The 123,286-nt window shown below is 38.4% G+C and overlaps 10 protein-coding genes, 1 long non-coding RNA gene and 3 pseudogenes across 12 annotated transcripts in view; 5 read left to right on the forward strand and 9 right to left on the reverse strand.

Moving 5' to 3' along the window:
• LOC126633500 (transmembrane 9 superfamily member 8-like) overlaps window positions 1-15 on the reverse strand; it is a 3,559-nt gene extending 3,544 nt beyond the window's left edge. Inside the window, exon 1 of the mRNA XM_050304113.1 lies at window positions 1-15. This exon is cut by the window's left edge and continues 284 nt beyond it. The gene's annotated coding sequence lies outside the window, so the exon portion shown is untranslated.
• Window positions 16-1,273: 1,258 nt separating this feature from the next.
• Window positions 1,274-1,413, reverse strand: LOC126633507 (uncharacterized). Its single transcript, XR_007627080.1, has 2 exons — window positions 1,339-1,413; window positions 1,274-1,307 (listed from the first exon to the last, which is right to left on the reverse strand). It is a non-coding gene; the product is annotated as an uncharacterized LOC126633507 (long non-coding RNA).
• On the forward strand, window positions 1,345-3,324 carry LOC126633503 (nuclear pore complex protein NUP160-like). Its single transcript, XM_050304115.1, has 4 exons — window positions 1,345-1,436; window positions 2,273-2,455; window positions 2,576-2,777; window positions 2,888-3,324. Exons 2-4 carry the CDS (start codon window positions 2,312-2,314, stop codon window positions 3,259-3,261), a joined length of 720 nt encoding a protein of 239 aa, XP_050160072.1. The 5' UTR covers window positions 1,345-1,436; window positions 2,273-2,311; the 3' UTR covers window positions 3,262-3,324.
• A 6,548-nt stretch (window positions 3,325-9,872) lies between these two features.
• Window positions 9,873-13,324, reverse strand: LOC126633501 (transmembrane 9 superfamily member 8-like; annotated as a pseudogene).
• Window positions 13,325-34,952: 21,628 nt separating this feature from the next.
• On the forward strand, window positions 34,953-39,882 carry LOC126632599 (putative disease resistance RPP13-like protein 1). The gene is made up of 3 exons (XM_050303029.1): window positions 34,953-35,258; window positions 35,350-35,415; window positions 36,176-39,882. The coding sequence occupies exons 1-3, from the start codon at window positions 34,953-34,955 to the stop codon at window positions 37,805-37,807; spliced, it is 2,004 nt and encodes a 667-aa protein (XP_050158986.1). The 3' UTR covers window positions 37,808-39,882.
• A 2,916-nt stretch (window positions 39,883-42,798) lies between these two features.
• Window positions 42,799-44,470, reverse strand: LOC126633505 (plasma membrane ATPase 4-like; annotated as a pseudogene).
• Window positions 44,471-49,604: 5,134 nt separating this feature from the next.
• On the reverse strand, window positions 49,605-61,989 carry LOC126633502 (transmembrane 9 superfamily member 8-like). Its single transcript, XM_050304114.1, has 7 exons — window positions 61,775-61,989; window positions 52,172-52,336; window positions 51,974-52,083; window positions 51,607-51,715; window positions 51,405-51,517; window positions 51,143-51,293; window positions 49,605-50,930 (listed from the first exon to the last, which is right to left on the reverse strand). Exons 1-7 carry the CDS (start codon window positions 61,886-61,888, stop codon window positions 49,788-49,790), a joined length of 1,905 nt encoding a protein of 634 aa, XP_050160071.1. The 5' UTR covers window positions 61,889-61,989; the 3' UTR covers window positions 49,605-49,787.
• A 4,704-nt stretch (window positions 61,990-66,693) lies between these two features.
• LOC126632600 (uncharacterized) lies at window positions 66,694-67,161 on the forward strand. Its single transcript, XM_050303030.1, has one exon. It carries the CDS (start codon window positions 66,694-66,696, stop codon window positions 67,159-67,161), a length of 468 nt encoding a protein of 155 aa, XP_050158987.1.
• A 969-nt stretch (window positions 67,162-68,130) lies between these two features.
• On the reverse strand, window positions 68,131-70,147 carry LOC126632602 (transmembrane 9 superfamily member 9-like; annotated as a pseudogene).
• A 14,444-nt stretch (window positions 70,148-84,591) lies between these two features.
• Window positions 84,592-89,344, forward strand: LOC126631678 (BTB/POZ domain-containing protein NPY1-like). Of its 2 annotated transcripts, none has more exons than XM_050301800.1 (4): window positions 84,592-85,614; window positions 86,994-87,063; window positions 87,311-88,471; window positions 88,589-89,344. In XM_050301800.1, exons 1-4 carry the CDS (start codon window positions 85,553-85,555, stop codon window positions 89,129-89,131), a joined length of 1,836 nt encoding a protein of 611 aa, XP_050157757.1. In that variant the 5' UTR covers window positions 84,592-85,552; the 3' UTR covers window positions 89,132-89,344. The 2 variants fall into 2 exon arrangements, with proteins under 2 accessions (XP_050157757.1, XP_050157758.1); XM_050301801.1 differs by having other exon boundaries at window positions 84,593-85,614; window positions 88,604-89,344.
• A 500-nt stretch (window positions 89,345-89,844) lies between these two features.
• LOC126631679 (3-hydroxyisobutyryl-CoA hydrolase-like protein 2, mitochondrial) lies at window positions 89,845-93,927 on the forward strand. The gene is made up of 14 exons (XM_050301802.1): window positions 89,845-90,026; window positions 90,183-90,263; window positions 90,382-90,450; window positions 90,602-90,665; window positions 91,115-91,194; window positions 91,438-91,521; window positions 92,026-92,110; window positions 92,215-92,300; window positions 92,387-92,508; window positions 92,631-92,691; window positions 92,972-93,070; window positions 93,154-93,255; window positions 93,368-93,409; window positions 93,494-93,927. Exons 1-14 carry the CDS (start codon window positions 89,895-89,897, stop codon window positions 93,635-93,637), a joined length of 1,251 nt encoding a protein of 416 aa, XP_050157759.1. The 5' UTR covers window positions 89,845-89,894; the 3' UTR covers window positions 93,638-93,927.
• A 204-nt stretch (window positions 93,928-94,131) lies between these two features.
• Window positions 94,132-101,715, reverse strand: LOC126631677 (DNA-directed RNA polymerases IV and V subunit 2-like). The gene is made up of 8 exons (XM_050301799.1): window positions 101,479-101,715; window positions 100,040-100,537; window positions 99,463-99,675; window positions 98,336-99,231; window positions 97,651-97,942; window positions 96,021-96,971; window positions 95,644-95,915; window positions 94,132-94,882 (listed from the first exon to the last, which is right to left on the reverse strand). The coding sequence occupies exons 2-8, from the start codon at window positions 100,523-100,525 to the stop codon at window positions 94,381-94,383; spliced, it is 3,612 nt and encodes a 1,203-aa protein (XP_050157756.1). The 5' UTR covers window positions 100,526-100,537; window positions 101,479-101,715; the 3' UTR covers window positions 94,132-94,380.
• A 1,085-nt stretch (window positions 101,716-102,800) lies between these two features.
• On the reverse strand, window positions 102,801-104,723 carry LOC126633474 (chorismate mutase 2-like). Its single transcript, XM_050304086.1, has 5 exons — window positions 104,364-104,723; window positions 104,057-104,143; window positions 103,801-103,944; window positions 103,375-103,467; window positions 102,801-103,287 (listed from the first exon to the last, which is right to left on the reverse strand). Exons 1-5 carry the CDS (start codon window positions 104,574-104,576, stop codon window positions 103,033-103,035), a joined length of 792 nt encoding a protein of 263 aa, XP_050160043.1. The 5' UTR covers window positions 104,577-104,723; the 3' UTR covers window positions 102,801-103,032.
• Window positions 104,724-107,896: 3,173 nt separating this feature from the next.
• LOC126633512 (protein POLAR-like 1) lies at window positions 107,897-110,299 on the reverse strand. Its single transcript, XM_050304121.1, has 4 exons — window positions 109,621-110,299; window positions 109,062-109,531; window positions 108,618-108,970; window positions 107,897-108,486 (listed from the first exon to the last, which is right to left on the reverse strand). The coding sequence occupies exons 1-4, from the start codon at window positions 110,036-110,038 to the stop codon at window positions 108,447-108,449; spliced, it is 1,281 nt and encodes a 426-aa protein (XP_050160078.1). The 5' UTR covers window positions 110,039-110,299; the 3' UTR covers window positions 107,897-108,446.
• Window positions 110,300-123,286: the final 12,987 nt, after the last annotated feature.

A 123,286-nucleotide genomic window follows, 5' to 3' on the forward strand; every position in this document is an offset into this window, starting at 1 on the left:
AAAAAATTAGAGTTGAAGAAAAAAAACATATTAAAAAGGGAACAGAGGAGGCGACTGGAAGCTTACAAGGCGGGTGGACTCCGCGTTTTCTCTCCGGTGAGATCTGGTGTACGTGTGGGTCCCTTTTTTATAGAGATATGATACAAATAACGATACAAATATTTGGTATGATTTATTTTTTATTTTTTATTTTTATTTTTTTTGCGGCACGTTATCCATTTTCTGAATTATAAAGGAAATATACTATGATATAAAGCCACTATGGTATAACATGCTAATTTTATTAATCGTTACGTATATATCAAGTTTGAGATCGATTACTGTTGGATTGTCTTGGGGAATATGACTTTGCTCACGCACAACGTTTTGTGTTTAAAATTTTTTTCTAACTCTAATTTGGTTGGTTTATTTTATTAAGACGGTGAATATGATTATATGATCTCTGAGTTGATTAATGTTTTTTCAAACGATATATTACTACTTTAAATCCGTTAACATGACGATTTCAGACTTGATTGATTTTATTTTTCATAAACAATATTTATATAATAGTTGAGAAATTGAAATATTCTGATTAAGACGTATATAGATGGTAAAAAATGGATAATCATAAATGGGTAAATAATTAATTTTCACTATTTGATTAGATCCGTTTCCTTTAAATGAATTTTCTAATTTGCTAGGAATTCCTTTTTTCTAGCTTTCTTTTTCTTTTATGTTAACGCAACGACTTGTCGTTTGTGCTTTTTTGTCAACTATATATGAATGTTACGTGAACCCAATGTGTATGCCACTTTAGTGCATACCTGAAATTTTGGTTTGAATCTGGAAATAGGAAATATGAGTAGGACACTGATATTAGGGGTGGGCAAACGGGTCCTGGACCCGCGGGTCGGGGCGGGTCTTTGCGGTTCGGGGCGGGTACGGGGCGGGTCTAAGAATTACAAATACAAAACGGGGCGGGGCGGGCCGGTTCCAGATAACTAACGGGGCGGGCCGGTTCTAAAGATTGGAGAAAACGGGCCCCCGGCCCGGACCGTTGGTCTACTGTGATTACGGTCTCTTTTATTATTAGAATTCGACCCTCACTGTCACTCACCCTTTTATTATCAGGATTCAGACCTAATTCGATCTCTCCGCTCGATCTCTCCGCCTCCCTCGATCTCTCCGCTCTCCCGATCTCTCTCGATCTCATCCCTCTCGATCTCCTCTCTCTCGATCTCTTCCCTCTCGATCTCCTTCTTCTCGATCTCTCTCTCTCACAGTCTTTCTTTCTCTCTCTCTCTCCCATCTCACCTACCCTAAACCTTCACAAGCCGCCGTAAACCAGGCATATACCCAGCTCACCCGCCGTAAACCATCTGCGCCAGCCACAAGCCGCCATCCACAAAGCATCACCAGCTGCGACTTTGTCTCTGATCTATTTAAATTTTCAGGTAACTATTTAAATTTTCAGGGTTCCAAACGCCGTTGTCTCTGATCTGTGTGTGAGTGGGTTGATGTTTTCTCTATTGTTTTCGGCAAAGATGATCTGGTTTCTCTATTTTTAGTATAATAAAGAGTTCTAGCTCCAATCTATGGTTATTGATATGTTTCTCTTAAAGCTTCCTCATTTTATTTTCCTTCTCGGATTCTCGATCGTTAAAAAGTTCACTGCTTTTTGGCGTTTTTGGAGCTCCGGTAGTCTGATAGATGACTCTCTGGTTTCCATTTCTGACTTCGTTTGGTTCCGATTGTTTTGTAGTCGTCTTCTTTCCTGTTAATTTTAATTTTTTATATTTGGAGCTGAGTAGTGGTTTCGGATGAGTTATCGGATTAAAATTTTTCCGTAAGTGGTTTTAGAGCAATGGCGGGTTTGCGGGTTGTCGCATGCGTTTGTTGTTGGTTTGGAAGTTTTAGCTATTGATGGTGAGGTTTAGAAATTTCCAAACTTGTTGGACCTACTTTCTATTTTCTTCTCATACTTTTCTGCTCTTGGTTTTGTGATTTGTTTAAAAAAAAAAAAGAAAGATATTTGGCCCCAGCAGGTTTTGTATGACTTTTGACTCTATTTGGCTGCTCAGAAAATATGTTTGTGTAACTTTGAATGCTGAGAAAATGTTGGTAATCAAGCGTTAACTGTGTGTATGGGTTGAGTATAAACGTTAGTAGAAAATATTTATAAACTGAACAAGAATGCAAATTTATGTAAGATGTTCATTATAGCTAGTCTAGAAGCTATTATATATTAAATAAGCTGCTTATGATGTTTCGCTTGATGAAAATTCTGCAGGATCATGTTGTACCGGTTGTATCCTCGATTTTCTTACGCATGCTGCTTCTTCCTGGGGTTCATCATAATATTGCTTTGCGCTCAACCTTGCTGGATTATAACAGGCACTGGAGTGATTCAGATTTCCATTCTCTAACCGCCGATATGTTGAAGAAGGAAATTCTTTCCCTGATTGAACATGAGGTTTGCGTTGGAGTTTTTATTGTTTCTCTCTCACACACTCATATGACACCGTGGAGGGGATAGGAATGACCTGGGGTTGCTAGCTAACAGATAACCAATGTATGTTGTCTATTGTTTTAGGGTGTTAGTGATAATTCAACGTCAATATTGTGCTGTTGGAAAAAATTATGTTCTCCCTACTTCCAAAATTGGTGCAAGAGCAATGCACTATGTGGCTTGCTTTTGGATTCCTACAGGGGTAGTTTTGGATTGATCAGAAAGAACTCAGTATCTCTTTTTCGTTGTTCGGAGAATATTGAGCGGCTTATTAATGGTATCTCAGGTATTGTTGCTTTAGCTGAACCTTTCCATTTTTTTGTTTTAGGACCAATTATTTCTTATTTTTAATGCTTGTCCCTTTTATTTTGGAATTCTCACATTCATATTTGATAGGTACTTCTGATGATCTCATCCATCTTGTTACCATGGAGGCGGGTTTAATTCTTCAATTAGAGGTGCTCGTTAAAATGCTTAGATGTGTTGTTAATGTCAGCCAACAATTGGGAAAAACAGCTTCTGCTATATTTTATGAATCATTAGTTAGTGCACCACTCGTTATCTCAGCTGAGGAAATTACTCATCACCTTTTGAAGAATTTAGAATCTGGATATGGTTCAACGGTAGCAATGCTTCATGTATCAGAGCATGGACCTGATGTTGCTTTGGAGAGAAACCTGGCTGATAAAAAAAAATTGAGGAAATTTTCTATTGGCATGCTGTTATCTCTTCATGCCTTGCACATGAATCGTACTGTTATTTCTTTCTAATGCAGTGTCACCGTGATTGTGCAGTTGCAAATTGCAATCTGTGCAGTTTGCAAACTGTGCAGTTTTCAAACTGTGCAGTGCAGTTAAAAAAAAAAAAAAAAAGGGTACTCGTGGACCCGGCCCGTTTTAACCGGGCCGGGTAATGTCCGGTTCCTATACAAGAAAATCCAATCCCCGCCCCGTCCCGGCCCGTTTCGGGTAATGTCAGGTTCCTACAAACTTAGGTTCGGCCCGGCTCGGCCCGGCCCGTGCCCAGCCCTAACTGATATATCCAATTTAATACACTACTGATTTTTTTATATTCTTTTTGCAATTTTTATTTATTTATTCCCTTGATTTTTTATTCATCTATCCAATTTAATGACAAAAAATAAATATATATTATATATTTCCGGGTTAGGTGTGTTTTGCAATTGGACACTTACGCTGAAATGTTAAGAAACATGTTCTTATCACATACCTGACTTGAGAAGGCTCGGGTAAAACCCTTAAGTTTTTGGGTAAATTATATAAAATTACCTCAATTATGAGTCGAACCACAATCTCATACCTCATATTTTAAAAATTACAATGTCATACCTCATCTTACGAATTTGTTACAATGTCATACCTCCATCAATTTTTCTGTCAATTTCTCTATTAAGTGTTGATGTGGCTTGAGATGAGATCCACTCCCTAACCCAACCGGATTAAAAAATTAATTAAATATTAAAAAAATTAAAAATACAATTATTTAAGGTTAATTATATTAACACCTCACAAATTGTTGAATAAACCCCACAAACTTAATACACCCCACATTTGCTTTTTCACTTAAAAATTATCTTAATACACCCCACTTACTTTCCCATAATACCCCCACACCCCACATTCTCAATATACATCTTATATTTTGTACATACACCCCACATTTTCTTTACACCCCACATTTCTCAAATCTTATAACACTCATTTTTAATTTTCAGGGATTGAATCTAACCATATGTACATTAAAAGATGAATATGAATATAGAAGTTTAAATAATACAGCAAACGCAAGATTAAATAATTATCAATGTCATCGAAATCACTAAAACAATGAAAACTATGAAGTCTTACCTCATGCGAAGCTCCTGAAACATCGATTTCGTGTTCCAATTCGTCAAAAACAATTTTTCTTAATCAACATGTTTGATAGTTGAGAAGATAAATAATACGCTAAAAGTGATTTGGGGTGTATTTATAAATCTTTGTTTTTTTTTAAACCTAATAAGGTCAAAATTGTCATTACATAGTAGAGTAAATAAGTCATTTAATATTAAATTTTAATGTGGGGTGCATTCAACATTTTATGGGGTGTTAATATAAAAACCCTTATTTAAATATTTTTATTTAAAAATGTGGGACCCGCCCCTACAAACCCAACATCCTCACCTTCTTCCCTAGCTCACATGTCTCCCCCCCCCCCACCCCAACCTTCCTCCCTTCACCCCAAAACCAAAACTCATCTCTACCTCCCTCCCAATGACGCTCCTCTTCTCCAGCAACCTTAGAATCAGGTGTGGGTCCACTGCGACGCCCTTTGGGCTCTCGACATGGGCCTTTTTATAGGCATCCCATTTCCCCTTAGCTCACCCGTCTCCCCCCAACCTTCCTCCCTTCACCCCAAAAACAGAACCCATCTCAGCCTCCCTCCCAATGACGTTCCTCTTCTCCAGCAACCTTATAACCAGGTGTTGCTCCACCGTGACACCCTCTGGGCTCTTGAAATGGGCATTTTTACAGGCATCTCAATTCCCAAAGTTCTCTACTTTCAAAAGGATGGCTTTGAAATTGGTTTTTGATTTTGAAAAAAGAATTTGGTTTATGATTAAATGGGGTTTACAATTGATTGTTATAAAATGCATTTCAATTTGGGGAATTTCAAGTGTGGATTTTTGCCCATATTTTCTTGAACCGAATTAGTTTTTCGAGTTCAAGATCCCAACCCAAATTATGCCTCTTCTTGCAGTCGTCAGATTTTCTATTCTTCCTCTGCCCGCCCTCGCCTTCCACAAGCCTCGAGAAGGTCCTTGAAATACCCCGCAAACGGTTTCAGATTGCAGGTGAGGGTTTTTGGGGTGGTGCTCAATAAAGTCCTTGACGGAATTGACATCGGCAACAAATTGGTATGCGGTTGCTTGCTTGAGAAGAATGAGGTGCCCTTTTTTGATTTTAAATTGGGCTAGTTAATGATGACTCGGGGGAGGAGATGGGGGAGGAAAGGGCAGCAGTGAGGGAGTGGGTTCTGGTTTTGATGGTGAAGGTAGGAAGGTTGGGGAGGGGAGACGAGTGGGCTGGGGAAGAAGGTGTGGGAGATGGGTTTGCAAGGGAAATATTTAAATTATTTTATTTTTTTAGTTTTTTTAATATTTAATTAATTTTTTAATCCAGTTGGGTTAGGAAGTGGGTCCCGCCTCAAGTTACGTCAGCATTTAACAGAGAAATTGATAGAAAAACTGACGGAGTTATGACATTGCAACAAATTAGAAAGATGAGATATGCCATTACAATTTTTAAAACATGAGGTATGAAATTGTGATTCAACCCATAATTAAGATAGTTTTGTAATTTACCCTAAGGTTTTTTTTATGCAAAATCATATCATGTTATGGTCCTCCTCTTATGGCTTGACTTAGATTGGACTATTTTAGATTTAGTCTAGCATCAATGCCGATGTTTAGCGAATTTGTATACGCTAAGACAAGATTTTCCAAATTGGGCAACGGTCCAATATATTATTATGTCTTACCTGTCTCAATTATAGTTGCGTGACTCAATATGATTGGAATTAAACACAACTCCAATCATATCAAGAGCTTGTTTCGAAGTGTTTTTCAAATGGTTAAAATACCTCTGGTGAAAATATTTTTGAAACTAATCTTTAACAAAAATGTAAGTGAATCTTGAAAAAACAGCTAAAATGCTTTTGAAATCCAAAAACATCTCTAAAATCGTATTTAGTCATTTTCAAAAGTATTTCCAAAAAATTGCGAGTTTTCTTTGCCAATATAACAACTGATTTTGCCATGATATGAAAAAGAAGTAGAGAGAGAAAAGAACACCAACGGCTAAAAGCCTAAAACACCATGTTTTGGGTCGGTGTGGTGTCGAAAGTTTGGTTTTGCTGCCAACCTAGGAACTTGGTTTGGGCCCTTAGTTTGTGCCCAAGTTTTATAGGCCTTATTATTGAGTTTACTTGCAAACATGACCGATGTAGCTCTCCGTCCAACTCATTTCAAAGTGGTTCGACGTGAGGTGGCATGTTGAATAAAGTAAATTTTTTTACATCGGCAATCTTACAAAAACAAACCACAACTTATATTAAATGGTTTCACTTTTAATTATATCGAGGTCTTTTGCATAGAAACCCTAAACTTATTGATTGCACATATGCTTAATTAGGGACACTATCAAAGGATCTTGCTCTTTGCATGGAGAATGCATCCACTTGAACAAAAGGAGGGGACGGATAAGCATCGTTTACTTGTTCAATATCCTTTCGGAGTAATGACTTGAAGTGGACATGCATCATCTTCATCTACTTGTACCAAAACAAGCGAAAAACCCACAGAAAATCACTCTCACTACTTGATGGACGGACAAAGAGAGTGAGAGAGAGCCAACTCGGTTTCCTTCCTTTTTTAAGATTTGCACAACCTCATAAATATATGTATATTATGAAGTTGAATTTTCTGGTTGTTGCTTCTTGATAACCCTACATTGCCACTTGCACTATGTGTGGGTCAATCGATCTTCAGTTTAAGTGAGTATGAAATGAGTTGTAAATAGCATATATGTGAGTATGAAATGAGTTGTAAACTCAATCGATGTTTAAGTTTGAATTCTCGTAAGTAGGGGTGGACAGAAAAATTGCTCAACCAAACCAAGCACCAAACCAAACCGAAAATATTAATTAATGTTAAAAAATTCATAATTTTATGAACATTTAATTTGTTGAAAGCAGTCCAGTTGAACCTTCCTGACCTAGGTTTAAATGACATGATTATGACTCATAAGCATAATACTATTTCAGTTTACCAAAGAAATTCCACACAAGACGCATTAACACAACTCAAAACCCGCATGAATATATAATGTGATGAGACATGATTAACACAACTTTTCTCCTTTTTCAATAAGTGTATGAATTATTCTACTATTCTATTATGATTTTCATATCAGCCTGCATATTGATCAACACATACTTAACACAAGCACACAACACAATATAAATAAGTAACACGAACACAACTCGATGGTCACCCCCACATATGATATCGGATTTCGGTTACTTAGGGTTTAGGACACAAGCCAAATTTCATTTTCACGCTACAGTGTGTGTACGTGAAAGAGGGAGGGAAGGGAAGCAGAGGTTGATATGTGGGTAAATGTCCAGCTTTAAGAGCAATAAAACCTGGACAGAATCTTCTAATGTGTAACCCAAACACCATCAAACAAACCCAAAACGTGCAACTTATATTCTTCAAAACACACCAAAGGCATATATGGTCCCCCACATTGCCTTATTTGCCAAGCAAAAAAGCACATCAAAGATCAAACCCCTCCTCGTCTCTATGAAGTTGCATTGGCTTGGGACCCTCATATTTTCTTTCTTCCTTTCTATCATATATATATCATTACTTTATGATGGGTAGGTTCACGCCTACTACTAATTTTATAGTTTAGAGGAGAGCCACGAGTTTACATCATGAACAAATATATGTGCCTTAAACATGTGAATCAACATGGGAAAAACTATATCGACTATTTGAGTTGTGCTAGCGTTAGTCGTATATTCATGTGTGTGATCATTGATACGATCTGTATCTCAATCACTATCTTGAATAGTTTAAGTAATCACATGTGAGCATTATACATACTTTAGTAAAATCTGAGCTAGGTTTAACATGCTCAAATCCGACCTAGAAATCGTTGAAGCGCCTGAGGTTGTCGAAGAGGAAGGAGATGGAGACTTGGGCACAATGTCAGGCAATAATCCTTCTATGTCCCCTCTGTTTTAGTCAAATCACTTGGGCACAAGGTTAGGCAATGATCGTCGGATTGAGCGGTCGAGTGGGGTTGGGTCCACTCAATTGTCCGACTTTTGGGCGTGACCTGGATCACATTTTCCCTTCTTTTGGGCGATTTTTGCCCAATTATCCGACTAATTGGCATAGGCTAGAAATGCTTTTAGGAAGAAGAATCAAGCTCACTCAACAGGTAAGTAAGCTTGATTCTTCGTTCTTTTATTGAATTTTTTTCTTTTTTGAAAGACGAAATGTTTTAATATGAAGACATTAAAAGATAAAGTTGGAAAAGTAGTTAACTAGTAAATCAAACTCTTGAGTCTAAATCGGGCTAGTAAAAGTCAAAGAGGGGATGGACAGATTTCTACGTTTGCCAAAATGAACCATTGCCTAGGATCCTAAATGTCACACACGTACAACCATGTGCATGAAGTTTGAAGCTTAAGATCGAAGCTTTGAGGCTGTTTTATTAAAAGAAAAAATAAATAAATTAAGGGAAAATTAGGCGTTTGAATTGGTTTGTTTGACCAATTGACTCGTGACCGCTTCTTGTTGGTGGATTAATTTGGAGTCAGATATACCAGAGAGCTTAAGGGGAGGGATCTCCATTTTTTGAAAAAAAATGGGGATTAGGTGTGGGGCCCACTTCACATCAAATTTCAAAGATCCGAACCGTCTATTTTGTTAGTCTCGATTCATAGATCATCCTTGCAAAAATTCAATTCAATCCGAAACCATTTGCCTATTTAATTATCAATATCAAATTTCATATTTTCTTATATAACAAAGTATTCGTTCATTTCCTTGAACCCAATTAGATGTCTTAAACATTTCCAATTTAGCTAATATTTTGCAAGGATGATCTATGAATCGAGACTAACAAAATAGACGGTTCGGATCGTTGAAATTAGATGTGAAGTGGGCCCCACACCTAATCCCCATTTTTTTCAAAAAATGGGGATCCCTCCCCTTAAGCTCTCTGCAGATATACTATGAATTCCTATGTTCAAAGCTTAAGGCCTCTGAAATCCGGCCAACTCAGTTTCAATCCTCTAGTCTTCATTGCGGCCATCTTAGTTTCAATCCTCTAGTCTCCATTGGTCTATTTCACTAGTCCACCTCATAGTTCCTCAAAAACTTAAATTGTCTGGACCTTGTCCAGATATCTCTCTTAGACAATTTGGATTTCGGAGTCTTTAATTCTGAGAGAATCTCAATCCGATTAACCTTAATCCGACTGCACTGTGGGCAGATTATATAATAGTTTGAACAAATTAAACTGAAAATTACAATAGGGGATGACGATAAACTCATCAGCTGAAGAATCATTCATAAATATGTACTCACATGTTTTACTTAATCAATGCTCTTCATTATCTACTTAATGAGTGATTTTTTGGTGTGACAATTACAAATTCGCTTAAGGTGTAACATACAAGTTTATCTATTGATTTTACATTCTAGGTTCATGACATGATCTCAATGATCAGCAATGTGGTCTTAGAAAGTGAAGAATTTGGAATACGATGAGTTTTGTTTCGATCTTCTCTATTACAACGAAAGTATAAATTTTGATTATATTTCACAAACAAGGTTTTTACTAGCAAATCGAGACTACTACTGTAGGAAAACGTCTAGATCAAGATAAATTTTGCTATACAACGACAACGCTTAAGTCCAAGAAAGTGAAGAATTTGGATTACGATGAGTAGATGAGCCTCGTGAACCAAAAGCAGGCGTAGAAGCCGATTGTTCCGGTGACAATAAAGAATGCATAAGAAGCAATGAGCATGTACCCGAAGTATAAGAGGACCGAGACCAGCTTTGTGATTTCGAGCCTTGTGAAGAAGTAGAATGTGGCGTAGAGGAAGAGGTACAGAGCCGATGAGCCGGATGTGAGGTATGATCTCCACCACCACAAGTAATCCTCGCTGCACAACTGGAAGAAGCAGAAGACGATGGTGATCTCAGCGCATGTGATGATGAGGATGATGAAGACCAAGAAGAGGAAACCAAAGATGTAGTAGAACTGGTTCAGCCAAATCGAAGTGAGGATGAAGAATAGTTCGATGAAAACGGCTCCGAATGGGAGGATCCCTCCGACTAGAATTGAGAAAACTGGGTTCATGTACCAGGCCTGTTCTGGGATCTGTCTTGGGACTTTGTTTGTCTTTATGGGATCCTCAAGTGCTGGCTTCCTGAACCCAACATAGCCTCCCACAAATATGAGCGGGACTGAGATTCCGAACCATAAAAAGACCAGGGTCAACAATGTGCCTAATGGCACAGCTCCAGACGAGTTCTGGCCCCAAATCAGAGTGTTCAAGACAATGAAAATGGCACAGGCAGTTGCTGGGAACATGACTGCAGTCCTGAATGCAATTTTCATCTATTCTGTACCCTGAAACGTCTTGTACAAGCGAACAGAGCTATAACCCGCGTAAAGTCCCATGAAGACAAAGAGCAAGAGCATTGTGGTCATAAGACCGCCCCGGTTAGATGGGGAGAGGAAGCCAAGGACAGCAAATATCATTGTCACCAGTATCATTCCAAACAATTGAACACCAGTTCCAACATATACACAGAGCAATTCAGAGTTATTTGGAGGCCTGAAGACATCCCCGTGGACAAGTTTCCATCCTGTTTCTTCTTGCCCTTCTTCCTGGGTCTCGAGTTCATTATACATGGAGATATCACGGTAGAGTGTTCTTAGCATAATCATCGCTACCATACACAAAATGAAGAGGACAATAATCAATGAGTTGACAATTGAAAACCAATGGATTTGGTCGTCACTCATCCGCAGATAAGCATCCCATCTAGAAGCCCACTTCACATCACTCTCCTGAACAGGTAGACATGAAAAGAAGTATCCTATGAGACAACTAGTTCCTCACAAATCACAAAGTATGTACAACACCATTTACATCAGAAATATTAGTTAAATGGACATTCGATATTAGTTCATGACACAAATAAATGATGCTATAATAAGCAAACAGTAGACAGTAAATTATGAGTTATAATTCTCCTATGAGAAAATACCAAGTAAAATTTTAAAATAATGAGCTCACCTGGAATTCAACATTACAGGTAAATACGATTTCTTGCTTTTCAGCAACCTCTTGAGGAGAGTTAGAATTAACAACAGTGTATTTCGAATGGGGGTCACAGGTAGTTAAACGAGTCTTTGCATCATTCCATTTCCCTTCATATTCATGTTTAACACTGTGGACATTCAACAGACAAACAAACCATATTACCAACTGATAATTTAGAAAGAAGATTCAGCAAGAAGGAATCATTCAAGAGAAAAGCAACGCCCTGGAAAAACCGACCTGAATGGTTTAACCTCAAATCCCACGATTCTTGCTGTGTCAGTTTGCGAATCCCTATGGTACTTCACAGTAAATGCCAGATGGTTGTGGATGAAGTATTTCTCTTCTTTGCTCTGAGCACAATAACATAGCGTAAGAAAGAGAAAAACATAATCATCCCCGAATAAGAAAATTATTTGGTGCCAACAAATAATGGACATACCCCAGCATAATGGCCTTTGATCCCAACATGGAATCCAAGCTGATAAACAGTAGGAGCTTCTTGATCTGGCCTTTGAATGGGAACGACTAGAGGTAGATTATCAAGGATCCTGTCATAGAAAAAGAAAGTCTTAATAAGATATGCGACTTCGTTTCAGTTCCTCTAATATAAAAGAATAAATCATTTAAAGTGTCAGAAAAATACATGTTCACTCGATACTCGTCATCTATCTTCTTCTTAAACTCCTTTACAATTTTGGCATTAGGTGTTATCCGGCAGACAATGTTACACATCTGAGACTCCCGCATACTAAACTGCACAAGTCCGATTGTAAGTTTACGAACACAGGAGAAACAAGTAGGCTTAGAGTTCTTAGAGTTGTACAAGTGCAATAACACTAACCACATAGGGGGAGTTCTCGATCCGGTCACCACCGAGCACTGCCCCAAGATTCTCTATACTGTCGACAATTCTCTCAGGCTGGCAGTAAGGGAGAGAGTAATAGGAGTAAGGAAGCTGAGTCTTTGTAGAAGTCAGCGTGTTCACTTTAACCTTCAAACGATCTCCCTGCAATAATTCAAATTCCGCGAGGCAAAGCACTTTGCTTCTCAGTCAAGTGAAGTAAAACAATGATGGAATTTCAAATATAATTTACAAGAAATAATTCAAATTCCACAAACAGCATTTGTAATCCAGTGAAACTAAATGACAATCTTCTTAGAGTACTTGCTTAGGAGTTAGGGCATATACAGATCGATGTCGGACCAACCAAGAACAGATGCGCCGGGAATTACTCTACGCATCAAAGTATTAATAAAACACAGCCTGAGCAAATCAAAGAAATATGCAGAGCAAAAGAACATATATCAAAACCTACAAATCTCAAGATTTGAACTATGACAGAGGTCAACTAAACCTAATTCGACGATCATTTCAATATCAAAGTAGCAGCCAATCGAATTCACGATAACCTACTCTCCAATCCTTCTATCTTCCTCCATTTTCTCGGCAACCAAACAGACCAAACCTAACACTAGGTCACAGTCACAGATTCGAAAAGGAACACACGGATCACTCATTTAATACACAAACACATACAATTTCGACAAAAAATCGAAATTAAATGAAAATACAGATTAGATTTGACGGCGATTGAGAGCTGACCTTCAAGAAGTCCTGCGGAGTGACGCCGGGGAGGTAGAAGGAGTGGGCGCCATGGACTAAGAGTATGAAGATCGCAGAGACCGCCAGGACTGCCTGGGATTTACGAGCTGCCATGGCCTCCGGCTGAGAGAGAGAAGAGGAGGAGTGTGTATGTCTGGAGAGGAGCCGAAGGGGGAGTTAGTTTGTTGGTTGGCGTTTAACAGTTTACGAACGCCGGGGAGGTAGAAGGAGTGGGCGCCATGAAAACGGCTCTTCTGGCTCAAGGGCAAGAATCCAAGGTTAGTATCGATCAAAGGTTAGTATCGATCAATAAATTGGAACAACTTCGTAAGTATATTTTAGATATAGACCTAAAGGATCTAATTCAATAAAATTTAAAATTTAATTTTGTTGGAATTTGTAAAACTCTTTTGATCAAATCAAAAGTAAATATCATTATCAGTTGACAAGGTTGAAAGCTATTATATCCAATTATTTTGTTTTTCTGATAGTTTTTGTGAGTAAACCAAAAAATGAAACTGAAGTTACGTAAAATTGTAATCAATCAATTGGATGATTGCACGATAGTTTTCCTTGATGGTTCATCGATCACAACTTTTCACACAGCTGTCCTGCATGCAGGTGAAGTTAAATCATCATAATTAAACATGAAATCATTTGAAGAAAAATATGCAAATTAAACAAATATGATTAATATCGGGACCTCATATATAAACAAATATACTAAATGTTGAAAATCAAGAAACTTCATGATAGTAACTGAGATTAACCCTTAATTTTAACTTTCATTCCACTAGTTTAGATGAATTAGTTTATGTTATCCAATCATTCGTAAAAGAAAAAATATTGTTCATGTTATGACTATGGTGTGCGAATACGAGAGTTGAGGGTTCTGCAATTCGTAAAAACTCAAAATTTCTCAATTTGGGAGTGGAATGGATTCAAAAATTAAAAAAGTATAAAACTAATTAAAAATGTCCACTTCTTATCTGTTAACGTTAGCATTAGCAACCCAACCCAATGGAGTCTCCTAGTTTTTTTTGTCAGAAAGGTAGAATTTATTCAATCAATACTAATTGATAAGTTTATATCCTTAGCAAGAATGTTGAAAAGAAAATCGGACCTATACAATCATATAAAGGTTCCCCCCTACAAATTGAATGAAAGCTGCCATGTATAGTCTCCTAGTTGACTTTATATTAGGGCTTCATATGACCGTATATTTACCATGTATAGTCTCTTGTAAATTACATATATTTTCCTTCATAACGGATTAGAATAATACGCAAAAATTCTTAAAATTTTAACATGGTATTAGAACGGGTTTTCAGATTTGTTGTCAAATTTTGGGTTCACTTATAAACATTACCAATGTAGCTCTACTCTGACCCACTCCAAAGTAGTTCTATGTGAGGGGGCGTGTTGAATAAAGTAAAAGGTTTCACATTAGCTATCTTACAAAAACAAATCACAACTTATATCAAATGGTTATACTTCTAATTGTATCGAGTAGTTCTCTTTCTTTTTCTTAGACGATTGGATTTTGGAGTCTTTAATTCTGAGAGAATCTCAAGCCGATTAACTCATCAGCTGAAGAATATCAATCATAAATATGTAATCACATGTTTCAATGCTCTTGATTATCCACTTAATTGAGTATTTTTTGGTGTAACAATTACAAATTCGGATAGGCTGTAACATACGAGTTTATTTATTGGATTTACATACTAGGTTCATGACGCGAACTCAATGACAAGCAATGTGGTCCAAGAAAGTGAAGAATTTGGATTACGATGAGTAGATGAGCCTCGTGAACCAAAAGCAGGCGTAGAAGCCGATTGTTCCGGTGACAACAAAGAAAGCATAAGAAGCAATGAGCATGTACCCGAAGTATAAGAGGACCGAGACCAGCTTTGTGATTTCGAGCTTTGTGAAGAAGTAGAATGTGGCGTAGAGGAAGAGGTACAGAGCCGATGAGCCGGATGTGAGGTATGATCTCCACCACCACAAGTAATCCTCGCTGCACAACTGGAAGTAGCAGAGGACGATGGTGATCTCAGCGCATGTGATGATGAGGATGATGAAGACCAAGAAGAGGAAACCAAAGATGTAGTAGAACTGGTTCAGCCAAATCGAAGTGAGGATGAAGAATAGTTCGTTGAAAACTGCTCCGAATGGGAGGATCCCTCCGATTAGAATTGAGAAAACTGGGTTCTTGTACCAGGTCTGTTCTGGGATCTCTCTTGGGACTTTGTTTGTCTTTACTGGATCCTCAAGTGCTGGCTTCCTGAACCCAACATAGCCTCCCACAAATACGAGTGGGACTGAGATTCCGAACCAAAAATAGACCAGGGTCAACATTGTGCCAAATGGCACAGCTCCGGATGAGTTCTGGCCCCAAATCAGAGTGTTCAAGGCAATGAAAATGGCAGAAACAGTTGCTGGGAACATGACTGCTGTCCCGAATGCGATTTTCATCCATTCTGTACCCTGAAACGTCTTGTACAACCGAACTGAGGCATAACCGGCGAAAAGTCCCATGAAGACAAAGAGCAAGAGCATTGTGGTCATAAGACCGCCCCGGTTAGATGGGGAGAGGAAGCCAAGGACAGCAAATATCATTGCCACCAGTATCATTCCAAACAATTGAACACCAGTTCCAACATATACACAGAGCAATTCAGAGTTATTTGGAGCCCTGAAGACATCCCCGTGGACAAGTTTCCATCCTGTTTCTTCTTGCGCTTCTTCCTGGGTCTCGAGTTCATTATACTTGGAGATATCACGGTAGAGTGTTCTTAGCATAATCATCGCTACTATACACGAAAGGAAGAGGACAGTAACTAATGAGTTGACAATTGAAAACCAATGGATTTGGTCGTCACTCATCCGTAGATAAGCATCCCATCTAGAAGCCCACTTCACATCACTCTCCTGAACAGGTAGACATGAAAAGAAGTATCCTATGAGATGACTAGTTCCTCACAAATGACAAAGTATGTTCAACACCATTACATCAGAGATATTACGGCAATAGACATACGATAGTAGTTCATGACGCAAATAAATGATGCTGTAATAAGTAAAGAGTAGACAGTAAATAATGAGTTATAATTCTCCGACGAAAAAATACCTAGTAAAATTTTAAATTACGGAGCTCACCTGGAATTGAACATCATAGGTAAATACGATTTCTTGATTCTCGGCAACCTCTTGAGGAGAGTTAGAATTAACAACAGTGTTACAACGAGTCCTACCATTCCATTTCCCTTCATATTCATGTTTAACACTGTGGACATTCAACAGTCAAGCAAACCATATTACCAACTGATAATTTAGAAAGAAGATTCAGCAAGAAGGAATCATGCAGGAGAAAATGAACGCCCTGAAAAATACTGGCCTGAATGGTTTAACCTCAAATCCCACAATTCTTGCTGTTTCAGTTTGCGAATCTCTATGGTACTTCACAGTAAATGCCAGATGGTTGTGGATGAAGTATTTCTCTTCTTTGCTCTGAGCACAATAACATAGAGTAAGAACGAGAAAACCATAATCATCCCCGAATAAGAAAGGTATTTGGTGCCAACAAATAATGGACATACCCCAGCATAATGGCCTTTGAACCCAACATGGAATCCAAGCTGATAAACAGTAGGAGCTTCTTGGTCTGGCCTTCGAATGGGAACGACTAGAGGTAGATTATCAAGGATCCTGTCATAGAAAAAGAAAGTCCTAATAAGATATGCGACTTCGTTTCAGTTTCTCTAATATAAAAGAATAAATCATTTAAAGTGTCAGAAAAATACATGTTCACTCGATACTCGTCATCTATCTTTTCCTTAAACTGCTTTACAGTTCTGGCATCATGTGTTAACCGGCAGACAATGTTGCACATCTGAGGCTCCCGCATTTTAAACTGCACAAATCCCGTTGTAAGTTTATGAACATAGGAGAAACAAGTAGCCATAGCGTTGTACAAGTGAAATAACACAAACCACATAGGGGGAGTTCTCGATCCGGTCACCACGGAGCACTTCCCCAAGATTCTCTGTACTGTCGATGATTCTCCAAGGTTTGCAGTAAGGGATAGAGTAATATGAGTAAGGAAGCTGAGTCTTTGTAGAAGTCAGTGTGTTCACTTTAACCTTCAAAAGATCTCCCTGCAATAATTCAAATTCCGTGAGGCAAAGCACTTTGCTTCTTAGTCAGGTGAAGTAAAACAATGATGGAATTTCACGTCTAATTTACAAGAAATAATTCAAATTCCACAAACAGCATTTGTAATCCAGTGAAACTAAATGACAATCTTCTTAGAGTACTTGATTAGGAGTTAGGACATATACAGATCGATGTCGGACCAACCAAGAACAGATGCGCCGGGAATTACTCTACGCATCAAAGTATTAATAAAACACAGCCTAAGCAAATCAAAGAAATATGCAGAGCAAAAGAACATATATCAAAACCTACAAATCTCAAGATTTGAAATAGAGATCAATTCAACCTAATTCGACGATAACCTATTCTTACTGTTCTAAAAATCCCTTTATAGCGCTGTCTAGGCCTCGCCTAGGCACTAGGCGGCTGGTCATCGCCCCGATTAATGCCTAGGCATTTGAAAATTAAGAAATCACGCATAAATACACAAAACTACCTTAATTATAGATCGAACCACAATCTTATAACTTATGTTTTAAACATTGCAATGTCATACATCATCTTACGAATTCTTTACAATGTCAGACCTCCATTAAAAAATCCGTCAATATGTTTATTAACTGCTGACGTGGCAGACGTGGAACCCACACCTCTCCAATTAGATTAAGAAATTAATTAAATATTAATAAAATTAAAATTAATAAAAATAAAACCCTTCTCCATCTTCCTCCCCACCGAATTCATTTCCCAGTTCGCCGGAAACCAGTTCTCCCAACAATAATTCCCTACAAAATCTTGCCCAGCTAAAACAACACCAAGATCTTTAAAGGTTCAGTCAATGCCAGCACTTCCTCTGAGGTTTCGAAGCTCAGCAATGGCTTCGACAGGAATTTCAATTTGAATATCAATGATTTTTTCACTTCCCATGAGTTCTGGCCTGGAAATCACGATAATTTCATTTCAAATTTTCAATTCTCAGGAACATGAACAGCGAGGCGGAGGCGGTGTGTTAGATCACAAATCCTATACTGGAAATCAACCTAAGCTCAAAGAAGTTATGGCGGTAATGCGAGAGAAGGGAGTAGAAGTTTAACAGAAATATTCTTCAATATTTTAAATCTGATCTTTGCACAATGAGTAGTGAGGGATATATACCCACTAACTAGCAATCCAGTGTGGAAATGCCAATTGTACATCTATAACAACTTATTTAATAAACTCCCTACAATACTTAACCCCTTAACAATCAAGTCTCAGATTCTAGATCCCCATTCCCTTACAATTCACCTATTTACTATAGCTACTTATTATTCTTGTGATCAAAGTGATCACAAGCCTGCAATTCATAAAAATACTCCCTCCTTGAGAAGACCTTGTCCACAAGGTTCAAAGGGGAAACTCGGGAAACTTAGCCTGGAATTCATCAAAGTCTTCCCATGTAACATTATCCTCCTTCTGATTTTGCCACTGCACCAAAACTTGCACACCTACAAAGTTCCTCTTCTTGTAAATTCTTCTAGCCAACATCGCTTTGGGATCATTCTGAGCCAAGACATCTTCTATAACTTGACGCAGCATCAACTGAGCAATGTTGTGATTTCCCAATTGTTTCTTAAGGCAGCTCATATGGAATACTGGATGTATCTTAGTACCTTTAGGAAGTTTAAGCTTATAAGCTACTTCACCAATCTTCTCGAGTATCTCATATGGTCCATAGTACATTGGCTGCAACTTATGGTAGTTGTGGGAGGCTAGTGTCTGCAATTGGTATAGTATAGTAAACCCAGTCACCAACAATGAATTGCATCTCTGTCCTCTTCTTATCATTGTATTGTTTCATCCTATTTTAAGCTTTCTCCAAATTACCTTTCAACACATACAGGATCATATCTCGCTCCAGCAACCTTTACTCCACATTTTCAACTTTTGCAGTTCCTATCTCATAAAGTACCACATGGGGTGGGGGTATCCATAGACTAAATTGAATGGAATGTACTTGGAGGAAGTGTGGTAAGAAGTGTTGAAGCACCACTCGGCCCAAGAGAGCCATTGAACCCACTTTTTAGGTTGGCCACCCACGAAGCATCTGAGATATGTTTCCAAACATCTATTCATCACCTCAGTTTGGCCATCACTTTAGGGGTGATAACCTGAGCTCATGCACAACTTTGAATTTTGCAACTTACACAACTCATTTCAGAATGCACTAATGAAGATGAGGTCTTTATCACTAACAATAAAGCTAGGCATCCCATGTAACTTGAATATATGATCCACAAACAACTATAGTACTTCAATGGCAGTGTAGGGATGTGACAAGGGCACAAAATGGGCATACTTCGAAAGTTGATCAACCACTACTAGGATCACAGTTTTTCCCTTGCAACTGGGCAATCCCACTATGAAATCCATGTTAATGTCAGCCCACACCTTTTGAGGAATAAGTAATGACTGCAATAATCCTGGAGGTGAAAGAGTTTCAAATTTGTTTTGTTGACATGGTTGACACTCAATAACAAACTTCTTGATGTCATTGTACATTCCTTGCCAATAGAAAGTCCTTTTAATCATATGGTAAGTTTTCAAGACGCCTCTATGTCTCGCTGCAGGAGTTGCATGATGCTCCTCAATGATTTTAGCTCTCCACACCGATGTAGGACTTAGGACCAGCCTTTGTTTGTAGCACAAGAATCCATTGTCTATGTAGTACTTACTCACTGTTAAACCTTCAGAAGCATCTTGAACAGCTTGCATTACTTTTTTTTTTTTTAGCAATCCACTCATCGTTTTCATTACTCCTGCGAAGCTCATCCATCCATCCAAAATATGGATATGAAATAGTTGTGCATTCCATGCTCATGTTCCCAACAGAAATAGGAGATTCATGCAGTGGATCTGTTCCTTGAACCCTAGAAAGTGCTCAGCAACTACATTCTTAGAACCTTGTTTGTATTGGATCTCATAGTCATATCCCAACAATTTATACACCAATTTATGTTGAAATGGGGTATTTGCCCTCTGGTTTAAGAAATATTTGAGACTGTTGTGATCAGTCTTGATTACAAAGTGTCTTCCTTGTAGGTAGTTTTGCCACTTCTTCACAACATGCACTATGGCAATCAACTCCCTTTCATATGTAGAAAGAGCTTGGTTTCTAGGGCCTAAGGATTGGCTAGTGACAGCTCTAGGTCTCCTTGATTGATGTAGCACAGCACCAATACCACATCCAGAAGCATCACATTGTAATTTAAAGGTCTAAGAGAAATCTGGAAGGGCAAGAACCTGTGGTGAAACCATGATCGACTTGAGCTGCTCAAAAGCTAATGTAGCCTTGGAATCCCACTCAAACCCATCCTTCCTTGTGAGTTTGTACAAGGGTTGACATATCTTCCCATAACCTGGCACAAATTTCCTATAATAGCCAGTGAGCCCCAAAAAAACCCATTAGCTCTTTCACATTCTTAGGTACAGGCCAGTCTTGTATAGCTTGCAATTTGGAAGGGTCAGCAGCTACATCTTCATGGGATACGATGTGTCCCAAATACTCCACAGAATCTTGTCCAAATGAGCATTTAGTTTGGTTGAGATATAGATGGTTGTCTCTGAGGATTCCCAAGACAAGCTGCAAATGCATTAAGTGATATGTCGAAGTCTTGCTATAGATGAGAATATCATCAAAGAAGACTAACACAAATTGTCAGAGATATGGCTTGAACAAATCATTCATAAAACTCTGGAAAGTGGCTGGTGCATTGGTAAGGCCAAAAGGCATCACAAGGAACTCGTAATGGCCTTTATGAGTTCGAAATGCTGTTTTTTCCACATCTGTAGGGTTTATTAAAATCTAGTGGTAACCAGAACGTAGATCCAACTTGGAAAAGTACCTTGCTCCATACAATTCATCCAAAAGGTCACCTATCAAGGGAATGGGATATTTATCCTTAACAGTGAGTGAGTTAAGCTCCTTGTAATCTATGCACTTCCTCCATGTGTTGTCCTTCTTTTTTACCAACAAGACAGGAAATGAAAAGGGACTATAGCTCTTTCGAATGAATCTAGCATCAAGCAATTCCTGAACAGCCTTTTCAATCTCAGTTTTCTGCAGTGGACCATAATGATATGGCCTAATATTGGGTGGTTTAGCTCCCTGCACTAATGGAATGTGATGATTATGTGTCATGTAGGGTGGTAGCTTAGTATGTAAAATAAAGACCTCTTCGAAGTCTCCTAATAACTTTTGCAAGTCATGAAGCTGTTCTCCACTTAAGTCACAAGCTACAACCTTCCCACTCTCTAGAGAATAAAGAAACAGGCCTAAATTGGAGTTAATGATCTACTTATCTAAGTGTTGTAATGAAACTTCTCGAATAGTATGTGCATGAGGGACTTTGTGAGCTAATTTGTAGGTGTGATTATCCCGAGTGAACTCTATGGTGAGTAGTTGGAAATCCCACAGCACATGACTCACTGTGGATAGCCACCGCACTCCCAATACCACATCACAACCCCCAAGTGGTAATGAGAACAAATCCACTGTGCAATTATACCCTCCCAAAGTAAGACTAGCATGTGGACAACAACCAGAACTTCGAACCATTCATCCATCTGCAATCATCACTTTAAAGCACTTAGTAGGGGATGCCTGATAACCCCATTGTTTGAGCAACTTAGAGTCAATAAAATTGTGTATGCTACCCGAGTCCAAGAGGATTGTAACACACTGGCCATTAAGCTGCCCTTCGATTTTCATAGTTTTGGAAGTATGTCCCCCATTGGTGTCATAGAAGGCACAAACACAGAGCTCCATATTGTGCAATTCAGGAGGCACCTCACAAGCCTCAACCACTACTTCCTGCGAATCTAGTACATCCAACATAAGAAGTTGCTTTAACCCGCATTTATGTCTATTTGTCCACTTATCAGTACAAAACTAGCATTCACCTCTTTCACGTTTCCTTTGAATCTCTGTAGGAGTCAGTTTCTTAATGGACAAATTACCCAGACGAGGGACATTGTGAGACACAGGAGTAACCATAGGCGTGTGAGATTTAGCTGGAATAGATGACTTAACCAGTGTAGGTTTAAACTCAGAAAGTTTTTCATCCAATTGCACTGCAATTGCAATGGCATGATGCACAGTGACAGGCCTCAAAAGCTTAACATCATATTTTAATTCATTCTTCAATCCTCCTATGAAACAACTTTTAAGAAGAACATGACCAATTTCACAATAGCGATTAGCCAAATGGTGAAATTCAAGCACATACTTACGGAGGGTGCCAGTTTACCGAAGTTTGAAAAGAGCCTCAGCACTATCGTCAAACTTTGAGGGTTCGAACTCACGACACAGAACATGGGAGAATTCAAGCCAATTTGGTGCAGTATGAAAGCAATCCATCAACCTGAACCACTGCAGCACCTCCCCTTCCAAATGAAAAGAAACGGTCAACACTCGCCTAAGGATCGGAAATATTGTAGAAGCTGAAGAACTACTTCGCCTTGTAAATCTAAGCTAAGGGGTCTTCGCCCTCAGTGAATCGGGGAAAATCGATACGCTGTTGCTAAGGAAGACGAGGATTCAGACCTCTGCCAACCCAAATTTGAGTTTGATAGGGATGAATCGGATCAGAATAGGATGATGGGGGCGGTTCAGCGAGAGGGGAAGCAGAGGGACCCGCACCGCCGCCCGGAAGCTGCAGCTCACGGCGAAACTACTTAAAGTACACCAAAAGGTGGGCTTGGAGGTGGCCGGGAAGCTTAGCATCGAACGCAATGTTCGCCGAGGCAACCGCCTAGGCAATCAGAGCGGGAAATGAAGCTTCTAGAGCCGAAAAACAAGCATCCATGGAGGTTTGGTGAGTATGTGGTTTGTGGTGGGGCATACACGGTACGGAAAACCAAGAACGGTTGGGTGATACCAATGTTAGATCACAAATCCTATACTGGAAATCAACCTATGCTCAAATGAGCTATGGCGGTAATGCGAGAGAATGAGTAGAAGTTTAACATGAATATTCTTCAATATTTCAAATCTGATCTTTACACAATGAGTAGTGAGGGAAATATACCCACTAGTTAGCAATCCAGTGTGGAAATGCCAACTATACATCTCTAACAACTTATTTAATAAACTCCCTACAATACTTAACCCCTTAACAATCAAGTCTCAGATTCTAGATCATTACAATTCAGTCCCCATTACCTTACAATTCACCCATTTACTATAGCTACTTATTATTCTTGTGATCAAAGTGATCACAGGCCTACAATTCATAACACGGTGGGTCTACAGCTGGGTCGCGAGGACCACGACGCTCACTGAAGCAATTGGGTATGGTGGCGAGTCTATATTGGTGCACTCAGGGATCTTGACCAGGTACAGAATCTCCAGATCTAAGCAATTGGAGATGGTGGCAAGTCTCTTGCCTCTCACTCATCTTATCCGATTCATCTACCTCGATTTTTTCAGATAGTCTGAAAACATGCCGTTCAAAAGATATGTGCAGATCGGACAAGTTGCACTGGTCAACTACGGCAGGCTCGTCATCATCGTCGATGAGTCGACCAAAACAGGGCTCTGGTTAATGCACCTGACACGGTGAGGACCCAATTGAACTTCAAAAGGCTCTCGCTCACTGATATCAAAATAGACATCAAAAGAGTTCCGAACAAGAACACTGATTGCTGCAATGGAGGTTGCCGGCGTAAAGAACAAATGGGAGAAGAGGTCGTGGGGGAGGAAGCTAACGTAAAGAACAAGAAGACTCTGTTTGCTGCATCAAATGGGTTATATTTTATATTGATTTTAATTTTACTAGCATATGGGCACAAAGTGTCTGAATTTTTTTTTTTTTTTTTTTTTGAAATAGAATGAGAGAGGCAAAGAGTAATAGAGAATGTGGAGTGGGAAGTTTTTTTTTAATTTTTTTTAATTTTTTTTAATTAGAGATATGTTAGGATTACATGTATATGAGGTTTTGAAAAAAAAAAACAGTAAAATTTGGTTGTGTAAAATTTCATTTTTGCCCAATATTTCTTATTCATATTCTGTTTTAATTAGAGGGTTAAACTGATAATTTCATAGGGTTTTGGTTGACCATGAGTGTTTTATTAATTACTAGAGATTAAAAATAATTCTTAATTTATTAATATTTAATTAATTTCTTAATCTAATTAGAAAGGGAGCGGGTCTCACGTCTGCCACGTCAGCAGTTAACAGACATATTGATGGATTTTTTAACAGAGGTTTGACATTACAACGAATTTGTAAAATGACGTATGATATTGCAATGTTTAAAACATGAGGTATGCGATTGTGGTTCGACCTATAGTTGAGGTAGTTTTGTGTAATTTACCCAAATATAATATATTTACTTAAATCCGCCTAGTCCGCCTAGGCCCTCCGTCTAGCCGCCTAGGTGTTAGGCCTCAGCCCGACGCCCGATTAGTGCCTAACATCTTTTAGAACCTTGCTACTATCCAATCCTTCTATCTTAATCCATTTTCTCGACAACCAAACAGACCAAACCTAACACTAGGTCACAATCACAAATTCGAAAAGGAACACATAGATCACTCATTTAATACACAAACACATACTCTACAAAAAAAATCAAAATTAAATGAAATTACAGATTAGATTTGTCAACAATTGAGAGCTGACCTTCAAGAAGTCTTGCAGAGTGATGCCGGGAAAGTAGAAGGAGTGGGCGCCATGAACTAAGAGTAAGAAGATAGCAAAGATCGCCATGATTGCCTTGGATTTACAAGAGGCCATGGCCTCCTAAGAGAGAGAAGAGGTGGGGTGTGTAGGAGGATGAGGAGTTAGTTTATTTGTTGGTGTTTAATAGTTGAATTCATATTTATCAGTTGCGTAGAAATAAAAAAAAATATTTATACTAAAGCCGAATGAAAAAAAATATATATATATATATAAAATACGTTATGTTTACTTTTTGTTGGGACACAAATCAATAAAAAAATAAACAAGCTGCTTTCGAAGTGGTGAAAAATATTTAAAAATCAAAATAAAGTATTTGAGAGTGCTGATGCCAAATTCCAACTCAGCTTTAGCAGAACTGGTGGAAAAACTTATGCTGTCAAAAGCTAACGTTGGAGCCTTCATTGTGGAATTGACGCCTCGGTTGGACAATTGTGACGTCGAAACATCAAATCTTTAGTAACATATTACACTAAGAATAACAGCTATACAAACACATTAATGCACAGAAATAAACCCTCTTCATATAATATTAGCAATTGTAATATGTATCAGATAATTTTTATCCAATTTAAACGAGTGAATTGAATCGGGTTAACGGATCAGGTGTAAAATGCTAGGTCAACCACCAGTTTCAACCTGACCCAACAACAATGGCGATTCTCATTGACTAACAAAATGACCATCCTGTCCTTGCTCATAAGTGTGGTATTGGTAGTCCTCAAATTATACTCTGTTTTCAATCAAGAAAATCGTCAAGCATCGGAGACAAATACGAATATCATACAAACGTACACCTGTAAAATAGTTAAAAAACACTATTTTTATCATATTTTTTTATACTATATTTGTATCAACTCTCTAATTACGATGAGAGTTGTTTGTACAAGTGGATCATACATCTTTTAGAAAAATAATACAAATATAATATAAAAGTTGTGATAAAAATAACATTACTCATTAAAAAGCAATCAAGCACCTATCTGCGACATTGCATCTTTCCGTGCACGCATGAACATAAAAAAAATAAAAAATAAAAAATAAAATCAACTTTCTACATGAAACCTTTCACAACCTTTCACACCCAGATTATATAGTAATTAGTGACTAAGTTATCAAGGCAAAACTCCAAATCAGTCGTACGTCTAGTATTACATATTAAATTCGAACTCCACGTTGATTCGATAGGGACCCTTTGCTGGTTTGATGAATCCCAATTATAATATGTCCTAGTCGTTTCAACCGACTTTGCTTACCAATCAGAATGAATAACATATTTTAATTTCTTTACAATTACTTTGAAGTTTCCAATTATTTCTTACGTTAATAGAAAGATAATTATAAATAGGAAATTAATTCTTTAATTTTCTTTTGTCACCCAAGTAAATTAAGAAATGCGAATTAGAAATGCTAGTTTCAACTACTTCATTTAAAAATATTCCGAATAATATACAATTAATGTCACGTTAGAGTCAAGGACAAATAAACCTACTTTGATTCATATCACGTGAAGAAACAGTCAAGACACGGTAGGGGCACTTTTGTAAATATGATAGATATTTTGGGGCAGTTTTGTAAATAAAAAACTTCTATTGTGAGTTTTAATTATTATGTTTGTGTTTTAATCATTATGTATGGTGAATGAATTTGATGAACACTAGTATTTTGTTATATTGTGAGTTTGAAGTATTGTTTTTAATATATGTGATATTTATTAGATTTTAATCGTCGTGTTCTATCCGTGTCTTTATTTTTTGAGTTTTGTCGTGTCGCCGAGTTCACAGGATTGTATTTGACCCGTTGAAAAATGGTCATGAACGATCTAGTATCATTAACAGCAGCTTTAAGAAATTACTAGAAATTACTTTCCAATGCCTGCAAATTCTCACGGCATCTGTGAATATGATCAAAATTTCACTTGAAATTTCAGTAGGGGGAAGTTGATGGTCAAGATCATGCTTTTTGCTTTGATAGAATTCCTGAAACCATATATTCCGATTCAGCAACATCTCTAAGGCATTGTCTTAGAATTAAATTGTCTAAAAAACAACTAAATTATGTAGATTAAAGTCAAACACCAAACCTCACGAAAAACTTGTGGTGTCTTGATGACATTTGAAGGTCCGGCAAAAAGCTTCCGCAACTAAGATAAGCAAATCCTGCCTGTGGCTTGGAAATTTGATATCGAATTTCGTATTGTAAGAGTAGTTACATATACTGATGAATTAGAATATCAATCGAATATTGATTAATACCTAATCAATCGAACATTACTTGAAAATGAAAACGGCTCTTCTGGCTCAAGGGCAAGAATCTAAGGTTAGTATCAATCAATAAATTGGAACAAGTTCATAAGTATATTTTAGATATATAAATTTAAAGGATCTAATTCGATAAAATTTAAAAGTTAATTTTGTTGGAATTGGTAAAACTCTTTTGATCAAATCAAAAGTAAATATCATTATCAGTTGACAAGGTCGAAAGCTATTATATCCAAATTTTTTTTTCAATAGTTTCTGTAAGTAAACCAAAAAATGAAACTGAAGTTACGTAAAATTGTCATCAATCAGTTGGATGAATGCACGAAAGTTTTCCTTGATGGTTCATCGATCACAACTTTTCACACAGCCGTCCTGCATGCAGGTGAAGTTAAATCATCATAATTAAACATGAAATCATTTGAAGAAAAATATACAAATTAAACAAGAGAATTTTAACGAAAAGCTTCTAGTACTGTTCACTTTAACGAAAAACCACAATTTTATACTAAAAAGTCAATCATGATACTATTCACTTTTCCCTTTATTTTGTACTCAAAGTTTTCAAACTATTTTCATTAGTTTTCCTATTAAACAAATATGATTAATATCTGAACCTCATACATAAATATCTTAATTAGATAGAGCTCAATTACTTGCTCATCAATTCCCTGCTGTGCTACGAAACGGACTGAAACTCGAATAATCCTTCGCCATGGCATTTGATATCGAATTTGGTAACATAGGATGGGAGTGTACCTACATGTAGTGATGAATAATTATGTAAAAGCATCATTAATCTTGTTCGAATATCATCTGAAAATATATATATATAGAAGAAGAAACTAAGCAAAAACAAATATGATGATAGCCACAATTGATGCAACGTAACTTCTAAAAAATATAGAGCTCGGATATTACCAGGAGATGACAATGGTAGACTTGGCGTGCTTCTCACTCATCAGTTCCCTGCGCTGCTTCAAATCAGACTTCTTATGTACGACGTTTGGGATGTGAGAAATCTTGTGCCAGTCCTCTCCACTGCCTTGTTCACAGGTCTCTGAAACCATCGGACAATCCTCAATGATAAATCAGACTTCTTGGCTGGTTTGGTATTGCTGTGCTTTGAAAAAAAGCTGCTGTGAGAATAAGCGGCTGTGCTGTGAGAATAAGCGGCTGTGAAATAAAGCCAGTAGAGTGTTTGGTAAATTTTTTTGTGAAAGTGCTTTTGGAAAAAAAAGCAGGATGATAGTGTGTCTTTTCATTAAAGGAGAACTGTAGCTCCGTGTGCTTTGAAAAAACTGGCTTTTTTTCAAAGCAGCAAATAGCAGCTTCAGCTTTTCCTTTGATTTTCAGCTTATTCTCACAGCAGCTTCCAAAATAAGCCATTTTTTTTCAGTTTACCAAACACAAAAATGATCCTCAGCTTTTTTTCACAGTGGTTTTTTTTAAAATCATCTCAATCCCAAACGGGGCCTTATTCCCTTGATTTTTTTTAGGATTAAGTACCTAAATTCTCCAATTTTTTAGTGTAATTCCAAATTAGTCTCAACATTTTTAAACATTCCAAGCAAGTACTCAACTTATTGAAAATGTTACATTCCTTAAGCCCTGAAATTTTTGTTAAATTACATGAGGCATACTTTGGGCTGGTTTGGTATTGCTGTGCTTTGAAAAAAAGCTGCTGTGAGAATAAACGGCTGTGCTGTGAGAATAAGCGGCTGTGAAATAAATCAGCAGAGTGTTTGGTAAACTTTTTTGTAAAAGTGCTTTTGGAAAAAAAAAGTAGTCTGATAGTGGGTCTTTTCATTAAATGAGCACTGTAGTTCTGTGTGCTTTGAAAAAAAGCCAGTTTTCCAAAGCTACAAATTGCAGCTTCAGCTTTTTCCTTTGATTTCAGCTTATTCTCACAGCAGCTTCCAAAATAAGCCATTTTTTTTAAGTTTACCAAACACCAAAAACACTCCCAGCTTTTTTTCATATGAGCTTTTTTTAAAATCACCTCAACCCCAAACTGGGGCTTTGTCTCTAACATCAATAAGACTATCATGAAAGCATGGTCTCCATCAAGTAGCGGACACCACCACCCCTTTTAGGCCATAACCCCCAAACCCTGCATACAACGACAAACTTCACCCTACAACTCAAGCTATCAACATCAAGAAGAAGGTCATGGAGGTTGCTAAAATGGTATGAACTGTCATGATGCGGCTGCCACCATCTTCACCACCCACAAAGCAGAACTTGAAGCTTTACTAGCTAAAAATCGACAAATGAGGAAATCACATGAGCATAAACAAGTTCATTGAAACCCTATATGAATTCTTAACCCTCTTTTTTGTTAGGAGATTTCCCGATCTTCATTTTTGTTTTTCATTTAATTCGTGAATTTGTTTATTTATTTAATTTTTTTCATTTTCATGTCTTTTTTGAAATTATTTTTGAGTGTCCAAGTAAGCAAATAAGTGAGACCTATTATTGCCACATGTACATTTAATGGAAAAGTTATCTGGGACTTAATGGATGTGATATTTTCAAAGGTTGAGTACTTGTTTAGAGTGTTTAAAAAGGTAATTTGGAATGCAACTAAAAAGTAGAGAGGTTTTAGGTTCTTAATCCTTTTATTCTAATGTAATCAATTTAATGACAAAATATAAATGTATATTATATATTATCATGTTAAGCGTGTTTCACAATTTCAAACGTACTCTGACGTGTTAAAGAAATATGTTATTATCACAAACCAGACTCGAGAAGGCATGACTAAAACCCTTAAGTTTTACATGCAAAATCATATCATGTTATCGCGTCCTCATTTAGTGGCTTGACTTAGATTGAACTATTTTAGATTTAATCTAGTATCAACGCCTATGTTTAGTGAACTTGTACAAGCTAAGACAAGATTTTTCAAAAGGGGCAATGATCCAATATATTATTATGTCTTACAAGTCTCATATTTAATTGTGTGACTCAAAAGGATTGGTTTAGGGTTGGCGGAGTTCTTGAAGGCCCAATTGCCTGTTGTTGTTGGTTCTGCCCATACCCACTGTGAGGCGGGTGCCCCCGCCCCCAGGACACATCAAGGTGAACGTAGAATGTTCTTGGAATGAGATTTCTAAGCGTGGTGGTGTAGGCATCATTGCGAGGAATTTCCATGGTGATTTTGTTGCTGCGCGGGTTGCTCGTTTCGAGAACGTGTTCTCCCCGGCTCATATTGAGGCATTGGCGACAAGGGAAGGTCTGTCGTTGTGTGTTGAAAGGGGCTATCAAAATTTCCTTTTGGGAAGTGATTTCTTCCGGATCGTGACGGCTTTACGTGAGCCTTTGGTTAATAGGTTCTTCATTGGTCCTGTTATCGAGGATGCTAAAGCTAATTCGTCTTCGATCACTGGAGGTTCTTCTGCTCATGTTCGATGACAGGCTAATGAAATGGCCCACTGATTCACTAAGCTTGCCCTTCATTGTGAGGTTCTTCGGTCTTGGTTCGAGGAACCTCCAGATGTGTTAGCTGATTGTTTTTTTGTGTCGGATTGCAAAGGTTGATGGTTATTGTGAGGGGCTGTTTCTTTCTCCCCTCCCTCATATGTAATGGTTGTTATCAGACTTCTTTTGATCTAATGAAATGCTCTATCGTTGCTCTTTAAGAAAAGAAAAAAAAAACACAACTCTAATTATATCAAGAGCTTGTTTTGAAATGTTTTTAAAATTGTTAAAAGCGTTTATGCTGAAAATGTTTGTGAACTAATATTTAAAAAAAAATGCAAGTAAATTCTGAAAAAAAAAACACTTTAAGTGTTTCTTACAAGAAACACTAATTATGTGCCAACGCTTAAACTGATTTTGAAACCTAAAAACATTTTATATGGAGAAAAAAGAAAAGATTAGGTTGTAGATAATGTCACGTGATTTGTTAAAAATATTATCGAAATATATCCTCAAATATTCTAAACAAACTGTGACATGTGACACGACGAAATTAGTTAAAAATCTTATAAGAAATCTATCATCAACGATTCTAAACAGGTAAAGACACGTGGCGCGACGAAATTAAATAAAAATCTTATCGAAATCTATCACTAAAAATTGTACTTTCGGATAGTGACAAGTTACAAATAAAATTACTTTTTATTATTTTATAAAATACAAAATACTAATACTTTATTACCTATTATCATAGCTATTCAATTTAGAAACGAAGATGTAAAAGATAATTACTATTTACTTAAAGAGACTCAATTGCCTATTGCCATTGGAAGCCTTTCAATGCCTATTACACATTGAAACTTTTATGATATTATCGGAATATCTTGATATACCACTACCGACCAATCCAAATCTCTTTTGGTCTCCTTGTGAACTTAAATTTCTTGATAGAAATTCAACACGTGTGTCGAGCCCAATGACATGGCCTTCCAGGCTCCCATCAATATTAGAACAACACCTCCAACCATGTTATCTAAGGGCACGTTTGGTACGTGAGACGGGACGGAACAGGTGGAACGAGGCGTTTCATCCCGCGTTTGGTACGTCTAAAATGAGTGGGACAAGGCGTTCCACGGGACAGGTTTTGGATGATTTTTGGTTCCACCTCCCCCCCTGGAAAGGGTTGTTCCACGTCCATGGGACAGAAAATTTTAACATTTTAGAACAAAAATGCCCCTTATCTTTTTCAAAATTTACAGCATCAAAATCATATAACAAACCCTAAAAACTATTTCTCTTCTTCTCAGCCGCTGATCCTCTTCACCCCATCTCTCCCCTTCGCAACCTTCCTCCTCATCTTCTTCTCAGCCGCTGACTTTCTTGCACTGGGTTCCTCGTTGGCAGTCTCCGCTGATGCGATAATCAATGGAGAAACGTCCGCACCTTTGAAGAGAGAGAGAGAGAGAGAGAGCAATTGAAGGCAAATTCTTGTCAGAGAAAAACCCATTTCTCTGCAGTCCACCAAAAGCACTTCTCCGCTGAAGCTTCACCTTTCTGCTGATTTTCAGCTTTCCGTTGCTGTTTCTTCCGAGGTAAAGACTTCGTCTTTCTAAATCCACTGTATTTCATTGGCTTTTTTTCTTGGTGAGAAATGGAAATTTTGAGTTGGGTTGATTTCTATCACTGCATGCTTGGATTGTTTCGATTGTAGAGTAAATTTTCCACATTAAAATCCTGGGTTTTGTTGTTTTTTTGGAGTTCTTGATTGATTCTGGTCTTAAGTTTCATACAACACCTCAGTGAAGTTGCTTGCCGTTGTTTTGGTTTTCATATATTGGGATTTGCAATGCCATTTGATTCAAAGTTCCTTCATTTTAACAAAATAAAGGAAGGGTTTTGTGGGGTTGTTGTCCACAAATTCTGTTTAGGCCAAAGAATAAAGTTAGAAGAACTGCGGTTTTGCTTTCGATTATAATTTTCATGGGTATTTTAGTCATTTTAATCTTTTGGTTCCGTTCCGTCCATGCGCTACCAAACGCAGAACGGAACAACCGTTCTGTTCCGTCATGCGTGTACCAAACGCAGAACGGAACAACCGTTCTGTTCCGTCATGCGTGTACCAAACGCAGAACGGAACATCCGTTCCGTCCCGTCCCGTTCCGTTTCGTCCCGTCTGCGTACCAAACTCTACCTAATTCCACAGGCTTCAACATGCAAAGCTAATTGCAAGCATATTGCAATATCACCTCACTTGTCATTATCACATCACAGCACTTTATTTTTTACTTCATCATTATCCCATGCGAAATTGGATCCTCATTGTGAGGATCTCGAAATTCTTCATTTACGTATGTTCATCGTATATTATGCAGTTAGTTTATGTTCTATTTATATTCAATTTTAAATAAAAAATTTACAATTATTTCTGATCGTACCATGTACGATTAACGAAATCTTCACTAAGAGAATCTAGAAAGGATCCTCATTCATCCCATGCATGCATAAAGACCATACATCCTGACAATTCTAATCAACCCCCATGCTGCTCCAATCCGATGACAAGAATTCCAATCCCATTTGAACTATTGTGCTTGCTTGGAGATATAATGCTAAGATAATTCATATTAAATGATAATTATTATGATTAAAAATCATAATTATCTTTTAATAATAATAAAATTATTTTCACTTTTTCATCTAACAATCTAAAGCTATGATTACTCAACGATCTTGATTGTACGGTGGTGGATAGTGTACTTTTAGGTACAAACAATTAGAAAAAATCCAATGCTTAGAAGTGCTGATTTGGGTTGGAGGAAGAAAAGTGGGTGGGAACACTGGAAAGTTATTGATTAGGTAAAAGTTGCCGGACCCCCTAACGCGTTGCATTTTCCAACTTTAAGTTTTGGAGGTGGATTGTCTATCCTCCCATTTTCATACTCTTCCAATGTCCTCTTTTTTGTGTGATCACGTTTAAGCCACGTCAACATTTTATATTCTTATTACTTTTTGTTTTATTATTTTTATAAAAAATTAATATAAAATATTGACGTAACTTAATCGTGATCACACATTACAGTAGGGCATGAAGAGAGTACAAAAATAAGAGGGTAAACAATCCACCTCCTTAAGTTTTTGGCATCAAAGCAAAAGTCATTGAAACATCCCATTTGAAAAAAGTTGACAGGATATCTGAACACTCTGAACTAGTACTCTAGTAGCATAGCTAAACTAGCTCATCCCCACAATCCAAATTGTTTCTCCTTTTTATTCTTTTCAGATTTGCAGACTTATTTCTTAAAAAACATTATTTAATTTCTATACTAGACCCAAAAGTAACGAAGAACAAAATTTCCCTACAATTCTAATTTTTGTCTTCCTTTTGTTTAATCCACCCCCCAAAAATAAAAAAATCCCATAGCACTCACATTATCATAGCGGGTAGATAGTTTTAATACACCAATTTTTACTTTTCACATAATGTTCTTGACTTTGGATCGTCAGATCAAATGAATTAAAAATAATAAAATGATATAAATTAAAAAAGAAGGTATAAAAATTAAAATAAAGTGGGTTGATAACGTTATCCTTTTGAAAAACAATAATCATATCTTAACTTGCTATACTAAAGCCTAAAAAGAAGCCGGACGATTGAATTCTGCATAATATACAATGGACAGACGTAAATAGATAAGGATGAAACTTAGACGAAAGTCACAAAATTCGTTTCCCACCATCTATACTTAACCTTAGCCAAAATGTTGAGAAAGATATTTCCCGCTATCTATACTTGATCTTAGCCAAAAGGCCGAGAAAGAGGCCTTGTCAATCTTGCTATTTCTCAAAATGACAATCATGCTCCTATTTTTTCTATTTTATCCTTACTTTAAATACACAATATTTACTATATGAGGAAAACAGTAATCATGTAATAATTAAAAAATAAATAATGCCCAAGTTAAAAGAAGGGTAAATTACATAGTAGCCCCTCAGGTTTGAGGTCTATTACAACCTTATATAACGTCTTTAAAACATTTCACTTTCATACATTATGTACCATTTTATTTCAAAATAATACATCCGTTAGATTTTCCGTCCATTAATCTGTTAAATACTGACGTGACTGCCACATTTGTATTGATGTGGCTGCCACGTGGTAAATTTATTTTTAATTTAAAAAAAAAAACCTAAATATGTCCCCCGTACCCCCCCTCCCCACCCCACCCCACCCGCGTCCCCCACCCCAAAACCAGAAACCCAGAACACCCCCCCAACCCGCGACCTTCTCTCCCCAGATCCCCATTCCTGCAACCAGTTCGTTTTCTCCCTGCACCCGCACTCACCTTCCATCCCCCTTCTCATTCCCCTTCTCCTTCATCCATGTTCATCTTCCTCCAACTAGACGTCGACGATTCAGACTTCATCTCTCTCAGTCTCCGCCATTGCAAGCACTCCGCCTCCCATTCCCTCAAATCAATTAATCCTCCGCCTCCGCCTCTCATTCTGAGCCCCACTGGAGCCGTACAGGCCGCGATGCAGCGCAGGACCCAAATTCACTGCCACAGAGACGACCAGAACATTGAGCCCATTCCGACCCAACCCCTCATCCTCAATCTCTTTTGGTTTATGAAGATATTGACGACGAGGATCGTAATTTTGGGGTTATTGAGTCGAATTGTGATGTGGGTATGGAGGGTTTGGACCTCGATTTGAGTTTAGGGTTAGGGTCAGGATTGTTGTTTGGATAGGGACCTCGATCTGATGTGGGTCGTCACAGGGGGGTAGTAGGTCGTGTGGGTTTTCAGGTAGGTCGTACAGAGAAGGGGATCTGGGTTGCGGGGAGGTGAGGGGGTGAGGGTGGGGTGTGGGTTTTCATGTGGGTTACAGGGGTGGGATGTGGGGTTACGGGGAGAAGAGAGGAGGATGAGGGAAGGTTTCAGTTTTTTTTTTTTTTATTAATTTTAATATTTAGAAGATTTAGGTTTTTTTTTAAAATAAAAAAATTATTTTTTTGCCACGTGGCAGCCACATCAGCACAAATGTGGCAGCCACGTCAGCATTTAACAGACTAATGGATGAAAAATCTAACATATGTGTTATTTTGAAATAAAATGACACTGGATGTATGAAAGTGAAATGTTTTAAAGTTGTATAAGGTTGTAATAGACCTCAAATCTGAGGAGTTACTATGTAATTTACCCTTAAAAGAAACTGTCCTATCATTATCCCAATTTCATCACTGAATTTTTTCTTTTAAAAATTTTAAAAGCTAATCTCACTTCTTAATAAAAAAAAATATAAAGTATATAATAAAATAAAATTGTTTACATACACACATAAAAGAATGTGTAGACATCGGCTAGTACATATATACACATATATCATTATTTTGTTAATTACACTGTTTTGCTTTTTTGTCCAGCAGTAATTCACATGTAGAGCTGCAAAGCAATAAATTGAAGGAATCCGAGACAAAGTGGTAAAAGTCATTTTTCAGTCAAGTTCCCACAGTTCCCAAAATCTGTACTTAATCTTAGCCAAAAGGTCGAAAAAGATATTTTATCGAATGGCTTTTAATTTTTTTTTGTAAAATGTTTGGTTAGTGCTCCTGCACCAGCTCCAGTAGCACATGGTCATTATCATTGCCTGTCTGGTTACTGCTCCCACTCCCTTCCTCTCTCTTTCAAACTCTTTCATCTTTCAGATTCCTATCCGTCGACGACTCAGTTGTGACCATGGCTGAGTTGGTAGGCGGAGCTTTTCTCTCTTCTTTCCTCTCTGTTTTGTTCGACCGGCTAGCTTCCCGTCCCGTCCTCGATTTCATCTCTGGGAAGAAAAACGAGCTGCTCATGAGAGAGTTGAAGCTCAAGTTGCTCACCGCTGACAAGCTGGTTGACGATGCCGAGGAGAAGCAGATGACAATCCCGACCGTGAGGAAGTGGCTCGACGATCTCAAAGAAGCTATCTACTGTGTAGGAGAGTTGCTGGACGAGATCAAATCTGAAGCTCTTCGACGCCAGCTGGAAGGTGAGCATGGCCATTCTCCTGCAGCTAGCAGCAGCACAAGCGGGATCTCGAGATCAGAGTCCAACCCTTCTTCTCCGTCCGATGAATTTCACAACTCTCTTGAACCGAAGATATCAAACATTATGGGGGTGTTAAACCTCATTCTCAATGAAAGAGACGTTCATGGTCTAAAAGAAGGAGTTCAACATAGGCCACAAGAAAGAACTCGTCAAACTTCTTCTCGGGTCGATGAGTCTGCCGTCTTCGGAAGGGAAAAGGACAAAAAAAGGATCCTTGAAGCCTTACGTTTGAATGATCCGACTGGCCCTAAGATAGGAGTGCTTCCCATCGTGGGCATGGGAGGGATCGGGAAGTCCACCCTTGCTCAACTTGTGTACAAAGATGTCAAGGGTGACTTTGATGTCCAAGCATGGGTTTCTGTCGGAGGAGAAATTGATATTCTTCAAATAGCACAAACAATATATGGGAAGATCAGGGATGAAACTTGCAAGATCACAGATCTGGATCGGCTTTCTGAAAAATTGGAGGAGGTTTTGACAGGAAAAAAGTTCCTCTTCGTTCTTGATGATGTCTGGAATGAGGATTATCTTCTCTGGAATAACTTGATGACTCACTTCAATAGCTGCGGAGTACACGGAAGTAAGATCATTGTCACAACACGCCACAGAAGCATTGCATCTATCACTGGGACTCTTTCAACGCATGATCTACAGGGAATATCCGAGGACGATTCTTGGTTGTTATTTGCAAAGCATGCCTTCACGGAAGACAGTGTTATTACTGCCCATCCGTATCTTGAAGTCATTGGAAGGAAAATTGTTAACAAGTGTCTAGGCCTTCCTTTAGCTATAAAATCATTAGGGGGCCTGTTACACTCTGTTTTGAATCGAAGGGAATGGGAAAAGATATGGAAGAGCGACTTATGGGAGTTGCCAAATTATGAGGTTTTGCCGGCTCTACGGTTAAGTTACCAATATCTACCTCCGCATCTCAAACGTTGTTTTGCTTATTGTGCAATATTTCCTAAAGGTTACAACTTTCAACGTTCAACGTTAATTTCATGGTGGATGGCCGAAGACCTTTTACAACCCCACGGGAAGGAGGCAATGGAAGATGTTGGAAGTGATTACTTTGATATTCTAGTATCAGGGTCATTCTTTCAACATTCATTAGACGAGTTGGGTATGTTATGTTTCACCATGATTTAGCAAAGTTTGTAGCTGGAGAATTTTGTTTAAGATTGGAGGAAAATTAGCCGCCCAACAAAAATTTATGCAAAACTCGTCACTTTGCATTCATGGAATTTGGAGGTCATGACATTCAGAAATTTGAGGCGCTGGATGAGGCTAAGCACTTGCACACCTTTCTACAACTTGAAAGAGGCTACAAAGACTGCAATAAGTTGGTATTGAACTACACACTTGTTGATTTATTAACAAATCTACCATGTTTAAGAGTGCTCATGTTATCATGTCGTGATATCGTTGAGTTTCCTAGCTCAATTGGCAACTTAAAACACTTAAGGCATTTGGACGTGTCGTACACTAAAATAAGAGAATTATCTGCGACGGTGTGCACCTTGTACAATTTACACACCTTGTTATTGTATTTTTGTCTTGAGCTGATTCAACTACCAACCAATTTGGGAAGGCTAATCAACTTGCGCCATCTCAACATCCGAGAAACAGAGATCAAAGAGATGCCTGGAGGGATGTGTAAATTGAAAAATCTCCAAACATTAAGCGATTTTGTGTTGGACAAACAAACAGCTCAAAGGATTGGAGAGTTAAAAGAGCTTCAGCATTTGCGCAGAAGCCTTAAAATCTCAGGAGTTGGTAACGTTAAGGGGAATGCTTTGGAGGCAGATATCATGAGCAACAAGGAGAATCTGAACATACTTTTCTTGATATGGGGAAGAGGTTATGATGCTAGTAATCATGATCCAGAAAATGACAGAGAAGTGCTCAACAAGCTCCAACCTCATACAAACCTCAAACAACTTTGGATTAGCTCTTACGGGGGTTTAACATTTCCAGGTTGGTTAGGAGATCCGTATTTCTCTAAACTATCTCGTATTGCACTTGGAGATTGCAAACATTGCTGCTTATTGCCACCACTTGGGCAACTACCCTCCCTCGAATATCTTTTTATTAGAGGGATGAATAACATGGTTGAGATTGGTAGCGAGTTTTACGGTAACGATACTTGTGGGAGTACTCCATTTAGATCTCCACAAGAATTGCTCTTGGAAGATATGTTGGAGTGGGAAAAGTGGTCCTATTACGATGGAAGCAGAGGCAACACCACAATAATGTTTCCTAATCTTCGTGAGCTTGAATTGAGAAATTGTCCCAAGCTGACTGAGATATTACCGTTGGAGAAGCTGCAAAGTCTTGAAAGTGTAAAATTGAATGGTCTGGAGTCCTTTAGTGGTTCACTTGCACATGTGGAATCTAAATGCCCTAAATTCCTTTCCCTCATTCACTTGGAAATATGCAACTGCCCAATTTTGTATGTTTTCCAGATGGAGGGATGGATGCGCCCAAATTGAAGAACCTGTACATCAGTGGATGCAAGAAATTGAGGTCGTTGCCAGAACAAATGCATACCCTTCTACCGTCTCTTCAGAAATTGATGGTAATTGGCTGTCCAGAAGTGGAATCATTTCGTCAAGGAAGGCTGGCGTCAAATATACAACACCTTTTTTTTTAGTGTTGTAGAAAACTCGCTGCAAACCGCTCACTGTGGGGTTAACAAGACTCAACTCTCTTAGAATGTTGGAAATCAGTTTCAGTGAAGAAGGTGGATAAGAAATGGGATGTTCGTTTCCGGAAGAGGGTTTGCTGCCCGCCACTCTCACTAGTCTCTCCATCCGCTTTCATCCAAATCTTACAATCATCCAAGGCAAGGTTTTGAGACAACTCACCTCTCTTGAATACCTCAGAATAGAAGGATGCCCTGAGCTCCTGGGCTTTACAGAAGAAACGCCCAAATCTTTGAAAAGGTTGGCTATTTTGGAGTGCCATAATATCGGGTGCTTGCCAGGAGAATGGCTTCCCACATCTCTTTCTCATCTGCTTATCAAAGAGTGTCCGTTGTTAAAAGAACGATTCCGAAGAGAGACAGGGGAAGATTGGCCCAAGATTTCTCACATCCCCTATATAAATATAGAATAGATGTTCCTGAAATTGGTACTTGCCGAATTCTCTCTCAAGTGTGTGCGTGCCTATATGTAATATATGTACGAAACACTTTAGTTGGGTACTTTTTCTGATGTTTTTTTTTTAGGAAAACTAATGAAAAAGGCTTGAAAACTTTGAGTTTTAATGATAAGGACAAAATAAAGGGTAAAGTGAATAGTACCAGGATTGACTTTTTAGTGTAAAAATGTGGTTTTTCGTTAAAGTAAACAGTACCGGGTGCTTTTCGTTAAAGTTCCTTTTTTTTTTTCCTTGCGCGTTTGATTTGTGCTTCTAGTCCAGGCTCCAGCAGCATATGCTCTTGTTGTTTCGTGTTGAATTTGTCACAAACTCTTCCTAATGCAACAACAAAAGTGGAGCTGGTATAGCCTTTGCTGTTTTGCGGTAAAGTAGTACTACGTACGTATTCGCAAGATGATTACTAGGCTAAAACAAGAGCAAATTTGGATAAAAAATGCTATTTCTACTATCTAGTTGTACCATCATTCGTGTCATCTCTCTAATAAAGAAGAGACTCGTATGTGTTGGTGGACCCTCCTCTATTAGATTTCATGATTCACTAACGAAAGCTCGAAGCACCCTATTTTCATCCTCAGCTCGTCAAAGCAACCGATTTTCATCCTCAGCTCGTCGCACCTTTTTCAAGGGGTTTGCTTCTGAAACTCCTAAGCAGGTTCATAGAGGCGTAACATGTGCCCATCAATACATCGTATGGCAGCAACCTGTTACACAATAGTCTTATCGTAATCTTTGCAACCAGCATGGTGATGATATACAAATAAATTATCGAAATTGTTTCGTTTAAAAATTCGGCGAACACCTTGCCATGGACTCACTCGTTTGACACGGTGATCAAAGCCAAGGCTACTGTTGATAGAGTGCCTAATTGCAGGAACAAGGTTACTTGTGCTGACATTTTGGCCTTGGCCACAAGGGATGTTGTGAAATCCCTTTCCCAGCATTCAGGTCCATCGGAATGTGTCCGTGCTAGACTAAATGCAAGGACTGTCCTTGTGTAAATTTTGAGCGACCGAATGATATGGCACCAAAGTCCATGTCCAAGACTCCAAACGATCGTGATTTGGAGTTAAAGCAGATTCCCTTATTAGTAAAACCCATGAACAAGTCAGATTATTTTACAGACATGAGAAAACCCAAGAGAAAAAGTTGCTACCTTTTCACACAACCAAAAGTTTCAGGGGAAAATAAAACACAAACCATTCACCGGCTCTCATAAACAATAGCAGTCCCTTGATTTTTTTTTTCTTTAATACAAGTAAATATCGAGGAGGGAAATTTGAACTCGAGATTCACCTCTTTCAGACCCTGCGTAAAGCGGGAGCCTTGTGCACTGGGTACGACCTTTTTAATACAAGTAAATATCGAGGAGGGAAATTTGAACTCGAGACTAATGCAATGATAAATTGATACCCGCATGCCTCTCACTTGCCAATTTGGTTTAAAACATTGTGATGAAATTAAAATTATTGTCCTCAAATTGCAGAATTTAGTAAACGACGTGAGTTAAGCTGGAACAATTGAACAAAGTAAACCTTCACAAAAACAAAATGAACCAAAATCTTGCTTTGCCCAACTAGTAAAGATGACAGATACTATGTACTTTTTTTATACGACAATATTTTACACTATCGGATGGAGAATTTGAATAAGTCACAATAAGACAGCTCAATAATTTAGTATCAAACTGTCTTTCATGCGAACCAAACTTAAATTTCCAAAGCGAGTTGTGCAAATCTCCTATTGACCACCAAAAAAGTGAAAGCTAAACCCATACTAATATTGGATCCTTCCTTATTTCTTGTTTTGTAGTCTCCTACTCTGTACAGTAATAATGCAAAAGCATACGCAGCAGCCTTCACATTGAAAAGCCGATATGTGAGTAAAAACAACCAAACCGTAAACGTCATGCTACGATGCATGGACACGGGAGAAAGCCCCCGTATCCCGTATCGGACTGAGGATACGGATACGCGGAGGATACGCGTGGATACGCGTTCGATATGTATCGGAGTGAAGGGATACGTTTAGGACTGAGAAGATACACGTATCGTATTGTCCAGATACAAGTATCCTACTTTTCGGATATGTTCGAAACTAAAATAGGAGGATAATCAAAAGAAACATAAAAAATAATCACAATAAATCCGCATAGAATCGTGATTGATCGAAGTTAGCTAACTGAAATCACTCTAAAATCGGAGGATAATCAGATGAAAAAAAATTCGCATTTACATCTAGAACCTCAGAAATCACTCTGCTTGGGTTGGGAGACTTTCACGAATCAGACCGTCATTTGCAACCGTTCCGTCGTCACCATCTGCAACTGCGCCGTCGTCTCCATCTTCTCCGTCTACAACTGCTCCGTCGTCTCCTTCATCTCTGTCTGCAACTCCTGGTGAGTGGTGACTGGTGAGCTTTCGTTTTCACTTTGTTAATATTGAAACTGTGAAATCGAAACCCATCTCTGAAACTGAAACTAAAACCCATCTCTGATTCCCCGAGGACATCACAATACCCATCTGAAACAGTGAAACCCATCTCTGAAAGAAAGTGAAACTGAAAGTCTGAAACTAAAAGTAAAACTTAATCTGATTATAAAAGGTCTTTTGCTTTTCTTGAAACTAATATTATATACATACCGCTACCCACAATAATATATTATAATACCCATTCCACTCCCCCATAATCCATTCGAATCTGATGAAGTTGCTTTTCTGTATATATAATATATTATTGTATTTTGTATAAATTTGAATGATTATTTTATAATGTTTTAGATATATTTATTTATTTATTTATATTTTTAATTACCGTATCCCAAACGTACCGTGTCCCCTTTTTTAGAAATTTGACGTATCCTCGTGTCATATCTCCGTATCCGTGTCCGTGTCCGTGCATAGTAGACTTCATGTTATTTGGCTACAAATGAGGAGAATCCTCTGGCCAAATTTAACATGAAAAGTAAACTCGTTGCAACCTAATCTAAAGACGCAAGGTTATTGCTAAGCGCTTCATCATCATCGTCATTAATTTTTGCTACTCGCTCTTCACTTCAAGGTACAAACTTAAGTCTCTCTGTGTGTTTCCCTTTTGAAAAGCTCATCAAACTGTATAATGTTGTTGAATTGTATCGATGTCAAGTCCTTTCAGCTTCACAACTGACTCAACATGACCCTTCAGCGTATGCAACTCCCGAAGCCTGCAACCAAAACGAAAAGCTCTTTTAGAACTCAATTCTCACGTGGAACAAGTCCAACCAGCAAAGCAAAACAATGCAAGATGCAGCATTTTCCAGGAAACAAGAAACAGAACCGGCAGACATCATTACGGAGACAAGCATGATTCTATATCTATGTATGAGTGCAAATGGTCCTTACCTTGCAATCTCAGCCCTCCGCTTGGCTTGTTCTGCAATCTCGGAAAGCTCCCTGTAGCTGTTCTTCTCATAGAAAAGGTTGTTCATTTCAGGTGGCTGAAGACCGTGAAGGGTCCTCTGTGCTGCAGCCCACTGTGATTCTCTCTCCTCTTTCCCATAATCTTTCTTTGTAGTGAAGGCAGTCTGGTGGGAAGACACAATAAGGTAAATTGTGGCAAGAAACATGAATCTAACTTATATTGTTGAGTAGCGCGGAATGCAACATACCTTGTTCTCCAAAAGATTATTCCACGCCTTTCCGCTTTGAATGTATCGGATTGCGAATTTAAGAAAGTCAAGAGGGACATATGTCACTATACTGTAAAGCCACATGACACCAGCCCACCCCTAGCCAGCTCCCTTTATCCGTGCAAAACCCCAGTTTGCATAGACTGCCATTTTGCGGAATGACTTATTTAACGAGAGCAACCAAGTAAAATATCACACAGGTTTTTAAGCTTGCTAACGGAGTAAAATTCTTACTTTCAAAATGTACAAATTTCTAGATTAATAACGGAGTAAAATTCTTACTTTCAAAATGTACAAATTTCTAGATTAATTGTCTTAACATTATTGGAAATTACTACAACTTTTAAAACCTTAAGCATCCAGTTGAGCAATTAGGTAAAATTATATATAAAGGTAATCAGTTTGCTTACCAATTGAGCAATCATGAAAGCTCCAAATAAGAGAAGTCCAGGGCGTTCAACAAAAGACCAGCTACGAGACCTTGTGATGAAAATAAGGGCTTGGCTCACAATACTCACTTGTAAGTACAACACCGCCATCATTTGCTCAGGCCTATCCCTCAAAGATCTCACATGAAACTTGTCCTGCATTATGAAAATAAAAAAAAGGTCGTACCCAGTGCACAAGGCTTCCGCTTTACGCAGGGTCTGGGAGAGGTGAATGTCGGCTAGCCTTACCCCCATTTATGGAGAGGCTGCTCCCAATCCTGCATTATGAAAATAATTAAATAAAATCAGAAGATTGAACTTATTTGCCCAAATAACTGTGACCTAAATAGCTTATATATTAATGGAAAACAAAGAACTGTATATTGCTACCGAGAAGAAGTCGGTATCATTCATAAGTCAGAAGAAGACTACTGTCATTAGTGCCAAGTAACCTCCAAGGACAATGCCAGTAGCAAAGATCTCCCTCAATTTCCAGCTGTCTGGTTGTGGAGATGGCTTCACTCGATCCTTTGATATTGTCATGATAGTTCCTAGCAGAATCGTAAAAAAAACAAAGTCAGACTCATTTCTCATTGAGGATTGTCCGATGGTTTCCAATGCAGGATCTTATCATTGAGGATTGTCCGATAGTTTCAGAGCGCTTTGAACAAGGCAGTGGAGACGAGTGGCCCAAGATTTCTCACATCCCAAACATCGTACATAAGAAGTCTGATTTGTAGCAGGGCAAGGAACTGATGAGTGAGAAGCAAGCCAAGTCTACCATTGTCATCTCCCGGTAATATCCGAGCTTTATATTATTTAGAAGTTACGTTGCATCAATTGTGGCTATCATCATATTTGTTTTGCTTAGTTTCTTCTTCTATATATATATATAGGGATAGGATCAAGGGACAAATATTTTTACACTATTTTTAAGCCTTTTGATGACATGACATCCAATGATTCTTATTTATTCATTAAATGACATAAATGCTTATGTGGATTTTAACTAATATTAAAGATTAAAAAAAAACTGAAAAAAAAAAAACAAAAATCTGGAAAATTAAAACTAAAATTAAAAAAAGGAAGAAACCTTAACTGAAATCTAAACTTAATATTAGAATTTAGGGTTTCGGTTTCGCATTCACACATTCTATCTTATTCCCTAGCTTGATTTTTTTTAGGATTAAGTACCTAAAATTCTCCAACTTTTTAGTGTAATTCTAAATTGGTCTCAACCTTTTTAAACATTCCAAGCAAGTACTCAACTTATTGAAAATGTCACATTCGTTAAGCCTCATTGAAATTTTTGTTAGATTAACTAAGGCATACTTTGTCTCTAACATCAATAAGAATATCATGAAAGCATGGCCTCCACTAATTAACGGTCACTACCACCCCTTTTAGGCCATAACCTCCAAACCCTGCATACAACCACAAACTTCACCCTACAACTCAAGTTACCAAAATCGAGAAGAAGGTCATGAAGGTTGCTGAAATGGTATGAACTGTCATGATGCAGCTGCCACCATCTTCACCGCCCACAAAGAAGAACTCGAAACTTTACTAGCTAGAAATCGACAAATGAGGAAATCACATGAGCATAAACAAGCTCATTGAAACCCTATATGAATTCTTAACCCTCTTCTTTGTTAGAAGATTTCCCAGTCTTCATTTTTTTCATTTAATTCGTGAATTTGTTTATTTTTTTTATTTTTTTTCATTTTCATGTCTTTTTTTTATGATTTTTTTTTTTGTTATTATTTTAGTGTCCAAGTAAGAAAATAAGTGGAACCTATTATTGCCACATGTACATTTAACGGAAAAGTTAACTGTGACTTAATGGATGCGACATTGTCAATAGGTTGAGTACTTGTTTGGAGTGTTTAAAAAGGTTTATACCAATTTGGAATGGTACTTAATCCTTTTATTCTAATGTATTCAATTTAATGACAAAATATAAATGTATATTATATATTATCATGTTAATCGTGCTTCGCAATTTGACACTTATGCTGATGTGTTAAAGAAATATGTTCTTATCACAAACCTGACTCGAGAAGGCACAACTAAAACCCTTAAGTTTTTCAAGCAAAATCATATCATGTTATCGTCCTCATTTGGTGGCTTGACTTAGATTGAACTATTTTAGATTTAATCTAGTATCAACACTTATGTTTAGTGAACTTGTATACGCTAAGACAAGATTTTTCAAATTGGACAATGATCCAATATATTATTATGTCTTACAAGTCTCATCTGTAATTGTGTGACTCAAAAGGATTGGTTTAGGGTTGGCGGAGTTCTTGAAGGCCCAATTGCCTGTTGTTGGTGGTTCTGCCCGTCCCCAGATTGTCGGGTGCCCCCGCCCCCAGGACACATCAAGGTGAACGTAGACGGTTCTTGGAATGAGATTTCTAATCGTAGTGGTGTAGGCATCATTGCGAGGAATTTCCATGGTGATTTTGTTGCTGCGCGGGTTGCTCGTTTCGAGAGTGTGTTTCTCCCCGGCTCATATTGAGGCTTTGGCGGTGAGGGAAGGTCTGTCGTTGTGTGTGTTCCTTGTTGAAAGGGGCTATCAAAATTTCATTTTAGAAAGTGATACCCTCCATATCGTGACGGCTTTATGTAAGCCTTCGGTTAATAGGTTCTTCATCGGTCCTGCTATCGAGGATGCTAAAGCTATTTTTGTCTTCGATCGCTGGAGGTTCTTCTACCCATGTTCGACGACAGGCTAATGAAATGGCCTACCAACTCACTAAGCTTGCCCTTCATTGTGAGGTACTCCGGTCTTAGTTCGAGGAACCTCTAGATGTGTTAACTGATCATTTTGTGTTGGATTGTAATGGTTGATAGTTATTGAGAGGGGCTGTTTCTTGCTCCCCTCCCTCAGATGTAATGGTTGTTATCAGGCTTCTTTTGATCTAATGAAATGCTCTATCGTTGCTCTTCATAAAAAATAAAAACAACTCTAATTATATAAAGAGCTTGTTTTGAATTGTTTTTAAAATGATTAAAAACGTTTCTAGTAAAAATGATTTCGAACCAATCTTTAATAAAAATGAAGTGAATACTAAAAAAACACTTTAAATATTTTCTAAAAACAAAACACCAATTATGTGTCAGCACTTGAAGTGCTTCAAAAACCTAAAAATATTTTTTCTAAAAACGTTTCAATAATTTTAAAAGTACTTTCAAAAGAGTCTGAAGTCTTTACCATAAAGCAAATGATTTTGCCATGACTCAAGAAGAAAAAGTAGAGATAGAAAAGAACACCGACGGCTACAGGCTACAACACTATGTTTTCGGTAGGTGATGTGTCGAAAGTTTGGACCCGGCTTCTCTGCCCTCTCACTTCGCATGCACTCCCATCCCCTCCTATTATGTGCTGTCACGGTTAAGCCACATCAACATTTTATATTGATTTTTTTTTATAGAGATAATAAGACAAAAATCAATAGTAATATAAAATGTTGACGTGGTTTAACCGTGACCACACAAATATGAGGGGATGAAAGTGTATGGGAAGTGGGAGGGTAGAGAAGCCAGGTCCCGAAAGTTTTGTTTTGCTGCCAGCCTAGGAACTAGGGTTAGACCCTTGATTTAGAGGTGGACAAACCGCCCTTGATATAGAGTGGAATATTCTCGACGCAAACACAGTGAATAATGTCTTCCTCTTTAACCCAATAGGTCTTTAATTTTAACTTTCATTCCATTAGTTTAGATGAATTAGTTTACGTTATCCAATCACTTGTAAAAGAAAAAATATTGGTCAAGTTAGGATTATGGTGCGCGAATACGAGAGTGGAGGGTTCTGCAATTCGTAAAAACTCAAAATTTCTCAATTTGAGAGCGGAATGGATTCAAAAATTAAAAAAGTATAAAACTAATTAAAAAATGTCCACTTCTTATCTGTTAACATGAGCATTAGCAACCCAACCCAATTGAGTCTCCTAGTATTTTTTGTTGAAAGGTACAATTTATTCAATCAATTATAATTGATAAGTTTATATCCTCAGTAAGAATGTTGAAAAGAAAATCGGGACCTATACAATCTCATATAAAGGTTCCCCCTACAAATTGAATGAAAGTTGCCATGTATGGTCTCCTAGTTGACTGCCGTATAATTACCATGTATAGTCTCTTGGATATTACATGTATTTGCCTTCATAATGGATTAGAATAATACACAAAAATTCTCAAAATTTTGACATGGTAACAGAGTGGGTTTTCAAATCTGTTGTCAAATTATTGGGTTCACTTATAAACATTACCAATGTAGCTCCAAGTCTGACCCACTCCAAAGTGGTCCTACGTAAGGGGCGTGTTGAATAAAGTAAAAGGTTTCACATCGGCTATCTTACCAAAAAAATCACAACTTATATCAAATGTTTCCACTTCTAATTGTATTGAGACCTTTTGCATAGAAACATCACACCTATTGGTTGCACAGGTGATTAAGTAAAGATAGTATCGATGCTATTAGTAGTGTACCGTGACCATCTCTCTGAAACTTTGACATTATCGTACCATGCTTCATAGGATTGGTTTTTCAATGGTTTATAAGCTTCACAATTGTCAATTTGTTCTCTAATCCCCTCCTCCCCGAGTCAAGGAGGTTCTTGTTCTTTGAATGGAGAAGGCATCCGCTTGAACAAAAGGAGAGGAAGGATAAGCATCGTTTGCATGTCCAATATCCTTTCGGAGTAATGACTTGAAGTGGACATGCATCATCTTCATCTACTTGTACCAAAACAAGCAAAAAAAACCCACAGAAAATCACTCTCACAACACAACACGATGGATGGACAAAGAAAGAGAGAGTGAGAGAGACCCAACTTGGTTTCCTTCCTTTTTATGATTTTCACCGCCTCATAAATATAGTTATATTTTGAAGTTGAAGTTTCTGGTTGTGGTTTCTTTGTGGTAACCCTACATAGCTACTTGCAATGTGGGGCTCGATATTGGAGTTTGAAATAAGTTGTAAATAGCATATATATGAGTATGAAATAAGTTGTAAACTCGGTCGATATCTAAGTTTGAATTCTCATAAGAAGGGGTGGGCAGAAAAACCGTTCAACCAAACCAACCACCAAACCAAACGGTAAATATCAATTAATGATAAAAAGTACATATTTTATGAACATTTAATTTGTTGGAAGCGTTCCAATTGAACCTTCCCGACTTAGGTTTAAATCACATGATTATGACTCATAAGCGTAATACCATTTCAATTTACCTAAGAAATTCCGCACAAAACAAATTAAAACGACTCAAAACCCACATGAGCATATGATACGACGAGACATGATTAACACAACTTTTCTCCTTTTTCAACGAGTACTATGAAGTATTCTATTATTGCAAGTTAATTTATAAATTCTGACTTTTGTTAAATTCCAAGATTATTTCCCTCATTCAAATATAACATTGTAGTAAATATGATTTCCAGTCCTTTCTATTTCATTGGTCCACCTCATAGTACCTCAAAAACTTATATTCTCTGGACCTTGACCAGATCTCTTTCTTTCTCTTAGACGATCTGGATTTTGGAGCTTTAATTCTGAGAGAATCTCAAGCTGATTAACTTTAATCCGACTGCGCTGTGGGCATTTTATATAATAGTTCGAAAAAATTAAACTGAAAATCACAATAGGGGACGTCGATAAACTCATCAGCTGAAGAATATCAATCATAAATATGCAATCACATGTTTCAATGCTCTTGATTATCCACTTCTTGAGTGATTTTTTGTTGTGACAATTACAAATTCGCATAAGCTGTAACTACGAGTTTATTTATTGGTTTTACATACTAGGTTTATGACGTGATCTGAATGATCAGCAATGTGGTCCAAGAAAGTGAAGAATTTGGATTACGATGAGTAGATGAGCCTCGTGAACCAAAAGCAAGCGTAGAAGCCGATTGTTCCGGTGACAACAAAGAATGCATAAGAAGCAATGAGCATGCACCCGAAGTATAAGAGGACCGAGACCAGCTTTGTGATTTCGAGCTTTGTGAAGAAGTAGAATGTGGCGTAGAGGAAGACGTACAGAGCCGATGAGCCGGATGTGAGGTATGATCTCCACCACCACAAGTAATCCTCGCTGCACAACTGGAAGTAGCAGAGGACGATGGTGATCTCGGCGCATGTGATGATGAGGATGATGAAGACCAAGAAGAGGAAACTTAACATGTAGTAGAACTGGTTCAGCCATATCGAAGGGAGGATGAAGTATAGTTCGACGAAAACTGCTCCGAATGGGAGGATCCCTCCGATTAGAATTGAGAAAACTGGGTTCATGTACCAGGCCTGTTCTGGGATCTGTCTTGGGACTTTGTTTGTCTTTACTGGATCCTCAAGTGCTGGCTTCCTGAACCCAACATAGCCTCCCACAAATACGAGTGGGACTGAGATTCCGAACCAAAAAAAGACCAGGGTCAACATTGTGCCAATTGTCACAGCTCCAGATGAGTTCTGGCCCCAAATCACAGTGTACAAGACAATGACAATGGCAGAGATAATTGCTGGGAACATGACTGCAGTCCTGAATGCGATTTTCATCCATTCTGTACCCTGAAACGTCTTGTACAAGCGAACTGAGGCATAACCGGCGAAAAGTCCCATGAAGACAAAAGGAAAGAGCATTGTGGTCATAAGACCGCCCCGGTTAGATGGGGAGAGGAAGCCTAGGACAGCAAATATCATTGTCACCAGTATCATTCCAAACAATTGAACACCAGTTCCAACATACACACAGAGCAATTCAGAATTATTTGGAGCCCTGAAGACATCCCCGTGGATAAGTTTCCATCCTGGTTCTTCTTGCGCTTCTTCCTGGGTCTCAAGTTCATTATACTTGGAGATATCACGGTAGAGTGTTCTTAGCATAATCATCGCTACCATACCCGAAAGGAAGAAGACAACCATCCATGAGTTGACAATTGAAAACCAACGGATTTGGTTACTCATCCGTAGATAAGCATCCCATCTAGAAGCCGACTTCACATCACTCTCCTAAACAGGTAGACATGAAAAGAAGTATCTTATCACAAATGACAAAGTATGTTCAACACCATTACATCAGAAATATTAGGGCAATAGACATACGATAGTAGTTCATGACACAAATAAATGATGCTGTAATAAGTATAGAGTAGACAGTAAATTATGAGTTATAATTCTCCTACGAGAAAATACCAAGTAAAATTTTAAATTACGGAGCTTACCTGGAATTCAACATCATAGGTAAATACGATTTCTTGCTTCTCGGCAACCTCTTGAGGAGAGTTAGAATTAACAACAGTATGTTTCGAATGGGGGTTACAGTTAGTAAAACGAGTCCTATCATTCCATTTCCCTTCATACTCATGTTTAACACTGTGGACATTCAACAGTCAAACAAACCATATTACCAACTGATAATTTAGAAAGAAGATTCAGCAAGAAGGAAACATGCAGGAGAAAAGGAACGCCCTGAAAAATACTGACCTGAATGGTTTAACCTCAAATCCCACAATTCTTGATGTTCCAGTTCGCGGATCTTTATGGTACTTTACAGTAAATGCCAGATGGTTGTGGATGAAGTATTCCTCTTCTTTGCTCTGAGCACAATAACATACTGTAAGAACGAGAAAAACATAACCATCCCTGCATAAGAAAGGTATTTGGTGCCAACAAATAATGGACATACCCCAGCATAATGGCCTTTGAACCCAATGTGGAATCCAAGCTGATAAACAGTACGAGTTTTTTGCTGTAGCCTTTGAATGGGAACGACTAGAGGTACATTATCAAGGATCCTGTCATAGAAAAAAAGGAATCTTAATGAAACACTCATGGTACTGTTCACTTTTAACCTTAAGAACATTTGTACCCTGAAAAGTCATTGCTGGTACTATTTACTTACACCTTTATTTTGTCTTTGTGATTAAAACTAAAGTTTTTAAGGACTTTTCGTTAGTTTTGCTTAGAAAAAAAAAGGTCTTAATAAGAGATGCGACTTCGTTTTAGTTCCTCTAATGTACTAGGATAAATCATTTAAAGTGTCGGAAAAATACATGTTCACTCGATACTCGTCATCTATCATCTCCTTAAACTCGTTTACGATTTTGGCATTAGGCATAATCCGGCTGACAATTTTGCACATCTGAGACTCCCGCATACTAAACTGCACAAGTCCGATTGTAAGTTTATGAACATAGGAGAAACAAGTAGGCTTAGGGTTCTTAGAGTTGTACAAATGCAATAACACTAACCACATAGGGGGAGCTCTCGATCCTGTCACCTCGGAGCACTTCCCCAAGATTCTCTATACTGTCGACGATTCTCTCAGGTTGGCAGTAAGGGAGAGAGTAATATGAGTAAGGAAGCTGAGTCTTTGTGGAAGTCAGTGCGTTCACTTTAACCTTCAAACGATCTCCCTGCAATAATTCAAATTCCGCGAGGCAAAGCACTTTGCTTCTCAGTCAAGTGAAGTAAAACAACGACGGAATTTCAAATCTAATTTACAAGAAGTAATTCAAATTCCACAGACAGCATTTGTAATCCAGTGAAACTAAATGACGATCTTCTTAGAGTACTTGCTTAGGAGTTAGGGCATATACGGATCGATGTCGGACCAACCAAGAACTGATGCGCCGCGAATTACACTCACTATATTTGAACAAAGGTCAACTAACCCTAATTCGCCGATCATTTCAATAGCAAAGTAGCAACCAATCGAATTCACGATAACCTACTCTCCAATCCTTCTATTTTACTCCATTTTCTCGGCAACCAAACAGACGAAACCTAACACTAGGTCACAAACAGTGGAGAAGCTACACAGGAGCAAGGTGGGGAGCCCGCCCCTCCTCTCGCCGGAAATCGTCGGTTCTAGTTGTGCTGCACGGCGCTGCGCTGCTGGTGCTGCTGCACGTTATAATTTTTTTTAGAAGATACCCAGGCCAAACGACGTGGTTTGGGCTTGGGATTTAAAAAAAGTGCTAAACAAAACGGCGCGGTTTGTGGGAGGGTGCGATCCCAATCAGAGATTCATACGTGGGATTGGACGGATTAGGATTCTTTATGTGGGGTCTTTAGAATCAATCAATTATGTCCGTTCATCTACATCGTGCGATTCGAAACTATTTGTAAAAAAATATTTAAAATTAAATATAAATAGTAACTAATGAAAACTGACCGCATGATATACAATGAGTGGACACAATTGATTGATCCTCCAGATCTCCACAAAGATAATTTGGAGAGGATCCTCATCCGGATTGGAAGGACCGCCCGATGAAAATTTTAACACGGAAAGAATTTCATATTGTTTTTTGCATAAACAACTTGTATTATGAATTTATGGATGAACGTAATCAATTTTTTCTTCTAGTCTCATCTAAAAAGAAAACTATAATAAAATAAATATAAAAAATTAACGAAAAATGTTGTACAATACTACAATATTGTTGCAGTTCTATTTAGAATAGGAATGTGATTGTGTAAATCCTAGAGAATATGGGAAAGTATTATATATTCCTATTAGGATTAGATTACCTATTAAATGTTGTAATTATAAATGGAAAGGTATTTACCCTTCCAACTACTATAAATAAAGGCACAATGGGGTGAATCAAACACACACAATTAAATCAATCTCTCTTCTCTCTAAAGTGGCCGGCCTCTCTCTCTCTCCCTAAACCTTAGATCGCTCAATCAAATAGGTCTACAACACGTTATCAGCACGCTCTTGCCAGAAGCTGAGGAACTGAAACATCGTATGAGGAGGCTATCATCCACCACATTCAAAGGCTAATTCGTTTTCTGCTGCTCAGGTACGCTTAAAATAAAGGAAGATATTTGAAACGACCCATGAAGCATGAAAACATTCCTCATGATGCATGAACCCCCTATGTTTATATTTCCCTTCCAATATATATATATATATATATATATATATATATATAGTATATGTTCATATATTTGTCACTATATATATTTGTTTCATGCATCGCACAATTAAATTGTTATGTGGAATTTGTGATTTAATGTATAAAATTAAATTAGAAGCATATTGGGTTTTTCCTAAAACCTAAAGGGAATTGAAAAAAAAAAAAAAAGGGAATGGGATTTGGTGCATTGCACCATCCCTGTGCCAAAGAGGAAAACAGGCTTCGGCCTGATTTTGGTTTCTTTGCTGGGCCTGCAGCCCATGGCCTCTCTCGGCCTGCATAAAAAACCTGCCAGCCCTCGGCTGGGCGCCTTATGCACACACGGCACACAAAGCCAGCCCTCGGGCTGGGCCTTTTGCGCCACAAAATCAAGGCCCCAGCTTCGCTGGGCTCCCTGCGTGACCAACCCGCAAGCCTTGGGCTTGCCCCCGTGACCCCTTGGACCAAAACACCTAAACCAGCTACGGCTGGGGGTTTTGTCCCTCCCGTGGCCTGCAGCCATACCCTAGGCCCTGTCAGGCCCTGCCGTTTTTACTCAAGGCACCCCGTGCCTTCCCTTACCCACGACACCCATGCCCAAATAATTTTGGGGCATTTTTCCACCCACAAGCTATTATTTTAGCATTTTAAATAATTTAACCAGTATGTTAATATTATTTTGCTTCTACAATCGACCCTGTATGGCTCGATTTATTGAATTAATTAAAAGTGACTTGCAGTCCACTAATCTGATAATAAATCCAAAATTATTGACCTGAAGATCACTTTTGGACATTAACGATTCAATAATTTATTTTTATACTTTGAACCGTCACATACTTTCGTAGTAACGAATCTCTCACACTTGAGTTCCCGAAGCCAACTCAAATCCACTACACTTAGTTAGTATATTGCATTCTGTGTTTCTTGCAGGAACCTCTCATTATGAACTAATCGTTCATAAAACTAATTTGAACCTGTAGTTTCAAAATTAGTGCCTTTGAAACCTGAAGTTTTCATTCAAAACATACCACATGAAACCTGAAGTTTTCATGCATAAATTAAACTAATATATGTCTATGGCTTACCATATGACTAATCACGTTTTTTCCTCTGTTTTAGGGACATGTCGAACTTGAACAAGCTCGATTTCTCCGCTCTTGAAGTCTCTGGAAGAAACTATCTGAAATGGGTTCAAGACGTGAAGCTCCATCTCACTGCAAAAGGTATTAGAGCCACCATCGAGACACCTATTGCCGACAAACCTGTCGACGAAGCTCAGAAGGCTACTGCAATGATCTTCATTCGAAGACACATCCATGATGCATTGCAGACTGAGTATCTCGCTGAGGAAGACCCACGCACCCTTTGGCTTGCTTTGGCTGACCGTTTCGATCACCAGAAAGACATATACTTGCCTGAAGCAAGACACGACTGACAGCATCTTTGCTTCCAAGACTTTAAGTCCGTGAATGAATACAACTCTAAAGTTTGTAGAATCCGTTCTTTGTTGAAATTTTGCAAAGTGGAACTAACCGAATCAGATCTCTTGGAGAAGACCTATTCGACCTTCCATGCCACCAATATTGTCCTGCAGCAACAATATAGGGCATAAAAATTCACCAAGTTTTCGGATTTGAACTCTGTTTTACTTCTTGCTGAAAAGCAGAACCAGCTTTTGATGAGGAATCATCAAGCTCGACCCACTGGCTCGAACGCTACGCCTGAAGCGTATGCGACCAATTTTAGCAGCCATAAACGACGAAAGAACCGTCGTGGCCGTGGAAATGGGCGGCAAGCCCAACCACGGGCCCAAGGTCAAAAGAGTGCCACACCTAAGGAAAGAATTGCGACCCAGCAGCGTCCACCACTCGCACCTAAGGTCCCAAACTTCAAGAACAAGGGCAAAGCTCCCGTTCAGGCCGCTTCTACTGAACTAGATATGTGTTATCACTGTGGATCAAAGGATCATTGGTCACGTGTATGCCGAGCTTCCCCTGAGGCTATTGCCAAGTATCATTCCCGTCGTGAGTCTAACTTTGCACATGTGGATCATTCAGACGATGCAACCACATCAATGGAGATATCAGACTTCCAGGAGGCATCAACACCTATGGAAGACTAAATTAGACATGTTTTAGGGCATTAGCCCATAGTGGCCGAACCCACTAGGAGTGGTCGGCCCCTACCCCCCCCTATTTTGCTAGGTTTATGGTTTAATTTTGAACAATTTTTCTATGTATTTGGAATCATTTGTTTGGTTTTGGTTTGTTTTGAATTATGGATTGTTATTGGAATGGATATTATTTTCTCGAATTGCTTAATTGAATGAATGAACTTATATTTATGCATGTGACCAATTCAATCAATTTATTTCTAGGTATGTATAGTGGGGAAGTTAGTTGTCTGGCAGATAGTGCAACTACGCACACCATTTTGCGTGAACGACACTATTTTACTAACTTCATACCCAAGAAAGCTCATTTGACAACTCTCTCAGGCTCATCCAACCTGATTGAAGGATACGGAAAGGCACGTATCATGTTATCTAATGGTACAATCTTGACCATTAAGGAGGCACTTTATTCTCCACGTTCCGGAAGAACGTTGCTAAGTTTTTAGAGATATTCGAGATAATAAATATCATCTTGAAACCACTGAAGATCATGGTTCTGAATTTCTTTGTATCACTTCATACGAATATGGCCAGAATCATATTCACGAGAAGTTGGAACGTCTGCCGAGTGGGTTGTACATCACAACCATTCGTAGCATAGAGGCCCACAGTGTGGCCGGCCCTATGCCTGAGTTCTAGGACACTTTGTTGCTTTGGCATGACCGTTTGGGACATCCTGGATATGACATGATGCGCCGTATCCTCAAATCTTCACACGGGCATAAGTTACATCCACACGTTGGAGTCCCGCCATGCATAGCGTGTTCTTTAGGGAAGTTGAATACTCAACCCTCCCATACAAAGATTAATCAAGACCCTCCTAAATTTCTTCAGAGGATTCAATGGGACATTTGTGAACCTATCCAACCAACCTGCGGACCATTTAGATACTTTATGGTGTTGGTTGATGCATCGACAAGATGGTCACATGTTTGCTTGTTGTCCACACCAATGCCGCGTTTGCTAAACTCCTAGCTCAAATCATTAAGCTAAGGGCTCACCACCTTGATTATCCGATTAAGTCGATTCAACTGGATAATGCTGGAGAGTTTACGTCACAGACTTTTGACGATTATTGCATGTCAGTAGGGATTAATGTGGAACATCATGTGCCCCATGTTCACACCCAAAACGGCCTGGCAGAAGCTTTCATAAAACGCCTTCAATTGATAGCTCGGACTTTGGTTATGAGAACCAAACTGCCGGTATCTGTCTGGGGCTATGCAATATTGCACGCATCTATGTTGGTCCGCCTGAGGCCCATCGCTACCCAACCACATTCACCGTTACAGTTGGTCACTGGATACGAGCCTAACGTCTCGCATTTACGGGTGTTTGGGAGCGCCATTTATGTGCCGATAGCGCCGCCGCTACATACCAAAATGAGTCCTCAGAGAAAAATGGGAATCTATGTCGTCATGATTCGCCATCAATTGTTCGATACTTAGAACCCTTGACAGGAGATCTCTTTACCGCACGTTTTGCGGATTGTCACTTTGATGAGATAGTATTCCCGTCATTAGGGGGAGATAAGCATGCTAAGGTTCCTGTAGAACGCCGCGAATTGTCGTGGTATGCTCCCACTATGTCTCATTTAAATCCCCGCACTGCCCAATCTGAAACTAAGGTGCGACAAATTATAGATCTTCAGAACATTGCTCAAAGCATGCCGGATGCTTTTAATGATCTAGCAAAGGTGACAAGATCACATATACCCGCTGCAAACACACCTGCAAGGATAGATGTACCCCGTGTACATCAACAACCCGTCTGGGAAGGCTGAGCCATCCCCAAAAGTGGGGAGGCCGCACCCTCCACACGGTATGGTACATTGGCGGCTAGCCAATCATCTGCTCCGACCCTGAAGCGTGGCAGACCCCCTGGTTCAAAGGATTCACAACCCTGGAAGAGGAAAATGGCACCAACTAGTGACCCTAGTTTGAATCCGACCACCGTTGACTTATCCGTTCCAACGCATGAGGTTATTCTAGATTACAGTGATGCTTCAAATGGAACATGCCAGCCTCCCGAGAATCGTGAGATTTTGGTCCATTACACAGTATTGGATGAGGTTTGGAATAGGTATGAGATGATCGTCGACGATGTATTCTCGTACTCAGTAGCTACTGACATCATGCATAGCGATGACATTGAACCACGTTCCGTCGATGAATGCCGACGTAGAACCGATTGGTCAAATTGGAAACAAGAAATCCAGGTCGAACTTGATTCACTCGCGAAACATAAAGTGTTTGGACCTGTCGTCCCTACACCACCACGCGTGAAGCTTGTTGGCTACAAGTGGGTTTTCGTGAAGAAGCGTAATGAGAAGAATGAAATAGTGCGATACAAAACACGCCTCGAAGCGCAAGGCTTCTCTCAACACCTTGGAATTGATTACGAGGAAACATATTCCCCCGTAATGGACGTTATAACGTTCCGCTACCTTATCAGTTTGGTAGTTTCTGAAAAACTGAATATGCAGCTTATGGACGTGGTAACCGCGTATCTCTATGGGGATCTAGATACGGAAATATACATGAAAGTTCCAGAAGGACTTCCATTGACTGGCTCAAATAGTTCTAGACCACGGAACATTCTCTCAATTAGGTTGAGGAGGTCACTCTACGGATTGAAACAATCTGGGCGGATGTGGTATAACCGTCTGAGTGAATATTTGACAAGTCAGGGTTATGTGAACAACGAACTATGCCCATGTGTGTTCATAAAGAAGTCACATTCCGGATTTGTAATTGTTGCAGTTTATGTCGATGACATGAACCTCATTGGTACTCCCGAAGAGCTTGAGGAAATTGCTGCAAACTTGAATCAGAATTTGAGATGAAGGATCTTGGGAAAACTCGATATTGCCTCGGCCTGGAGATCGAGCATTGTTCAGATCGAATCCTAGTACATCAATCGAACTACACCCAAAAGGTGTTACGTCGCTTTAATGAGGATAAAGCGAAGCCTTCGAGCACACCCATGATCGTTCGGACTCTAGATGCTAAATGAGATCCCTTCCGTCCAAAGGAGGATGAGGAAGAGATTTTGGAACCCGAAGTTCCTTACCTAAGTGCAATTGGTGCTTTATTGTACTTGGCTCAGTGCACTAGACCCGACATCTCATTCGTTGTGAATCTATTGGCTAGATATAGCAATGCGCCTACACGCAGGCACTGGAAAGGTGTCAAAGGCATTTTCCGCTACCTCAAGGGTACTACGGATTTGGGCTTGTTCTATACCCACAAATCTCCTAGTGTTACCGCCCCCTATGGATCTAGGATTGATTCTCGCCTTGTTGGTTACGCAGATGCTGGATATCTGTCTGACCCACATAGAGCACGTTCTCAAACGGGTTATGTCTTTACCTTTGGAGACACCGCTATATCTTGGAGGTCTACTAAGCAAACGCTAGTTACGACTTCATCTAACTATGCTGAGATTCTCGCCCTGCATGAAGCATCGCGTGAATGCTTTTGGCTGAGAGAAGTGATGGGACATATTCGAAGCACTAGTGGTCTTACATCAGTCGTTGACCTTCCTACGACGATCTTTGAAGACAATGCAGCATGTATCGAGCAGTTAAAGAAGAGATACATCAAGGGAGACAACACCAAGCACATAGCGCCGAAGTTTTTTTACTCACACCAGCAGCAACATCAGAACATTGAAGTCAAGCAAATCCGTTCCCAGGACAACCTGGCCGATCTCTTCATCAAGTCATTGCCAAAATCTACATTTCAGAAGCTCGTCCAAGGAATCGATATGCGTAAATTATCAGAATTAAAGTAGTTCTCTTATTTAATAAGTTATGTCTAACTCAGGGGGAGTATCTAGAAGCATACTCACATGATCTTAATGTACTCTTTTTCCCTACGATTAGGAGCATTTTTCCCACTGGGTTTTTGCTACCTAACTAGGTTTTAACGAGGCACCCGTTCTGGGATGATCATACTCCGTTGAGTTCACTATATTCGTCCAGTTTGACGATTGTTTTAGACATTATGCATATTTTCTTACTTTTCTCCTTAGTCTATGGGTTTTTCCCCATTCCTTGGGTTTTACCATAGCGAGGTTTTGTGAGTTTTTACAAATGCATACTTCAAATTAAATTTGAGACTCGCGATGACCCGTTGTGCCGATGACTTCATCAACTATTCTACCTTCTCTGCTGAAGATCTGATGCGATAGTTTGTTGAGTATTTACACACTCAAAAGGGAGTGTTGCAGTTCTATTTAGAATAGGAATGTGATTGTGTAAATCCTAGAGAATATAGGAAAATATTATATATTCCTATTAGGATTAGATTACCTATTAAATGTTGTAATCATAAAGGGAAAGGTATTTACCCTTCCAACTACTATAAATAAAGGCACAATGGGGTGAAGCAAACACACCTCACAATTAAATCAATCTATCTTCTCTCTAAAGTGGCCGGCCTCCCTCTCTCTCTCTAAACCTTAGATCGCTCAATCAAATAGGCCTACAACAAATATATCATTTTTATTTAAACCAGGAGAAAATATGAAATTTTATATTTCAATTTTATTCAATTTTAATTTCCTGTGCTAAGTGGCAAAGGTTTTTTATGAAAGTTGACTGTCCTATTTATAAAATGTGGGAGGAAGACTTAGGTTAGAGAAGGAATCTTGCCAAAGTCAACTATAACTCTTAAGGATATGAATTAATACTGTAATTCGATTTTGATTGTACTAGAATGGGATGAGATTCTTACTTGTACGTTGTATAAATATAAGCCCAAGGTTCTAAAAAACGCTAGACGCTAGTCGGGCAGCAGGCTAGCACCTAGCGCCTAGGCGGCCTAGGCAGATTTAGGTAAATTTCTTGTATATCTTGTAAATAAGTGCATATTGACACCTAAAAAAAAACTATACTTTTATGGATAATATAATAATGATAAAATGAAAATTAGGTACACTATTTCCATAAGTATTGGATGAACTTGTAGTAAATCCATCATTTGCAAATTAGATACACCATTTCCATAAGTATACCACCATGAAACCAAAAAAGAAAAAAACATACAATTAATAAAAATAAATAATAAAAAAACCTCCTAGGGCAGCCTAGGACCACCTAGCCCGCCTAGCGCCCAGCCCGCCTAGGCCCAACCCGATTTTTTCACCCGATTTGCCCAAAAACGCCTCGGTTGCTAGGCGCCGCCTAGGGCGTTTTTTAGAACACTGTATAAGCCTTTGTGTTATGAATAAAATCATTCAGAATATATTTTCTTTATTAGGGGTTAGACGAGTGTCAATTGAAAGATAAATTCTAAGCTGAGTTTTTTTGTGAAGAAATTCAATGGAAGCTAACAATGCATTACAAGATAGTTGTGGTGTCATGCCTAAAGATATATAATTAAGGGATTAAGGGCTAATCACAATGATTTTTTACATGGGTACTATACCATGGTTGATCTTCATGACCTCGAACTTATGGTGACCTCAGATTTTTTTACATTAGTACTATACCATGTTTTTTTTATATGGAACCTTGTCAGTAGCAATTGGAACTTGTTTATATTGATAAACTATGAACAACATTGATATAGTCTATTATGTAAAAGGGTTTTGAATGTCGCCCCTCCACCCCCCCCCCCCCAAAATAATTCCTGGTTTCGTCACTGGTCACAATTTCGAAAAGGAACACACATATCACTCATTTAATACACAAACACATACAATACAAACAATCGAAATTAAATGAAATTATGGATTATATTTGTTGGCGATTAAGAGCTGACCTTCAAGAAGTCCTGCGAAGCGACGCCAGGGAGGTAGAAGGAGTGGGCGCCATGGACAAGAAGTAAGAAGATCGCAAAGATTGCCAGGACTGCCGGGGATTTACGAGATGCCATGGCCTCCGGCTGAGAGAGAGAAGAGGAGGCCTGTATAGGTCTGGAAAGGAGGCGAAGGAGGAGTTAGTTTATTGGTTGGTGTTTAATAGTTCGATTCGTATTTACTATTGCGTAGAAATAAAATAAAATTTATATATACTAAAGCCGAATGAAAACAAAAAACATGTATAAAGTATGTTATGTTTACTTTTTGATGGGGCTCAAATCAATAAAAAATAAACAAATTGTTTTCGAAGTAGTGAAAAATATTTAAAAAATCAAAATAAAGTATTTGAGAGTGTTGATGCCAAGAGCTTGATGCCGAATTTCGACTCAGCTTTAGCGTACCGGGTGGAGAAACTTATGCTGTCAAAAACTAATGTTGGAGTCTTCACCGTGGAATTGAAGCCTTGGTTGGACAGTTGTGACATCAAACATCAAATCTTTAATTTTTTTTTAGTATTGATAATAAACATATTACACTAAGAATAAACGGTAAAGACAAACACATTAATGCACAAAGAAATAAACCCTCTTCAGATAATTATTAGCAACTGTTATATGTGTTATAATTTTTATCCAATTTAATTTTTCGGATGAGGACATGGAGAAGCAGCCTTGGAACTACTCTCTCTCTTTTTAAAACTTCATTGATAATTCAGCCATTGTTAATCAAAGTCAAAAACTGGTGAGGGTCCAAATTTGTTGAACATAGGCTGTCAGTCTAAAGTTATTATAATTTAGTTGCAAATTGAAATACTTATAAATCTGAACAATTGTAGAGATTGTATATAGCTTGAATTTGAAAATTCGGACGGACCCTCTTTCTTTTGTTGTATTGCTAATAACCTGAAAACTGTCTCAAACCGAGGGCTAGACCAAAGGGCTTGTGGGCCTCACTTGGCCAAAACCAGGCAATCAGGCTAGTGGGCTAGCCATCTCCAACCAGCCAGCCTAATTTTTTTTGTTCTTTTCCATTTGCCCAGCCCACTTTTTTTGGATTTTTTTTTAATTTCTAATGTTTTCCCTCCACCATTTCTCACATATTTTTCACCATTTTATACTATCTTACCTCATTTTATTTCAATTCTTCACATTCCATATTATAGCCCTTTGGCCCTTGATTGGAGATGGTTTTTTGTCACAGGGCTATGTTTGGTCTATGGACCTTTGGCCCCACAGTTGGAGATGGTAAGAAATATGGTTATGCACTGTTCATTAAAATATTAATTTCTTGGAGGGCCAGATGGCTAAAACGAGCATTCTGGCCCTCATTCGGTTGGAGATGGCCTAAACTACTCGTTATGAAGTGACCTTAAATTAGTGGTGGACTATAACTAAAAAAACTCAAAACCCTAATTTAGAATAATTAGGATGTCCATTCTTGATAGGTAAACATGATATCCACATCTTTTGTTTTAGGTATGTTTGCCCACAACGCATAATTATATGCTAATTTTAAAAAAGACGCTAAAAAATGTGTTAATAAACATACAGCAAGTGAGGCGGCTGTTTGGCGTTTTGCGATGGGAAGGAGTGGATTTTTATCAGAAATAGAAAAAGAAAAAAGCAAAATGAAAAAAGAGTTTATCTATTTATAGAATTTAACTGCACAGAAGAATACTTGAAAAGCTTTGGAATATTCCAATATTGGAACATACACGTGTCAGGTTGTTGCAGCTGGACCATCTGGTTTTTATGATTCTTAACAAACTGAATTGCAATAACTCTCAATTTCCACATTATTTATTGCCATTGCCACCATTGAGATATGTGGACTATTTTGTAAAGAAAATGTTTATTTTTTGGACCAAATTTTTTTATTGGGCCTTGGATTGGGCCTACTTGAATCAAAACATTTACTCGGACCGCTCCATCTTCCCCTACTATTTATCCCAACCCATGTTATACTGTAAAACTTGTTCAAGCCCAGTCGAACACACATTCATAGCTAGTTCCGACACTGCATCAATATAAGGCGAGAGTTTTCGGTGGATCAAAGCACGTACATATATCTATCTATATCTGTATCTATATTAAGAGAAGAGGGCTTGTCAACTTTTTACTCCCTTTTCTTCCAATTTTGCCCCTCACTTTTGATACACAATGTTGCCATTAGGAGGGCAAAATAGTAATTTTGTATCAAAATATTTACATATATATATATATATATTATTAAGAGAAGAGGGTTTGTCAACTTTTTACCCCCTTTTCTTCCAATTTTGCCCCTCACTTTTGAGACATAATGTTGACATGAGGAGGGCAAAATAGTAATTTTGTATCAAAATACATAAGATAAAAATATGCACTTATTAAGATAAATTGTCACACCATCATTTTTTCATACTGGTAATTGAAAATCATGATGTTTTTTGGATAGTTTGAATGAACTTAAGCGGTTTCGCTTGAGAAGAACGTGGGAGGAGGTGGACGGTTGTTCACACACACAAAGTGTGTGCTCTATGCTAGTCATAATTACGTATGCAATAGCTGAAAATAATTGGAGTGAATGATTGTCGTAGAATTTACCTGACAAAAGCAATCACGTAATGCAAGAGATAAACATGGCTCAAATTCAAGGAAGGGAATGATTGAAACCCAAATAAAAAGAATTATTATTGACACTAAAAAATTCTCATTGTATACTCCGTAATTTCAATATTTAAAATAAAAGTATAGTTTTGAAAAGTACTAACGAAAATTTTGAACTATTAATAACAGTTCTAAAATATATTATTATTTAGAGATTTGATTATTCAAAAAACAAAAATCTTAAACTTTAATTTACCTATTTAGGGGTCATAAGGTACAATTTAATCGCACGCGAAACACGTGATTTGCTAAAATACAATTTCTTGGGACCCATCCGCACGTAACCGGACCCCGCCTAGCATAAAAAATGGGCCCACACACCATGTCCATGATGACTCAACCTTCCACATACGCGCACGCCCGAAAAAATACCACGTGGTTACTTCCTTAAATATCACGTTTGGCTTGGAGGGAAAATGATCCCCAATCCTCTTTGTGGGGATTCAGGATCAAGTAATTATGTTCGTTTATCGTACATCGTGCGATAAAAAATCATTTAAAATTTAAAATTGAATATAAATAGTGTCTAACAAAAATTGATTGCACGATTTACGATGAACAGACATGATTGCTTGATCTTTAGGATTCCCACAAAAATGATCCAGCAGGGATCCTGATCTCGCCTGGAGAACTAAAAACACATATATGCCTGTACAAAATCCGACACTGCACCAATATAAGAATCCTAGCCCTTACATTCATAGCTAGTTCTGACACTTCACCAATATAAGGCGAGAGTTTTCGGTGGATTGAAGCACGTACATATAATATATATCATACTTACATATGCAATAGCTGAATATAATTGGAGTGTACGATTGTCGTAGAATTTACCTGACAAAAATAATCATGTAACGAAAGAGATAAACATGGCTCAAATATGATTGAAACCCAATTGTTGATACTAAAAAATTCTCATTGTATACTCTGCAATTTCAATATTTAAAATAAAAGTATAGTTGTGAAAAGTATTAATGAAAATTTTAAAATGTCAATAACAATTTTAAAATATATTATTATTTAGAGATTTTATTTTCTAGAAACAAAAAACCAAACTTTAATTTACCCATTTAGGCGTCATAAGGTACAACTTAATCTCACGCGAAACACGTGATTTGCTAAAATATAGTTTCTTGGGACCCATCCGCAAGTAATCGGACCCACCTAGCATAAAAATGGGAAAACGATCCTCGCACGTTTCTTTTCCTATGAATTTTAGGGATTCCGCAATCATAACCATTCATCGTATATCGTGCAGTCAATTTTCGTTAAGTACTATTTATATTTAATTTTTAAATTAAATTTTTAAATTATTTCTGATCACACAATATACGATAAATGATCACGATCATGGGATTCCTAACATCTCTAAGAAAGGGATCCTCGCATCCTTTTCATAAAAAATGGGCCTACATACCATGTCCATGATGACTCAACCTTGCACAGACGCACACGCGCAAAGAAATACCGTGTGGTTACTTCCTTTAATTTTAATATCACGTTTTGCTTGGAGGAATCAGGATCCTCCTGACCAGGCTCATCGGGCCATTCAACTTTTATCCAACGACTATAATTATTATAACTTTTAGAGAGGTCCCCTGTTTGTAGCCGTTGGATAAAATTTAAACGGCCTGATGGGCCTGGTCAGGAGGATCCTGATTCGGCTTGGAGAACTCGAAACACATATATGCTTGTACAGAATCCGAAAGTTACGATCCCCTACCCAGCAAGCCAAAGAATGCAATCCTCCCCCGAATCACAACGCTCCGCGTGGCAAAATCACAACGAAATCAGGCAAAAAAATTTAGAGAGCTTCGATCGTACTCAGCGCAGCACAAGAGCAATCGATTCCCCCCAATCGCAAGGACACACGTGGAAAAATCCAAAACAAAATCTAAGTAGCAAAACTTCCCAGATATTTACTCCGAAACCCAAAGCAGTAACAAATTGACGAAACATACCGAAACTCACCCCGAAATCCAAATCCAGTAACAAAATTACCGCGCCCCCAAATGCGTAACTCCTTCGGGAATCGGGAATCCAAATCCGAATCCGAGAAGTGTTCTATTTCGGCTCCGAAACAGTTCACTATAAATAAAACAGTAATACAGAGCAAATCAAGCCCCTCTGCAAATTCACAGTGAAGATTTTGAAGTCTGCCACAATCTCGCCGTAACGTAAAAAATTGCGTCAGGGATTCTTCAAAGTTTCGTTTTTCCTCGAGAGGTTTTGTTATGGAGTCGGCCGAGGCGAAGAGGATTTCGGAGCAGGAGGAGGAGGTGGTGATGATGAAGTGCTACTGCTGCGGTGTGAAGGAGGAGTGCACACCGGTGTACGTAGCGACGGTGAAGGAGAGGCACCAGGCCCGGTGGATTTGCAGACTCTGCACTGAGGTGATCAAGTACGAGAACTCGAGGTCGCCGAGGAAGATTAGCATTGAGGAGGCGCTGAAGCGGCACGTCCGCTTCTGCGAGGAGTTTCGGAAGTCGAGTCCTTCCGCGAACCCGACGGAGGATCTGATATCGGCGATGAAACAGCTGTTGCGGCGGACTCCGGACTCGCCGAGGAGGGAGAGGCTGGGCGACTGCCGGCCGGCGATGGTGAGGTCCAGGGTCGGTCCTGAGATTTTGGAGGCCCTTGCATGGTCTAAACTTTTGGTTGCTATATTTTTTTTTTATATTTTATATTTTTATTGTGTGTAAATTGATATAATGCAAAAGAAAATAAATAAATAAATAAATAAAGAAAAATGAAGCATAGTGTGGTGGTCATGTACCTATCTGCGTTCTCTATATTTTTTGTTAGAATATCCATACTTTTTAAATACAAAAATCATGATGATATGACTGTGTACCTATTATATCACCGTACAAATACCATAATCAAAATCATTCATGCTCTTCTTATCATCTAGAGTTCATCTAAAAAAAATTTATGTGTTAAACAAATCACTAGTTATGATATTAGTAGCATCTTATAATGAACTTTTTTCATTGCATTTTTTGTCATGCCCTAAAGTGAGGATGATTCTCACTCCCCCCCTCCCCTCCCCTCCCGTTGATTGCCATTAGATTAGTTAAAATTTTAAGATTCATGTCTTAAACAATTAAACCAACTTAATCTAACAATATAGGTGTAGTTGTACTATAATTTTCTTTTTGATATGGATGACTCAATAGTCTTCAAATAGAATGAAAAATAGATGACTTTTAAACGGTGACCAAAAGAATAAATGAATCTAATTATGAAATGTATTCAATTAAATGATATCATATAAGGAATGGAGGCTTTTAAAAAATTATATCAAATTTAAGAGTTTTAATTTATTATGATATTCCTAACTACAAATTTATTAGCAAAATTATCTTGTATAATGAAAGAAATTAAACTCCAAATATTTAAAAACAGAAAAAATAGTGTAGCTCAAAAATCCCAAAATAGTTACCCCGCACATGCACTATATGAAAGAAACATGGCTGGAAGAAAAAAAAATCAAAAACAACAAATATGACAAACTAAGGTGTCGAACCCGTGCACTACCACATGAAGGAACCAACGCTTCCCAGCTTTTTATATATAGAATATTAAGAAGAATTTTAGAATTTGGGGGCCCCAGAAAATCGGGGGCCATGTGCGATCACACTCCTCGCACCCCTCTAAAGGCCGGCCCTGCTGCAGTCCCAAATGCGATTTTCATCTATTCTGTACCCTGAAACGTCTTGTACAAGCGAACAGAGATATAACCGGCGAAAAGTCCCATGAAGACAAGAGCAAGAGCATTGTGGTCATAAGACCGCCCCGGTTAGATGGGGAGAGGAAGCCAAGGACAGCAAATATCATTGTCACCAGTATCATTCCAAACAATTGAACACCAGTTCCAACATATACACAGAGCAATTCAGAGTTATTTGGAGGCCTGAAGACATCCCCGTGGACAACTTTCCATCCTGTTTCTTCTTGCGCTTCTTCCTGGGTCTCAAGTTCATTATACTTGGAGATATCACGGTAGAGTGTTCTTAGCATAATCATCGCTACCATGCACGAAAGGAAGAGGACAATAATCAATGAGTTGACAATTGAAAACCAATGGATTTGGTCGTCACTCATCCAGATATAAGCATCCCATCTAGAAGCCCACTTCACATCACTCTCCTAAACAGGTAGACATGAAAAGAAGTATCCTATGAGATGACTAGTTCCTCATATGTTCAGCACCATTACATCAGAAATATTAGGGCAATAGACATACGATAGTAGTTCATGACACAAATAAATGATGCTGTAATAAGTAAAGAGTAGACAGTAAATTACCGAGTAAAGAAAAAATAAGTAAAGAGTAGACAGTAAATTTATAATTCTCCTACGAAAAAATACCGAGTAAAATTTTAAATTACAGAGCTCACCTGGAATTCAACATCATAGGTAAATACGATTTCTTGATTCTCGGCAACTTCTTGAGGAGAGTTAGAATTAACAACAGGTAGTTAAACGAGTCCTATCATTCCATTTCCCTTCATATTCATGTTTAACACTGTGGACATTCAACAGTCAAACAAACCATATTACCAACTGATAATTTAGAAAGAAGATTCACCAAAAAGGAATCATGCAGGAGAAAAGGAACGTCCTGAAAAATACTGACCTGAATGGTTTAACCTCAAATCCCACAATTCTTGCTGTTCCAGTTCGCGGATCTTTATGGTACTTCACAGTAAATGACAGATGGTTGTGGATGAAGTATTCCTCTTCTTTGGTCTGAGCACAATAACATAGTGTAAGAACGAGAAAAACATAATCATCCCCGAATAAGAAAGGTATTTGGTGCCAACAAATACTGGACATACCCCAGCATAATCCCCTTTGAACCCAACATGGAATCCAAGTTGATAAACAGTACGATCTTTTTGATATAGCCTTTGAATGGGAACGACTAGAGGTAGATTATCAAGTATCCTGTCATAGAAAAAAAAGTCTTAATAAGATATGCGACTTCGTTTTGGCTCCTCAAATATACTAGGATAAATCATTTAAATTGTCAGAAAAAATTAAATACATGTTCACTCGATACTCGTCATCTATCTTCTCCTTAAACTCCTTTACAATGTTGGCATTAGGTGTTATCCGGCAGACAATGTTGCACATCTGAGGCTCCTGCATACGAAACTGCACAAGTCCGATTGTAAGTTTATGAACATAGGAGAAACAAGTAGGCTTAGAGTTCTTAGAGTTGTACAAATGCAGCAACACTAACCACATAGGGGGAGCTCGCGATCCTGTCACCACGGAGCACTTCCCCAAGATTCTCTATACTGTTGACGATTCTCTCAGGTTGGCAGTAAGGGAGAGAGTAATATGAGTAAGGAAGCTGAGTCTTTGTAGAAGTCTGTGTGTTCACTTTAACCTTCAAACGATCTCCCTGCAATAATTCCAATTCCGCGAGGCAAAGCACTTTGCTTCTCAGTCAAGTGAAGTAAAACGACGGAATTTCAAATCTAATTTACGAGAAGTAATTCAAATTCCACAGACAGCATTTGTAATGCAGTGAAACTAAATGACGATCTTCTTAGGGTACTTGCTTAGGAGTTAGGGCATATACAGATCGATGTCGGACCAACCAAGAATTGATGCGCCGCGAATTACTCTCACTATATCTGAACTAAGGTCAACTAACCCTAATTCGACGATCATTTCAATAGCAAAGTAGCAACCAATCGAATTCACGATAACCTAATCCTTCTATTTTCCTCCATTTTCTCGGCAACCAAACAGACGAAACCCAACACTAGGTCACAAACAGTGGAGAAGCTACACAAGACCTCTCGCCGGAAATCGTCGGTTCTAGTTGTGCGGCACGGCGCTGCGCTGCTGGTGCTGCTGCACGTTATAATTTTTTAAAGAAGATACCCAGGCCAAACGACGTGGTTTGGGCTTGGGATTTTAAAAAAGTACTAAACAAAACGGCGCGGTTTGTGGGAGGGTGCAATACCAATGAGAGATTCATATGTGGGATTGGACGGATTAGTATTCTTGTCGGATTCTTTATGTGGGGTCTTTAGAATCAATCAATTATATCCGTTCATCTACATTATGCGATTAGAAATTATTTTAAATTTTTTATTTAAAATTAAATATAAATATTAACTAACAAAAACTGACCGCACGATATACGATGAGCGGACACAATTGATTGATTCTCCAGATCCCCACAAAGATGATCCGGAGAGGATCCTCATCCGGATTGGATGGACCACCCGATGAAAATTTTAACGCGGAAAGAATTTCATATTGTTTTTTGCATAAATGTGTATTATGGATCAACGTAATCAATTTCTTCTAGTCTCATCTAAAAAGAAAACTATAAAAAAATAGAAAAAAATTAACGTAAAATGCTGTACAATATATCATTTTTATTTAAACCAGGAGAAAATATGAAATTTTATATTTCAATTTTATTCAATTTTAATTTCCTGTGCTAAGTGGCAAAGGTTTTCGATGAAAATTGACTGTCCTATTTATAAAATGTGGGAGGAAGACTTAGGTGTTAGAGAAGGAATCTTGCCAAAGTCAACTGTAACTCTTAAGAATAGGAATTAATATTGTAATTTGATTCTGATTGTACCAGTATAGGATGTGATTCTTACTTGTACATCAAGCATATACGTTGTATAAATATAAGCCTTTGTGTTATGAATAAAATCATTCAAAATATATTTTCTTTATTAAGGGTATTGAAACTGATGGGTTAGGAGCATGGGTTGATGTCTGTCCGTGGCACATCAAGGTCAAGTTGTGACTGCAACTCTTTCCTTATTTTCGGGTAGAGTTGTAGCTACCACTAAACCGTCACTTTGTGTTCTTCCTTAATTCTAGGGTTTATATCTTCTAGTAGATTTCTTGTAAGTTGTATCTAGGGCTAGCCTTTTTCTCTCTAGTTACTTCTTTGTAGCTGTTAGCATTTGTTTATTGGGTGGGTTTTCCCTTCCTTGCTCGGTCTCCATATATGAGACCTCTCTCTTGTATTTCTCTCTTATGAAAAATATACACACTTTGTTGAACTCAAAAATCAACATGGTATCAGAGCAGGAACCATAGGGTCCTGTCTCTGTTGTTCAATCCATTCCATTCTAAATTTTTTTTTCTTCTTTCTTGGTGTCTTCTGCTCTTCGTTCACTGTCATGGCAGAAGATCAAACTTTAAGCCGAGAGGCAGCAAGCTCGTCAAACACTTCACCTTCCAGTGTGATTCATGGTGAGATCAATCCAAATCTGCGCCTGTGCTCAGTGTTATTAAACGAGTTTAATTACCTACCGTGGTCTCATGCCATCTCTTTTGCCCTAGGTGGAAGATTGAAGCTAGGGTATGTCAATGGAATCACTAACGCACCTGAACCACCCTCTACATCGTATGGTGCATGGCTTGCAAACGTCAGCTTGTTATGTCCTGGATACTTAACTCTATGGAACCTAAGTTGTCTGAACTCTTCAGTTACTCATAATCTTCTCATGTTTTGTGGGAATCTATCAAAGAGATTTATGGCAGCCAGAACAATGCTGCTCGTATATTTCAACTCAAGAAGAATCTCACTGGGCTAAGGCAAGGTGATCAATCCTTCGTGCAACACCTTGGGAGCATAAAGTCCATGTGGAACAAACTTGACATGTATCGTCCACATACAACTGATTTCGCTGCACTCCTCAAAAGAGCCGATGAAGACAAAGTGTTTCAACTTTTGGCAAGTCTTGGAGCAGAATATGAAGATCTTTGAAGTCACTTGCTGATGACTGCAGATCTGCCCTCATTTAATAGTGTTTGTCAAGCTGTCCAACGGGAGGAAACTCGAAGAAAAGTCATGCACATTGAACCCAAGTCCAACTCTGAGGCAAGGGTTTTCACCAGCAATCATAAACACACTGGTGAAAAAAAATTTACTGGAAAGAAGGCAGATTAGAAATGTACCTATTGCAACATGAAGGGGCACATAAGGGAAAAATGCTGGATCTTACATCCGGAGTTAAAGCCAAAGTTTGATAAGGAAGGAAGAATGATCAAAGAAGGCAAGGGAATTTTTCCAAAGGCTCTCCATTCAACTAGCTCTTTGACTGGTGGTTTTCCAAACTTCATTGCAAATCTCATAGATTTGATAAATGAATTTGCAAGCTTTCTTCAAATGAGAGGAGGCACCACTGAAAAAGAGGAAGTGAAAACCCTAGTATGCCATCAAACTCATATAGCGTAATATATAATAGGTTTTCCGAAAACCCTAGTATGCCATAAAATCTTCGTAAAACATATATCGTATATATTGTGCTAAATAGTGGTATCAGTATTGCCCGAAGGCATATAGAACTCTTCATTCGCTCGAAGGCCTTTATTCATAACACTTCACATATCAATCACCCGTAAGCTCCTACAACACCCACCCGAAGGCATAAATAGAGACCACTAGATAAGCACAAAATCATTGAATATAATCTTTCCAACATAAGTACATATATCTCAAAGCATCTTCATAGTATATAGTCATCCATCATATATACTACAAAGCATGTAAAAACATGTTCATAAATAGTATATAGACATCCATCATATATACTACAAATAACATAAATTCAATAAAGTATGTATTAAAAAATATTCTCATTAAAGCATGATAAATCATAAAGTGTAAATCTAATTTACTCATAAAATGTAACCATTAAGTCATGCTTTCATGTATGCATTTCTACTATTAAAACATGCATTTTAGAAGGGGTCCACTCATAAATACGTCGTCGTGGATGAACTGTGCGAAATAGGAAGGACGGAATCGTCGCTAATAGTCGTACCTAAGAACATAAAGAGTCCAATTAATAAAACTCTATCATAACAATTGAATTTCAGGAAATGGACATCATAAATGGATTCAGGACGTCGAAAAACATAAAAAAGGACCTCGAGTACCCCCACGCATCGCCGTGGGTTGTTGAAAGTTGGCTGGAAAAGTCGTCGACCTCGCCGTGGATGGCAGAGCGTATGCTCCACGCGCCAGCACCGGCAACCCTTCACGCACTCCCATGCGCAGGCCCACATGCGGCCTAAGTTCCTGGGATCCAACTGGGTTGGGCTGGGTCTGGGTCTGGACTTGGGCCTATTAGGTTTGAGCTTGGCCAATTGACCAAGTTCCATGGCCCAAAGGTCAGGGTTCCATAGGGTTTTGGGTTAAAGAAATAAGTTGGGCACCCTAGGGTTTTGGGTTTAAGTTCAACGAGCCAAAGACCCATGGTTTCACGACCCAAGGGCCTTCGTTCAAAAAGGCTTTAGGTTTGGAAGCCTGGCCCGATGCTCTGGGTTAGAGGACCTGGTTAGGGCCTTAGGTCGGGTATGACTCTTTTTCGCCAGAGAGAGAGACCGGAGCTTCCCGAGCTTCGATCGACGCCGATTGACAACCCTAGGGTACGATCCAACTACCAAAATGAAGATAGAGACGAGATGGAGAGTTTCATACCTTCGTGGTCCCTCGTCGTGGCCAGAAAGTTGGCTTGAAGCTGTCGGACTCACATAAAGAATGGGGTGGCCTTTATGTGTCTCAGTGCTCCACAGAGGAAGAGGGGGAGAGAGAGAGAGAGAAAAGGTCTACTAAATGATGGTGGTGGTGTCGTGGTCCTTTGGGTGTACGGGTAAGTGTGTGTGTTGCCGAGAAAGGAAAAGGGATAAAGGTCCGAGAAAGAGTGTGTCTTGGGGAAAGAAGAGAGAAGAAGAGGAAGAGAGATGGGAGATTGCCACGTGGCAGGCAAAGAAAGGATGAGAATTTGGAGGAAATCCAAAAAGGGAAACATGATTGGGTAAGTGATAGGGGGCAAAATGGTCATTTTATACTTTCGTAAATACGAAAAAATACACAATTCGGGACGGGGTTTTACATGTCTTATACCATAAATTTTACCATATTCTTAGTTATAGTTTATTGGTTATTTTGGTAGAATTTTGATACTTTGTTATATATTTTCAATGTAGGACATTCGACTTCCTCTAGGGCAAAAAGTGATTAAATGGCAAGGATGTTCGTGAGTCTTTCAAGATGATTATGTCAAAATTCTAGATTTTTCTACCAAGCCGTTTAACCATGGCGAAGAAAAGAAGACACAACGCGTAGCTTTCCAAATTGATGTTTCTTTACGTTTTAGGTATTTTGGAGGTCAATCTGGCATATTTTGAGGAAGATTCCTTCTAAGGATTTGTTAGGGACATCTCAAGCTTTAAAAAGGGACATTTTGGGACCAAATTGGAGTTGATTTGGTCAGTCAAAAGATGGATTTTCTGAGAAGTCCAAATTTTAGTTTAAATAGGAAACCTTTTATTTTCTAGTTATTTTATTCTATTATGTTTCCTAGTTTTTAGAAGACATTTTCTAGTAAGGATTTTATTTGTAGTAGTATAAATAAGGCTATTTAGCCAATAGAGAACGTAGCATTATTTTGGAGAACTTCAGACATTTTACCTACAAGGTGTTTTCAATCTTTTTTCTAGTTAATATATTTTCTTTAGTTTTTAATATGATTGTTCGTAACTAGTCATTTTGCTAGGGTGAAGCCACAAGCCTTAGCATGAATATCTGATTTGATTAATTTGCTTAATTTTCTTATGAATGGATGCATGCTTGCTTTGAATTATTAATCACCGCGATTAAACTATCTAATTGTCTTAGTGATTCGCGACCATTAGGGTTTTTAGACAAGTAATTTGATGCAATTTATGTTGAAACATCACCTTGAAATTGAAGAGGGTTTCTTGTGATTAGTAATTGTAAGTTCACTTAGAACGAACATCACGCTCTTAAGGGTTGCAGGGTTTTTCAAAGGGTTTTCACAAGGCTTAATGAGTCTTGCATGTTTATATTTGATCTAAACATCACAGACGAATTGCATGTTAGATATACGTTTTCGCTTGAACATCACGAGGAAAATATGTATTAGGAATGCCTAATCTTCAAAGCATGTATGTAGAAATTCATAAGTAATTAGTAAAATTGCATAGAACTGTTAATGGTGACGACAGAACCCTAGTGCTTAAATTTATTTTCAAAACTATTTTCTTTTGTTTTCTTTACTTTGCCAATTTATTTAATTGTTTTTAATTAAATTCGTTCTTAATATTTTAGATCATAAAAACAATCTTTTCCAAATCTTGTTTCAAATAATTAATTAAGATTTGATTTTTTCATAAATTATTCATTCAATCCCTATAAAGAACGACCTTGCTTGATCTGTTATACTACAATTATCTTATTCTCTAGCAAATGTTTTTAAGTATTTTTATCCCTAGCCTATCACCAACATCCCGTCGTCAATGGGTTTTGGGTATTAACAGTGACTGCCACTCGTAAGAACCCACGCGCCTTGGAACCAACTCCTTAGCCAGGCGTCGAACATTGGTATCCGTACTCAGGTACAGCGGAACACCCCTTATTTGTACCCAGAAGGGGACCAGCTCCATCTGGATCTCCTCAAGTGCAAGCTCAGGCGGCCATCACTTGACAGAAAAATTCTGCTTCATGACAGCCCTGCGGACTTGTTCAAGAATCTTGACTGCAGTGCTTTCATCTTGTGCCGTAATGATGAATGTTGTATCCCGGAACCATTTCACTTCAATTTCACCCATCTCTTTCCATGAAGACCTTAGCATATTCCTGACCCCCAACTTATTCAAGGTTCTGTGGAACAGGGCAGCACCCACCAACATGACCCCATGTTCCATGGTCCCCAGATCCATAGACTTTTCCAGATGTACCACCAACTCCTCCACCTCCGGCTGCGCCATGTGTGCACTGATGCTACGTGGTGTGTAGGGCACTTGTACAGAAGTATGGTTGAGGTAGACTGTTGTTCGAGTAGCGCTGTTTTTTCTTTGGTATATTCCCACTTCGCAGTTCCTTATAAAGATTGACAAAGAACAGTGGAAGCAAAAGGAGTTGACAGGGGAGTAGAGTTTCTACAGGAAAGGTTGGTCGATCTGGAAACCTCACAACGGAGGGAAAACACACTCACATCTGAGGGTATCGATTTGGTCTCAAATAGTGTGCATTTCAATCATGGCATAGCAAATATTTGACATGCCATCATTCATCAAGAATTTTGTCTATCCAATCTTGTGTGATTCGAATAAAGAAAAATCCGTTTAAACACGGGAAATTATTTTCACACTATTTTTCGCTTTAAGACACTCATAATAAATTTTAGAGAACTTTAACAAAAAGTTTCTAGTATTGTTCACTTTAACGAAAAATCACATTTTACACTAAAAAGTCAATTTTGTATTATTCATTTTACCCTTTATTTTGTCCTTATCGTTAAAACTCAAAGTTTTCGAACCTTTTTAATTAATTTTCCTTAATTTTTAAGGTGTGAATCAAATTTGGATTTTAAAAATCCACTTCCACTAGTTCCACACTAATTTTATAAGATGTCCCACTTTAAATATCATTTTTATTCAAAAAATACATCACATTGATCACAAACTTTCCGAAATTTGAAATTAATTTCTAGAATTTGGCATTTGGCATTAAAATGTGTAACAGATGTATGAATCTTTGAAATTGTTGAGCTCCATTGCCCAACAAGTTGAGTATAGATCCCGCCATTCCTATCAATTTTGTGCTATGTTTGCAATTAAATTCAACTCATCGCGATTTGAAATGACTTGGTTTTTATAGCTCAAACCAGTACAGACTAAATTAATTCAAGGAGAAATTAGGTTCTCATCCCTTTTTTTTCAACTTCATTGATCGAAACCTTATTCTTTTTCAATTTTTCATCAAGGTCCCTCGATTTTAATAAACGTCATTAATTATTTCAATAATACAATATTTTATATGTCAAGATAATTAAATTTTACTTCTAAATATATTCATTTAGTGTTAGAAACATTACAGTTGATATATATATATATTTATGGCTAAAGTTTGCATCTTATTTTTTTATTTTTAATTTGTACCCATTTTAATTTGCAATCCTTTTTTTAAAATTGTACCAATTTTCTTTTTAGTTTTAGTTTATATGTAAAATGTACCTATTCTTTTTTATATAAAACGTACCACCTTTTTTGTAAAAAATGTACCAACTTTTTGTATGTAAAATGTACCGTATGTAAAAAAATGCCATTAATATAAGTAATGACAAATCATAGGTTTTATTTAAATATAATTTATCTTAATGACATGTCATTAAGATAAATTATAATTTTTTATGTAAGTATAATTTATGTTCTATAGTTGTAAGACTCAATAGGATTGGAATTTAACACAACTCCAATGATATCAAGTCTTAAGCCATAAAATAAAAGAAAACTAATGAAAAATCCTTGAAAATTTTGAGTTTTAACAAAAATGACAAAGTAAAGAGTAAAGTGAATAGTACCATGATTGACTTTTTAGTTTTAAAATGTGATTTTTCGTTAAAGTGAACAGTACCAGGAGCTTTTCGTTAAAGTGAACAGTACCAGGAGCTTTTCGTTAAATTTACCTAAAACAAATGATTTTGCCATGACATGAAAAAGAAAGTAAAGATAAGAACACCGACGGCTAAAACACTGGTCGGTGATGTGTCGAAAGATTGGTTTTGCTACCAACCTATGAACTAGGGTTGGGCCTTTAGTTTGTGCCCAAGTTTTCTAGGCCTACTGATATTGAGGTGGGCAAACAGCCCAAAATACAAGAAAACCCAACAAATGGTGAACAATGTTATCGTCAGGGCATGGCTTAAACGGTGAATAATGTCTTCCTCCTTAACCTAACGCCTCTTAATTTTAACTCTAATTACATGTAGTTTATATGAATTAATCATTTGTAAAAGAAAAAATGTTGGTCATGTAATACGAGAGTGGGGGGTTCTGCAATTTGTGAAAACTCAAAATTTCTTAATTTGCGAGCCTAATGGATTTTCAAAATTTTAAAAAGTATAAAAGTAATTAAAAAATGTCCACTTCTTATCCGTTACCGTGAGAGTTTGCAACCCAAACCCGACTGAGTCTCCTAGTTTTTTTGGTTGAAAGGTGAAATTTATTCAATCAAGTCTAACGGATAAGTAAGTATATATTCTAAAAAAAAATGTTAAAAAGAATTGAATGAAAACTGCCATGTATAGTCTCCTAGTGACTTTATATTAGGGTTTCATATAACTATATAATTATTGGGTTCACTTATAAACATGACCAATGAAGCTCCAAAATGGTCAAACGTGAGTGAACGTGTTGAATAAAGTAAAAAGTTTCGCATAGACTATTGTACAAACAAATCATAACTGATATCAGATGGTTTCATTTTTAATTGTATGGAGGCCTTTTGCATAGAAACTCCAAACTTAACAATTGCACGGGTGATTAAGTGAGAATAATATCGACGCTATTAATGGTAGACCGCGTCTTGTCTCTCTGAAACTTTAACATTATCATACCGTGCTTCATTGTATTTGTTTCTCATTGGCTTATAAGCTGCATAAATGTCAATTTTTTCTCTAATCCTCCCCCCCCCTCTCGAAGTCAAGGAGGTTCTTGTTCTTTGAATGGAGAAGGCATCCACTTGAACAAAAGGAGGGGAGGATTAGTATCGTTTACTTGTCCAATATTCTTTTGAAGTAATGACTTGAAGTGGACGTGCATCATCTTCATCTACTTGTACCAAAACAAGCAAAAAAACAAATCACTCTCACTACTTGATGGATGGACAAAGAAAGAGAGAGTGAGAGAGAGCCAACTTGGTTTCCTTCCTTTTTAAGATTTGCACTAGCTCATAAATATAGGTATATTTTGAAGTTGAATTTTCTGGTTGTGGTTTCTTTGTGGTAACCCTACATTGCCACTTGCATTATGTGGTGGTCGATCGATCTTCAATTTAGGTGAGTATGAAATGGGTTGTAAATAGCGTATATGTAAGTATGAAATGAGTTGTACACTCAGTCGATATTTAAGTTTGAATTCTCATAAATAGGGGTGGGTGAAAAAAAAAAATTGCTCAACCAAGGCAACCACCAAACCAAACCTAAAATATCAATTAATGTAGAAAGTACATATTTTATGAACAAGTAATTTGTTGAAAGTGGTCCTATTGAACCTTCCCGAGCCGGTTTAAATGACATGGTTATGACTCATAAGCATAATATCATTTCAATTTATCAAAGAAATTCCACATAAGACACATAAAAAAAGACTCAAAACGTGCACAAATATATGACGTGACAAGACATGATTAACACAACTTTCCTTCTTTTTCAACGAGTAATATGAATTATTCTATTGTTCTATTATGATTTTCATATCCGTCTGCGTATTGATCAACACATACTTGACACAAACACAACACAAATATAAATAAGTAACACGAACACAGCCTGATGGTCACCCCCACATATGATTTCGGATTGCGGTTACAAAGGGTTTAGGACACGAGCCAAATTTCATCTCACGCTATTGTGTGTGTGTACGTGAGAGAGGAGCGGGGGGCAGGGGAAGCAGAGGTGATATATGGGTAAGTAAATGTCGAGCTTTAAGAGCATAAAACATGGACAGAATCTTCCAATGTGTAATACAAACACCACCAATCAAACCCAAAACGTGCAAACTTATATTCTTCACCAAGGCATATATGGTCCCCCACATTGCCCTATTTGCCAAGCAAAAAAGCACATCAAAGATCAAACCCCTCCTCCTCTCTATAAAGTTTTATTGGCTTGGGACCCTCATATTTTTTTTTCTTCCTTTCTATCATATATATATATCATTACTTTGTGATGGTAGGCTCACGCCTATTACTAATTTCTACTTTAGAGGAGAGCCACGAGTTTACATCATGAACAAATGTATGTGCCTTGAACATGTGAATCAATATTGGAAATACTATGTACACTGTTTGAGTTGTGTTAGAGTCAGTCGTACATTTATGTGTGTGATCGTTGGTGCATTTATGATATGTAACTCATTCACTATCTTAAATAGTTTAAACAATCGCGTGTGAGCATTATACATACTTCAGTAAAATCTGACCCGTGTTAGGTTTAACACACTAAAATCCGACCCATAAATCATCAAAGTGACGACAACCTAGAAATCGTCAAAGCGGCCAAGGTTGTCAAAGAGGAAGGAGATGGAGACCTGGGCACAAGGTTAGGTGATAATCCTTCTCCATCCCCTCTGTTTTGGTCATGGCTGAAGTCATATCACTTGAGCACAAGGTCAGGCAATAATCCCCAAATTTAGTGGTCGGGTTGGGTTAGGTAACTAAATTGCTCGACTTTTGGGTGTGGGCTAGATCACTTATTTTTCCTTATTTTGGGTGATTTTTTCCCAATTACCCTACTAATTGGGATGGACTGAAAACGCTCTTAGGAAAAAGAATCAAGCTCACTCAATTGGTAAGTGAGCTTGATTCTTCCTCCTCCCTTTATTGATTATTTTTTTTCATCTAAAAGAAGAAATGCTTTGATATGAAGACATTAAAGGATAAAGTAGCAGAAGTAGTTGAGGAAAGGTAGAATGATGAATTGCAGCTGTAAAGATGTGAGAGAAATGGGGGGACTTGTACTCTGAAAGGTTCACTTGCCCAAGAAAATAAGCAAACATTTAAGGGGATCGATTACACTTTGTACATAACCCTGAGGCCCTATGGCTCAAGGGACCAATAGTAGCTCTGCTAACTATTAAAATTATTGGACCAATTGATATTAAGTTGACAGGGAAATCATGGTCCAACTTCATCAACACACATATATCTCACTTGTCCTGCATAGTTGCTTGTCATTTCTTTCTTGAATAAACCCTGAGGCTCTATGCCTCAAGGGACCAATAGTAGCTCAGCTAACTATTAAAATTATTGGACCACCTGATATTAAGTCGACCGGGAAAACATGGTTCAACTTCACCAACACACATATTTCTCACTCGTCCTGCACAGTTGCTTGTCATTTCTATCTCGAATAATACTTGGTTACTTAAAGAATGAGTAGGAGTTTCAACTCAAAATGTTCATTGCTGGTTCATAAAAAATCGTGTTTATGATCATAATCATTCATATTATAAATCACTACGTAAAGATTGCTTCTGGAAATAAATCAATTAAAACTAAGGTCGTTTCGTCATTGAACTGTTTAAAAACAAATGAACGGAATTGGTAAAAGCATCACGAACCGTCTATGTATTTGCTACAATATAGATTGACTAAACGACCTTAGTTTTAATTCATATTTTGCATAGATGATATTTACAGAGTGATTCATAATATGATCGGTTCTTATCATAAGCACAAAATTATGTGATTCGAACACTAAAAGTTTTGAACAGAAATTCATACTCATCCTTGAGTAGCCAAACATTGTTCCTCTCTCCCTACAAGGAAAATTTTGTTTATGAAATAAATTTACCGCTATTATGATGTTCTGATCAAGTAATATAATATTCTATTAAAAAATTTCACCATACGATCTTATATTATTAAATTAAAAAACCACGTAACAGTAAACTCAATCATACTGCATGTGAAGCCGACATAAGCCCTAATTTAGATTCGAACCCTAATTACGTTCACTTACGAAGTAGTAGTTTTCTTGGTTGGTTTTGTCAAAGATTATACATTCATTTTCTAGTTTAACTACCTTGTACTAACTGATAAATACTGTTCAAATAATCAGGACTACGTTGAATTAGCGTCCGACAACCATCGAACTAATTATCACATACGTTTCATGCATGTAAGAGGTTTCTCTAATTGACTATAATAGTCTAATGTAGTGGAGGTTAGGCAATTCAACTGCTCCTCAAGCCTTCGAGTGCCGAACTTCGCAAGACAACCCAACCGAAGATTTTCGATCCAAATTTTCGCATCTACTCTCTCTTAAAAAATGAAGTATGTCTTTGCTATTGCAAGAATATAACGATCAAAGAGACCTATCGCTCAGCTGCTTCGCATATTACTCACGAAAATCGTATTGCCCAAAGGAGCATTCTGTAATTGACTATAATAGTCTATTCTAATGGAAGTTAGGCAATTCAAGTAATATTTTTTTACTCGTTAAATTAAGTACTGCCTACTCTACTGGCTTTTGACTTGAAGCAAAGTACATAAGCGGCTTTTTAATATGCACTGGTAAATAATATACATCAGAATTATTCATCTGTTTGATCTTGATTATTAAATCTTTAGTCGCATATTCAATCCTACATTCATGCGAAAACATAATAAAATTATTGAGTATGAACTAGAATCATTTAACGAGTATGAACTAAACTCTGGAGTCTAAATCGGGCTGGTAAAAGTCAAAGAGTGGATGGTCAAATTTCCACGTTTGCCAAAATGAACCATTGCCTAGGATCCTAAATGTCACACACGTACAACCATGTGCATGAAGTTTGAAGCTTAAAACCGAAGCTTTAGGGCTGTATTATTAAAAGAAACAAAAAAAAAAAGATTTAAATTAAACGAAGGAAAAGGAAAAATTAGGTGTTTGAAATTTGGTCTGTTTGACCAATTGATTGCATGTTGTTTTTGAATTTACTGCATAAAATAGATTTGGTTCCTGCCATGGATAATAATAAATGTGAAAGGGTAATAGTTGATGGATTAACTTGGATTCATAGTGTCATATGCACTCTGGATTTCGGTGTTTGGACTCCGAATCTTAGCCAACTCAGTTTCAATCCTGCAATCTTCATTGACTCATTCTACTGGCCCATTCCATAGAATCTCAAAAACTTAAAATGTACGAATCTCTTTATTTCTCTTAAACGGCTTAGATTTTGAAGTCTTTTATCCTGAAAGGATCTCAATTCAATTAACTTTAAGTTGAATGCACTGTGCATAGATTATATAATGGTTTGAAACAAATTATTTTGAAAATTACAATAGGGATGTCGATAAACTCATCAGCTGAAGAATTGATCATAAATATGTAAACACTTGTTTTACTTAATCAATGAGTGATTTTTTAATGTAACAGTTGCAAATTCGCTTAAGCTGTAAGATTGGAGCTTATGTATTGATCTTACATTCTAGGTTTATGAGTCGTGACATGATCTCAGTGATTATCAATGTACTTCAAGAAAGTGAACTAATGAATTAAGATTACGATAAGTTTTATTTCGGCCTTCTCTATTGTAATGTATAATTTTGATTATCTTCCTTTCCAAATTTTCTTTTTTTCAGTCTCTTTCTATTTGAAAGGTCACGATTGAGCCCCTTTTAACATGAATGTTATAGTGTCATCATATTCGTGTTACAATTTGCTCTATAAAAGAGAAGGAGAATAAAGAAATTTAAAGGGAAGAAAATCATACTTGATCAGTGATACAAGTCATTTGCCTTGCTTTAACATAAAGTTATAATGTCAGTATATCTGTGTCATATAATTTATTTTCCTAGACGAAGAATCTTTATCCAATTCTCATTCTTAAGCAAGGTTTTAAAAGAAGTTAGACATTAAATCTATTATATTTAATGTAAATAAGTGTTTGCATATAATTTAAATATATATAATTTCATCATAAACTACAAAATAGAATAACATATTAATTATGAAGTGTTGGAACATAATGAAAACATGAGGAACAATGATATAATGTGTGTTCATTTAAGTATGCAACAAATCTCTTACAATTTATTAAAAAAAAATAAAATGCAAAATGAAAGTTATCTATTTTCTGTTTAAATAAGTCGCGACCTAAGCGGGTGCCTTTACAGGTATAGGCGTCATTTATTAATTTTCAAACTCTTAGACATTAATCGAAACGGTAGCCAGCCTAGCTCCTAAACAAGGTCTAAATGAGACTAGGTAGGAGCTATGCGGCATTAGGCATGAATTTTTAGAACAATGTTCTTAAGTTTTCTTTTTTAACGCTAATGTTCTTAAGTTAAATATAGACTTTGGCGTCCAAAGTCAAAAGTTCCTCGTCTTAGCTACGCGTCAAACGCCAGGAACATCCACCCGGCACGAGGCCCCACCAACCCCGCCCACTCTCCTTCCCCGGCGCGTAACACAAGATCTCCCGCGAAGCAAAGACGACGAGAAGGGACACATCGGGCATAAAACACCAAATACCGAGGGCAAAAGCGTCCATGAAAGGGTGGCGTGCTTTAACGGCATAAAAGCTTCTTAAAAGTCCTCTGAGATACTCTGTTAAACAGTCCCCTACTCTCTATACACACCCACGCACTCTCTCACTAGACCCGAACCTCACTCCACCACCACCACTTTCTCTCTCTAACTTTCCCCCCCCCCTCTCTCTCTCCATTTTTTTTTTCTCTTTCGCTGCAAATTTCAGAGGGAGGAGGAGACAGCCGCGTCAGATTACATATCAAACATCATTGGGTCGTCGTCGAGATTCGCGCCGTGGGAAAAAAAATCATAAAGAAACGACGAGAGGGGAAGATCTTCAGCGTATCAGGAAGTGATTTAAAGCAAAGGCGGCGACAATTTATTATTCCCTCTGTGCTTGCAGACTGTTAGAGAGAGAAAGCAGAGAGAGGGAGGAGAGGGAGGAGAGAGAGGAGAGGGAGGGTGGGGTTTGGTTTATTCATTAAAATCCTCTGAAAAATCGATTCTTTCTGCATTTTTGGATTTTTCGGGTTGTGGGTTAGAGAGAAAAACAAGAGAGACAGCGCATGGTTTATTCATAAAATCCTCTGAAAATTCAATACTTTGTCCATTTTTTTTAATTTTTTGGGTTGTGGGTTTTTGCGATTGGGCGGAAATAGTTGTGGGTTTTGTGTAAGAAGCGTCATCAGTGTCATCACAAAGGGTTGGGAAACGAATGGGGAGGGCGTAAAGGTCGAGGCTTTTGCGATAAGGGCAGGGACAGTGCTTGTCTCGTTCCAAAACGTTTATGGTCTGCTGGTTGCGTGTCTTGGAGAGAGGGACAGGAGGGAGAGGGAAGAAGGAGAGGGGTTTTGTCTCTCTGTTCGGCTGAGAGTTCCTCAGGACCCGCCATTTGAGAGAGAGGGAGGAGAGAGAAAGTTGGCATTGACGCAGCTTGAGCAGAAACGGAACGGAGTCTATAATCTGTGGAGGAGTTGGACTTCGTTTGTAGGTGTTTGGTGCTGTAATTTCTGGTGGCTAAGAAGGGTATTTTGGCACAAAAATGAAGTTTATGAAGCTGGGGTCCAAGCCTGATGCATTTCAGGCCGATGGCAAGTCTATCAGGTAAAATGCTTTTCATTTGTTCTCTCAAAAATCCTAAATTCCCTTTTTATATTTTCCAGTGTTGGTTTTTTTAAAATTTTCTTTGCCTCTCCTGTCAATGCTACGAACTTGATGAACTTCTCTTAGATTCTGAATTTTGGTTTTTCTTCTCTCTCTAGAATCGTGAAATTTTAAGTAAATGGGGTCCTTTTTCTCTCTCTAGAATTAAAATTGTTAACTTTTGCTTGACAGAAAACATGTGTTTGAGTTTTTCTTTCTTTCTGCAAGTATGCTCTGTTTCTGTACAGAGCTGGTGAAATGCTGCCGTTGAATGGTGAAAGAAAAGGGTGAAATTACTAATTTACTACTAGGTGGTGAATTATTTACCTTAAAATACTGAAAAAAACGTGAAAGATTAGCTACCACCTCTCCAGAACAAAACCCTTTATTTTTGGGATAGGATATTACAAGAAACTTTTGAGGAGATAAATAAACAAGAAAACAAAGGTAGGGGAAGGAAGAAAGCACATGGGCGTTTTGTGCTGTTCGTATCATTGTTATTCTTTCTCCCCTTAAAAGTATTGCCTATTTAAATTTTGGAGAGTGTAGGGTTATAGGGAGTTGTGGTGTGGCAGTTGTCTTTCAGGATGTGGTCCTGCATTTGGAATGTCACTATTTTATCGAGTTTTGTGGTCCAAATGTGGTAGAAGTCATATGGAGTAGCCCCAAGATCTGTAATCATCACACCTGTGAAATTCTTCCGGTGAACGATGACATCGGTTCAATCAATCAACGATAACAACAAAGTCTTATCCTATTAAGTGGGGTCGGCAGTATGAATCCTAGAACGCCACTACTCCAGTTTTGCGTAAAGTATTCCGTTTGCTCTAAGTACTCTTATGTCTTTTCTTAGAGTCTTTATCCAGGTCTTCCTCAACCCCTTTTTCTTTAAGCCTCTATCTCATATTCGCATCTTCTAACCAGAGCATTTGTAGGTCCGTTCACTTGTCCAAACCACCTTAACTGATTTTCTCTCATCTGCAATTTTTTTAGTCTTTAAACAAATTAGCGGACGTGTCTTTCTTCCTGTGGATTGTTTTGCCGTCATCTGAATAAATATGAAACTGATTGAAACTCGCTTAATTCTTGCATGTCTAGTTTCCTTATGATATTTTAGTTTCAACTACAGCTCGAATTTGAAGTCTATAATCTGACATCGGTTGTGGAGTTTTCCGCAAACCACCTTCTCATAGTGCTTAAGCCCGATTTTTTATATTTGAAATTTTTTTTGTAACTGTTTGCCTCGTACGGATCCAAATATTTTGTAAATGCGTGCCTTCTTGTAGTTTCTATGATCCTCGTGTCTAGGCGATTTAACTGGTTTTCGTATGTTCATGCAGATATGTGTCATCTGACTTGCAAACAGATGTCGTTATTAATGTTGGGGAAGTGAAGTTTTACCTTCACAAGGTATTCTTTTCCTTGCCACCCGTCTTCATCAATTTACATAATTTTTTTACTATAATAGCATTGATTTGTTTCGTGGTCATATGTGCATATGAATGTTTTTTGCGATTTATGTTTCGATGAACATAATAGCGGTGAATCTGAAATGTTGGTGATTATTATTGAGTGGTACATTTGTTACTAGAATTACTGCTACTTTCTCTGCTGAAGCGAGCTTTGTTTCATATTGTTGATATATCTGTTTTTCTAGTTCCCTCTCTTGTCCAAGAGCAATCGCCTGCAAAAACTAGTATCTAAACCCAACGACGATTCTGAAGAAGTTGACATGGTTGATTTTCCTGGTGGGCCAAAATCCTTTGAAATTTGTGCAAAGTTTTGCTATGGAATGACTGTTACTCTGAACGCTTACAATGTTGTGGCTGCTCGTTGTGCTGCTGAGTATCTGGAGATGACCGAGGATGTTGATCGCAGTAACCTAATATACAAAATTGAGGTGTTCCTTAACTCAAGCATCTTCCGCAGCTGGAAGGATTCCATTATTGTTCTACAAACCACCAAATCTCTTCTGTCATGGTCTGATGATCTGAAGATTGTCGGAAGATGCATAGATTCAATTGCATCTAAAACGTCTGTAGACCCTACTAACATCACCTGGTCCTATACGTATAACCGAAAACTAGCAGAGCCTGATAAAATTATTGAAGAAGGGATGAATTATCGAGACAAAATTGAAAAAGTTCCAAGGGATTGGTGGGTTGAAGACATATGTGAGTTGGATATTGATCTCTACAAGCGAGTTATGATTGCTGTGAAATCGAAGGGAAGAATGGACGGCACTGTTATTGGGGAGGCTCTGAAGACTTATGCAGTTAGATGGTTGCCAGATTCTGTTGATGCACTGGTTTCAGATGAACACGCCTTGAGGAACAAATCTCTGGTAGAAACAATTATTTGCTTATTGCCGTCTGACAAAGGCATGGGTTGCTCATCAAGTTTCTTGCTGAAACTTTTGAAAGTTTCTATTTTGGTGGGAGCAGACGAGTCGTTGAGGGAGGAGCTGGTGAAGAGGATCAGTTTGAAGTTGCATGAAGCTTGTGTCGATGACTTATTGATCCCCGCTCGATCTCCTCAAATTACTATATATGATGTTGAGTTGGTTCAGTCTGTTGTGAATCAGTATGTGATGCATGAAAAGTATAAGTGGGATTTGGATGTTGTCGAGAAGAATGAAAAGGGGACTGAGACTTTTACGTTGTTGAGTGTTGGTAGACTGGTTGATGGGTATATTGCGGAAATTGCACATGACCCAAATCTTAACCTCAGTAGTTTCGTAGAGTTGTCACAATCAATTCCCGAGTCAGCAAGGCCAATTCACGATGGGTTGTACAAGGCCATCGACATCTACCTGAAGGTATGCGTTTAAGCCATGTCCGCTTGGTTTATTTATTCTTTTGATTTTACTCCTTCATGCTTTTTGCTTCTCACTACAGTTGCCTTGTCATGTTTCTGAGATTTGAGTGATGATTAGTTCCCGTGTCTCCAGGAGCACCCTAGTTTAACAAAGGCTGAAAGGAAAAGAATATGCGGATTGATGGATGTCAAGAAACTTACAGTGGAGGCATCCATGGATGCTGCACAGAACGAGCAGCTCCCACTCCGAGTTGTTGTTCAAGTTCTCTTCTTTGAGCAGGTTAGGTCTGCAGCTAGCGTTCGAGCCCTTAACAACCATCCCAGTGACACTTCACTTTCCACGACAAATTTGGACGAAGAACACGACAAGACAGCAGAAGAAAACTGCAAGCCTCCGGGAAAACAGATGAGCCAAATGAAGGTAACAGAAGAGTTCCAGAAGAACGTGAAACTTGGCAAGAAGAGCAGCAAAAACAGCGCAAGTGGTTCGCAGTTGCTGCCATCTAGGTCAAGGAGAATCTTCGACAAATTGTGGTCTGTGGGGAAGGGGCATGTAGAGAACAAGAGCTCGGAGACATCCGGGAGTTCTCATAGTCCAACTTCGAATGTTCCTGGCGATTCAAAGTCGGTTTCAAGACACCGGAGGCATTCCATCTCCTAAATCGGGGTTTCAGGGCTGACCGGAATTGAACGAGTTTGGAGAATTCCACTGCAAGTGTACAAAGGAGTAGAATTTGTTGTAGCTGGTGATCATATTATCTCAAAAGGAGTTTACTGTAGTTAAAATGTAGCTAAAATGTAATCCGTTTTATCTGGGTGCCTTGTCTAACATCTTTTGGTTCCACTTGAAAAATGATCTGCGTTTCTGGTTAAAGTGCTACTTCTTGTATGTCATCGATATCTAATCGCTTTCCTTTTCCGCACGTCACCGTTATTTAATTTTGATTAGTTAAGCATTTGAAATTTTATTTATGATCGGTTTCGCTACGGTTTTATCCAAAAGGGCTACGTACTATGTCAAGGTGAGATCTCTTGTATTGGTGTGAAATAAGTTTGTGAGATTCACACAAGAGATCCCCTTTTTTGTGAATATGGCCGGATTAGTGACGTGATTCATCCGCTAAAAATTTCTCCACCTTGAGGTATGGCATCGTGAAAGTTGAGTTATGGTCCTCTGGGCCCGAGTGCTCCATGGGCTCTCAGTGAGTCGATCCAGTTCAAGTTGGACCCAATCACAAAGCCCCGACCCAATAGAAGTCATTGATCAAAGAACCTTAATCATAGACAATCCAACGGCTGAGAGAGTATGATTGATGCATTTACGTTGAAACGGTGCGTATTGTACCAGGGTTTTAGCTTTAGTTCCTAGTTAGCTGAGACTGGAGACTGCTTGTGTGAGAGCGCTGAAAGAATAGCAGAGAGAGATGCAGAGAGCAAAAGCCATTGAAGCTCTGAGGAGGTGTGCGGTTCAGAGAGGAAGAAGCAGCTCTCTCTCTCATCACAGAGCCTTTTCTGCCCAACCAAGCTATGCCCAATACGACGACGTCCAGGACCTGGTCTCTCTCTCTCTCTCTCTCTCTCTCTCTCTCTCTCTCTCTCTAACCATTTCATTTCTAGAGAAGCACCAATCTTTCTTTTTTTTATTAATTCGATTTGGGTTTTTGGGTTTTTTTCTGCATTGATTCATTTGTTTGTGAACGTAAAAAACTCAGGTTACGGTGGAGGGAAGAGCCAAATCGAGAGCGGCAATTCTCAACAGGCCATCTGCACTCAATGCTCTCAACAGTTCCATGGTTTGTGCTGTTGCTGTTTCTTCATTTGTGTTGCTTCCTTAGAGTTTTTGTTATGGTGGTGTTGCTTAATTCGGATAAATTTCGGATCTTTTGATGTTTTCGTTGTTGGGTTTTATAGGCAGCTCGACTGAAGAGACTGTATGAATCATGGGAGGATAACCCGGACATTGGATTTGTCTTGATGAAGGTATTGCGTTGTTCCCATGAGAAAACAGTCTTCGGGTTTAATGGCATCATGCTTTGTTTTGTTTATCGGATTTTTTAACCTTTTGCAATGTGCTGAGAACTATTTTGAAAGACTTTGTCTGAGGTGCTATTTGATTTTCTGTTGTTTGAAGGGTAGTGGGAGGGCTTTCTGCGCCGGTGCAGATGCTGTTAGCCTTTATCAACTAGTGAATGAAGGTAACCCAATCATTTTGTTTTGCTAATTTTTTTTACACGTTGTTTAGTTCAAGGTATCGGTTATAAACTCAAGACTAATTTTGTTTTATAACCGTGTGCATCTAATTTTTTTCCATCTTCATTAACATAATGAGAACAAATTCTTCAATATTGTACTTTTAGTACACATAATGATGTACTTGAAAATTTGATCGCCGGCGATCCAACTGTTTGGGAATGCCATTTGTACTTTCTCGTACTGAATCTTTTCTTCAGTGTTACTTGTTTATCTTTTATGCTGATTTTAGATACATCATTGTGATTAGACATACCTCCTTGAGGTTTTGCTTGTGACACTTTTAGTGCACATTTCCGCGCCTGTTTGGTGCCGTTTTCTTTTTCTAGTCTTAACTGTTGGATACTTACATGGCATTGTTTGTTTTCTTTTCAAATTCTTTAATAATGTGCAGGGAATCTTGATGAATGTAAAAAGTTTTTCGAGACATTGTATAAGTTTGTGTATATTCAAGGAACGTACTTGAAGCCACATGTGAGTATTTACCTTTTCTATACCTATGTGCTTTATACTATAATTGTATGATATAATTTTAATAAACTAGCACTGCTTCATTTGCACAACCTGAGTAGGGTTGTAGGCATGTGGCAGACTACAGTTGTACATACGTTTTGATTTCCTAAAGTATAAAGATCTGTTTATGCATAGAAATGTGCTTTCAAGTCCTTGTCAAAATATAAATGTGGCTTTGATGATCGCTTTATCATATTTGTGCAGGTAGCTATCATGGATGGTATCACCATGGGAGCTGGGGCTGGAATTTCAATCCCAGGAATGTTTCGTGTGGTGACTGATAAGACTGTATGTGGCTGCTGCTTACTTACCAATTGGTTTCACCAGATTTTGGTCTTGTGTTTTTTGTTTGAAGGCTGATTTATCTCCTAACATCATAAACGAATAAGATTTTTACCCCAAACCTTGTCTTGTGCGACTTGAAATTAAAACATTCAACCTTGTTGAAGATATGACTATGGGGGGAGGAGGAGATGCTTGATTGGTTCAGATATACTCGAGAGTTTAAAATGCTGAACATTCTAAAGTGCAAGTTTTATAATGCATGCATAGTGCAACATATTTTGTCAATCAAGATAAATTATTGCTATACAAGAAAATGTAAATGTTTTTTTTACTCTGGAATCATTTTCAAGTTTGAAGATAAATTATTGCTTGTTTACACTTTGAGTGATGCATCTTCCAGTCTTCTGAAAAATAAAATAACTCTTCCTTTTTCTTTTCTACCTGTGTGACTGTGTCTTAATGAAGTGCAGAATTTGTATTCTTTTCAACTGTGCTGGATTTTTGCAGATATTTTCCAATCCAGAGGCCCAGATAGGTTTCCATCCTGATGCAGGGGCTTCCTTTTATCTGTCTCGTCTACCTGGCTACCTAGGTAACATAACCTGCGTAAATTTAAGATGTCCAGCCTTTATCACAATTTCAAGTTCTACATATATCTAAAAGAATTATGTTTTCATTTTTTTTTTTTTTTTGTAGGAGAATACTTAGCTCTTACAGGAGACAAGCTTAATGGTGTGGAGATGATTGCCTGTCGCCTTGCTACGCACTATGCGTTAAATGCGGTTTGTTTGCACTGCACATATTTATTCTTGTTTCTGTAATTTATCATTAATCTGCTTCTAATAGTCATCAAAACTCATCCTGCCAGAGACTTGCTATGGTTGAAGAACGCCTCGGAAATTTAGTTACTGATGAACCTTCTGTAATAGAAACAGCTCTTGCACAATATGGTGACCTTGTTTATCTAGACAGGAGGAGTATACTTTCTAAGTAATTTTCTATCACATATTTCTCGGTAATACTAAGATTTATCAGTTCCATAGAATTTAGTTCTAGTATCATCGATTTGTCTGTCTGACTTGATTTATCTCCATTTTCTTATGTCAACTCAGGCTCGACATTATTGATAGATGTTTCAGCCATGACACAATTGAGGAAATTACTGATGCATTGGTAAGTATGAGATAATTGTTCTAAACCAAAAAGAACTTATAGTACCATCTGTTCATCGACTTAATAATACCATTATTCGTCAGTAGCCTATCAGTGTTAGGTCTAGGAATGTGTTGAAGGGGGGTCTAGGAATGTGAAGAAAAGTCTTTTTGGAAGGCTTGGATAGAAAAGATAACACGAAAATGCTAGCCAAGATAAGCATAACCAAATGTTTTCGAATATACTATGATTTTGTCAAATGCTTTAGCGAATAACTTTGAAAAGGAAATAAATTGTACAGGAGAAGGAAGCTGCTGACTCTTATGATGAATGGTGCAAAACAGTCCTCAAGAAAATAAAAGAAGCCTCCCCTTTGAGTTTGATAGTTTCTTTACGATCGGTGAGTTACCACTCCCTAGCACGTTATGGAGTTGGACCTGTATTGCTTTATACTCTCTACCTGACTTTCATTTTTTCATTCAGATACGCGAGGGTAGATTTCAATCTCTGGATCAGTGTCTGTCTCGTGAATATCGTATATCTCTTGCTGCAATTTCCAACCGGGTCTCTAGTGACTTCTCTGAGGTATGTGGTTCTCAAAGTTTAACGGAGTGAATGTCTTTTTTGTTTTTGGGTTAACAATGGAGTGAACGTCGTTAATCCGCTATTACATTGGCCCATTTCTATCCATCTGTAGGGCGTTCGAGCAAGATTGGTAGACAAGGACTTCGCGCCCAAGGTTAGTCCTGAGAAAACTACAATTTTTTCATAAATCTTTTCTCAAGCTGCGATCATATGATTGATTTCCATCCCAATTCTGCAGTGGAAGCCCCCTAGTTTCAAAGATGTTTCCAAAGACATGGTTGATTGCTATTTCTCACCACTTCCTGAAGTTGAGCCGGAGCTGAAGCTGCCGACAGCATTGCGAGAGCCATTTATGCAAGAGACGGATTCACCCAAAAAATGATTCGGAGCTTCTGCAACGCCTGTTTCGTCGCCTGTTTCGTCGAGAGTAGTTAGAGTTCGTTTGTAATAGAGTTGTATCATCTGAAGGTAGAGGCTTTTAGTTGCTAATGGCTTCCGGAGGACTAGTTATTTTTTGTTGGTCAAAGAATGCATATAAAGCTTTGTCTTCACTTTCTCAGACAACCATGAACTTGTCCTTGTGTTGTTTTTGGTTCACATCCAGATGAGTTATATGTTTTACTTCTTTTTTTCTTCTTAAGAAATTATATGCAAGGCCCGAATTTTTTTCTACGATTCAAACCGCTTCTATTTTAAATCATCATAGATCAAACTTGCAAGAAATTAAACAAATCTAGAAACATTACGGCATTAACTCTAAATAATCACCATTTAATTCAACGGTCATATAACCATCAGTTTTGGTGATTTTTCGTAAAGATGATTTTTGAGAGCTAAAAACGACGCAGTTTGGATTGTTTAAAAACAAATGTAAAGTGATCCAAACAAACAAGTGAAACCTTAAATTTATGGGGCGAGAGATTTGAATCTGGATGCAAGAGGGCGGGCACACTATCCTCGTCAGACCTACAATCTTATGAAGGGAAACATAAGTGGTACACAACAAGTTAGATGTCCTAATAACAAGTCGTAGCAAGAAAATATACAAAAGCTGCAGATTGGTGCTAAACAAAATATTCATAAGTCAGATTAAGGGTTCCCCCATTCCACAACTATTCCTTCACTCTAAGCGAACCGAGTCTCGAACTTCAAACTGATGCCCATGCTGAACAGCTCCTGGCACAGTAACTTCGCTCCGTACGGGACGTTTGCCTTGACAAGATCATCTGCAGAATTGCAATTCCGGCAGTAGGGACCCCTGATCTTCCGTCCTCCTTCAACTGAGCGTTGGATCACATTAGCTACATGTTCGCATTTCTGGCAGATATACACCTGGGAGGAGTCACTGAGAGTGAAAAGGCGCTCATGTAAGTTTGCAGAAGCTCCGTGGGCTATTAGGCAGTCACGTTCCATTTCTCCAAACTTGATCCCTCCAAATCGCTTCCGATCTGCCACTGGTTGACGGGTGAGAGGGTGGACTGGCCCGGTGTTCCTGAACTTTACTTTGTCTTCAGACATGTGAATCAGGCGCTGGTAAAAGGTTGGGCCCATGAATATGAGGGAACGAGCCATTTTACCGGTTCCACCATTGTATACTCTCTCTTTTCCGCATCTTGAAAATCCAGCCCTGACATACATATCAAACGATACATGAACAACTCTAAGGGTTCGTTTGGATGTGCTTTTAAAATGACTGAAACCGTTTTTGGTGAAAATGCTTTTGACACCAATTCTTGTAAAAATCCAAGAGGATCCAGGAAAAGCACTTTAAGTGCTTCCTGTAAGAAGCACATATCTAGTGCTTCTTCCAAAAGGCACTTAAAATGCTTTTGGAACTCAAAATCAATTTACCCAAAAGCGCTTTCAGACATTTTAAAAGCACATCCAAACAAGCCCTCATTCATTCAACGGGGAAAATAGAAAAGAACATCTGCTTATATGCCAGAACAATTCAGACATGAGACTTCCGCTTTAAAAGTTTTATGCAGTCTACTAACTAATAACATCTAAGTTGTAAAGGAACCGATAACTGAAAAGCGAAGGTCAAAATGATTGTGCTCAGAAACCTTTAAGGGAAAAAAAATCACATTCAGTTATACACAGTGAATTTATGCAGGGTACCATAGTACATACTCAGGACAACACAGTGAAGAAAGCTTTTACCATTCTTTTATATAGCAACAAACATTCGGTCAAAATTCAAACTAATTTAACAAGCCCCGTATTAAATTGCACGTTGAATATCCAGAGAGAAATTTCAACAGAAAATGCCATGGCTGAGAGTCTGAGAAGTAAAATTATGCCAGGGTGGAATGTGAAATTAAAATGGACTGTTTTACGGTGGTGCAGTTGAAGTATACAAGCCATGAATTAGAATGACAGGGTTACCTATGCAGTTGTTCTGCGATGTCATCGACAGAGAGAGTAGAGAACGGGGTGGCATATTTCTTTGAACCACCAGAGGCGATTCCCTTCCCTAAAGCAGCTTCTAAGAGTTGACCAGGAGTTTGTCTTGACGGAAATGCATGGGGATTTATCACAATATCTGGAACTATCCCCTGTACTGTGAAAGGGAAGTTCTCTTGAGACTCCAGAAAACCTAGAACACCCTTTTGCCCATGCATGCTGGAGAACTTGTCTCCAAGACACGGCGAGCGAACCTATTCAAAAAGTGACAAATGTAATTAGTGAATGGAAATTCTTAAACTGGACTTGTTAAAAACAATAGGCATGCCTTTAAAAAATATTATTTCAGTCAGATTTACCTGTCTCATAGAAACAACAGCAAAGTTCTTTCCATCATCATTAGAAGAAAGCACAACCTTCTGAACCATTCCCCTTTCGGTGTGCTTCAGTTTGATGCTATGATCAGCTCCTGATTCACTGCACCTCCCAATGATGATATCGCCACTCTGCAAGTTTGCACCAACGTAGGGAAAGCCGTCTTCATCGAGATTGTCAACCCGACCAAACTTGCTCTGCATCTTGCCAAAATTGACACAATCATCAGGCTTCCGCCTTTTCTCCAGGGAGTGCTTGTTGTCAACCTCAGCCTTGTAACTTCTGATATGCTCAGATCGGAACATACCACGTTCCAGTGATGCCCGATTCATTACTATGCTATCTTCTTGGTTGAACCCCAAGTGAACATTGACTGCCACAATCGCATTCTGACCATTGTACAATTCGGGCTTCGGCAAAACTCTGTTTTTACCCAGTTGGTGTCCGGGTTTGCCAAGGCAGTCAGACGTCATTGTCTGAAAAAGTGACCTCTGGGGGTAGTGCAGTTGGTGAGACAGTGTATCCACTCGAAGGTTAGGATTTGTGGTAGAAAACCCAATAGCCTGCGACGAGTGCTTCTGGGCCTGGTACAGGACCCTCCTTGCATGGTCATGATTCGCAAATGGGATAATGCTACAGCTTAAACCCAACAGGAATGACATGTCTAGCTCACAATGTGTGTACTTTACAGCTGATTTTCCCTTTTCTTCCATGAACAGATATTTAATGCCCCATGCAGTACTACAGTCTTCCTCTTCTTCAGCTCCAATAAGCTCGATTATTCCTTTGTTAAGGAAATACTTGAATGGATGCTTTTCCCCCTTCAATGCTTTTATCTTGTTCAAATTCTCAACCACCAAGAGAGGGCGTAGGATCCTTCCAGCATCAGAATATACTCGTACTTCTCCTTGCTTTTCATCTCTTTTGATTTCCACCTAAGAGAAAATAGACCATAATTAGGTATCCATTAAAATGCAAGCTAATTGCTTATTAGTGAAGGAAAATACATGTATAAATAGCAGGTGATATGAACTGATTCTAATAACTGAGATATGCATCATAAGTACATGCTACTGGCTTACTAGAAAACCATTGTATGAAGAGCAGTTGACCTAAATTTTTCTGAGTAATGCAGACGTCCATCATCTATTTACTTACTACTAATGAAAAATATTATAGAATTAGCAGGTAAATTAAAACTTTGAGGACTACATAAAGGTTGATTGCTTATAAGCAAAGAATGAGCAAATTAGAATCCCTAATCAAAAGGCAGAAGTATCAAACAGGCAGGAAAGAAAAACCAACTCCATAAAGCAAATGTAAATAGATCAGGAAAGCATCCAACAATAGCTAGCTTCTTGGGAATCAAATAATATAGAATTATGAAGTATACCCTTGGAAATCAAGAGACCAACTAAAAAAGAAAAAGGTTATACTAGAACATGAAATACAGTGATAAACAATGCTCCTAAAGCTGTAATATAAGATTAATCTTTACACATCGTAATTCAAAATGTCTCCCTAAACTGAAGCACAAAGAAATTATGGCCATCATAACAAGACCAAAGCAATTTGAAATTTGAAACTCATCAATGGGATTGAACAATAGAAAACCTGAGGTGGCAACTTTTTCCTACGTCGCATCCTCCTGAGTTCCGAGACAAATGAGAGGGAACCTTCACAAACTCCAACCCAATCCCCATTCAGAAAAACTTTGAACTTCCCTTGCAGTGAGGTAGAAGTATCATCCACCAATTTTTCCATTCCACAGAGAGACAATTCAGGTAGTAGAGACTCCAATATATTCGTACTTACTATTGTAGTGGTAGCCAAATTTTTTACAAGCCCACAATTCTCACCATCCGGAGTTGAGAGAAAACATACTTTACCCCAGTGGGAAGGATGCCTGCATCCACAAGGTTCTGTAAGCCACACTTTCAATTTGTCCAAATATCTCACAAACAAACAAAAGTAAAAACCCCAAGGATTTAATGCAGCAGATATTTTATGAGCATGCAGTTAGTAAGAGAATGGCAAACAATTTACAGTACATCATTCATTCCAATGAAACCTAAACTCATTTACAACTGTAACTAATTTATTGTGTTTTTGGTGTTGATATATGGAATGGGATGACAAAGGTTCTAATAGTGTAAGGAAGAACTTTCAGCTGAAAAAAAAAAAATCTAAGAGCAAAGCATTTTTAAGCTAAAGCTATATTCTTTGAACCGCCGACTAGGATAAAGCTATTGCACGACAGCAGGAAACATAAGTTGAAATAAGTTAAAAAGTTACTCACGGGTATCTGGCATCTCCAACCTTCCCTGTATATTGAACCTGCTGCCTTGTCTTCCGCATATCAATCATTGTCTGCAGCGGATTTGCTCGCCCAACTGTTGCCACTACACCAGACATCCTCTCCATTTTCTTGAAGGGATGACACCATGCTCCAGTTGAGAATGCTCTTGAAATGCCATTAGTAACTATGGAGGCATCTAGGTAGTGTTCAATTGGGCGCACAACCCGATCACCATAAAGGTCTCTCTGCAAGGCCTTTGCCATGCGCCGCCTTGCATGTCCAATATGTGCCTTTAGCTCTCGTTCGAGAAGCTCACCTGCCAAGTCCAACCTCTTGTTCCTAAAGTCATCCCTATTGTCACATTTCCTGCGACCAGCAGAGGCTTGTAACAGGGACTTCACCATATACCCAAGAAAGCGAGCCTTTTGCTTTAGACCTCTGAGATTGGGGAAAAGATACAAGCTGATGCACTCTTCCATGCTTTCCCCGGGTGGAAATGCAGTTTTCTTTATCACATCATCCACATATTTGAGGGCATTCTTCCCCCTACGGAAGCCTCCATCCACTTTTTCAGTAGCTTTATCGGCATCGCGAATTGAGGCAAAAAGTATGTTCAAAATGCTGGCATCTTCACTGCCATAATCAATCAGATCAATAACTTCTTTATCCGATGAAACACCAAGGGCAAAAAACCATACCCACACAGGGATTTCTGTCGACATGAAGTAAACGGTAAGGACTTTCTCTACTCCTTCAATGTTTTCAAGTTTAGAAATCCCGACTAGTCTAATTATTAACCTATGCCTCTTCACCTCTGACCTATATGCTACTGTCAGACCCTGATTATTTGTAATGAGAAGTTTCTTCAGACAGCTCTGTTCTTGTGCAATAAATGTCTGCATTATACATTATACAAATGTCATTAGAACTGCGTGGGAAAAGAAACATTACATTGCATAGCAGAGTCCCGTTAAACAATTTTAAAGGCATCAAGTAGGTTTGAACAAACAAAAATCTAGAAAAGTGATAAACTGACATTTCTACACATCGATCATCTGCAAACTTCATTTGCAATCATAATAATGAGTTATCTGCATGTCAGAAATTAAATTAAGTTTTGGGCTCACCTTCTCTGCACCCTTGATAATAAAATAGCCACCATGGTCAAAATCACAGTCACCTTTCTCAACGTCCCTCATCCAGCATAAATCAGACTTGACCATGACAGGGACACTACCAATCGTAATGTCTCTGGTGTCCGTACTTAAAATTTCCTTGTCAAGGAACCGTTCTTTTCCAGTCTTAAACTTATCGCTGCTGACAAGTCGTTGATTATATACCTGGCAGATTACAAATATCCACATATTATAAGACATTATGTGATGGGGAGATAAAAAGAAATATTTAAAGATTATTATCGTCCAAATTGGTTGTCAACATAGAAACTACACAAACAAGACACCCACCATATATGATATAGCTGGATGATAAATCAAACTACGGTATCATGATTTGTAACTATAGCAGTACTACTAAAGAATCATGTCAAATAAATATATGTTGAATGCTTTTGCGAATTAGAGCTTGAAAATCATAACTAGATAAGTCGGACTATCTACAGCATAAAAAAAATGTCAAAATGAGACAGCAGAACCGCACTAAAATTTCATGCATCTACTGAACTTAATTATCAAATTCATTTACCTCAACAGTGATATTCACTTTCATCTTAGCACAGTATGTCATGTTCTGAAGTCGAGCATGCCTAGGCAACATATTATATTCCTTATCATTGTCAGAACCACCCCAAAAACTTGGCCTACCAAGAGTAACCTTCCCAAACTTCACTAAAGCATAGCGCCATTCATTGTCTCCCTTCTTTGACGGGTCATAGCCAGGCTCCACTATAATCTCGCCAAAAGAACTGAAGACTCTTTGTATGCCATTTTGTATGAAGTCATTATATGAGTTGATTTGATGACTAATGAGGCCATACTCGTTGAAGAATGATGTTGCCGCCTCCTTACAGAAATTCTTCAGAAATCCTTCCCCAAGATCTTGCAGGCTAGTCGAGTAATCATACTCATCATCATAATCACTATCGTCGATGTCCATGTCAACACCATTTGTAAAACTTTCTCCCTTGCTGCTCATACCGATATCTCCCTTGGCATCCGATGACGCCCCCATTGGATTCAAAATCTGTCAATTAAGCGAAGGATAAGAAGATAAACAACAGATATAATATCAAATTAGCCATCCAATTATTAAGATAATACCACAGTTGGTTGCAGAAAAACCAATAGTAAAAGAAAATGGGAATGAATTTCACATCTCTTGATCCCAAACAACATTAGCACTATTTAATAAGAACACGGCAAAATCAACATAGAAAAAGGACAATCAATTCTTTGAAGACAACATATAAAGCGCAACTTCTTAAACTCTTAAATGTTAACCTTAATAGAACAAGATATACATGTTAGATATGAACTATCTTATTCAGCAACCCATTTTTGTTGTCTAAAAAGCCTCGAATTCAATTATGCATATACCGATTATCAATTTTGTTTCAAAAACAACAACAAAAGAAATAAGTATAGCAATGCCCCGTATACATGTCACACTTTCTATGCAAATCTTCATATTTCTTAATGGCACTTCCAACTTTGAGTTGGAAAACACCACCCGCAACAATGCGGAAATTGTGTATTCATAATTTCATATACACCTTAATTAAATGCTTTGGTATTCAAATTTCAAACTCAACCCTCATTTATTCTGGAATATCACATATTCCCATTAGGGTTTTTCCAGTTTGGTTTGAACTACTCTTTCCCTTCTCCACTACACAGTATAAGGAAACACAATATTTTACATAAACACAATTTTCCAGCACCTATTTCACAGAAAAATCAGGAAAATTAAAAACACTTCCAACCCAAAGCTAAAACCCTACCTAAACAAACACATTTAAAACCAGAATCCCTCCATAAAATTTCGAAATCAAAAAATAAAACAGAAAAGTTTACAAATTTATCATCAAAAAAGCTCTGCTCCTAAAAGAAACACATGGGCGAAAAAAAAAATTAATACATAAATAAATAAAAATTATAAAAACAGATAGATGAATACAGACTTACAGTGAGCTCGATCGGAGTGAAAAAGGAACCCTAAAATCCCAGACCGTAGAAATGTTGGCTTCGAAACCTCCGAAATTAGGGTTTACAAGCAATGCATGTGAGATTTTTGGGGATTTTTTCGGTCCTCACTCTCACTGCGTTGAGAAGAGAAAAATGGGCCGTAGCTTTTGAGGGAGAGAGAGAGAGAGAGAGAAGGAGAGAGGACTTTTGGATTGTGACGTTCCAGTCGAGAAGAGATTCTCCGGATCTCTTTCACCAAGCCGCGTTAAGTGATCCGAACTATTAAAATTTCATCAAACTGTTAAAAATTATTATAATTTTAAAATATCAAAACAAATGGACCATTGAAAATTTCAAAAACCTAGATCACTTGATCCTATGACATTAGTGGAAGAGATCCGGAGAAGATATCTTCTCGTTCAAGTGAGCATCTCCTTGCGAGAGACGTTTATTTTTAGTGTAAACGAAATACGGGTGCACCACGTGTCATTATATAAATGATGGAATATGTGTGTTAAAGAATTAATAACTTTAGAAATAAAAAATTTCACCACTGATATAAAAATAAGTGGTATATCACACGTATTTCGGTCACAATGAAAAAAAATTCCTGTATCAGATCGTTATTTATGGTAATTGTAGTATTTTCTTTTTTGGCAATTACGACGTCGTATTTGTTCTGTTGGAAATGGTTTGGGCTTTGGGCTTTGTAATAACAGGCTGTGGAAAATGGGCTAGTTAGAAGTTGGGAGTAGCAACCTAAGATTTACAAAAGCAAATGCCAACCCTGTCAAGTAATTTAATTTTAAGCCGGTTTAAGTCTGTCCGGTTCAGTTTTAACCAGTTTTTTGAGAAGTAAGAAAGGAAACTGGAACAGACCGGTGCGGTTTGTTTTTTGGACCGGTTTTGAATTTTTCGATCAACACGGTTTTTTATGATTTTTTAAACGATTCAATTAGGTTTTTCATTGCGGCCATTTTTACGCCCACTACCGATTTTTATGCCCACCTCTATCTCTAATTATCTTTGGCTTAGAGATTGAATAAATCGAGAAAAACTTAAGTGTACAAATAAATAGGTTATACAAAATGAGAAAAACGGTGCATCGAATTATTTTTTTTTATATAATATAAAGAGAGACAAAAATAATTAGGTACAACAATGCCTTGTATAGATGGAAAATTAGGTACAACAGTGCCTTGTATAGATGGAAAAATGCGCTCGTGTTTGGCAAAAGATATGATGGAAAAGAGATGAGTCATTACTTGTATTTCCTTCCACATTAATACTTAGCTTTCTCGCAGAGTACCGATGGATTAGTATAATTGGTAAAGTACGAATTTGATTCTCTCAATTGTAACAAAATTCCCGCTAGCCAGAACGGTAAATACACATCTCCAAACATACAAGAATACATTTAACAACTTTAGTATTATTATCTAATCCCATCATTAATTTCGAAGTTGAATGACATTGTAAACAATAAACGGTTCAATTATGAACCTTTTGTCACTACAAGAAATTTGAAAACGGAAAATTTAGGCCGACATGAATCTAGTCAAGTCGGCGAAGGAGATACTCAACCTGAACAAGCTTCGTGAGCGGCATTATCCATTCTTCGTAGAGGCGAGAAACTATCAACGGATCAACCTTGTATGGTTCACTTACTTTGCGTTGGTCAATTTTAGTGTTGGCATTGTCAACCAAACCCACTTCTTGCCCAAACACCATTGCCTTCTTCTCAACTCTTTTCTTCACCTTCTCTTCTACGTCCATAAAAGTCAACAATTTCATCAGACCCTCCCTATCCTGAAAAATTCAAACCCTAATTTCATTAATTTTCTGATCAACCAGACTTCCCCAAATGGAATTACAAGGAAAATGGTAATCACGAACCTGAGCGCGAATTGCAGGCTCGTAGTCTTGAGGGGAATCCTTAAACTTAACCTCGGCAACATAATATCCGTAATGAATCCGTTTAGAGATGGCCTGTAGATGAAACAACATTCAGTTCAACGGGAATACATGAGCGATCAATTCATCTAAATTGATAACTTGAAGCAACAAGTGCTTCTTTCTAGATGCCTTCTTAAACACATCTCACAATAAGTAACATAAGAGTTTGAAAAATGCTTTTACAAAAGCGCTTATGAGTTTGGCGGATAAAGTACAAGCGTGTTTTTGGATTACAATGGACAAGGACTTAAGGCATATTTATAATAAAGTACTTTTAACGAAAGTTCTTTTACTGGCGGCATGAACACTTCCACCAACCGCAATAGTAATGACCAAAAAAATAAAATAATTAAAAGTTAACTTCACCTGCAAGCAATCAAGATCATTAGAAGCAGTTGACGCATAGCTTCCATCGTCACCGGGGGCTGCAAACAGAGGAAGCAATTCGTCGAAATAGAAATCCCATATCTTTCCGTTTATGTTGATCGAAGCTGCAGCAGGATGCAATACCTATACAAAATTTAACCAATTATTTTCCAAAAAAATAAAGAGTTCAAAATTTTTCTAGTGACAAATTCAAAAGGAAAGAGTTAAAACTTTCTGGGTAAATCCAACCAATTACCGGTGGATTTTCCGGTGGCGGCAGCAATGAAGGCGGTAAACTGTCCGGGGAAAACGGAAGTTCTTCGGGATTTTCATACCTACCAACCTGTTAATCAAGAGACAATGTTAGAGACATACAACTTGAATGTCAAGTCAGAGTAACGATATTTCATCCAATCACGCACCATCGCTAGTTTTATCACACGACATGCCGATTGAATTGGAATACCGTCACAGTGACATCCCAAGTTCCTCGAAAATTCATCTCGAGAAAAAGATTATCGAAATGCAATTACCAATTACTGGTTATTAATAAGTATAGTTACCTTGGATTGGAGGGCTTCGGTTTCCTTAACAACGAACTGAAGCAGAGAACCAGAAAACGATGGAAACGTTTTCTCGTCGTACGCCGGAGAATTCAAAGGGAAGTTTGCTCTCTGAATCAGCCGGTAAATTATGGTGTCTTCTTGTTTAATCAACGCCTCTCTCACTTTCTCAAGCGTCAAAGTATCGCTCTTGGAGTTCGCATCCGCTGCCATTTTAATGTATGTGTATAAAACGTAAGGAAATTGGGGACTGCCCCCTATTTTTTTGTTTTCTCTGGTGATTTTCTCGGGAAACAAACAGAAAGTTAGAAAGAGTGGGAAGGAAGGAAGAACTGGATTCTTTGCTTGGTGGGAATGGGAGGGGGACGGTGGTGGGGGGTTTTATAAGCGGACGGATAAAACAGAGCAGCAGGGGGTGTGGGTCCACGTGGCACACGGTGACGTGTGTGCGTGTGTCGACAAGATTACACGGCGGCTTTTCGTGAGTGGGGACCAGCATATTTAAGAGTGCATTTTTGCTGATGATGTATGCTTATTACTCGATTTATCATTATCAAATAAGTTTAAATTTTGAGATTATATTTATTTACTAAGCAAATCTTAAAATTCATAATAATAAATAATGATAAACATACACCACGTGGTGAGCAAAAATTCTATCCATATTTCGGCGGGGTTCGCCTAATTTTAACCGTCTACGTCAAGACACGGTCCGTCTCTCATAGCCATTGAATATGTAGAGTCAACAAGAAATCTGAATAGTCAATATAAAATAAAAACAGGAACACAATGATTGTTTCAGGGCCAAATAAAATTTTTCAACACTTATATAAAAGTACGTGATGTATCACTTATATTCCGGTCACAATGAAAAAAAATTCTAGTAGAGTAAAGAATTTTTTGCTGGGTGGGCTACCCTAAAAATTTTAATTTTTATAAATAAAGAAACTTAATATTGTATTTTCAAAGTATCAACTAGCTTAAAAAAAATTTTCATAAGGTGAGCCAAAAATTTTCTTTATTAAACAAATACGTGTTAAAACTCAAACAAATCCAACCTTGTACATGTACAAGAAGCGGTGAGAAAAATGATGTAAGAAAAAGAAATGGTTTATAAATTGTATTATATAATTTTATATAATTAAACTAAGAGAATTTAAATTAGTGACTAAATACATGGTGAGTTACATTCGAAAATCAATAAAAATTACATGTAAAATTTTATTTTTCATTGAAAGCTACTTGGGCTATAGCCCATGGCAGCCCTTAACGTGGCTCCGTTAGTGTTCAGGGCGAAGAGCAATTTACATAACATGTATATCGTAATAATGGCTTGTGTCAGTAATATTCCCTATATATATATATAGGGAATTGTTATTGGCACTCAAAAATCACATTCCACATTTCAAACTTTCTATATTTAGAAAGAAAAATACACTTGTGAGAATTGTATAATGAAATTTTTGGAGTGTCAATAACACTTCCCTATATAAAAGAGAACTTTAACGAAAAGTTCCCGGTACTGTTCACTTTAATGAAAAATCATATTTTACACTAAAAAGTCAATCCTTGTACTATTCACTTTACCATTTATTTTGTCCTTATCGTTAAAATTCAAAATTTTCAAGTCATTTTCATTAGTTTTCCTTATATAAAAATGTACCATTGTACGAGACGCTAAAATAGCGGTATAAAAATGCCATAAAAGTCATTATCTTTCAGACAACTTCTGAATTCGAATCTTATCAAAAATAATTATTGATAAAACCTAATAGCTATAGCCTATTTGAGGAAATCACCACAGGATGACTCAGTTGTTGGGATGAAATCATATCCATATTCTACACGGCTCATCTTAGGTTTGATTCCTGGTGTTAGTGAATAATACGACGGTGGCTAAAGAGAGGTTGAAATGCCTCTGTGAGTCTTCTCGGCCTCCTAAATAGTGGACTATTGTGACTTCGCCACGAGCTAATCCATTTTTTATATAATAAAATAGCTATATGGAGAAGCTTCTAAAGGAAATCATCCAATTATTGTACCACCATAAACTTAATATTAGATAGGGAAAGTGTTACGAACATGTGTCGTTTGCTTATGTGCTAAGTCACATTTTAAATCCATGTTCTTCCAACTGCTAAAGGTTCTCTAATGTGAATCCGAGATAAACAAAGACTATGTCTATGTCATGGCATATATGACATCAAGTGGGCTCTAATTTTTTAATTTTTTTCAAATGACCTTCTAGTGTTTCGAATATACAAATTCTTCAATGCGAGATAAATCTTCAGAGTTACATGATGTGAGTGATTTGTTAACCGGTTGTATGATCCATTGACTACTCATATCCAGTAAAATTGATTACTCATTGGAGAAATCCTGGTTCTAATATTATATTGTGTTCGCAAGAATTTGTAGCTTAAATAATTAAGAGCGTATATACATAAAATTAAGGTTAAAAAGGCACATGCGCTAACCAGGAGGCGGGAAGGGCCCAGAGCCTAGGCAGTTTTTTTAGTTTTAATTAATTTTGTTATATATCATTTAAACAAGTGTCTATTTATACTTAAAAAAAATACAAAATTTTATTGGGATACATAATTGCAAAATAGAATGACATATAAATTATAGAGTGCGTTTGTTGCACCAGACTATCTCGGATTGGACTAGCTTCTGGGATTAAGCTAGACTGGCTTAAACTACACTAAGTTGGATTAACTTAATAAAGCATTTGGTACAGTGTCGGACTAAAAAGAAGGATAATACCAAACTACAATATTATATTATTTTAATTCATATATAATAATATTAAATTAATTAATTCTACATTTTTTATTTTAAAAAGACTCTCCCCCTCCCTCTGGAAGCCTCCATCAGTCCATCTTTTTTCTCCCTTTTATCTCCCTCATTCTCTTCATCCCATGCTCTCCTTCCCTTCCCTCTTTTTTCCGATTAATTGCCAAATTTTTTCTTCTTCTGCAAAACGAAGAATTGAGCTTGGTTTTTCAGGTTTTTGTTCGGTGGGCGTGAAATCCTGAATGGGCGAGCTTGGTTGGCTTAGATCTGTTCGATTTTGGGTCTAACCTCATTGAATTGGTGGTTTATGCTTGCAGCACCGTCGTTAAAGCGAGGATTGGGGACACTTTTGGTCGTCGTTTCGCTTGGAGCAGTGCTCCTCTGGCATCGTTCTTTCAAATATCTCGTCTTTTGGGGATTTAGGTTTCGACAACGATGCAGGTCCGTCGTCGATCATTGGACGGCTACGAGGACATTGCAAAGCATACTGGAGTCCTGGACGAGCCTGAGATAAAGCAAAGCAAGTGTAGGAGACTGGATTAGCAATCCTCTTCTTTTTTGGGGGGGGGGTCTCGCTAAGGCCTCTTAGCGAAGCATTTAATCCCAGCAAGTATGGCTTAGTCTCATTAAACACAATCCCTGCTTGCACTAAACATGGGCAAAGTATCCTAGCCAGTCCAATGAAACTGAGAGAAGCCAATCAAACACGCCCATAAAGTATTAGAACATATTCAAAATATAAGAAACAAACATATAATAATTGTTCATCCAAGTATCCAACAAATCTCTTACAATTTATTGAAAAAATAAAATGCAAAATGGAAGTTATTTATTTTCTCTCTAGTTGAGCGTCGCAACCTCAACAGATCTACGCAATCTAGGCGAGAGCCTAAACAGGTCTAGACACCCCCTAGGCGAGCCCTAAGCAGCGCTAGGCGGAGACTTTTAGAACACTTGCAGCCCAAGCAACTACTTCAAAGGAGGACTGATGCCTGCTGAAGCAGCAAGTAGAGAAGAGGTATAGCCCAATGTCCTCTGCAAACCCATCTTTAACAGAATCACACAAAAAGCACAAAGTTGATTGCTTGTGTCCGAAGAAATGTACCGAGAAAAAGTAGTTTTCGGACCAAATGAAGACTTTCGGGAACCAAATCTAAACACAGCCTCTTGGTCTCACCTGGCTGAGCGATTCTTCATCCGTGGTAAGCCTCAAATCACCATTTGGTGTTTCCGCTGTCGCTTAGAAGACTCACATGTAATGGTAATCACAAACCATTTCATTCAACCTCACCCTTTGCTACTAATGCTCTCGATATCCTTACTGTTTCTGGAAGCAATTGATTGGGATTACGGTTTAATCACAGATAGATATGTACCCCGTCAAATTACACAGAAAATAAAAGTGACGTTACATTCACGAAGCTTGTCTGAAGCCACTGTACAGCTTGGTTTTCTCACCTAAACAAGTGAAATGTACTCTCCGAACCGTGCTGGGAAGCACCGGAGGATGAAGGATCTTGATGGCGGTGCGATGTGAGTGCTGCAGACGCATTTTGTCTCCACCATGAAACCTCCATTTCCTTCTCATGAAGCTTGCGCTTCGTGTACTCCAATGCAACTTCAAGTTCCTTTATCCGTTCTTCCTGCCTCGCTTCCAGCAGTTCGTGCAGCCTTCTCTCCAGTTCGAGTGCAGGAACTCCGTAGTGGCAGGGGATTTCGTTATAATCTGCTGGTTCTGCTCCATGTGCGTCGATTTCTTCTCCAAAATCTGAGGTATCGTCGCCTGTCCCATGAGCTGTGTCTTGGACAGCCTGCCATTTTTAACATTCAAGTGTTCATTTCACAAGATTAATCAATCAAAACATGAGTTTAAACAAAATTAAAATTAAAACCTCTCCATACGTTTAATCTTTGCTGCTGCGTGTAGTTAGAATTGGATGAATGATTTTCCGAATCCAATTCCAAATGCAGCTGCAATCGTTCCAACTCCGATTCAAGCTCCGCCTCGAGTTGATCCATTCCCTCCACGCATTCATCCCTTTCTCCTTGTCCTCTTCCATTTCTAACAAATTCCGAGCACACTTCACGGACCAGGCCAGATTGAAGTGAAAACCGGCTCTCAGAGCTCGAACTCGAAGCCTGTTGGAGATCGGTGGTGGAAGAAGCAAAATTCATCTCATTCGACTCCACCGGCCTGGAACCGAAACGCGAATTCTTGCTCTGCAGTTCCTCTTTTGCATTTTGAAGCAACTGCTCCATCTCCGCCCGCAACTCCGCCGTCTTTGCAAGTTCATTTTTACCGGCGACGATCAGATACACCAAACCGCACGCAACTCCCAAATTGAATGAGCTCGTATCCTTCACAATCTGTCCTGGATTTTACAAAATTCAATAATTAGTACAAAAATCTTCAAAAATTCGATAATTTAATTCAAGAGATTCGATTTTTTTATTTGCTTACTTGATTCTGTTTCCCCGCCACGGCCGTTCAATCCATTCGTCGAACCGGTGGCGTGCGTTGACTCGTCGTCGCCAGTCTCCCTCTCCGTCTTCGCGACCTCTTTCGGTCTCTTCTGGCTCCGTACGACGCCGCATCGCGTCCGTTTGCCTAGCTTCAGAGTCGACAACCATCGGGAAATAATATAAAGCGGGGACGAGCACTGTAAGGCCATGAATCCGTCGTCCTCGGGGAGGCGGTGTGGGTCTCTCTCCATATTGAAGTCTCCGGAGCAATCGTAGCCGTCGGTTTCGGATCCCAATTCTTCATCTACGAGTATGTCGGCGATGCGGATGTGGCGGGCCTTGGAGCAACGGAAAGGGGAGAGAATGTTTAGTGTTTTAAAGAAGGGATCGCGATCGTCCTTCTTCTTCTTCCTCATCGGAGTTAAATGCGATGAGCCGGTGACAGTGTGTAGAGAGAGAAAGTGAGGAGAGAGAGAGAGAGAGAGAGAGAGATTCAAATTGTGGGAAAAAAGGGAGGGAAGCTCATCAATGGCGCCTGGGAGCGTCAGGAGGCTGCACAAATCCCTAGGGTTTATGAAATTTCCAATTCCGATAATAAAATTGGTAATTTCGGGAATTATGAAATTGGGAAACTGAAATTTGAATTGTGTTTTTTTTTTTTTTAAGTTAATTGGAATTATTGTGATTAAACAACATGAAATGATGCTTCCCACGTTTGAAATCAGAAATGATTCTCTCGGATCTCTTCCTCTTCATCCACAAAATCAGTGAATCCGTACTATTAAAATTTGATCTAACGATTATAACAAATAAGGGTCTACTTTAAAAATTATAACAACTTCAACTGTTTGATCAAATTTCAATAACACGAATACACTGATTTAGTGGATTATGAGGAAATGATCCGGAGATAATCCATTTCCTTTGAAAACAATTCCAAAGTACAAAATCCACCTCATGATTGGAAACATTTAGTTAATTAACTATATGATACAGCCTCCACAACCAATTCATCCACGTCTCAATCACGATACTTTCTTGATATAGAAGCAATTCTATTCAACAAGTGCTTTATATATATATATAAATAGTGGAAGCACGTCGATTCGTTAGAAAATGCTTTTAAAATGATTGGTAGCGCTTTTAGAGAAAATATATTTGGGTTCAAAAAATATTTGAAGTGTTTTTCCAAAATTTGCTTACATTTTTATTAAGAATTTGTTTCAAAAATATTTTCACAAAAAAAAAAACTTTAAGTTATTTATAAGGACTTTCAAATGAGCCATAAAGTTTTAAGTGCTTCATAAAAGTACTTTGTGAACAAGAAATTATTGAGTGCATTTTTGCTCACTATCCTATTTATCATTGTTAGATGAGTTTAAATATTGAGATTTGTGCTTATTTACTACACGAATCTCGAAATTCAAACTCATCTAACGGGATAATTAGGGTGGTGAGCATACACCACACTAAATGATGGTGAACAAAAATGCTCCCGAAATGATTAGGTGATTCTATATGTTTTTATAACTCATAAGTACTTTTAATTTTTTTTTTCTACAAAACATGGCGATAAACACTTTTAATTGTCAATAAGCATTTTTCAATGCTTATAAAAACAGTCTCAAACAATCATCCTCAATTTTGAAAACTGAATACTATAAAATCCTTTTTTTTTTTTTGTCAAATTGTTTCAAGTTGGTATCAAATATTAGGAAATAAGTATAACTAAAATAAAAGTTTAGTAGTGCAAAATCTACCACATTAGATTAGGGTTTAGAAGAAGAATTCACCTATGTTTTGGGCCGCCAATATAGCATATTGGATAAATAACACGACACCACATATTTTAATTTTTCACAATACATCACGTGAATCATTTTGGACACCGTTACTTCAACGTTCCCGTTTCACATAAGTATTTTCTTCGTGAATATACTGCACACCTGATGACATAACACCTCATAAACCACTTAGAACAAAAGAAATGAAGGAAAATGACTACATGTTTTTTTTTTAAGTACATCGACATATTTTTACAATAAGGAGATGTGGAGTTCGGTTATGCCACACAATAAGTGACCTAATTTGGTATCAAATTCGCCATCAACGAAATTCGAACATAAGACCTCTCACTTCCAAATGAAAAGGAATATCACTATAGCGTAGTACTGAGTGACAAATGACGACATGTTGAAAAATACAAATAATTGGTTGACTATTGCGCCGTCCGTCGTGATACCGACATACGACCAACCAATAATAATGGAAATAATAAACAGTGCCCCTCTATTATTTGGTTACTTGTCTTAGTTTTGTTTATTTAAATTCCAATCAGTAAGGACAATATATAAACTCCCACTGGAATCGGTCACCGTAAAGTTCTAAGAATCTATATGCAAATTTACGGATTCTGATCGGAATGTGGACGTCCAATTGTCCAAAACCGTTTTTTTTATTCGTAAAAAATTTCGTGTTTTTTTTTTGTTGGTCAATGACAATTAGTTGTAGTTAAAAGAAAAATGATTAAGGTAGGCAATGATTTTCAAGGTAACGTAAGACTGATCACAATTGAAGATAAGACGAAAAGAAACCGAGTAAAATGATTTTGACACGTAAAACGAAGATACATATGCTCCGATGAGAAAATGTGATTACTATTCACTATGAAATTAAGCTAATACAAATACTTTGTTATAAAAAACAAATTGCAGATTTAGAATGTATGATCTTTGTTGATGCACAAAACTGGAAGGGCCTTGGAACAACGTAAATCCGACCATGAATCTGCAAAAATGTAAATAACACAAGATGTATCGTGGTTCACCCCAATGTTTGGGCTACGTCCACACTGATTATTGTATTTCTCTGAGATGTTGAAGGGGGAGAGAGGGAGATAGAGCTTCCTTATGTGAGGATGAGCTTATCTGAATATGAGAGGAGATGTGAGGCCTCTCTAATTGTGAGTGTGAGGGGTCCTTTTATAGAATAAGGGCTCCTCACTTATTACATATTTGCCAATTCCTTTATTACATAATTACATTTAAGTCCCCTAAGTATTTATACGAGGTCTAAATACGAAGGCTCTAAGTATGGTATAAACAGTAGTCCCCCAAGTCTTCAGTCAAGAGAGTCTTTTGGCTGGAGACTTGAAATTCAGTCCATGTGTGGGCCGAAGTAACTAGATGTCGTTGAGAACTGATACTCGATATGAGACGGTGCCCAATCTGAAATGATGCTCAACTAGAAGTAGCACATGTTGCGAGGCTGCTCTGTTTGTGGCTTATGTTACCTTGGTTGGCTTGGCTTATGGCATTTGAAGGTGAGGGAGTCCCTTTTATAGAATAAGGGCTCGCTCCTCGATACATAAATGATGGGCTATAGTTGATGCTCGCGGCGAGGCGATTGCTCAGTAGGCGGCGATGCTCTCTAATGATGGTAAGGGAGTCCCTTTTATAGAATAATGGATTGCTCCTCAATACATGAATAATGGGCTAGAGTTGATGCTCTCTAATGATGGTGAGGGAGTCCCTTTTATAAAATAAGGGTTCGCTCCTCAATACATAAATAATAGGCTAGAGTTCTCTAAGTATTTTTTTTTATGAGGCCCAGTTGAGGCCCAATATATGGTGTATATTGTAGTCCCCCAAGTCTTCGGTCAATAGAGTATGTTGGCTGGAGACTTCAAATTGAATCCATGTATGGGCCAAAGTGGCGGTTTGTTTGGAGGCGGTATTTGTATACCCTGTACTGAAACTTTGTAGGTGAAGCTTTGCAAGTGAAGCTTTGAAGCTAGAGCTCTGTAAATGAAGCTTTTGAAACTAGAGCTTTTGTAAATGAAACTTTTTGAAGCTAGAGCTCTGTAAATTAAGCTTTTGAAGCTAGAGCTTTTGTAAATGAAGCTTTTGAAGCTGGAGCTCTGTAAATGAAGCTTTTGAAGCTAGAGTTTTTGTAAATAAAGCTTTTGAAGCTAGAGCTTTTGTAAATGAAGCTTTTGAAGCTAAAGCTCTGTAAATGAAGCCTTTGAAGCTAGAGCTTTTGTAAATGAAACTTTTAAAGCTGATTGACATGAGTGATGCTCATGAATGTTTATGTTGATTGACATGAGTGATGCTCATGGATGTTGACATAAGTGATGCTCATGAATGTTGACATGAGTGATGCTCATGAATGTTTATGTATGATTGACATGAGTAATGCTCATGAATGTTTATGTATAATTGACATGAATAATGCTCATGTATAATTTGAAGTATTGGGCGTACTTTTGATCACCTGGTTGGTGGTAATAGCGGCAGGTTGCCGAATAATTTTGGAGTACTTGGCGTACTTTTGATCACCTGGTTGGTGCTATTTTGGGATTATGGGCCTTCGCCCTCCACACAACATTCTAGCCCATTTTATTTTGGGCTTTGTCGTTTTTTATTTTATTTATTTTATTATTATTATTACATTCTGATGGGGTTAATACAGATGTCTCCGAAAGATAAGAAAAATAAATTATATCATTTAAAGTAAAGAAAGTAAATCACATCATTCTTGTGGGGTGTTTATTCCTTGCTTTTGCGATGTCCCCATGTGCTATCGCAGAGGAATTTTCCTCCCTTTTGCTTTCTACCTTTTCTTTTACTCTTTTCTTTTCTTGAAATATTCTCTCGACAACATCATAGTTCAGCCCATGTTTAGCCCATCCTCTAGTGAAAAGCATGCCTTCACTTGTAGGACCCATGTGCAAGACCCACGTTTAGCCCATCCTTCAGCCAAAAGTGAAGATGATGTGCAGAGCATCTTCCACAGAATTCAAGCAAGCAGCACATGTCATGCCAGAGACTCTGACTTGAAAACTTTTTGATAAAGTCCTCACTGATTCGACAACCCACATCCCCCCTTTGATATTCCATCATCCTCAAAGTTCTAGGAATATCTTTCAACGCCTGCAAGTAGTATCCAGGACATTTCTTCAGACATTGCAATATAGCTCTTTTAGAAACCAGATGTCGCGGTAATTTCCTCAAGGTCCCATCAATATCATTAGTTTCCTTGTAATATTCTTGTGCCTTTGTAATCACATTCTTTTCCCCTTCTCTTGGATCACGGAACATGCTTATAGTAGATTTCCACTCTCATCTGAGTAATGAAGCTCCAATTAGGTGAGTTGGAATAGAACTGCTTCTAAATCGTTGTAAACCAAAGTAGTTAATAAATCCCTGCTTTCCCAAGGTGCTTGCGCATGCTTTGATGGTATCTTCAGAATCTCAATGTAATTGTAAATCGATTTCCCAAGTGTTGTTTGTACTTGAATTGAATTCTTTAATGGCTATGAAATAAGCCGCACGCGACACAACCTGAATAGCTCCGATCCCAGCGGCCTCGACGAAGCTCTCGGCGATTAAAAGTATATTTTTGAGCTGTTGCTGTCCGTTTGGCGAGCAGAGCCAGCTCGGGGTCTTCGCTGCTGGCACCGCCGGCGGCCTGGACACTGTGGACGACGACAGAGTCAACCCGCAGAGACATACGCAACACTCTGTTCTTCCTCTGTTCCTGATTTGAACTGGGTTATTGAGATTCTTCTCCCTCTAGACATTTCATCAGGACACCCATCAGGGTTCTCGTCGAAAATGTGGGAATTGATATTGGCACCCATCACTTGGAGCACAAATCTTGCCATGTTCTTTAGCAGAGCCACCGAAGAACTGTGTTCATTACTAGCAATGGCAGCAGCGAAACGACGGAGAATAGACCCGACCCGACCCTTGATGTAAAACACATCCATGAGGGGAACGACTAGCAGCGAAACGACGAAGAGGCCGAGGCCCACATTGATCCGGACATGGGCTTCGGACTTGTGAGAGTAGAAGATTATCAGGAGGAGGCAGAAAAGGCCCACCACCATGTACGCGATGGAGAATATATGGTCGACGCTGGCATCTGGGTAGAGGTAGGCGAAGTAATCGACGCTGTGATGAAAGTGTTCCATGGGAGGAGGTAGCCGAGACTTAGTGTGAAGTAGATGATATAGGCCAAGTGGAATGAGTCATTTAGGATTTTATTAGGTACGGCGGTGGTTACGGTGGGGAGCAGGAGGCTGACCTCAGAATTTTTGTCGACGGTTTTAGCATCGAAACCCATCGGAAATTGGTGGATGTTTCGCAATGGGTTTCCGGGTTCAGGCTGAGGGATTGGATTAACTCAGAAAGCTCAGATCTTTGAGCTTTGCTTTTGGATTCAGGGAAGATATTTTGGCGATGAAGATTTGGTAGGACTGGTGGAACTTGGAACTGTGTAATTAGAGAGAGAAAGACCTATTGATGCACAAAACCGGAGGTCTTAGAACAATGTAAATCCGACCGTGAATCTTCATGAAATGTAAATAACACAAGATGTATCGTGGTTCACCCCAAGGTTTGGGTTACGTCCACACTAATTATATTTCTCTAAGAGTATTTGTGAGGGAAAGAGTGAGAGCTTTGCTCTAGATAGGAGAGCCTTTTTGTTTATGAGGGTGATGATGCCCTTTTTCCCACAGACGGCGCCAAATGTTGATGCACAAAACCAGAGGTCTTGGAACAACGTAAATCTGACCGTGAATCTGCATGAAATGTAAATAACACAAGATGTATCGTGGTTCACCCCAAGGTTTGGGCTACATCCACATTGAATATGTATTTATCTGAGGTAGAGAGAGCTCTGAGAGTGAGAGCTTGGAGAGGGGTGAGGAGCCTTAGGAATTGGCATCTCCCAATTATGAGGGTGAGGGGTCCTTTTATAGAATAAGGACTCTTCACTTATTACATATTTACCCCTTCCTTTATTACATAATTACATTTAAGTCCCCCGAGTATTTATATGATGTCTAAATACGAGGCCCTAAATATGGTATAAACAGTAGTCCCCTAAGTCTTTAGTCAAGAGAGTCTTTTGGTTGGAGATTTGAAATTCAGTCCATGTGTGGGCCAAAGTAACTAGATGTTGTCTTGAACTGATGTTCGATATGAGGTGGTGTTCAATCTGAAATGATGCTAAACTAGAAGTAGCAAATGCTATGAGGCTCGTGGCTTATGTTGCCTTGGTTGGCTCGGCTTGTGGCGTTTGACGGTGAAGGAGTATCTTTTATAGAATAAGGGTTCGCTCATCAATACATAAATGATGGGCTAGAGTTGATGCTCGCGGCGAGGCGGTTGCTCAGTAGGCGGCGATGCTCTCTAATGATGGTGAATGAGTCCCTTTTATAGAATAAGGGTTTGCTCCTCAATACATAAATATGAGCTAGAGTTGATGCTCTCTAATGGTGGTGATGGAGTCTCTTTTATAAAATAAGGGCTCGCTCCTTAATACATGAATGATAGGCTAGAGTCCCCCAAGTATTTTTCATGAGGCCCAGTTGAGGCCCATTATATGGTACATAATGTAGTCCACTAAGTCTTCGGTCAATAGAGTCTGTTGGCTGGAAACTTCAAATTGAATCCATGTATGGGCCGAAGTGGCGGTTGTTCGGAGGTGGTATTTGTATACCCTGCACTGAAGCTTTGTAGGTGAAGCTTTGTAAGTGAAGCTTTCAAGCTGGAGCTCTGTAAATGAAGTTCTTGAAGCTAGAGCTTTTGTAAATGAAACTTTTGAAGCTGATTGACATGAGTGATGCTCATGAATGTTTATGTTGATTGACATGAGTGATGCTCATGGATGTTGTCATGAGTGATGCTCATGAATGTTGACATGAGTGATGCTCATGAATGTTTATGTATGATTGATATGAGTGATGCTCATGAATGTTTTATGTATGATTGACATGAGTAGTGCTCATGCTATTAGAGTACGAGTTGTACATTTTATCACTGGGTTGGTGGTATGAGTGGCAAGTTGCCAAATGATATTAGAGTACGGGTTGTACATTTCATCACCGGGTTGGTAGCATGAATGGCTAGTTGTCAACTGATATTAGAGTACGGGTTGTACATTTCATCACCTGGTTGGTGGCATGAATGGCTAGTTGCCAAATGATATTAGAGTACGGGTTGTACATTTCATCACCTGGTTGGTGGTAATAGCGGCAGGTTGCCAAATAATTTTGGAGTACTGGACGTACTTTTAATCACCTGGTTGGTGGTAATAGTGGCAGATTGCCGAATAATTGTGGAGTACTAGGCGTACTTTTGATAACCTGGTTGGTGCTATTTTAGGCTTATGGGCCTTCGCTCTCCACACCATGCCTGCCCATTTATTTTGGGCTTTGCCGTTTTTTTTTTTTACCCTCTGATGGGGTTTATACAGATATCTTCGAAAGATAAGAAAAATAAATTACATCATACAAAAACAAGAAAAGTAAACCATATCACTCTGGTGGGGTGTTTATTCCTTACTTTTGCAGTGCGGATGTTTATTCCTTACTTTTGCTTGTATTTTTTTACTGCACTTTTATTGCTTTTGTTTTTGTTTCCCATGTGCTCCCCTTGCTCATTCTCTGATTTTTCTGTCGGCAGGGTCCCCTTCACCACCTTGGGTCCCGTCTCCACCTACTCCAAACTCGAAGAGTGACAAAGTGTCGAGAAGTTGCACGGTATGCTGTCATTTGTTTGTTTTCTTTTTGCTTTTTCTTTCCTTTTTGCTTTCCTTTCTGTCTTTCCGCTCCTTGCTTTTGCTTTCTGTATTCATTTTCTTTAAAGTGACAACACTTGTTTTTCTTAATCTCTCCGCCACAATACGAATAAGAGATAATCAGCAGTCCAGGGCTTGGCTCCAGAACGATCAGATAATAAGTAGCGAACATCTGAAGTTAATATGTTAGTGAAACCATTGACGGCAATTTAGGTCCATGGTTCAATGTAAGATCTCTCGACCAACAAAGAAGACGTGTGCCTTTCTTCGGCTGTTAGGGAGAGAGCTTTTTCAAGAGCTTCTCGTGGCCATATCTTGATGGAACCACCCTCTGAGCCTGACCATAGATCCCCATAGCATGAAATGACAATTGAAAGAACGGGGCCTCTGTGAGCTTGCCAAGATAAGCCATCCTTAAACGGATTCGTCGGAGTAGGAGCCGAATCCATCTTCCAACACCTGATCATTCCATCCCTATGCTCGCTCCACCCCACCTTATTCCCCTCATCCCCAACCAAGCATATCACAGTCGATGTGCATACCGACTCCCTATACGGCACCGCCTCCTCATCCCCTGATTCGCCTTGTTCTGCCGTCGAGTACAGATCGCTCAAGTTCCAACCCCTAACGGCACACTCCGTCCCAACCCACGATTGGGACGCGGTGTTCACCATTGTCTGCAAGAAGCACCTTATCTGAGTTTCCCTCAACGGGTGAGGCCTCACTTCCAGCCTCGTCGGTCGGTTCGGATGGACTGTCGCCCGAATCAGGATTTTGAAGATCACAGTCCCTCCCCCACTGGCCACGAACTCCGGAAGCGAAGACGAGCAGTTCCTCGCGAAGGCGTTGCTCTTATTATTATTATTGTTATAATTACTGCTGATGCTGTTGTTCTTGTTGTAGTCGTCATCATTGATGACAGAGAGCTTGCGGTCAAAGAATTAGAGCATGTAGTCGAGGCGTCTGGAGGTGGAGTGGAGAGAGATGACGTTGTCCTCATCTTCAGATGAGGAAGAGGAAGAGTCCGGGAATAGCTTTGGAGTGGAATGAGTAAGTATGTCAGTGCGAGTTTGGTTGAGGAGGCTGAATTTGCGGAGGTCACTTGGTGGTGGGTTACCGGAGAAGCTCGTGGACGAAAACAGGTCATCGTTTTCATCCATCTGTGGTCAAATCACAAATTCTGATTCAGAGAGTTGGACTAGAGCCGGTTCAGCCAGTTCGAACCAGAATTGGTGGCCGGCATCGAACAGAGCATTGCTGAGGTGGATGGATCTGATTGGCCAGGTGGATACAGCTCGATGGGCTTCGACGCCGAAAATTGCAGATGGAGATTGAGAGAAATTAGGTTTTCTTAAAATTGACTGGTTGGGTGCTTTTGATTTCTTGGGTTTCTACAGGTTCACGGTGAAAGTGAAAAAAATGAAAGAGAACCGACATAGATTTTCGTGTCGTTTCCCATAGACGGCGTCAAATGTTGATGCACAAAACCGGAGGTCTTGGAACAACGTAAGTCCGACCGTAAATCTGCATGAAATGTAAATAACACAAGATGTATCGTGGTTCACCCCAAGGTTTGTGCTACATCCACACTGATTATATTTCTTTGAGAGTATTTGTGAGGGAGAGAGTGTGAAAGCTTTGCTCTAGATAGGAAAGCCTTTTTGTTTGTGAGGGTGAGGAGGCCCTTTTTATAGAATAAGGGCTCCTCCCCTAATTACATATTTATCCTTTCCTTTATTACATAATTACATTAAAGTTCCCCTAGTATTTATATGAGGTCTAAATATGAGGCCCTAAATATGGTATAAACAAGACCGTCTGTTCTGCTTACCCATTTCTGGATTTCTAGAGAGAGAGATGGGACTGGGATTTTGGTTTGGTGTTTTTGCCGATTCACGGTGGTGAGATGAAAAAAAATGAAAGAGAACCGACATGATTTTTTGTGTCGTTTCCCACAGACGGCGCCAAATGTTGATGCACAAAACCGGAGGTCTTGGAACAACGTAAATCCAATCGTGAATCTGCAAGAAAGTAAATAACACAAGATGTATCGTGGTTCGCCCCAAGGTTTGGGCTATGTCCACACTGATATTGTATTTCTCTGAGAAGTGAGGGGAGTGAGGGAGATAGCTTCTGAGGGTGAGAAAACTCTTCCCATGGCCTAAGAAATGGCCTCCCTAATTGTGAGGGCTCCTCACTTAATACATATTTGCCCATTCCTTTATTACATAATTACATTTAAGTCCTCCAAGTATTTATACGAAGTCTAAATACGAAAGCCCTAAGTATGGTATAAAAAATCTTCATTGTTCGGCATTAGGAATGCTAGCAATTTTCTACTTATAACTTGTTCATGCACAAAATCGGGTTGATCTTGGACCAACGCAAATCCGATCGTGAATCACATAAACGCACAAGAACATAAAGATATATTGTGGTTCACCTCAAGTTGAGGCTACGTCTACACTGGTGTTAATTTCGTTTCACTATGTAAATGAATGTTGAATATACATGGAGGCTATAGAGGCAGTGTTTACTCTATCTGCTATTCTATTTGCTCTCTTGTTTCCCCTCTGTCTGTTTTCCTTTTCCTCTCGTCGAGTTTCTCTTTTCTCTTCCTCCTTAAGTGAGTGTGAGGGAGCCCTTTTATAGAATAAGGGTTTCCTCCCCTTTTACATGAATCATGGGCTAAGTAATGAAGCCCAAATACTGAGGCCCAATATATGGTATAACATGAGTCCCCCAAATCTTCAGTCAAGAAAGTCTTTTAGCTGGATACTTCAAATCCAATCCATGTACGGGCCGAAGTGACTAGATGTTGTCCAGAACTAGTACTCGACATGAGACGATGCTTAACGTGAAGCAATACTCAGCTAGAGGTAGCACATGTGCGAGACTGCTCGGCTAGAGGCAATGTTCGCGGCTAAGCAGTTGCTCGGCTGAAGGCGGTGCTCGTTGCGAGGCGGCTCGGCTTGTGGTGTTCTTCATTGTGAGTATGCAGTCGACGTCAGCGTTAGCTCATTATGAGTTAATTCTCAACATGACTCGGATCCGCTTGTCAGGTTTGTATATGGGTCTATGTGTCGGGTGAATCTTTTGGCTAAAGACTTCAAAACCAATCCATGTGCGAGTCGAATTGACTAAATGTTGTCTAGAACTAGTACTCAACATGAGAGGGTGCTTAACGTGAAACAATACTCAGCTAGAGGTAGCACACGCTGCTCGGCTGCTCGACTAGAGTCAATGCTCGCGGCGAGACAGTTGCTCGGCTGGAGGCTGTGCTTGTTGTGGCATTCTTCATTGCGAGTATGCACTCAACGTCAGCGTGCATTCAATATGAGTTAACTCTCAACATGACTCGAGTCCACTTGTCGGGTTCGCATATTAGATCTATGTGGCGGGTCCACGAATTGGGTCCACAGGTCGGGTCTTTGAGTTGGGGCCATCCGTAGGGTCCGTGAGTTAGGTCCATAAGTCGGGTCTTTGAGTCAGGGTTATCCGTAAGGTCCGTGAGTTTGGTTCATAAATTGGGTCCGTGAGTCGGGGTTCGAGCTCAAGGATGTCCAATCTCGTAAGTGCCCGAATGAATGGGTGTCCAAGCTCGTGGGTGTCCAAGCACGTATGTGTCCAAATAAGCGAGTGTCTAAGCAAGTGGGTGTCTGGTCAGACAAGAGATTACTGTTCAGACTAAATCTTTATCACCATAAGAATGTGGCTCATCAGTCTATAAGTTGGTAGACTTCTTTAATTAGTGACAATGTTGATCAATAGAGCTAGCTGCTCAATAATTCCTGACAATAAATGACAGTATAAGTATGAATGTATAATGAATAAATCAAATTGACATAGTTTGGTAAGGCAAAATATTGTACCATGTGCCTACTACAAATAAATAATTTATTAAGTTGTCTGGTAAATCACATGTTGCATAAGTGACATAGTTAAATGCAATCACAATATCACTAGACCATGAATAAATATTGCATAAGTAATTGCCTAAATATGTAGGTCACTAGTGAAATATACAATATATTATCATTCAAATAATGAGGATACCTAATTTGGTCAGACCATGCCACGAGTTATGGGAAATAGTCATGTGATAAACCATTAATAATAATGTACTCATGTTATACCATATATTTGGGCCTCAGTATTTGTGCTTCATTACTTAGCCCATGATTCATGTAAGAGGGGAAGAAACCCTTATTCTATAAAAGGGCTCCCTCACACTCACTTAAGGAGGAAAAGAAAAGAGAGACTCGACGAGAGGAAAAGGAAAACAGACAGAGGGGAAACAGGAGAGCAAATAGAATAGTAGAGAAACCAAACATTGCCTCTATAGCCTCCATGTATATTCAACATTCATTTACATAGTGAAACATAATCAACACCAGTGTGGACGTAGCCTCAACTTGAGGTGAACCACAATATATCTTTGTGTTCTTGTGCATTTGTGTGATTCATGGTCGGATTTACATTGGTCCAAGATCGACCCGATTTTGTGCATAAACATAACTTATTGTTTTACCTTCTTGGCTTTCTTACTCATTTTGTAACGCTGCTTGATAATCTAAACAGTCTACTTTCTAGATAACCTTTTAAAGATCAATTAAGCAAAAAACAAACCAACTTAGAATCATTTTAATTGTTCAATTAGCATTGTCAAAACTTCAGTGTTTAATGATAAACATGGTTTGTCTATTTATTCAATATCAATTAAATGACTAAACGATTTATGATTTAGTTAATATTTTGTATAAATGATCTTTAAATGATGTTCTAGACAATAGATAATTATGATCATCAAACAACATTATAAGATAAAATAAAAGTCGAGAAGATTCAAATGAGAAAATTGCTAGCATTTTTTTTCATCTTCTGTCATTTGAAATAAGAAAATAAACCAATCCAAATTGATAATGCTCATCTATATTGCATGTAATGTACACCTCGATTATAAGTACTTTGCATTACTACATAATCAAGGAACATAAGATATTCATTCATTAGCAAAATAAAATAGAGGTATGCTAGTAAAGTTCAATGACTTAATTTTTTGTCATTTTTTT

This window comes from Malus sylvestris, chromosome 8, assembly GCF_916048215.2.
Source record: "Malus sylvestris chromosome 8, drMalSylv7.2, whole genome shotgun sequence".
NCBI lineage: Eukaryota > Viridiplantae > Streptophyta > Magnoliopsida > Rosales > Rosaceae > Malus > Malus sylvestris.

What these genes read in the sequence shown, in the direction of transcription:
- LOC126631679 (XM_050301802.1), top strand. Translation starts at nt 89,895, where the DNA reads ATGCAGAGAGCAAAAGCCATTGAAGCTCTGAGGAGGTGTGCGGTTCAG. An exon ending in TTGGATTTGTCTTGATGAAG is followed by an intron (nt 90,451 to 90,601) that starts GTATTGCGTTGT and finishes TGTTGTTTGAAG; the next exon opens with GGTAGTGGGAGGGCTTTCTG. An exon ending in CGCACTATGCGTTAAATGCG is followed by an intron (nt 92,301 to 92,386) that starts GTTTGTTTGCAC and finishes TCATCCTGCCAG; the next exon opens with AGACTTGCTATGGTTGAAGA.
- LOC126633512 (XM_050304121.1), bottom strand. Translation starts at nt 110,038, where the DNA reads ATGAGGAAGAAGAAGAAGGACGATCGCGATCCCTTCTTTAAAACACTA. An exon ending in TGGCGGGGAAACAGAATCAA is followed by an intron (nt 109,532 to 109,620) that starts GTAAGCAAATAA and finishes TGTAAAATCCAG; the next exon opens with GACAGATTGTGAAGGATACG. An exon ending in AGTACATTTCACTTGTTTAG is followed by an intron (nt 108,487 to 108,617) that starts GTGAGAAAACCA and finishes AATTGCTTCCAG; the next exon opens with AAACAGTAAGGATATCGAGA.
- LOC126631677 (XM_050301799.1), bottom strand. Translation starts at nt 100,525, where the DNA reads ATGGGGGCGTCATCGGATGCCAAGGGAGATATCGGTATGAGCAGCAAG. An exon ending in AAGTGAATATCACTGTTGAG is followed by an intron (nt 99,676 to 100,039) that starts GTAAATGAATTT and finishes GTAATCTGCCAG; the next exon opens with GTATATAATCAACGACTTGT. An exon ending in TTATCAAGGGTGCAGAGAAG is followed by an intron (nt 99,232 to 99,462) that starts GTGAGCCCAAAA and finishes TGTATAATGCAG; the next exon opens with ACATTTATTGCACAAGAACA.
- LOC126633503 (XM_050304115.1), top strand. Translation starts at nt 2,312, where the DNA reads ATGCTGCTTCTTCCTGGGGTTCATCATAATATTGCTTTGCGCTCAACC. An exon ending in TTTCCCTGATTGAACATGAG is followed by an intron (nt 2,456 to 2,575) that starts GTTTGCGTTGGA and finishes CTATTGTTTTAG; the next exon opens with GGTGTTAGTGATAATTCAAC. An exon ending in GCTTATTAATGGTATCTCAG is followed by an intron (nt 2,778 to 2,887) that starts GTATTGTTGCTT and finishes CATATTTGATAG; the next exon opens with GTACTTCTGATGATCTCATC.
- LOC126632600 (XM_050303030.1), top strand. Translation starts at nt 66,694, where the DNA reads ATGGAGTCGGCCGAGGCGAAGAGGATTTCGGAGCAGGAGGAGGAGGTG.
- LOC126631678 (XM_050301800.1), top strand. Translation starts at nt 85,553, where the DNA reads ATGAAGTTTATGAAGCTGGGGTCCAAGCCTGATGCATTTCAGGCCGAT. An exon ending in GCCGATGGCAAGTCTATCAG is followed by an intron (nt 85,615 to 86,993) that starts GTAAAATGCTTT and finishes ATGTTCATGCAG; the next exon opens with ATATGTGTCATCTGACTTGC. An exon ending in CCATCGACATCTACCTGAAG is followed by an intron (nt 88,472 to 88,588) that starts GTATGCGTTTAA and finishes AGTGATGATTAG; the next exon opens with TTCCCGTGTCTCCAGGAGCA.
- LOC126632599 (XM_050303029.1), top strand. Translation starts at nt 34,953, where the DNA reads ATGTTCATCTTCCTCCAACTAGACGTCGACGATTCAGACTTCATCTCT. An exon ending in TGAGTCGAATTGTGATGTGG is followed by an intron (nt 35,259 to 35,349) that starts GTATGGAGGGTT and finishes GGGTCGTCACAG; the next exon opens with GGGGGTAGTAGGTCGTGTGG. An exon ending in GGGATCTGGGTTGCGGGGAG is followed by an intron (nt 35,416 to 36,175) that starts GTGAGGGGGTGA and finishes ATGTTTGGTTAG; the next exon opens with TGCTCCTGCACCAGCTCCAG.
- LOC126633502 (XM_050304114.1), bottom strand. Translation starts at nt 61,888, where the DNA reads ATGGCATCTCGTAAATCCCCGGCAGTCCTGGCAATCTTTGCGATCTTC. An exon ending in CTTCGCAGGACTTCTTGAAG is followed by an intron (nt 52,337 to 61,774) that starts GTCAGCTCTTAA and finishes GAATTATTGCAG; the next exon opens with GGAGATCGTTTGAAGGTTAA. An exon ending in TCGAGAGCTCCCCCTATGTG is followed by an intron (nt 52,084 to 52,171) that starts GTTAGTGTTATT and finishes GGACTTGTGCAG; the next exon opens with TTTAGTATGCGGGAGTCTCA.
- LOC126633474 (XM_050304086.1), bottom strand. Translation starts at nt 104,576, where the DNA reads ATGGCAGCGGATGCGAACTCCAAGAGCGATACTTTGACGCTTGAGAAA. An exon ending in ATGATCTTGATTGCTTGCAG is followed by an intron (nt 103,468 to 103,800) that starts GTGAAGTTAACT and finishes TTTCATCTACAG; the next exon opens with GCCATCTCTAAACGGATTCA. An exon ending in AGCCTGCAATTCGCGCTCAG is followed by an intron (nt 103,288 to 103,374) that starts GTTCGTGATTAC and finishes TGAATTTTTCAG; the next exon opens with GATAGGGAGGGTCTGATGAA.